General features: G+C 41.6%; 1 protein-coding gene, 1 long non-coding RNA gene and 1 pseudogene across 3 annotated transcripts; 1 reads left to right on the top strand and 2 right to left on the bottom strand.

Annotated features, from left to right (window-relative positions):
- Nucleotides 1-43,458: 43,458 nt before the first annotated feature.
- Nucleotides 43,459-44,648, top strand: LOC109255587 (5'-AMP-activated protein kinase subunit gamma-1-like; annotated as a pseudogene).
- A 37,331-nt stretch (nt 44,649-81,979) lies between these two features.
- Nucleotides 81,980-114,405, bottom strand: RBBP6 (RB binding protein 6, ubiquitin ligase). 2 transcript variants are annotated; one of them, XM_019430342.2, is made up of 18 exons: nt 113,144-114,405; nt 108,363-108,462; nt 106,006-106,042; nt 101,422-101,466; nt 99,242-99,330; nt 99,032-99,128; nt 98,492-98,631; nt 95,463-95,635; nt 93,421-93,524; nt 92,972-93,306; nt 91,592-91,688; nt 91,375-91,453; nt 91,218-91,272; nt 89,827-89,895; nt 87,781-88,143; nt 87,389-87,490; nt 84,773-86,530; nt 81,980-83,968 (listed from the first exon to the last, which is right to left on the bottom strand). In XM_019430342.2, exons 1-18 carry the CDS (start codon nt 113,307-113,309, stop codon nt 82,399-82,401), a joined length of 5,379 nt encoding a protein of 1,792 aa, XP_019285887.2. In that variant the 5' UTR covers nt 113,310-114,405; the 3' UTR covers nt 81,980-82,398. The 2 variants fall into 2 exon arrangements, with proteins under 2 accessions (XP_019285887.2, XP_019285889.2); XM_019430344.2 differs by lacking the exon at nt 87,389-87,490.
- Nucleotides 114,406-118,981: 4,576 nt separating this feature from the next.
- Nucleotides 118,982-123,445, bottom strand: LOC109255531 (uncharacterized). The gene is made up of 3 exons (XR_002075285.2): nt 123,255-123,445; nt 122,437-122,545; nt 118,982-120,982 (listed from the first exon to the last, which is right to left on the bottom strand). It is a non-coding gene; the product is annotated as an uncharacterized LOC109255531 (long non-coding RNA).
- Nucleotides 123,446-144,179: the final 20,734 nt, after the last annotated feature.

The following is a 144,179-nucleotide window of genomic DNA, read 5'->3' as shown; positions in this document are numbered from 1 at the left end:
TCGGAGGTAGCCAAGACTCCCCCTGTTTCCCCCGCTGAGAAAATAGAGGCTTTGCGAGGTTAAGAAGCTTGCTCAAATGTGGTACATGACAGAAATGACCGCCTGTTCTCCATCCCTCCCTGTGTCTGTCACCTTGCAAATGACTTTGCAGCTCTTCCCACCAAGAGAGGAATCTGGCTTTGTGATCTTCTTAGATCAAAGGAATGCAGGGGAAGGGATGAAGGGCCAAGGCCATGAATGTTTCCAGTTGTGCTTTTGGAACCCTGACGTCACCACGCATACAAGGCCTAGCTAGCCTTCTGCAGAACCAGAGGCCAGGTGGAGAGGAGTCTATCCTGGCTAAGACCCAGGCATGTGATGGAGCCTGGTATCAGCAAAGTCGCTTCTCCAATGGGCAGCTGACCCCATACACATGCGGGAGCCCAGACGAGCCCAGCACAACCCCCCAGCTGACCGCGGACTCATGAGCTATAAAGTGGTGTTACTTTCAGCCATTTTTTTAGACTGGCTTTGGTAGGTAAAAGCTAACTAAGAAACCAAGATAAGTCGGTGAAAAATGACACAGCTAGGATTCGTTCCCAGGCTGTGCTCTTTTTTTTTCTTTTTTCTCCCCACCCCCACCCCCACCCCCACCCCCGGCCTGTCCTTTAAACACCATTTTTCAGAAACACTCAGAAAATTTCCCATTTACATTGGTGTGCATCATCTCTGCAAGACAACTGCTCGTAACTTTCCACTGATCGTGGGCCACACGTCAGCTGCCTCCACCAGCACCTCTCACGGATTTGACTGATGAGCTAGCAGAGCATGGACAGAGGAGGGGCAGAGAGAGATCAGTCCCCCAAGAAAATTTTCTGCAAGTGCCACCTTCAATAATTCTTTTATGGCTGCAGTTCTCAGCCAGAAGTGATTTCGACCCCCACCCCCCCAGGCGACACTGGCAGTGTTTTGGAGGCATTTTTTATTGTCACAACTGGGGAAGCAGGGTCCTACTGGCAAATAGGTAGAGGCCAAGGGGAGCTGCTACATGTCATCCTACAGGGTACGAGACACCCCCTCCCCCACAACAGAATTATTGGGCCAAAATATCAATAATGGTGAGGCTGAGAAGCCCTTTTTGAAGGTATTGTGTCAACAAGATGGCCACAGATGGTTTTGAGCGGTGAATCTCAACACTGTCTATGCATTAGATTCATCCACGGAATTAAAAAAATACCAATGCCCAGCCAGCCTCGATTCCCAGAGACTCTGACTCATTTGGGGTGGGGCCATTTAAAAAATTCTCTCCACGTGACTGGAATGTATGGCCAGGGCTGAAAGCCACTACTTGAGAACAAGTACTATGACAATGAGTCATACAAAGAAGACAGTGAAATGATGCTTCAGAAAATATGTTTGCCCCCTTCTCCTCGTCCAAACAGCCTCTCCACCCAAGCCCTGCCCGCTGCGTGATCGCCTCTAGTCCCGTGGCTTACCCTCCCCTGCTCTCTGTGGTCTCCACTTCTGTTCTCTACCATTCTTGCCCCAAACAGTTTTTCTCTGATGCAGAACTACCTCTTCACAGATTTTCAGGAGATCTTTATTTACAGAAAGCATTTTAGGACTTATTATTATAGGCTTTTCTTGAAGGTTTGGGGATTATCAGCAGGTCACTGCCCACAAGAGTCTTCTGACCTCTCCCTGTTTTCATTCATCCCTTTTTTCTCTTTTCTTTTTTTAATGTTTACTTATTTTTGAGAGAGAGAGAGAGCATGTGCCAGAGCGGGGGGTGGGGGGCAGAGAGAGAGGGGTGGGGGGGGGACAGGGAATCTGAGGCAGGCTCTGCGCTGACAGCAGAGAGCCGGATGCAGGGCTCGAACTCACAAACAGTGAGATCATGACGCGAGCTGAAGTCGGACGCTTAACCCACTGAGCCACCCAGGTGCCCCTTCATGTATCCCTCCCTCTGTGCCCTATGGGGTTAACTCAGCAGGCTTGAGATGGTCAAACCCCGCACATTTCATAAGACTGGTTTTGGTTGACCTCTAAGCCTTTGGAATAACCTGCGTGAGAAGAGTGTCTTTGTACCCGGGGCTTGGGCCCTGCCGGAGTTTCTGTCACGTGTGATTTGTGGTGGGGACTTTGGGCCGCGCTCTATCAGTGGGACTCCTGGACAGGCTGGAGGGAGGGCAATTAGGACTGGTCACACAGTCTTCACATGACTGACGTCCAGGAAAGACCACAGACACCAAGGCTCAGGTGAGCCTCCCTGGATGATGGCATTCTGTGAGTGGTCACACGTCACTGTTGGGAGAATCAAGTGTTGCCTGTATGATCCCATTTGGAGATGCAACTAGAAGCCAGTGCCTGGACTCTGCCCAGTGCGGTTTTTCCCTTTGCTGGCTTAATCTGTACCCTTTCATAGAACAAACTGTGGGGACAACTGGGTGGCTCAGTCAGTAAGGCGTCCAACTCTTGATTTCGGCTTAGGTCATGATCTCATGGTGAGTTTGAGCCCCGCATTGGGCTCTGCTCGGGATTCTCTCTCCCTCTCTCTCTCTCTCTCTCCCCTCTCTCTCTGCTCTCTCTCTGCCTCTCCTCTGCTCGCTCTCTCTCTCTCTCTCTCAAAATAAAGAAAAAAACTTAAAAAAAAAAACCTTTAACTGTGACTATAACAGCTCTTCTGAGTTCTATCAGTCCTTCTAGAAAACCATCAAACCTGAGAGCGGTCTTGGGAAACCCCGACATTTCTTCCCACTCCTCCCTTTCCACTTCTGGAATAAACCAGAAGATTTTTCTGCCTGTCTCTTGCAAGGCAGTTCTGACCACATTCAACTCATTTGTATTTCATACTCTCTTCTAAGCAGTTTATCAAGAAATTTCTCTCAAATAAATTCCGTGCTCGCCATGGGCGTGAAGTTGGTAGAAATAATTTTCTTTAGCTTATCTACTTTTGCAAACACTCCTAGGAAGCATGTGTGGGTGTGTGTGCATGCGCCGTGCACACACACACACACACACACACACACACAGCTCTCCTACCTTTTTTTTTAATTAAAGAAAAAAACTTTTAATGCTTTATTCTATTTTTTGAGAGACAGAGCGTGAGCATGGGAGGGGCAGGGAGAGGAGACACAGAATCCGAAGCAGGGCCCAGGCTCTGAGCTGTCCGCACAGAGCCTGATGCGGGGCTCGAACCCACAAACAGCGAGATCATGACCTGAGCCGAAGTCAGACGCTCAACCGAGTGAGCCACCCAGGCGCCCCCAGAGCTGGCTTACCTTTATCTGAACCAGGACTAGGAATTACTTTACTGCCAGAATCTAGGCAGTATTTCCACTTACTGTAAGGCTGGGGAAAGAAGACGAAAACACACCAGGGCAGCACTCTCAGGCCGTCTCTCTCAAACAAGGTAAGTAAGGCCTCTTCACTGCCCTTCACGGTAACCAACGGCTGCATATGCTTCAGTATGTGGCTGTACAGTAATTTGCTAACGAGTCCTCAATTGTTGAATAACTGCGTTCCCACCATCTTTGCTTTTCCAAGTAAAGCACCACGGCAGATTCTTGCACAGGGAGCATGTGGCTCTGCTATAATTATTATCTTAACATCAATTTCTACACATGGGATTTCAGAATTAAAGAGCTCAGATGTTTTCAAGATGACATCTTTTGGGGATCGTATCAATGAACAGTTCCACCAGCTCTATGTAGACATGATCATTTCCCTGCTTCCCTCTCACACTGGGCATTAAATATGGGCTCCATTCATTAATTAACTACTCTGTCAATAAGAGGATGGTTAGCTAAATTACAGTACATCTATACTTCAGAGTATTATGCTGCAAAGAACAAGGGATTTCTGGAACATAAAGGTGGAGAGAAACAAAAAGATAGATGTTTCCTCTTCCAGTATAATGAAATGAACAAAAAACTGACAAAATCTAGATTAAAAAAAAAAACCCACCAAGAACATTTAGAAGAAGAGAAGGAGGTTTATGACCCCACGTTATGGCTTTAAAGTGCCAGTGGAGGAAATAGAGAAGCTTCATTGAAACAATGGGGAGTTTCCGCCCTGTTTCCCCAGAAGAGGGGTTGAGGAATGGGTAGAAGGTAAAGCTGAAAATCCTGAAAACTCTAAGGAATATCCCCAATTTGGAGACGGGCCAACTGAGGGATGAGCCCCAGCCGGGAGAGAAGGCTCCCCCGACCCACTGGAGGCGAAGCCCCTTGCCTTCACTTTTCTACCAGAGCACTGGAAAACAGCCAGGGGCCGGCAGTGTTTTTCCCAGACGGCAGGAAAGCAGGAAAGGAGGTTAGATTGCTTTCAACCCCTTCACTCTAACCATCCTCCGTCATAAAAGGGATTGGACAGAAGAGGAGACAATAAAGAAAGTAAATCAGGGGCACCTGGGTGGCTCAGTCGGTTAAGCGGCTCAGGTCATGATCTCACGGTGTGTGGGTTCGCGTGGGGCTCTTGTGCTGACAGCTCAGAGCCCGGAACCTGCTTCGGATTCTGTGTCTCCCTCTCTCTCTGCCCTTCTCCTGCTTGTGCCTTGTCTCTCTCTCTCTCAAAACTAAATAAACATTAAAACAAAATTTAAGGAAAATGAATCAGGTAAGTCTCCCGAGTGCAGGTGTGGCAGGAGGGGGTGCATGGTGGCTGTCCCTAACCCCCACTTTCGGTAAGGAGGGGACGTTGTGGGATCTCTGGAAGAGCTGGGTGAGACATTTCCTAACACGGATAAATGAGGAAGCAGGGGTTTACAATATTATCTAAAAGTATAAAGGCAAGCTAAAGTTATAAAGCTAATTACCAGAAACACACAGGTACCAAGTGAGGCGAAGCAAAGCAAACATAATGCGGGCATCAAATTGGAGAAAACCGAAGAAACGTTAAGAACAGAAAACAGAAGATGAGAGAATTGAGAGAAAGCATCTCTTATTTCAATCAACGTAGGTGGGACTTTTCGCTTTTTTAAAGAAGTGATTGAAAGAGAAAGCCTTTCAGATTGGGTCAAAAAAGCAAAACCTGACTTTTGGTTGACCACCAAAGAATACGTGGAAGTTTCTCAGGAAGGTTGAGATGGATGAACAAAGACATGTCAGGTGAAGTTAACAGAAAGAAAGCGAGGTTCATGACATTCGTGTCAGACAAAATCAAACCCAAGCGTCACTGAAGACCACCGGGGCGATTTTATAACCCAGGGTACACATGCTACACAATTAGGCTAAAATTGCAATGATTGAGGAAATAACCAAAAACAACATCAAAATGACCAGAGCATCAAACTCCAACACACACAGAGGACTAACAGACCAAACTGCTGCTCATCTCTCCCACGATAGATAGGGACATCAAGAATACTCTGAGGACCTGAATATATATTCAATAAGGCTGGTTTTCTCATGTTGTATCAAATGCTATCCACTGATAAGAGAAGGATACACCTTTCCATGTGCCTGTGGAATTTTTATAATAATGGACTATATATTGGGCCACAAAGAAAATCCTAATGAAATGCAAAGAAGTACAAACAGTACAGACCATTTCCCAATCACAATTCAAGAAAACTAGAGGGGCGCCTTGGGTGGCTCAGTCGGTTATGCGTCAGACTTCAGCTCAGGTCATGATCTCACAGTTTGTGCATTTGAGCCCCGCGTTGGGCTCGGTGCTGGAAGCTTAGACAGAGCCTGGAGCCTGCTTTGGATTCTGTACCTCCCTCTCTCTCTGCCCCTCCTCCGCTTATACTCTGTGTGTGTGTCTCTCTCTCTCAAAAATAAATAAAACATTAAAAAATTTTTAAAAAGAGAATAATTATTAGGAAAAACCTACCACCCATTGGGGTGGGGGAAAAATTTAGGGGAAGATATTAGAGAAAAACTGTAACCAAATTGTCCCCAGTATCTTGAATAATGAAGTCAAGTTTAATAGATGGCACAATCTATGTCATATGACTAGAGCTGGGTTAAGAGGAAAATGCATAGCCTTAAACCAACATGTCAGTAAAGAAAGCAACTAAAATAAATGAAGTCAGTGCACAATTGAAGAAGTTAACAAAAGAACAACACATTATATCTCAAGAAATCAGAAAATCAGAAGAAAACAATAAAGAAATTAGTGAATTTGAAAAGAAAACAAATAAATAAAAAGTACAATTCCTCAATCCTAACAGAGTCTTTGGGATGGGGTCAGTTAGAGTAAAATGAATAATCTGAGTTGGTGAATTAAAAAAAAAAAAAAAAAAAGGAGGAAAGCACCAAAACCAATATTAAAGGGGAGGCAGAAATAACCTCCTGCAGAAGAAATGAAAAGACTTAGCACCTCTGCAAAACTTTGTGCAATTAAATTTGACAAACTGATTGAAATAGATGATATTCTAGAAAAATATAAGCCAGCACAAGAGCAAAACAGAGAATGTTATCAACCGGCTCCCTGTGGAAAATCCACCAGACCCTGAGGGTTTCTCAGAGGAATTCTTCTAAATAGCCAGTAAATAGACAATTCTACTTCCCTATAAATGATATCTGAGCACAGAGAAGGAAAAAATGTTCATATTTCTGTGAAAGCCACATCAAAACCTCAAAATCATGTCCCCAAAACTGCCTACCAAGCTCATTTATAAATATATATTTAAAGCTTATTTATTTGAAAGAGAGAGAGAGAAAATGCAAGGAGCAAAGGAGCAGAGAGAGGGGGAGAGAGAATCCCAAGCAGGCTTTGCACTTGGGGTTTGATTTCACAAACTTGGAGATCATGACCTGGGCTGAATCAAGAGTTGGACACTTACCTGACAGAGCCACCCAGGTGCCCCTATAAATATCATACCCTAAATAAGATATTATTAAAAGAAAAACCTACCATATTTCAGGAATGTAGGAAATGCTGAGTATTTGGAAATCTATTAATAAGCATTAGTCCTCATATATCCTGGTTAAAAAAAAAACAACCATGATATAATCTAGAAAATTAATTAGCAAGGCACCTGGGTGGTTCAGTTGGTCAAGTGTCTGATTCTTGGTTTCTGCTCAGGTCATAATCTCACGACTTCATGGGTTCAAGCCCTGTATCAGGCTGGGCTCTGTCCTGGCAGCACAGGGCCTGCTTGGGATTCTCTCTCTCTCTCTCTTTCTCTCTCTCTCCCCCTCCCTCTCTGCCCCTTCCCCACTCATGCTGTTTGTTTCATAAAATAAATAAACCTAAAAAATAAAAATAAATAAAAAATTAATCAGCACAGATTATTTTATATCTTTTTTTTACTTTTTAAAATTACATTTATTTATTTTTGAGAGACAGAGCACAAGTGGGGGAGGGGCAGAGAGAGAAGGAGACAGAATCCGAAGCAGGCTCCAGGCTCCGAGCTGTCAGCACAGAGCCCTACACAGGGCTTGAACTCACAAATGTGAGATCATGACCTGAGCCAAAGTTAGATGCTTAACCAACTGAGCCACTCAGGTGCCCCTGTTTTATATCTTTTTAAATCTCAATTGGATCTCTAGCTGAACCTCCTTTTTATTTCCAAATTTTGAAATATGAACTCTATTTTCCTGGATAAATGTCTCTAGAGTTATTTTATTTGATTGACCTCATCAGAGATCCAGATCATGGATTTAACATTTGTTTCTCTATTGCTTAACTTTGCCGTGTCTGTTTTTAGCAGGCTTGATCCCATCCACCTGCTATTTTGCTCCTTTTAGTTCTTTTTTGTAACTATCTCCCCCGCCTTTCTCTTAAGATTTTATTTTTAAGTAATCTCTACACCCATTGTGGGGCTTGAACTCACAACCCTGAGATCAAGGGTCGCAGGCTCCACCAACTGAGCCAGCCAGGCGCCCCTCATAACCCCTTTTTATCAGAAACATTTCATTGATCCCCGGGCCGTGGGATTGAGCCCTGCGCTGAGCATGGAGCCTGCTTAGGATTCTCTCTCTCTCCCTCTGCCCCTCTCCCCTGCTCTCAAGAACTCTCTCTCTCTCTCTCTAAAATTAAAAAAAAGAAAAGAAACATTTCATTTCTTTTCATTCTGTCTTAATAAAAGCATCTAAAATTATGATTTTGCTTCTAATTACTGGGTTGCTGACATCTCATCAGTTTTGAAAGCTACTGTTCTTTTTGTGTTCTTCGGTACGTCAACAGAAACTGGAGTTTTTCTTCCCCTCTTTTTCCAAAGTAATTTATATGGGTGATAAAAAAAAATTCTACGGGGGTGCCTGGGTGGCTCAGTTAGTTAAGCGTCAGACTTTGGCTCAGGTCATGACCTCTTGGTGGATGGGTTCAAGCCCCGTGTTGGGATCTGTGCTGACAGCTCAGAGCCTGGAGCCTGCTTCGGATTCTGTGTCTCCCTCTCTCTCCGCCCCTCCCCCACATACTCTGTCTCTCTCTCTCTCTCAAAAATAAATAAACATTAAAAAAATTTTTTTTAATTCTACGTATCCTGATTTTTTTCATTATCCTGATGTAATTTATTCATAATTTGTTTTTATCACGTAATTTGACTTGTGCAATTTCTGCCTTTGGAATTTATTTAAGGTTTTGTTTGGCCCGATATATCATTTTTAATGGGTTCTATGCATGTTTGAAGATCATACATACTTTTGGATATATTTATTTATTATGCAACATTTATTAATTCCATTATTCAAATCTGATTATCTTACATTTTGTTCTGTCAGAATGGGAATAGTTTGTTAATCTCTTGTTCAATTTTAGTTTTGTCAATATTTCTCATAGTTCTATAGAAATAATTACTTTAATTCCCACATTCTTTGCCTCAGTCTTGCTTTAAATTTGAGGCAATAAATTCAATGGTACTTAAGATAAACCTCTAAGTTAAAAAAGTATTGACTCCACCTCTTTTGAGAATGCAAAACATTGGTTTTTACTTAGATTTCTTTCTTTTTTTTTTAGGTAAACTCTACTCCTGATGTGGGGCTCAAACTCAGGACCCCAAGATCACGAATTGCATGCTCTACTGAGTGAGCCAGCCAGGGACATTTAGTTAGATTTCTTTAAACACTCACACTCACACACACACACACACATACACACACACACACACACACACGTTAAATAGATATTTACATGCTAGTTCTAAAATTAAATTAAATCCGTACTTTTATAAATTTCTTTCATCATAAAATTAAGTTTTCACCTAAGTTTGATAACTAAGAAAGGCAAGGAAATTTCTTAAAATCAGAGATTGGTTTTAATAGTTCCAAGGACTTGTTGACTTAAAATTTTAAAACAATAATTGTTTTGTTCTGTTTTAAGTTTATTTATTTTGAGAAAGAGAGGGAAAGAGAGAGCAGGGGTGGGGGAGAGGCAGAGAGAGAGGCAGGGAGAGAATCTGTGCTGGTAGGGAGCAGCCTGACACAGGGGCTGAAGACCACAAACCCAGGAGATCATGGCCTGAGCTGAAACCAAGAGCTGGACACTCAACGGACTCAGCCACTCAGGTGCCCCAAACAGGAACTGTTTGATACAGGAAATGGCATTTGCTAGAGTGTGTGTAGTAGAGGATTTTCTTGTTTCCTCAATGCCGGAAGCTCCATTTATCACAGTGGGTTAATTTTTTCTTACTGATCTAGTTATAATGAGCTCAGGCAGCACATAAACTCTGGACATTGTCCTGGAATCAGGAAGAGCTCGGGTAGGACTCTGACCAGAAAAATAAATGATGATTACGATACGAATGGTTTAAAAACACAAAACAGGGGCGCCTGGGTGGCTCAGTCGGTGAAGCGGCCAACTTCGGCTCAGGTCATGATCTCGCGGTCCGTGAGTTCGAGCCCCGCGTCAGGCTCTGTGCTGACAGCTCGGAGCCTGGAGCCTGTTTCAGATTCTGTGTCTCCCTCTCTCTCTGCCCCTCCCCCGTTCATGCTCTGTCTCTCTCTGTCTCAAAAATAAACAAACATTAAAAAAAATAATAAAAAAAAAAAACCCACAAAACAGAGTCTTACTGTCTTTGACAATTTCTATCCTTTTTTTTTTCCCCATCAGTGCTTTGCTTTTTATTTCAGGCGTTCATAAAAGGGAGATTGTACTTTCTACCATAAAAAATAACACTCTGCTTAACATGCTTTGGTTATATGTCCTCTTCCCTCTAGAATTGCCATTGCTGTCCTGTTTCCTTTCTGTTTGTATTCCTGATGTGTTCTAGAACACCATCCCTTTTCCCCTTAACACTCCCACCCCACCCTTAACACTTCTGATTCACTTTTCGTTAGGCTGGTCTCTTGGAAACATGATACAACTAGATTTAAAAAATCTAAAGTGTTTTGTTTCTGATTGGGTTGCCTACGTCTTTTTTATTTCTGTTGTATTAGGTCTTATCATTGTCCTCGTGTTTTCCGCTTTCCGAAGGTGACGCTCTCTTGTTTACTTTTCCTTCTCTTCATTTGCGGTATGAATCGCACCATCTTTGTTGCTGTTATGGTTCTAGGTTTTACAGATTAACTCATTTCAGTTTTATTCATAGACACACATTCTCTGCTTAGGCAGTTTCCATAATTCTGTCTTAGTAAAAGGCTGTGATCTTACAGAAGTGGAATGCAGTTTCAATTTAGGGAATGGTTTGAAGCAAAAGTTCCTGAGAAACACCAATTTCAGGATGTGTTTATACAAAGTTCGAGAAGATTCTCTGGTCTGTCTGCTGATTTTGTGGTCTTTCTTGACTGATCGATTTAATCAATGTCTTGTGGAGAGAGGGTAATTTGAGACGAAGATTAAATTTATCAATCTCTGTCCTAGAGGCCCTGGGACAAACTGGCACTCCTGAAAAAGCAGGAAACTGGCACTAGGTATCTATTCATTGGAAACTGATTTTTTTTAATTATTATTATTAAGAAATTTTTAATGTTTATTTATTTATTTTTGAGAGAGAGAGAGAGAGAGCAAGCAGGGAAGGGGCAGAGAGAGAGGGAGACAGAGAATCCCAAGCAGGCTCTACACCGTCAGCACAGAGCCCCACGTGGGGCTTGAACTCACGAACCGTGAGATCATGACCTGAGCCTAAATCAAGAGTCAGGCACTTAACCGACTGAGCCAGCCAGGTGCTCCTGGAACTGAGTTTTTCTAAGGTAAAGAAGGGCACATTGAGGACCTCAAACCCGTAGATTTCCCAGCCCTCTTTCTTGAGAAAGGTTACGTTGTGTAGATCCTAATGACCACTCAATCAATGTCTATATTTAAGAAACAAAGAAAGCAGAAGAAAAGAACAGTGGATATAAAAAACGGGAACTACAGGAACAGCTGGAAAATGTTGAGGGCAGTGGGTTGGATGCCAATTGGGACTGTGGTCTGGAGGCTTTTCATGCAACAGCAGAGTGTGATGGCTGTGCTGGACGCCAGCCAGAGGGCTGGCGGAAACAAGCCTCATAAATTAGTTCTGATCACTGTTTGGCATTTCCCATTTTCAGTTTACAGAAAGGCCACCATATCATTTGTGCATCTTCTTTTTGAAGAATTACTTTTGACATATGCATTAAATATTATAACCATGTGATAACACTTATTTAGACACCATATAATCTGTATTGCAGTTAATTCTACTTAATTGGTGTCTTTGTTAATCTTTCCACTTATCAAGACTTCCCCTTAAGTTCTTTCTTTCCCCCAAGTTAATTTTAATTATATGAGTAATGCATTAATGTATTCTTCTTATTAAATCTCAGTTGGTCTAAGTTTTCTCTCTCCCTCCACAGCGGTAGCCACTCTGGTGTCTGTCTATCTATCTACCTATCTATAAATATTTCTGTCATCTATCTATCTATCTATCTATCTATCTATCCATCGATGTATCTAATCAATTTTAAAATGTGGTATTTTTATTTAGTTAGTTATTTTTTTTTAGAGAGGGTAGTGTGCAATTTTGGGGGAGGAGGAAAGGGAGAGGAAGAGAGAGAATCCCAAGCAGACTCCACACTCAGCATGGAGCCAATGCTGAGCAGGATCTCACGACCCTGAAATCATGACCTGAGCTGAAATCAAGAGTCAGATGCCTAACGGACTGAGCCACCCAGGTGCCCCAATGCGATATTTTTAAAATAATTACATCACATTGTACAATTTGCTTTTTCCCCCTCCCCACCTAGTAATATGTCTTAGAGATCTAACTAAATATCTGTTTTTAACTGTGGCACATAGGGGCACCTGGGTGGCTCAGTCAGTTAAGCGTCTGACTTAGGCTCAGGTCATGATCTCACAGTTTGTGAGTTCAAGCCCCGCATCAGGCTCTGTGCTGACAGCTTCAGATTCTGCGTCTCCTTCTCTCTCTGTCCCTCCCCCACTCACACACTATCTCTCCTCTCTCTCAAAAATAGATAAACTCAAAAAAATATTTAAACTGTGGCACATAAAATGCCTTAGAATGGATACACTGCCATTTTTTTTTTTTTATGTCTATCATCCAATGGATGGATTTAAGGGTTGTTCTGGTTAACAACTGCTGTCCTGCATGCCCTCTCATGCACACGTGCAAAGCTCCTCCAAGGAACAAACTAAGCAGAGGAATTGCTTAGGCCACATATTGTTGTGGTTTTGCATTTCTACTGTGCTCCCCAGTATAGTAGTCTCTAGGCACCTGTAACCACTGAGCGCTTGAGCTGTGGCTAATGTGAGTGGAGAGCTAGTTCTTAGTTTTACTTAATTTTTAGAATTTCAAAACTGAATCCGTGTAAGCCATTTTTCTGTTAAGTTCCATTTTATTTCGATAGGACAAACAAGTATGCACTCTGATAACTGCATCACGTGAAATATTGCTACGTGGTAGGGCACGTGCAGGACCCGTGCAGCATATACAGTGTCACAGGTCAGCCACAAGGAGATGTTCCTGGGATTACACGTGAGCACGGCCCCAGTCTGACTGGGGCCAAAGGACTGATTCAGTTTGAAGGATCTTTCCTGTGCAGTCACATAACACTGTCATGTGTTTACGTGAATATTTTATGCAAACAGTATGGTGCATGATATCTTTGTAAATCACAAGTGGTGATTAAATCAAAATCCATATTCTTTTCATTAGAATACAATTCATTTTTCTATGTAGGGGTACAATTTTTTTAAATTTTTAAACATTTATTTTTGAGAGAGAGAGAGACAGAGTATGAGCCGGGGAGGGGCAGAGAGAGAGAGGGAGACACAGAATCTGAAACTGGCTCCAGGCTCTGAGCTGTCAGCACAGAGCCTGACGCGGGGCTCCAACTCACAAACTGTGAGATCATGACCTGAGCCGAAGTCGGATGCTTAACCGACTGGGCCACCCAGGGTTGTAAGTTTAAATTTAAAATGAAGGCACACAATGAATTCAGAACCTAATGGAAATGCAGAATCTAGTGCTATGACCAGAAGAGTTAAAAGGAAAAAAAAAAAAGGCAGAGACTGAAAGAAGATAAACCACAGATTTCGTGATGAATGGCAACTGTAATTTGCTGGGCAAAGCAAAACAAAAATGCTGTGTTTGTTGTAGAACAAACATTTAAAAAGATAATAAAGTGGAAAATATTGAAGCATTTTCAGCAAACACAGAGTGAATTTGATAAGAGGTTTTCTTTCAACATTCAAGAAAGAATTGATGGCAAGGGAAACAAAAGCAAAAATAAACTACTGGGACTACATCAAAATAAAAAGCTTCTGCACAGCAAAGGAAACAATCAACAAAATGAAAAGACAACTTACATAATGGGAGAAGATATTTGTAAATGACATATCTGATAAGGGACTAGTATCCAAAATATGTAAAGAACTTATACAACACGACACCAAAAAAACCTCTCAAATAACCCGATTAAAAATTGGGCAGAGCACCAGAATAGACATTTTTTCAAAGAAGAGATACAGTTGGGGGATGTCTGGGTGGCCCAGTTAGTTAAGTGTCCGACTTTGGCTCAGATAATGATCTCATGGTCTGTGAGTTCAAGCCCTGCATCGGGCTCTGTGCTGACAGCTTGGATCCTGGAGCCTGCTTTGGATTCTTTGTCTCCCTCTCTCTCTCTGACCGTCCTCTGCTCATGCTGTCTTTCTCTCTCTCTCAAAAATAAATAAATGTTGAAAAAAAAAAAAAGAAGTTGGCCACCAGATACATGAAAAGATGCTCAGTATCACTCATCGTCAGGGAAATGCAAATCAAAACCACAGTGAGATACCACCTCACACAAATCAGAACGGCTAGTATCAGAAAGACAAGAAATAAAGTGTTGAGAAGGCTGTGGAGGAAAAAAAAACCCCACACACCGTTGGTGGAACGTAAATTGGTGCAGCCACTAAAGCAAATGTATGGGGGTTCCTCCAAAACATTAAAAATAGGAACACCATATGATCCAATAATTCCACTACTGGATATTTACCCCAAAACGCTAATTTGAAAAGATACATGCACCCCTATGTTTACTGCAGTATTCTTTTTTTTTTTATTTTTTTTTTTAACGTTTATTTATTTTTGAGACAGAGAGAGACAGAGCATGAACGGGGGAGGGGCAGAGAGAGAGGGAGACACAGAATCGGAAGCAGGCTCCAGGCTCCGAGCCATCAGCCCAGAGCCCGACGCGGGGCTCGAACTCACGGACTGCGAGATCGTGACCTGAGTTGAAGTCGGACGCTTAACCGACTGAGCCACCCAGGCGCCCCCAGTATTCTTTACCATAGGCAAGACAAGGAAGTGTTCCTCAATGGACAAATGGACAGACACGCATACCCACTCGTGCACGTGCATGCGTGAGCGTGCTCAAAAAGCCTGCAGGCATAAAAAGGGATGGGATTGTGCCATTTGCCGTAATGTGGACGCACGGATGGGCCTAGAGAGTATGTTGCCAAGTGAAATAAATGTGACTGAGAAAGACAAATACCGCACGATTCCATTCATATGTGGAATCTAAAAAAAACCGAATGAGTAGCAAACAAAAAGCAGAATCATAGCTGGAAATACACAGAACTGATGGCTGGCAGAGGGGAGGGAGTGGGGGATGGGCAAAATGGGTGAAGAGGGGTGGGAGATACAGTCTTCCTGCTATGGAATGAAGACAGTCCAGGCATAAAAGGCATAGCATAAGGAATGTAGTCAGCGATACTATGATAGCATTGTTGGTGACAGATGGAAACTACACTTGTGGTGAGCGTAGCATAATCCATAAACTTGTCCAGTCACTGTGTTATGTCTCTGAAACTAATGTAATATTGCGTGTCCACTACACTCAAATAAAGAATTTTTTTAAGTTTATTTGTTTATTTTGAGAGAAACAGAGAGAGAGCACAAGCACAGGAGGGGCAGAGAGAAAGAGGGAGAGGGAGAGGGAGAGGGAGAGGGAGAGGGAGAGGGAGAGGGAGAGAGAGAGAGAGAGAGAGAGACTCTCAAGCAGTGAGATTCACCATCAGTGTGGAGTCCGACACGGGGCTCAAACGCACAAACCGCAAGAGCATGACCTGAGCTGAAATCAAGAGTCAAATGCTTCACCAGCTGAGCCACCCAGGCGCCCCTCAAATACAGCATTTTTTAAAAAAGGAATTGATGACACACATGCAAACACGGCCACTATCACTTTCCAGTCATTAGGGCAACGCAACTCAAAACCAGAATGAGATGGCACCTCACGTCCGTTACGGCTATTACCAAAACATAACCCATGTCGGTGAGGACGACCTGAGACCTTCGTACGTTGCTGGCAGAATGGGACTCTCCCTGTGAAAACCTGTGTGGCAACTCCTCAAAAAAACTAAACCTAGACAAACTGTAAAATTGAACCATTCCACATCTCGGTGTATCCCCCCGGGAAGTGAAGGCAGGGGCTCCATCAAATGCTTGCACAGCCACAGGCACAGCAGCACTCTTCCCAGTGGCCAAGAGCTGGAGGCAACTTAAGTGTCCGCTGCTGGACGAAGGGGTGAACGTGTGGCATGTCCTTACAATGGAATGTGACACGTACTATAACATCAATGAATTTTAAAGACGTTATAGTAAGTGAAGTAAGCCAGTCACAAAGGAACAAATACTGTATCATCCAAGCTACAGGAGGTGCCTAGAACAGTCAGATTCATAGGGACAGAAAATAGCACGGAGGCTGCCCGGGGCTGGCTGGGGAGAGTGGGGAGTTCATGTTTAAGGGCCACACAGACTCAGCTGCAGGGGACAAAACAAGTTCTGGAGATGGGTGGTGGCGAGGGTTGCACAACAGTGGGAAGGCATCAAATGCCACAGAACCGCACACTCAGAATGGTACATTTGGGGTGCCTGCCTGGCTCAGCTGGTGAGCGTGTGGCTCTTGATCTCGGGGTCGTGAGTTCGAGCCCCATGTCGGGCACAGAGATTACTTAAAATCTATTTATTTATTTATTTATTATTATTATTATTTTTTTTAACGTTTATTTATTTTTAAGACAGAGAGAGACAGAGCATGAATGGGGGAGGGTCAGAGAGAGGGAGACACAGAATCTGAAACAGGCTCCAGGCTCCGAGCTGTCAGCACAGAGCCCGACGCGGGGCTCGAACTCACGGACCGCGAGATCATGACCCGAGCCGAAGTCGGCCGCTTAACCGACTGAGCCACCCAGGTGCCCCACTTAAAATCTTTTTAAAACATGGTACATTTTATGTTATGTTATGTTGCACAATTTAAAAAAAGGCTGGGTGGGCACCTGGGTGGCTCAGTCAGTTAAGCGTTCAACTTCAGCTCGGGTCATTGATCTCATGGTTCATGAGTTCAAGCCCAATGTTGAGCTCTGTGCTGACAGCTCAGAGCCTGGAGCCTGCTTCAGATTCTGTCTCTCTCTCTCTCTCTCTCTCAAAAATAAATAAACATTAAAATTAAAAAAAAAAAGCTGGGGTGCCTCAGTCGGTTGAGCGTCCAACTCGATTTTGGGTCAGGTCATGATCCCAGGGTGGTGGGAGTGAGCCCTTTGTCAGGCTCTGAGCTAAGCGTGGAGCCTGCTTAAGATTCTTTCCTTCTGCCCCTCTCCCCACCCTCTAAAATAAAAATAAATAAAATAAAATGTTTTAAAAAAACAGAGGAATCTCACAGTTCGTGAGGTTGAACCCCACGTGGAGCTCTGTGCTGACAGCGTGGAGCCTGCTTGGGATTCTCTTTCCCTCTCTCTCTGACCCTCCCCTGCTAGTGCTCTCTTTCTCTCAAAATAAATAAAAATAAGTAAATAAAAATAATTTAATTTAATACTAATAAGTAATTCATTTAAATAAATAAAATAATAAAAGAAAAAAAGATGAAATTAGTTGTCTGAAAACAAAATAAAATGCAGAATGAAGAAGTTTCCAAATAGGTTTTTACAAGATCAGAGAATATAATTTTGGCCCACTAGAAAATGATTTGGATTTTGTACACACATGCATGCATATAATTTTTAATGAAAAGATGGTAAATTATTACTTCAGTTGTGAAAAGGTTTTTAGAAAATCATGAGAAAAAGACTAAAAAGATATTTTATAAAAAGTGAACAATCTTCAGTTAAGCCACCAATTGCCCATAGAATAAAAGAACTTATCAAAGATAAATTCAAATTTTGAAAAAATAGCAAATTATAGCCAAGTTATGTTATGAGACACTACCCAATTAATACTTTAGGTACATTTATTTTTATTTATTTATTTTTTAAAGTTTATTTATTTAAGTAATCTCTATACCCAAAATGGGATTTGAACTCACAACCCTGAGATTAAGAGTTGCATGCTCTACTGACTGAGCCAGCTGGGCGCCCTGAGTCTATTTATTTATTTATTTATTTATTTTAGTTTAGTTTAGTTATTTATTTTGAGAGAGACAGAGAGCGAGCAAGGGAGGGGCAGAGAGAGAGGGAGAAAGAGAATCGCAAGCAGGCTCCATGCTGTCAGCACAGAGCCTGATGCAGGGCTTGAACCCACAAACAGTGAGACCGTGACCTGAACCGAAACCAAGAGTCAGACGCCCTTAGTTTCAATTCATTGCTTAAAAAAATAAACTGTGGCACAGATTAAAAACAATTTTTTTTTTTACATATGACAAAGAAGAAATTCAGTTAGATACGAAAAAAATTAGTTTCTCTCATGCCAGATGGTGCTCCAGCTATGTTCAGTAAAAGAAAAAAATCTGGATTTATTGTAATTTCAAAACAGGAGACTGATGTTTCCCTTATTGCTTCATTCCACCGTCTGACATATATTGAAAATATTTGTGTTCGTTTTCAGAAGTAGACTCTGCGGAAAGTGTCGTGGATATAGCTGTTAAAATTGTTCAGTGTATACATTCAAATGCTGTGAATCACCAGCTTATGGACAGGAATAGAAAGCAATAAACGTGATGATCTTGTCTCTCTATCTATGTTCATCCGTTGGGTCACAGAAGAGTTTTACAAAGATTTACTGTGCTGTGAATTCCAAGTGATCTGCTTGAGGGGGACCTGGGTGGCTCAGTTGGTTAAGCGTCTGACTTTGGCTCAGAGCTGATCTCACGTTTCTTGGTTTCGAGCCCCGCGTTGGGCTCCGCGCTGTCAGTGCAGAGCCTGCCTGGGATTCTCTCTCAGCCCCTTCTCCATTCAGGCTTTCTCTCTCTTTCCCAAAATAAATACATAAACTTAAAAAAAAGATTTGCTTGAAAGCAAAGGAATTTTTACCAAATATTTAATAATCAAAGACCAAACATGGCAGTGTGATTTATGCTCTCACTGATATCACAGTATATATGAATGAGATAGATTTGAAGCTCTAAGGGGACAAAAAACTTACTTGTCACCTGGCTAGAAGGCTACAAGAATTTGCATTGACATGGAAGTTTCTTATAATATATATCAATGATTTATGCAATGACTTAACACATTTTATAATACGAATATGTGCAAAAGATTTTTAATTGTAATAACCAGCATTATGTAAATTATCTGCAAAACCTACAAGAAAAATTTGAAGAATGTTTTGCTGGCGTTGGTGCACTTACAGTTACTTTTCAACGTACGCAACACCCCCTTTACGTCCCATGTTAATACTGTGTTGACGCGAGTCCGTGAAGTCACATAACTTGGATAGACTTAACTCTGACCCTGATCTGCTTTTGCTACAAACAATAGTTCTAGTAAAGAGGAATTTATTTTGTCGATGTGGAAGTGGATATTAAGGGAAAACTTTTTTTTTTTTTTTGGTACTTGATCCAGTAATTGGAAAACTTTTAAGTATGCTTGGAACAGCTTGGGTATGTGATTTGACTTTTTCAGCTGTAAATATAAATACGGATCAAGTATTTCCAATAAAAATTTAGCATCCAGATTGAGTTGTGCTGTGAGTATCAAAATACACCCTGGGTTCCAAAGACTTCTAACAACAAAACCAAAAAGGAACATATCTTAGTAATGATTTTTTAAATACTGAACATATGTTGATATGATGGATTTTTGGAAATATTGGGTGAAGTAAAATGTACCATTAAAATTGATTTCACCTGTTCCTACCTTTTTAAATGTGGTTACTAGAAGATTTTAAATTATATGTGTGGCTTGCATTACTATTCTATTTGAACAACACTGATCTAGAATCCCTCCCTTATTAGTGCCAGATCCCCTCTGGGGGACTTACTCCCTGGGATTGAACCTGAGGGCAATTAAGGCACTGGCCTCGTCTTGAAACTCCTACTGTGGAGTCAGAAGGAGCCAGGTCCAAAGAGGTAGCCACGAACCTGGGTGATCAGATGCTTACTCCTGGAACTTCGATTCTAGAATAAGTAGTGAAGAGACAGGATTGTTTGGAGGTGGAAATCAACATGGTGCCAGTGGCAGTGTGTGGACCAGGCCTTTTTAATTCCCCAAACTGTATTGCTGCTGCTAGGGGCGTGGGATGGATGGATGTTGGAGAAACCAACACAATGTCCATTACAGAAGTAGAGCCAGAGGAAGACGCTGAATCGGGTGAAGGTGGAGTCAAGCATCAAGTCTGAAGGGTTAGGGAAGCCTCCAAATAGGCAGCAAGCAAGAAGGACGGAAGGCAGGAAGGCGGAAAGGGGCCTGAGTATGGAACGAGAGTGAATGACGGAGGCGGGTGGTAGCCGAAAGAAACCGCAGAAAGGTCAGGTAGAATGCGGATAAGGACTCCATGTCTGTCCTAATCAACAGTCTTGCTAAGAAAACCATGCCCTGAGTTATAGAGTGAATATCTGAGTTAATTCAAGAAAAAAGGATTCTCTGGAACCACAGTGTCATGACAACCGTGAAGGCATTCTACTTTATAGACCGGCTTGTAAGGTTCTCATCAGTGGGGCGGATTCTTTTCTTAACCCGGAGAGATTGAACGGTTCAGGAGCTCAGTCCCTCTGGCTGTTATTTCAGGTTTGAGGAAGGGCCCAACTTCTACCTGGGCTCCTTCAACCGGTACCCGGTTCTGAGGGCATCTCCCTTCACTCTTGCACCTGAGTCCCTGTCCTAATGCATTGCTTGGGATGTCACTTATTCGTCCCAGAGGCTGGAAATGTTCCTTGCATCTCAACTCAGCGACCGCAGCCCTGCTCTGGCTTCTTCCTTCATTGGAAGCCCAGGCAGCAGTGGGCTGGACAGACTGACCCACGGCCCCCAGCGTGAGTGATACTACCTGTTCCATTCCTCGGGCAGCGGAATGTCGTGAGAGCCAGGACACCTGGCTTCTAGGCCTGGCTCTGCCACTAGTTGCATGACTTTAGGCAAATCACATCACCTCTCTGGGCCTCAGTTTTCACACCTGAGAAATGAAGGGGTTGCATTATATTAGTGATTCTCTGCTGTTCATCATTTTTCCCTCCCAAACACAGCCAGCGACGTATATTTACCTAAGACACACGCACCCATATGCAAACCTCCTGGGTGCTAACTAATCTCACCCCCTCCTTCCCCACTCATGAAAACCTATCAGAATGCAGGAGGATGGTTAAGACAGTTTGACTGCATTTTTATTAATATTACAAATAATAATCCAAAATCTTTTGACTACAATAGAATTACACTTTTTTTTTTAAGTTTATCTATTTATTTTGAGAGAGGGAGAGAATCCCAAGCAGGCTTCATGCTGTTAGCACAGAGTGCTATGTGGGGCCTGAACCCATGAACCACGAGATCATGACCTGAGCTGAAATTAAGAGTCAGATGCCCAATCAACTGAGCCACCCAGGTGCCCCCAGAGGTACACTTGATGAGGGTTTTAATTTTTTCATTTTTTAATGTTTTTTTTTTATTTTTGAGAGAGAGAGACAGAGTGTGAGTGGGGCAGGGGCAGAGAGAGAGAGGGAGACACAAAATCCGAAGCAGGTGCCAGGCTCTGAGCTGTTAGCACAGCCCGACGCAGGGCTTGAACTCATAGACTGCAAGATCATGACCTGAGCCAGAGTCTGATGCTTAACTGATTGAGTCACCCAGGTGCCCCAACACTTAATGAGGTTTTAATTACCCACCTTCTGAATAAAAAGTGAGAGACAGGGTCTCTCTGCCCCTCCCTGCTTGCTCTCTCCCTCTCTATCTCAAAATAAATAAATAAAACTTAAAAAAAAAAAAAGAGAGAGAGAAGGAGAGAGAGCCCAAGAAGGAAAAACTCATCACTTCATGAGGACTGAGCGTGATGTAGGAAATGTGGACCTGCCATGGCCTCCACTGGTCTCAGTTTGTAAACCTCCCATCCTGGGAGGTTCCCATTAAGCTGAGGTTCCCATTATACAAATAGCTTTATTTTTTTATTTTTATTTTATTTATTTATTTATTTAATTAAAAAAATTTTTTAACATTTATTTATTTTTGAGACAGAGAGGGACAGAGCGTGAACAGGAGAGGGGCAGAGAGAGAGGGAGACACAGAATCTGAAGCAGGCTCCGGGCTCCGAGCTCCGAGCTGTCAGCACAGAGCCCGACACGGGGCTCGAACTCTTGGACCACAAGATCATGACCTGAGCCGAAGTCGGACGCTTAACCGACTGAGCCACCCAGGCGCCCCTTAAATAGCTTTAATACAAAGCCCCTAAATGCAAACCAATGACTTCCACTCAGGTCCAACTAAAGAAACAAAAATCTGTACCGAAGCTGAGAGAAAACCTGACAGCATGGTGTCTCCAGTATGGCCTCTTCCTCAGAGATTTTTTTCAAGGGAAACTGTGGGAACTCTGCAGTCCTCACCTTCTACACTGGCTTACTGATCTGCGTGTTGCTACAGAATTCTATGTAGTCTTTTTTTTTTTAAGTTTATTTATTTTGAGAGAGAGAGAGAGAGAGAGAGAAGCACAGAGAGAGGGAGAGAGGGAGAAAGAGAGCAAATCCCAAACAGTCTCCATAAGGCCAGTGCATAGAGCCCAACATGGGGCTTGAACCCATGAAACCGTGAGATCATGACCTGAGCCAAAATCAAGAGTCAGATGCTTAACCAACTGAGCCACCCAGGCTCCCCTCAACATAGTTTTATTTACGGGACTCACTACTCACCCTTCACAAGTGCTGGGTTTGTGCGCCAAGGCTGATGGCTGCTGAGTTAGGTGTCTCTGAGGTCTCTCACGGCACCAAGTGCCAGGAATGACCTGCCTTCAGCCCCCCACCCTCTATCCAGTGGTGCTGGGAGTATAATACCCTAGATTTCAAAGACTTATAGCAACAATGACGACGACGACAAAAAGGAACATATCTCATTCCTGCCTGGTACTACCCTTCCACACTCCTGCCTAGGACAAGGTTGTTCTCACAACAATCTTTCTTGCCCACATTTTACGTACCTTGCAGCTGCCCTGCCTCCGTAAGCTGCACGGGGCAGAGATTGTGTCTAGGTGATTCCCTGCCCTGTTGCCATGGGCACAACAGGTACTTAGGCAAGCAGTTACGGAATACAGGAATGACGAAAAGATTGCATGCAGAACTAAGCAAACGAAATGATTCCCGTCGACCGATCTAGCCCCCCTTTAGCACATGAGTAGGTGCTAGTCTTCCTCAGCTTTGATGAGAAACACTCACACAAACACTAAAAAAGCAACTGTCAACCCCACATAATTCTCTCCTAACTTTCGGAGTCAAGGAATTTAAAACACTTGTCCTCATGGTCTCTTTCCCCTTCTCCGCATTCCGTTTCTCCGCGATCTGGTATCTGCAGCCTCCCCAGGAGTAAAACTGCCTCCACCACCAAGAACCGACATGTTGCCAAATCCGGTGGACACATTTTTCGTCCTGGTTTTACTTGCTCTCCTGACTCTAAACGCTAAAAGTGTCTGAATGTCCGTTGAATGCGTTTATGATTCCCATATAAGCAGGGAGGGGGGCAGAAGTGATTTTTGTTTTAAAAACACAGGAAGGACGGTAAAAGTAGATACTGTTTCAGTTTTCTCAAGGTGATCAGTTTAAGGGGAGACTAAAGACAAAACCTTTTAGAGATTATAGAGATATATTTGTTCAACCATGCCCATATTCACACACACACACACACACACACACACACACACACACACACTGATCCCTCCAATGTGTGCCAGGCACTGGGGAAATAAAATAAGGCAACAGATTTCAAGGAGGGTCACTCTGCTGGTTGCACCATCTACAGTAAGGCAGCTAATTTTGAATTTAAAAAATAAATAATGAAATTATTGACGTGTCATATTCACATAGGAAACGCCCACATTACAAATGTTCAGTTTGATGAATTTTCACAAACCGAACACATGAGTGTTAAACAACACCCGGATCAAGAAACGGAACAATTCCAGGGGCACCTGAGTGGCTCAGTCGGTTCAGGGGCTGACTCTTTTTTTTTTTTTTCAGGGGCTGGCTCTTGATTTCGGCTCAGGTTGTGTCCTCACGGTTCGTGGGTTGGAGCCCTGCTTCAGGTCCTCTGCCTCCCTCTCTCTGCCCCTCCCTCGCTTGTGGTCTCTCAAATATAAATGAACGTTAAAAAAAATTTTTTTTTTAAAGAAACAGAACAATTTCAGAATTCCCACTGTCTTCCTCTCTGCTCCGCAGGAAATGCCGTCCCGGCTTGGAGAGGGTAGATGCATGTTGCCTGCATTGTTCTCTGTCTGGATGGAGACAGACAGGAACGCACTATCATACTCCTTGCTTCTTTTGCCCTACACGGTATTTGCAAGATTTATGGATATTGCGGTGAATAGCTGTACATCGTTCAATCTCACTGCTGTCAGAGTTCTCTTATAGCAACACTCTCACCTCCCCACGCGGGCCCTTCCTTCCCGTAATAACGATGGTGCCCTCTGTCTCAGGACCATTGCCCACCCCCCTTGCCTGTTTTTTTCTCCATACCTCTTATCGCCATCTAACATACTACACATTTTACTTGTTTCTTTTCTTATTTGTCCCTTGCCTAGAATGTAAGTTCCATGGCGTCAGATAAGCGTTCGACGAATCCTTTTTGAATAAATGAACCCCGGCTACTTGTGCACGGTGCCCAGCATGCTCAGGGCCGGAGGGGATGCCATGGTGCCCAGACAGAACAGATGGGGCAAGAACTGCAACAAAGTGTCATTTAGCAGGAGAGGCCAACCTGATGTGGAGCCGGCCTGGCTCTCTTACTGTGAAATCTGGACCTCAACCATGAATACCGATGTGAAAATCCTACAGAAAATTCTACAGAAATGCTTGCGAATGAATTTCAAAAGTTTATTAGAATCAAAGAAGAAAAAAGGTCCAGAAATACCCATCAACTGGGAATATCCCTTGGGGTATTGGGAAATCGGACGTGAACTTCCTGGTTTTACATCCTTTTGTAGTTTGGGGATTCTTAATAATAAGATCCTTTGATTTAATAGCTAAAAATTAAAGAATCATGTAAAAAAAAAATAAAGAACAGGGGTGCCTCAGTCGGTTAAGCATCTGACTTCAGCTCAGGTCATGATCTCACGGTTCGTGAGTTCGAGCCCTGCGTTGGGCTCTGTGCTGGCAGCTCAGAGCCTGGAGCCTACTTCGGATTCTGTGTCTCCCTCTCTCTCTTTCTCTGTCCTTCCCCGCCTCCCCACTCTCTGTCTCTCAAAAAAAAAAAAAAAATGAATAAACATTTAAAAATGAAAAAAATTAAAGAATAACATGCCACAGCTAAGAGTAATTTATCCTTGTATTGTAAAAGCTGTTTACTATTTACAAATGAATGTTAAAGTTATCACAAAGCCCTACAAGATTTTGTAAAAATTACAAATTTAGTATTATAATAATAGAAGAATGTCCCACTTATAGTAGGCACCCAGATATTTCTTGAATGAATGAAAATATATTAAGATGTTATATCATGCCAAGAGGTCAAATAAGAAAAAAAAAAAAAAAAAGACATCATTTCACTAATAAATGCCGAAGAAACATTTAAAAAGAACTCAGCATCCTTTCCTGATGAAAACCCTTGGCATGCGTTAAAGAAAAAGGTTTCCATCATACGCCTCTCTGCAAACCACTGCAATCTGGCTCTTGCTGGCACCACGCCACGGAAACTGCTTTTCCCCAAGGCGGTCAGTGCCCTACATATTGCCAAATCCAATGTACTTGGATGGGGACCAATAAATATGTAATGAATTAAAGAAGAAATGATAAAAGACTCTCAGATCCACAGTCAACATCACACTTAAAACACCAGGGTTGTCTCTTCAAAGTCGGAAACTAAACCAGGATGTGAGCTACCACTCTCAGTTGACATTTTTCTGGAAAGCTCAAGTAAAAACAAGCAAAAAAAAAAAAAAAAAAAAAAACCCACCATGGAGATGGAGATGAAACAAAGCACTGCTATTGAAAATAAGGAAATGATAATTATCTTTCTTTGCATGAAACCAAGGAGAATCATCCAAAAGTGATCAGAAACAAGAGAGTCCTAGAAGTTTACAAAATAAGTACACAAAGAGCAATGGTTTTCCCCGAATATCAGCAAAGGGAATATCTATGAGATGATTAGTGGTGAGGCAATTGAGAAAGTAAGACATAAAGAAGGCACAGAATCCTACAAATAAGAACAACCTAGGTAAGAGTTACAGAATTCCAGGGGTGCCTGGGTGGCTTAGTTGGTTAAGCGTCTGACTCTTGATTTCAGCTCAGGTCATGATCTCGTAGTTCGTAAGTTCAAGCCCCGCGTCGGGCTCTCTGCTGACAGCTCAGAGCCTGGAGTCTGCTTTAGATTCTGTGTCTCCCTCTCTCTCTGCCCTCCACTGCTTGCGCGCTCTCTCTCAAAAATAGATAAACATTAACAAAAAAGTTACAGAATTCCAGCTTTACAAATGTAAAAAGAGAGTTGTATGGAGGATAGGATTTTTAAAAATTGGCTAAATGTGAGGGGCCTCTGGGTGGCTCAGTCGGTTGAGCGTCCAACTTCGGCTCAGGTCACCATCTCATAGCTCATGGGTTCCAGCCCCGCGTCAGGCTCCGTGCTGACAGCTCAGAGCCTGGAGCCTGCTTCAGATTCTGTGCTTCCCTCTCTCTGCCCCTCACCCACTCACATTCTGTCTCTGTCTCTCTCAAAAATAAATAAACACTAAAAAGATGTTTTTAATTGGCTAAATGTGAAAAATAAATGATGCTTAGGTTGTGAATTTTCTGTTAAATTCTAAGTGAGAGGGGCAGCTGGGTAGCCCAGTCAGTAAAACATTGGACTCTTGATTTCGGCTCAATTCATGATGTCACAGTACATGAGATCAAGCCTCGTGTCTGGCTCTGTGCTGAAAGTGTGGAGGCTCCTTGGGATTCTCTCTCTCTCCCTCTCTCTCTGCCTCTCCCTGGCTTGTGCTCTCTTTCTCTCTCTCTCTCTCTCTCTCTCTCTCTCTCTCTCTCTCTCTCAAAATAAATAAACTTAAAAAAAATTCTAAGTGAGAGAGATGGGCTTGATACCTAGCATCAGGTACAGCTTAACTATGAGACAAGGTCAAGATCATTAAAGTGGGGGCTAAAAGCATCCTCCAGTTTCCTCATTGCAGTCCCTAATCTCCAGCTGAAGTTCCAGAATTTGTAACCAGCTGACCTGAGATGGTAGTTGTGCTTCTCTTGGCAGAGAAGTAACTTGACAAATGTGGCAAAGTGTGTGAACAGGTATATAGACGATGGACAAATAAATTAAACCTGTGGTGTTAATACTTTTGTTAGGTTCAGCAGTGTTTATTTTATTTAACTTTTTTTTTTTTTTGAGAGAGAGACAGCATGAGCAGGGGAGGGATGGAGAAGGGGGGACAGAGAATCCAAAGTGGGCTCTGTGCTTACAGGCTGACAGCGCAGAGCCTGATGTGGGGCTCGAACTCACAAACCACGAGATTACCTGAACTGAAGTTGGACGCTCAACCGCCTGAGCCACCCAGGTGCCCCAGGTTCAGCAGTGTTTATAGTCCTTGTGATTATCTGTGGATTCTACATAGCACGTAAGGTGCGTAACACCTTGAGAGAATTTTACATATTTAACGTGCACTGATTTTGAAATGTATTGATTGAATTATTACACTATTCTAGGTACTGGGCATACAGTGATCAAACGACAGATGATGTCCCTGCCTTAATAGAGTATAAGCTCTAATCACAGAAGAGCACAGAAAACAAACAAACAAAACCTTCAATGATGTGATTTTTAAAAAGTAACTGACGCTGGGAACAAAAGAAACCTGGTTAAGGGACAGACATGAAAGGGATATACTTTAGATCTGAGACTGCTCTGAGGGGGCATTTGAGCTGAGATCAAAAATGTATGAAGGAGCAAATCAGGCAGATTCAAAGCAGTCCATGCTAGGAAACAGAGAGGCAGAAATGAGCCTGGTATGTTCCAGGGTCTGGAAGGCAACCACTATGGCTGGAACCGAGCGAGTGATGGGGACTGGAGGTGGAAAGCAAAGCAGGTGCCGGGTCTGACAACCTCGGGGATGGATCTGGATTTGGTTTGTAATGTGAAGGGAAGCCATTGGAAGGTTTCCAGCATGGGTGTAGTGTGATGTGTCTTATGCTTTAAAAGCCCACGGGGGTGGGGTAGGGCTGCAGCAAGGAGGGGGTACAAGCGGAAGCAAGCGGGCCAGTTGAGAGGCCCCCATTAAGGAGTCCAGGTGGAAGATGATATTGCCTTGGAAGAGAATGGTGCAGTGTTAATGGAGAGAAGTGGGTATTTGGGAGATCTGCTTTGAAAGTGGGGCCAAAGAACTGAACGACGGATCGACTGGGTGTGGGATGTGCGGCAATGGGAAATTAAGGAATTTCTAGGGTTTGGAACAGCACAGCAGGGTAGATGGTGGGAAGATACTGGGACATGTATGTGGAGGGGACATCAAGAATTCTAGCTTGGACCTGTAAAATGTGTGGTGCCTCTTCGCTACCCAAGCAGAGATGGTGAGTAGGCAGATGGTTGTGGGAAACTACAAGTGTGTAGTTTGTATACAGACAGTATTCACAAAGACCTAGGACACCAGAAGGAAAGGATTTAAGTGGAGCAGTGTTGAGGTCTGAGGCCTGAACCCCGGGGCATTCCACTATTTAGGGCAAGTGGGGAGAGCAAGAGGAACAAAGAAAAGATCTGAGAGGGAGCAGGGGTGTCTCCCTGCTCAAAAAAAAGTGATGAGTTTCGTGAAATTCTCCTGATGTGTTGAGAAACATGAGGGCGGAGACTGGGCCATTGGATTGGCAAACAAGGTCATCAGTGGCTGTCGCTTGGAAAAATTTGACTGGAGTAGGGTCAAATGTACCACTGAAGATCTACACAACATATGTCCAAATATTTAAGTACTATCAATCGAGCAAACTGCTAAGTAAAATATGATCTTCCTACCGTGACACATAGATAGTCATCATATATTGGAAGGCGAGGTTCAAATTTAGAATCTCTGATTCCTTGAGCTTCTCCCCGGAACGAATTGATGGAGAGAGAAGCGGTCCCCCGGCCTTCTCCCCCTTTTACTTCCCTGCCTCCAGGCTGAACATCCAAGCTCCACCTGCACGCGCTTCCCCAACCCTGCACCCCAGCAAACAGCCATCTCTCAGGTGTGGAGGTGCGTACCCCACATCCCTTGGAACTGGGGAACAGCACCTCAGGAACCCCGAGAACTGGTTCAGGGGACATCAACGGGGAATTCTGGGGTTCTAGGTGCCTTGGATGAGGTCTGGGAGGGTATGGCAGAGGGTGGTCCAAGTGGGGACCTTGAAAGCATGGAGCTTGGGCAGTGAAGACAGAATGGGAAAATGTGAGGTAAGGCAGTGGAGAAAGCAAGTGTAGACAGAGCTCTGAAAGAACTTTTCCTATGATGGAGTAAGAGCTGAAAGGAGAGGGGAAGCCAAAGAAAATGGTCTTAGTTGCATTTTTTAAACAAAATTTTAAATGTTTATTTTTAAGAGAGAGAAAAAGTGAGAGAGAGAGAGAGAGAGAAAACGCTCAAGTTGGGGAGGGGCAGAGGGGGAAGGAGACACAGAATCCAAAGCTGGCTCCAGGCTCTGAGCTGTCAGCACAGAGCCTGACACGGGGCTCAAACCCATGAACCTGAGACCACAACCTGAGCCAAAGTCAGACGCCCAACCAAGTGAGCCACCCAGGCACCCCTGGGGAAATGTAATATTAGAGGGGCAGTGCTGGAGGCTTACTGGAGAATTGTGGACATAAATTTCAAGCAAACCCGGTAAACATACTTGTGCATGGTTCTCCTCTCGCTGCTTTCCGTTGCCAGGTGAAGTATCTTAAAAGTTGGGGTAAGAGAGTTTGATTGATATAAGATTTGTGACTTTAATTAAAAATACTTAAGAGAATTTGATTGATTTAGAATTGCAATGGAATGTGTAGAAACCTCTGGATTAGTAAATAATTTCAGACTTAATAGATTTGTAAATAGTGTTCGGTGCTTAGCAATTCTGTTTGTTACATTTATAATCCTGCCTTGTCAGACATTTGAAGCACTGAAGAGAATCAAATTTGCAATTGTGGTTAAAAATGCCAATGATGAGGGAATGTTATTAATCAACTTTGTAAATGATGTTAAATATTTAGGAGAATTTACTATGTCAAATTTACAAGCTAATTTAGCATTGATCTAAGAACAAATAAAAATCTGTCAGTCGCTAACTTTACATAAGAGATAGCTAGACTTATAAACACAATAACATGATCTGTAGGTTGTGTGTTAAAGACTTAGGGAAAACTAGGTTTTTAAATCTGTAACTTTAACAAATTGAGCATTCGCTAAAACACAGATAACTGTAAGTATACTCTTGTTTGCAGTAAGGTCCAAATTTAGATGCAAAAAATATCGCTGTTCCCTGTGAGATGCCATCTGATGCCAGTCTCCATATTTCCTCAGCACAGGTACCCACAGCCCATGTTCTGAAATTCCACTAAAATGATAGAAAAACACAGTCCTTCATTAGCTGTGGTTTTTCTCTCTACTGTTTTAGCTAACCCCGGGGTCAACCACAGCCCAGAATCAGATGACCCTCCTTCCAACTTATCATCAGAAGGTCAGTAATAGCCTAATGTTACATCACATGCCTACATTATACACCTCGCATCATCTCATCATGTGGGCATTTTATCATCTCCCATCATCTCAAGAAGGGTAGATACTGGACAATGAGATATTTTAAGAGAGACCACATTTGCATAACTTTTATTACAGTATATTGTTATAATTGTTCTATTATTTGTTATTCTTTTTTTAATTTTTTTATTCAAAAAAATTTTTTAATGTTTATTTATTTTTGAGAGAGAGACCACGGGAGGGGCAGAGAGAGGGACAGAGGATCAAAGAGGGCTCTGTGCTAACAGCAGAGAGCCTGATATGGGGCTTGAACTCACAAACTGTGAGATCATGACCTGAGCTGAAGTTGGATGCTTAACCAACTGAGTTACCCAGGTGCCCATTTTTGTTATTATTCTTAATCTCACTGTGCCTTATTTATTTAAAAAAAATTTTGGGGGGGGTTGGGGGCAGAGGGACAGGGCAAGAGAGAATCCTAAGCAGGCTCCCTGCCCAGAGCAGAGCCTGACGTGGGGCTCAATCTCACAACTGTAAGGTCATCACCTGAACCGAAATCAAGACTTGAACACTTAACCGACCTAGCCCCCAAGCACCCCTCCCTGGGCCTAATTTATAAGTTAAACTGTACCATAGGTAAGTATATGTAGGAAAAATCATAGTATATACAGGGTTTGGTACTATCCAGGGTTTCAGGCATTCACTGGGGGTGTCGGAACATACACCCGGTGGTTAAGGTGGGGCTACTGTATATATCTTCTATTTATATACACATGCAAATTTTGCATATATCCATAATTGCCAAAAAACAAGAAAGAATCCTATCAGTAAATCAGAAATGGTGACGAATTCTTGTAAGACAGACTACATAAGGGTCCGAATCAATGGCAAAATCAGGTTAGAGAAACTTGACACTGAACACTCAGGAGGGAAGGCACTTCTTCCCAAGGGAGCCTGGGGGAAATCCAAGATTAAAGGAAACAAACAAGAAGAATGAAAGAGGTCCCCCAGGGTAGTCCTTGAGGTAATTAAATACAGGGCTGCATTTGGTCTGGCTGGATCAGACATCCCCTTCTGGCTGGCAGCTCCAGAAGGATAAAGTTTCCGGGATGAAGACCTCAAGACTATTTTTTTTGAACAACAGAATAAATACTTCTCCCTGGGAAGGCTCTGAATTTGAAGGTTGACCTGATTGGGGAAGCACAGCCCTTCTTAACAAGGCCTCCATAACAACAGGGGCCAAGGTTGGGGAGGAAGAGGAAAGGTTGTTCCCAAAGACTGCCCCCGACAGCCATGTGGGTAGCTCTCCAGGGTAGGACACTTCAGAGTAACCACAGAGGCTGCAGAATAAGATGAACAGTGTCCAAGATAATATTGAGTTACCACAAAGGATAGAATATAAGCAACCTGGTCTAGCAGTAGGTGTACCCCCTGTCTCTTAGAATCTCCAAAATTAGCTCCTGAAGTAAGAACAGGGATTCTCATTTGGACTCCAGCTTCCAACATAGCAAAGTCTGGAGAAAATAAATGGTGGATATAAGAAACATGGTATCCAAAAAAAAAAAAAACAAAAAAAAAAACCACAAAAAACAAAAACCATTAAAACTTGTGGATATATCTGAATAAATAAATGAGTAGAACTTCATAAGATCTCAGCATTGGAGTCAAGATGAAAAGGTTTGAAGGTATGTTATGGCTTGAATTGTTCCAGGAGAGGCCCAGGTGCAGTGTAAGTTTAGATATTGCCAGGAAGATATCTATTTAAGGAGATTTAAGGTAAATTGGGATGGGTCATCCAGGAGGCTCCTGGGGTATTGGTAATATTCCATTTGTCAATGTAAAAATCTTAAGTTTTGTTTGCTTTATGTTCTTTTTTCCAGTGTGTATTATATTTCTCTACTTGTGGCATTTTATAATAAAACATTTAAAAAACAAACAAAAAGCAAGAATGACTACTAGATTTTTAGTTTTCAAACCCAGCTGAGCATTAAATAAGGACTTGGTGGTGGGGGGCAGAGAGGAGGAGTTAAAAAATACTGATGCCTAGAACACCCCCCAGACCAAATAAATTAGAATCTCTGGGATGGAGTCAGACATATGTATCTGAGAACTGCTGCACTAGAAGAATAGAAATAAAAATAAACACACTCAACAGGAGGAAACATTAATCACAATCATTGTTAATGGGTTAAATTCCCCAATTAAAAGGCAGAACCTAGACAAGATCACCAACGTCCACATTTTCTTCATTTCTCAGGTGTCCTATCAGTATTGGCTTGGTTCTCAAATTCCTCGTGGTCATAAGATTGCTGTAGAAATACTGTCCCTATATTCTTTTACATTTGGATTCAGAGGGAAAACTCTTGAGTTTGTGCTGGAAATCTCAAAAGTGTCGTGGCATTTCTCTCTCCCTCTTTTTTTTCCCCCTAAAGTGATCATGTGCCAATCACTTACCCTTGAGCAGGTCACTATGACCAGGAGACTTTGACTGACCATCTACTGCACAGGTATGGGGTGGAGTCAATACCACTGGAACTACGTGGGATGAGAGTATGGGGGAAAAGGTGGAGGGGCGCCTGGGTGGCGCAGTCGGTTAAGCGTCCGACTTCAGCCAGGTCACGATCTCGCGGTCCGTGAGTTCGAGCCCCGCGTCGGGCTCTGGGCTGATGGCTCAGAGCCTGGAGCCTGTTTCCGATTCTGTGTCTCCCTCTCTCTCTGCCCCTTCCCCCGTTCATGCTCTGTCTCTCTCTGTCCCAAAAATAAATAAACGTTGAAAAAAAAAATTTTTTTTAAATAAAAATAAAAAATAAAAGAAAAGGTGGAACCACAAGCAAAACCCAAAAGCTGTTAGAGTGAATGGAAGCTGGGCATTCAAAATGAAAACAGAAAACAAAAAACCTTTCCATAACGGAAATACAGAGTTAAAACGTTAGAAAACAAATATAAACTAAACCAAAGTGGATAGGTTCAAAGTAGGAGGTTAAGAGATGGAAACTGGTTGAAAAAAATATCATGTCCTAAATGAAAGAGTTGCCTGTGGCCTTGGCTGTGGCTGGAGAAAGAGCACTGGACAAGCTGAGTCAATATCCATGGCAACTAGTCCATCCTACATCCCCAAATATGTATCTGCAGTTCAGATTTCTCTCTCCACATTTATATACACACTCTGGACAATTATTCTACATATCTGAAAGGCAGCTCAAATTCATCATGTGCAAAACTTAATTATCAAAAGACCACAAACCTGCTCCTCCTCTTGAATTCCTTCTCTCTTTAAAAAAAAAAAAAATGTTTAATGTTTATTTATTTTTGAGAGAGAGAGAGAGAGAATGTGAGAAGGGGAGGGGCAGAGAGAGAGGGAGACACAGAATTCGAAGCAGGCTCCAGGCTCTGAGCTGTCAGCACAGAGCCCGACATGGGGCTCAAACCCAAGAACCACGAGATCATGACATGAGTGGAAGTCTGATGCTTAACCAACTGAGCCACCAGGCGCCCCCTTCTGTCTTTTTTTAAATTTTATTTTTTTAATCCAAAAAAAATTTTTTTATTTTAGAGAGAGCACGCACATGCGTTTGTAAGTGGGGGAGGGGCAGAGGGAGAGAGACAATCTTTTTTTTTAATTGTTTGTTTATTTATGAGAGAAGTGAGGGAGGGAGGGGCAGAGAGAAAGGGAGAGAGAGAATCCCAAGCAGGCTCCATGCTGTGAAAAAGAGAGCCCTACCCAGGGTTTGATCTCACAAACCGTGAGATTATGACGTGAGCTGAAATCAAGAGTTGGACACTCAACTGACTGAGCCACCCAGGTGCCCCTACCTTTTCTTTATTAATAACCCCGTCCTCTGAACTGGGGACCTGGGATCATCTTTTATTTTTTATTTTTATTATCTTTAATTTTTTTTCAACGTTTATTTATTTTTGAGACAGAGAGAGACAGAGCATGAACAGGGGAGGGGCAGAGAGAGAGGGGACACAGAATCTGAAACAGGCTGCAGGCTCTGAGCGGTCAGCACAGAGCTCGATGCGGGGCTCGAACTCACGGGCCATGAGATCATGACCTGAGCCGAAGTCGGACACCCAACCGACCAAGCCACCCAGGTGCCCCCTGGGGTCATCTTTTAATTCCTTCCTCTCTCACCTCTGCGTTAATCTTTCTCTAAGTATGTCCATTCCATGTCCATACCACATCTCAGGTCCACTCCTGAGTCTTCACCAGTGCTTAACACAACTGCATTTTAACCATTCGGCTAATTTGTTTGAATACATATCTCTTCCACGAGGCTGGATCCATGACAAGAGGCCCCATCTCAGTTTTACGTTTCTGTGTCCCCAAATCTGAAATTTGTTACTGGTACTCCTTAGGTACTCAGATATTTGTGGAAAGATTAGACTAAGTTAAAGTCTGCCAGCATCAAGGTTTATGCACCACCTTCCAAACCTAGCACTATATTACTTGGGTAATCTTCTGAAAATGCAAATTTGCCTCTATTTTACCCTCTGTTTAAAATCTTTGCATCTTTCAATACCCTAACCTACCCCCCATCACCTAAAGCAAAGTAGTGTCTCTTAAATTTTCAGTATCTAATAACAACTTACTGGCTGTCTGGAGCATTTGCAAACCTCCCCTTTTAAGTAAATATCCATCGGTTTTTTAAATAATAAAATGAAGATATAATAACTTAAAATTAATAATATTCAAGTATCCCTTGCTGTCCAATTGTATTTATCTCCTAAGTTTGAGTTTAGAAAACAAGTTCATATAGCAAAGGATCCAGGAAGATTTGCACATACTTGGTACCTGAATTTTGGATAACAAGTAGCAAGAGTTTGGATAGAATTACTGCTAGAAGTCTTTGAATATACTCAGATCCTGAACTGAGGAAGAAAGAGTTAAAAATTGCAAAAGCAGAGTGGTGAGAAATATCAGATCAGTAAAAGGGAGACTGCTGTTTGTAGTCGATTTAAAGTATATAGTTAAAATAAATATATATCTGGATTAATCACAGATGCAACTTATTTTCGTTGCACTAAATGAGAAAGCACTAACTAAGAATTATGGGCTACTGGTTAAAGCAGAAAATGTTTAGTGGCCCTGAGAGATGGGATTTTATGAAGTCAGATGGGACATATACTTAGAAACAGCGGTGACGTTTCTCATTAAAGACCACTTTCATGACCCGCCAAGTCTAAGAACAGATCCCCTTCAAAGGTTGGACGGCTTCACTGGGGTGATAGTTGCAAATGAACTGCTTTTTGTTTTTTGTTTGGGTTCAGCTCTTGCAAAGAATCCCTCTGTGATTCCTAGCATTGTGTATGGTTATTAAATAATATGTCATTGATTTCTTTCTCCAGAGAATGAAGAAAATCAAGTGTTGTCAATGCCTGCCTGCGAAGCCTCCTGCCTCAAAGTTCAATTTCCTGATACCTTATCCTCAGCACTGAATATCCTCAGCACATTATATCCTATTATGTTGGGCCTGAAAGGAGAAGTTCAAGCTCCTGACCACAGTGTGTTGACATATCACTTGAAATCAGAGATAACATTTCTTCACAGTGCTGATAACGACAACAAGGACCAGATTTATGATTTCTGGTCTTTCACGGGATCATCAGTGTTATAAAGAAATCTTATCTCCTCCTTCATTTTGACTATTCACATGAGTACCTTCCCCGGGGATAGCCAGCATGCTTCAGTGTGGAAAAGTAGTTTTGGTACCTGCCACCCGTATCTGCACAAAAAACACAGGAAAGACATATGCTCAGTGACTGAGATTTGATGGTGCTAACAATTTTCATGACATCTTCAACCCTTAATTAAGATCAGGATGCATAACTGTTCTTAGTAAGTAAAGCGGTAGGCCATTTAGCACTTGGATACAACCATTTTTGAGTAGTCAAGTGAGGTTGATGGTCAAAATGGCACAGTTCCATGCCCTTCCTCCTCCTATCATATCGTAGTATCCTCTCTCCTCATCTGTGAGATGGCCATGTGACTCTGCTGCAGCCCCGTGGGATGTCAGTGATTGTGACAAGGCAGAGACTTGATGAGTGCTTCCATATTTGGGCTGGCTTGTTCTTGCTCCTCTGCCTTTGCCATAAGAACACGCCTGGGCTAGCCTGCTGAAGGATGGGACGCGTGGTGTGGAGCTACCCCAGTTGTCCCAGATAAGTCTATCCCAGACTAGCCAAGCTGATACCTGGACATATGAAAAAACCCAGCCAGCCGCAACAGAACTGCCCACATGACCCACAGTCCAGCCAGGCTGGTTTCAAGGTCATGTGACGTTTGTAGTCACAAAGGGGCTCTGTGTTAAGAAGGCCCTATGCTTGGTTTAATGTTCTGCTGTCACTGTCTTTAAATTCTTAGTAATTTTTCCTTAAGGGGCCCTGCATTTTTATTTTGCACTGAGCTCCACAAATTATGTAGCTGACCCTGCCCACATCTTATCGATGACACTGGGGTGAGCCTAGCTGAGATGGGAGAACCACCTGTTGGCCTACAGACTCGTGAGATCAATAAATTCTCAGTGTTTAAGTGACTGTGAGATTGTGTTGCATTATTGTAGTGATAGATACTGATACAGCAACCCTTTCTTAGGCGGACACATGGCTGGTCCTCCATGATGAGCATTACCTCAGAGATGCTTCTAATCTGCACCGTGTCTCACAAAAATATTAAGTTAATTGATAAAGAGAAGTCAAAAATACCAAGTGTGTCTTTCCCTTTTATATATGTACCACCGGGATGCAAAGAGCTGGTTCAGACCTTCCCTACTAGTGTTTTAGACTCAGCTGTAAAACAAAATATCACCATGATAATAATAGTTCCACCGTATTTGTATGCCATTTGTGTTATGCAGCATACAACCCTGTCATTAGGTTTGCTTATGGCTACCTTTGCTTTTCTCCTAGCATTTGTGCTGAATTTGAGGCTGGCTTACTTATTTATTTATTTATTTTGAGAGAGAGAGAGAGAGAGAGAGAGCAGCAGAAGGGCAGAGAGAGACAATCCCAAGCAGGCTCTGCACTGTCAGCGCAGAGCCCAACTTGGGGCTCAATCCCCCGAACTGTGAGATCATGACCTCAGCCACAATCAAGAGTCAAATGTGTAACCGACTGAGCCACCCAGGAGTCCCGAGGCTGGTTTTATAAGAGTGCTGACCACAGCAGTGCTTGTATCTGTTGTTGCTGTTGCTTAGCCTCTTTACATTTAGAAATAAAATTAATCTCATATCACAAAACATTTTGTACTTAGTCCAGGAAAATCTACTGGTGAACCAGCTATGTTATTCTACTTTGGAAATGACATGAAATCTCTGAAGGCGTCATGAAGCTCTCGGACAGAGTTTTCTAATAGAGTGTACATTAGAGAGAAGAGGGGGATAAATCCCTTCCTCAAAAAAATCCAGTTTTTAGATATTCATAGCCACACTTCCCATTCACACGTTGCCTTTCAGCATCTTGGATGAAATCATCACATTCACAGATGCTCTTGTCCCAACAGATCCTGAAGTCCTGTTCCCTAATTATGCTTCTGACTTGCCGTGTTTGTATTACTATTTTTGTCTTTGCTTCTACACTTCAACGAACCACTTTATAGTCATTAATCTATTTTTGTTCATCAGAACCATAACAAAACATAAGAGTAACAACAAAAAATGCAAATTTTACACCCATAAACAATAACATGCACGTGATGTAGCTAAAATAAACTATGTATCCTACTGACTGAATTTCAACTACACCTTGTTAAGAGTCTGACCATTTTGAGCCATCTGCATCCTTGGACCATTATTAGGAGAATAATGGTACTTGATAATTTTTCTTCCTTTTCAAATGTATACAATTCTTAAGCACCTATTTTCCCATTGCCTATGTCACAGAAGCTGTCTGACAACTTGAAGACCATTTGTTTTACAGACAAACGGATCTCATTTTAGGAATACTGACCCGAAAGATAAAGCCTGAATTCTTTGATGTGGTGTATAAGCCATCCCATAATCTTACAGTTGTCATTAGTGTGTGTGTGTGTGTGTGTGTGTGTGTGTGTGTGTGTAAGCTGTTATTGGTATAACAATGGCAATATCCCCGAGACCTTAAATGAGATCACGTGATCAGTGCCAATCTGAGCATTTCAAATGGATTCTTATTTTAAATTCACAATAGCACTTGGAGGTAGGTGCTAGTGTTGTTATTACACACTTACAGATAGGGAATTATGAATATTACAGAGGTACTTGCTTATGATCACAGAACTAGTAGGAGGCTGAGCAGAAACGTGATCCCAGGCTTGTCTAACTCCTAACGACCATGTTATCCGGTAGTCTCTCTTTGACCTCCCCTTCCTGTACTCTCGTGCAAACACACTGAGCCACAGCCATGCCACAGCCATGCCACACCCCCTTCCATTCCTCAGTGACCTTCCATCTGTGTCTGTGCATTTGGCTCCCTCTGAAATGTTCTCTTCCATCTCTCCCCTTGTCACCTTGGTGAACTCTCACTCACCTGTCAGCACCCCATTTAAGAGTCTACTTTATAAAGTCTTTTCTTCCACCCACATCCTAGGATTTTTACCTCGTCTGTTAATAGCCTACATTTTATTTCTTTCCGTTATCCAGATAAAGATGCAAAAATGTCTAGAGTGACAGCTGAGTTATTAAGAATTACAATATGACAGAACATAATTTACTACATTTTATCTGATTGTTCCCTGGTCTATCATTAGTTGATTCCATTTACTGACTTATGTCTCAATGAATAGGCAGTTCCTTACCTTAAAAATGTTATTCTCAGGTGGTCAGAGAACAGAATTAATTCTCATTGTGTCTATAATAACAACTAGTTAACTTCATGAGGCACAGAAAATACATTCTCTATTTTACCCTTTCCAATTTACTCTCAGGGAGTGAGACCCATGATAATAGATAAAGTTTCTAAAATCACTATCCCTGGTGGATGATACTGTTTTATAGATACTTAGAAAATACAGTTCTATCAAGGTGGCAAAAACACATCTTCAGGTCTGCTAGTAATTAAGAAAGCCGTAAGTTAATCAGCTATATTCTTTTTGAAGAGAAAGCAGAAGGCAGTGGTTTAGAGTAATGGTCCCATACAGTCATTTGAACATTTACTTCAACAGTATACATACTGGGCCTGCACCCCCACAAATGTGTGTATTTATTTATAGTTTATGTATGTGCACATACTACCGTATGCAACGTTCAGTATGTCACAGAACATTCACGAAATGGAAACTAATAGAAATGAGGTAAGGAATAAATATAATTAGAAGCTCTACTGATTTTCTTCCTCATCCAACAGATCATCTTGTATTCCTACATTTGCACTACTATTGAAGATCAACAGTCTGCAAATCATTCATTGGACAAGTACTACTAGTCCACCTGGCTCCAGCTGGCTCACCCCAGTGATCCCCAGGACCAGGGGGATCCCTGTAGACTCAGGATCCAGGTCCACCACTATCTACCCAAGCACCAGGTCTGCCTACCCAAGGACTCCAATAGCAAGCCCATCTATGGGCACCCCCAGATGGCCCACTCAGAATCTCTGGATAGGCCAACTGGTGAAAGGTTTTACCTGTTGAGGCCAGTCTCAAAAGACTGGAAGAGGTGACTACTTCCCCAACTGTGCAGACACCAAAAACAAGACCACAAGGATCATGAATAATCAAGGAAACATGACATCACCAAAAGAAAGTAATGAAATTCCAACAACTGATCTAAAGAAATGGAGATCTATGAACTGTCTGACAAAGAAATCAGCATAACCCTCTTGAAGAAATTCTATGAGCTGCAAGAAAATACAGATAAACAACTAAATGAAATTAGGAAAACAATGCATGAACAAAAGGAGAAGTTCAACAAGAAGCAGAAACCATTAAAAAAAAGCCATTAAAAAAAAAAAAAAACTGTGCCTGAGTGGCTCAGTCAATTGAGCATCTGACTCTGATTTTGGCACAGGTCATGATCTCACAGTATGTGGGATTGTGCCCCACCTCGGGATCTGTGCTGGCAGAATGGAGCCTGCTTGGGATTCTCTCCCTCTCTCTCTGCCCCTCCCACACTCGTGCTCTCTCTCTCACTCTCAAAATAAATAAACATTTTAAAAAATCCACAGAAATCCTAGAGTTGAAGAATAACTAAAATGAAGAAATCAATAGAAAGCTCAACAGCAGACTCAACCAAGCAGAAGAAAGAATCTGCGAGCTAGAAGGCAGATCATTTGAAATCATCCAGTCAGAAGAGCAAAAAGAAAAAAAAGAAATGAAAGAGTAAAAAAGCCTACATAAATTATGGGATATCATTAAAAGAAACCATGCCTTAGTGGATTCCCAGAAGGAGAAGAGTGGGGAAAAGAGGTAGAAAGCTTATTTAAAGAAATAATGCCTGGAGCATCTGGCTGGCTCAGTCACTAGAGCATGCAGCTCTTGATCTCAAGGTTGTGGGTTCAAGCCCCATGGTGGGTGTAGAGAATACTTAAAAAAATAAAAATCTTTAAAAAAATAATAAAGAAATAATGGCTGAGAACTTCTCATATTTGGGGGAGAGATTTGGACATCCAAAATTCATGAGGTTAATAAGTCACCCAAAATTTTAATCCAAAATGATCTTCTTTAAGACACTTTATAATAAAACTATATAAAATCAAAGAAAAAGAGAGAATTTTTAAAGGAACAAGATTTTAAAAAAATTCTCACATATATGAGAATCCCCATAAGGCTACAGAGGATTTCTCAGCAGAAACCTTATAGGTCAGGAGAGAGTGGAATGATATATTCAAACTGTTGAAAGGAAAACAAACAAAAAATCAACCAAGAATAATTTACCTGGAAAAGTTGTTTTGAGTAAGGAAGGAGAGATAAAGATTTTTCCAAACAAACAGAAGCTGAGGGTGTTCATCATCACTAGACCTGCCTTAAAAGAAATGCTGAAAGGAATTCTTGAAGCAGAAATGAAAGGACACTAATTAGGAATGTGAAAATATATGAAAATATAAAACATACTGGCAAAGGTATAGTCAAATTCAGAATACTAATACTGTAATATAGTTGTGTGTTAATCTCTAAGTGAAGTAAAGGTTTAAAGGACCAAAGTACTAAAAGTAACTATAGCTACAATGATATGTTAGTGGATACACAATATAAAAGAGATAAATGGTGACATCAAAAAAATAAAATACATGAGGGGAGTAAAAGGGTAGAATTTTTGTATATGATCAAAGCTAAGTTATCATCTTAAAATAGACTCTTAATTCTAAAAGACATTTTATACAGTTCTCATGATAACCATAAACAAAAACCTATAGTAGATCCACAAAAGGGAAAGAGAAGAGAATCAAAGCTTATTACTATGGGAAATCATCAACTCACAAAGAAAGACAACAAAAGAGGAAGAAAGAAACAAGGGACAAAACAACCAGAAAACAGTAAGATGGCATTAATAAATACTTACCTATCAATAATCACTTCAAATGTAAATAAATTAAATTCTTCTATCAAAAGGCATAGAATGACTGAATGGATTAAAAAATACAACTGACTATATGTTGCCTACAAGAGACTTCAGCCTTAACAACATACATAGACTCAAAGTGAAGGGGTAGAAAAATATATTCCATGCAAACAGAAACCAAAAGAGAGCAGGAGCTGCTACTTATATCAGCAAAATAGACTTTAAGTCAAAAATTGTGGGGGTCTTGGGGGGCTCAGTCAGTTATAAGCATCCGACTCTTGCTTGATTTCCACTCAGGTCCTGATCTGGAGCCCTGCATTGGGCTCTGTGCCGACAGTGCAGAGCCTGCTTGGGATTCTCTCTCTCTCCCTCTCTCTGCCTCTCCTATGCTCTCTCTCTCTTAAAATAAATAAACAAACTTAAAAAAAATTGTAACAAATGGGGCTGGGTGGCTCAGTCAGTTAAGCATTCGACTCTTGATATTGGCTCAGGTCATGATCTCACTAATCATGAGATCCAGCCTCCACCACTATCAGCGTGGAGCCTGCTTGGGATATTCTCTCTCTCTCTCTCTCTCTCTCTCTCTCTCTCTTTCTCTCTCTCTCTCTCTCTCTCTCTCTGCTCCTCCCCTGCCCACTCCTGGGCGTGTGCACACACTCTCTCTCTCTCAAAGTAAATAAATAAACATTAAAAAATTGTAACAATAGATGACAAAGGTCATTATATAATGACAAAGGGGTTAATTCATCAAGAGAATATAATAACTATAAATATATATGCACCCACTATCAGAGCACCTAAATATATTAAGCAAATACTAATAGATCTAAAGGGAGAAATAACACTACAATAATAACAGAGGGCTTCTGAGCTCACTTCCAACAATGCATAGATTATGCAGACAGAAAATCAATAAGCAAACATTGGACTCGAACTATACCTTAGACCAAATATAGGCAGAACATTCCACCCAACAGCAGAATACATATTTTTCTGAAGCACACTAGGATAGATCATATGTTAGGTTGCAGAACAATTCTTAGCAAATGTAAGATGACTGATATATCAAATATCTTCTCTGACCACAATGATATGAAACTAAAAATCAACTACAAGAAGAAAACTGGAAAACTCACAAATGTGTGGAAATTAACATACTCTTGAACAGCCACTGGGTCAAAGTCAAAAGGGAAATCAAAAAATAACCTTGATACAAAGGAAAACTGAAACATAACACACCAAAACTTATGCGATGCAGCAAAGGCAGTTCTGAGAGGGAAGCTTAAAGCAATAAATGCCTTCATTAAGAAAAAAGAGAGTGGGGCACCTGAGTGGTTCAATCGTTAAGTGTCCAACTTCGGGTCAGGTCATGATCTCGTAGTTCGTAAGTGAGTTCAAGCCCCGAGTCGGGCTCTGTGCTGACAGCTCAGAGCCTGGAGCCTGTTTCAGACTCTATGTCTCCCTCTCTCTCTGCCCCTTCCCTGCTCATGCTCTCTCCCTCTCTCTCAAAAATAAATAAAACATAGAAAAGAAAAGAAACGCTTATGTTAAAAAAAAAAGAAAAAAGAAAAAAAAAAGAGAGAAAGCTTCCTAAAGCAAATGAACCCAGCCAGTGTCTCTTGCAAAGGACATGGTCATTTCTTGGGATAGTTTCCAGCTCTGGAAAATGAACACACTCAAGCGTCCGCAGAATCTAACTCTACCACGTACACTTCTTTTATGAAGTCTCATCATGGCTATGACCTGATTCCCACAAGCTTCAATTTGTTTATATTTGATACTTCCCTGTAGGTGAAGAAAGCTTCCCCCTCCCACCCGACCCCTTTGGCAACTAATGGTATACGAGCTGCTCCTTTGTGGGATAGTAAGAAGAAAAGTTTTGTGGGCATGCGGGCCATCACCGATTTCACCAGTATCTTGCACCACTAGGGGGCGCCTAGGGAGCTCAGTTAGTTGAGCCTCTGACTTCAGCTCATGGCATGATCTCGCGGTTCGTGAGTTCAAGCCCCGCATCGGGTTCCTCGCTGTCAGCACGGAGCCCACTTCTGATCCTCCGTTCCCCCCTCTCTCTACTCCTCCTCCACTCATACTCTTTCTTTCAAAATAAACACTAAAAAAAATTTTTTTTAATATCTTACACCACTATTAACAATCAGTATTGGTATAGATCTATGAGCTGAAAGAGCACAAAATAGAAACTTGGAGGGAGGTGTACGTACGGGACTCCTCGAATCCCTTGTCCGCATTGCTTCTAATGCCAGCTTATTTGATGCTGTCTCTTCATTAATTCAAAATAAGATCCGCAGCTGCCTGTTATTGACTCAGAATCAGGCAACACCTTGTACATATTCACCTATAAGCACGTTCTCAAGTGTCTCAAATTGTTTGCTGATGAATTCCCCAAGCCAGAGTTCGTGTCTAACTCTCTGGAAAGAACTTCAAGTTAGCACTTAGGCCAACGCTGCTATGGCCCACACCACCACCCCTGTCTACATGCCTCTGGGCATTTTGTACAATGCGGATTCTCAGCCCTGCCACTGGTGGATGAGAAAGAGCGTGTGGTGAACTTCTACCCCAAGTTTTATGTTATCAGTGTAGCAGCAGAACAAACTTAGAGTAACCTGGATGTGTCAGTGACCAAAGCCCTACAATGCTGATCACATTACTTCAGATGTGTCTTCAAGTGCTACCTGCATGAGACTCCGGAGACCATCATCAACAGGCTGGTGGATGCAGAGATTCACCTCTTTGTAGTGGTGGATGGGAACGATGCAGTCAAGGAAACCGTATCACTATCTGACATCCCTCAGGTCTCGGTGCTCACCAGCAGGGACAGAAAATCCTGAGCTGGTCGGGCAGCACCAGGGGATAAGTCATACTCACTGCCCATCCCAGCAATCACAGATGAAACCTTGAGAGAACTGTGATTATTCCCTGCTCAGGAGACCCCTCCTCTTCTACCTGGAAGTTGGGGAAGGTACGGGAAGAGGAAGGACAATGGGTTTTAAAGTGTCTCTATTCTCACAATACTCTTGAAAAGAACTTTCAGCCTAGCCCAGCCTAGTCCCTGTCCTCTTAGACATAGTCCCTTTTCTGAGCAAACTCAGGTTCTGTGCCCCTGAGAAAAACTCTGATCTCTAAAAGATGCCCAAACTTCACCCCAGCCCTCAACTCTGCCTCTGGCTCCACCCTAAGATAACAGCATAACAAAACTCTTCATAAAGGTATTTTTTACTTATCCTGTTTCATGCTGTATGGAAGAGGCTGAATCCACTTAGTGGCATATCTGTCCCTAATAGGAATAAGGAGGATGAAGGGGACGGGGGGTCTTTGGGTTCCTGTGCTATAGATACACGAAGGGAAATGGGAGTTAGGTAGAAGACGAGGACAAAGTGGTTAGCTGAGGTATTGTTTTTCATAGCAACCCTGATTAAAATGACAGAAACCTAAACAACAACAACAAAGAAAAATCACAAATAAAAAACATAACTTTACCCCTAAGGAACTAGAAAAAGAAGAACACACTAAGCCCAAGGTTAGCAGAAAGAAGGAAATAACAAAGATCGGAGCAGAAATAAATGAAACGGAGACCAGAAAAACAATAGGAAAGATCAACCAAGTTAACAGCTAGTTTTTTGGAAAGATCAACAAAACTGACCAACTTTCATTCAGACAAAGAAAAAGAGAGGACCCAAATAACTAAAATCAGAACTGAAAGAGGAGACCGGGGCACCTGGCTGGCTCAGTCAGTTGAGCGTCCAACTCTTGATTTTGGTTCAGGTCATGATCCCAGGGTCATGGGATCGAGCCCCATATTGGGCCCCATGCAGGGCATGCAGCCAGCTTAAGATTCTCCTTCTCTCTCTCTGTCTCTGTCTGTCTCCCTCTCCCTCTGCCCCTCTCCCCAACTTGTGCTCGCACTCTCTCTCTAAAAAATAAAGAGGAAAAAAAATAAATGAAAGAGGAGACATTACAGCTGACACCACAGTAATACAGATGATCATAAGAGACTGCTATGAACAATTATACACCAACAAATTGGATAATCTAGAAAAAAAGGATAAATTCCTAGAAACATACAACCAGTCAAGACTGAATCATGAAGAAAGAGAAAATAGGAACAGACTAAAAACAAGTAAGGAGATTGAACTGATAATTTAAAATCTCCCAACAGAGAAAAAAAGCCCAGGACCAGATGGCTTCCCTGGTGAATTCTAACAAATATTTAAAGAGTAATTAACATCAATCCTTTTCAAACCCTTCCCAAAAATTGAAGAGGAGGGAATACTCTCAAACTCTTTTTGTGAGTCCAGCATTACTCTGATATGAAAGACAGATAAGGATACCACAAGAAAAGGAAACTACAGGCTAATATTCCTCATGAATATAGACACAGATACTCTCACCAAAATACTAGCAACATGAATTTAACAGCATATTAAAATGGTCATACAACATGATCAACATACTCATGAGGCTTATCCCTGGGTTGCAAACCAATAAATATGATATAGCACTTCGATAAAATGGAAGATAAAAGTCATATAATCACTTCAATAGAGGGAGAAAAAATATTTGACAAAATTCAACATCCTTTCCTGATAAAAACTCTCAACCAACTGGGTGTAGAAGGAACATACCTCAACATAATAAAGGCCTTATATGACTGACAAACCCACACCACATTCAACAATGAAAGGCTGATTTCTCACTAAGACTAGGAACAAAAGAAAGATGCCCATGCTCACCACTCCTATTCAACATAGTACTGGGAGTCCTGGCCAGAGCAGTTAGGCAAGAAAAAGAAATAAAAGGCATTCAAACCATGGGGCGCCTGGGGGGCTTGGTTGGTTGAGCGTCCGACTTCAGCTCAGGTCATGATCTTGCGGTCCCTGAGTTCGAGCCCCGTGTCAGGCTCTGGGCTGATGGCTCAGAGCCTGGAGTCTGCTTCTGATTCTGTGTCTCCCTCTCTCTCTGCCCCTCCCCCGTTCATGCTCTCTCTCTGTCTCAAAAATAAACGTTAAAAAAAAAATTTTTTTTAAAGGCATCCAAACCAAATCAGAGAGAAAGAAGTAAAACTGTCTTTGCAGATGTTATGATCTTATACACAGAAAATCCTAAAGACTCCACACACACACACACACACACACACACACACACACACACAATTAGAACTGAATGAATTCTGCGAGGTGGTAGAATACAAAACCAACTTCCAAAAATCGGTTGCATTTCTGTATGGTAACAACGAACTATCTGAAAAAAAATCCCGTGTTAAATGGCATCAAAAATAATAAAATACTTAGGAATAAATTTAAACAAGGAGATGAAACATCTATTCAATGCAAATTGCAAGACACTGATGAAAAAAACTGAAGAGTACACAAAGAAATGAAATACCTCCCATGTACAAAGACTGAAGGAATTAATATGATCAAAATGTCCATACTACCCATCTGTAGATTCAATGCAATCCCTATCAAAATTTCAGTGGTGTTTTCCACAGAAATAGAAAAAACAATCCTAAAATATACACAGAACCACAAAAGACCCTGGATAGCTAAAGCAATCCTGAGAAAGAAGAACAAAGCTGGAATAATCAAAATGGTTTGGTACTGGCATAAAAACACACATAAACCAGTGCAACAGCATGGAGAGCCCAGGAGTAAACCCACACACATACAGGCAACTAATGCATGAGAAGGGAAGCAAGAAAGGATAGTCTCTTCATTAAATGGTGCTCAGAAAACTGGATATTTACATGCAGAAGAATCAAATTGGACCCTGTGTTACACCACTCACAAAAGTTTTAGGAGAATGGATTAAAGACTTAAATGGAGGGCCCAAAACTGTAAAATGTACTAAAGGGAAATACAGGGGAAATGTTCCTTGACATTAGTCTTAGCAACAATTTTCAGGATATTACAACAAAGTACAAGTAACAAAAGCAAAAATCAACCAGTGGAACTGCATCAAACTAAAAAGCCTCTGCATAGAAAAAACAACACTTAGCAAAATGAAAAGACAACCTATAGAATGGGAGAAAATATTTGCAAATCATCTATCTGTTAGGAGTTAATATCCCAAATATATGAGGAATTCACACAACTTAATAGAAAAAAAACCTGAGGGCACCTGGGTGGCTTAGTGGGTCAAGCGGCCAACTCTTTTTTTTTTTTTTAATGTTTATTTATTTTTGAGAGAAAGAGGGAGACAGAGCATGAGTGGGAGCATGAGTGGGAGAGGGACAGTGGGAGACACAGATTCCAAAGCAGGCTCCAGGCTCCAAGCTGTCGGCACAGGGCCCGACGTGGGACTCGAACCTACAAACTGTGAGATCACGACCTGAGCCGAAGTCAGACGCTTAACTGACTGAGCCACCTGGGCGCCCCTAAAATAAACATCTTTTTAAAACAAAAAAATCTGATTAAGGAATTTGAGTAGACATTTTCCCAAAGATGACATAACAGGTACATGAAAAGATGCTCAACATCATTAATCATCAAGGGAATGTAAACCAATACCACAATGAGATATCACAGTATACCTGTTATATGGCTATTATCAATAAGGCAAGAACAAGTGTTGGAGAGGGTAGAAAAAAGGGGACCCTTGTGCACTGCTGGTGGGAATGTAAATTGGTGCAGCCACTATGGAAAACAGTATGGGGATTCCTCAAAAAATTAAAAATACAACGACCAGATGACCCAGTAATCCTATTTCTGGGTATATGTTTGCTGGAAATATAATCAATATTGGAGAGATATTGCTCTCTCATGTTCACTGCAGCATTATGCACAGGAGCTAAGACATGGAAACAACGTAGGTGTTCACTGATGGATAGTTGAATAAACTGTGATACACACACACACACAGGGATATCACTAAACTATAAAAAAGAAGGAAATCCTGTGTTTTGTAACAACATGGATGGACCCTGAGGGCATTACGTTAAGTGAAATAAGTCAGACAGAGAAAGACAATAATGGTATATTCTCATTTACATGTGGAACCAAAAAAAATCTGAATTACTCAAAACAGAGAGTAAAATGGTGGTTGCCAGGGGCTGGGCGGGGGGCGGGGAAAATGAGGGAGATGTTGGTCAAAGAGTACAAACTTCAAGCTATATGTTCTGGGAATCTAATTAATGTACAGCATGATGACTATAATTAACAATACTATAGGGGCACCTGGGTGGTTCCGTGGGTTAAGCCTCTGACTCTTGATTTCGGCTCAAGTCATGATCTCATGGTTCGTGAGATCAAGCCCCATGTTGGGCTCTGTGCCATCAGCTCTGATTCTCTCTCTCTCCCCCCTTCCCTGCTCATGTGCATGCACGTGCCCTCTCTCAAAATAAATAAATAAACTTAAAAAAATATTATATTATTGAAAATTGCTAAGAGAGTAGATCTTAAATGTTATCACCACAAACACAAAAAAAATTATGAGAGAAAATGGAGATGTTAACTAACTTTATTGTGGTAATCATGTCACAATATGTATGTGTATCAAATCATTACATTTTACACCTTACACTTACACAGGTTATATGTTAATAATATGTTGATAAAGCTGGAAAAAAAGAAATTATAATTCTCTACAGTAAAAGAATAAAGTAGAAAAATAATTTTATTGTCTCAAAAGACACAGGAAAAAATATTTGATAAAGTTCAAAACCCATTAATGGCTGAACAAAACGGAGCAAAGGAGAAATAGGAATTTTCTTAATCTGATTAAAAAAAACCCACAAAACTCTAAAAAAGCCCTTCAGCAAACATGTTCCCTAACTGTGTAATATTGAATGCTTTCCCTTTGAGATCAAAATGAGACAAGGAGAATTGCTTTCACCGTTTCTAGTATATTGTATTAGAGGATTTAGCTGGTACAATGAGGCAACAAAAAGAAATTAGAAGGTGTAAGGATTGCAAAGTAACAAAATCAGCTTGCAGAAAACAGTTTGGACGTTTTAAGTTGAACTGAGGCATACTATATGATCCAGCATTTTCAATTCTAGGTATATGCCTAGGGAAATTCTTGTACAAGTACACAGGACGTGTGTGACAATGTTCACAACAGTGTTATTCATAATAGCCCCAACTGGGTGTGTGTGTCGGGGTGGGGGGGATCCATCAAGAATAGAATGCATAGGGGCATCTGGGTGACTCAGTTGGTTAAGCATCAGACTTTGGCTTAGGTCACGAGATGTCACAGTTTGTGAGTTCGAGCCCCACATCAGGCTCTGTGCTGACAGCACAGATCTTCAGGTCTTCTCTCTCCCTTTCTCTCTGTCCCTTCCCCGCTTATGCACATATGTGCCCCCCCCCTCTTAAAAATAAAATAGACATTAAAAAAAAAGAGAGAGTAGAATGGATAAATAATTTGTAAAACATTCACATGGTTGATTACTATATGCCAGTGAAACTGAATGAACTGTAGCTACAAACATAAACAGAAATGAATCTCAAAAATATCAGGCAAAATACATATGCCACAGAAAAATGCCTGCAGTGTGATTACATTTACATACAACTCACAAAGCTGGAGAAACTTAGTAATATATTGCTTAGGGATACACACATACATGAAAAAAAAAACAGAAAAATTATTACAGAAGTCAAGATAAAGGTTACCTCTAGGGAAGATGAAGAGGGATGTTTTTGGAAGGTTTCTACGGTGGGAGGTGGTTTTCACAAGGGTATTATTCTTTAAGCTCTACATCTGTATTTCATACATGCTTTATGTGTGATATATTTCACCACAAAGGTCTTTTTCTAAAGCAATTCCCTTTAGATCTAATTACCAGTTTACAGAGAATATAGAGCATAGCAGAACACATTAAATGATACCATGAGTAAACAATCAGCAACGTCTAGACTTTGGAAAAATCTAGAGGGCAAATCATCTTGTTTCTTCAGTACAAAATTTCAAGGGGAAAAAAAGAAATGAAGAAGGAACCTGTAACTTACAGAAGACTTAACAGACATATTCATCAACTTCCATGTGTGGATATTTGGATACTCATGGAAGAAAATACTGCAAATTAAATAACATGGCAATTGCAAATGTGTGAGCATTAACTGGTCAGACGATAATAAGGATTTATTTGCAATTTTATTGGGATGTGGTGATGGAACAGTGGTTGTGTTTAAAAAGGGCTTCCTTGGAGTGCCTGGGTGGTTCAGTTGGTTAAGCGTCTGACTCTTGGTTTCGGCTCAGGTCATGATCTCACGGTTGGTGAGTTTGAGCCCCATGTAGAGCTCTCTCTCTCTGCTTCTTCCCCTCCCTCTTCCCCTTTCCCACTCACTGTCTCTGTCAAAATAAACAAATAAAAACTTACAAACAAATAAATAAAAAGGAAGTCCTTGTCTTTTACAGGTCGATAATGAAATATTTATAGATGAAATTATATCAGTCTTAAGATTCAATTCAAAACAATCCTGGGTGGGAGGGATGGTATAAAGAAAACAAGATTGGCCATGAGTTGAAAATTATTGAAGCTAACGATGGTATACTGGATTTCACTAAGTTTTAACTATGTTTGAAATTCTGCATACTAAAATTAAAATAAAATAAGATAAAAACTGGAGCAAAAAAAAAAAAAAGAAAAGAAATTTGCTCAGTCAAGATCTTCTTTGAAAGGGACATTTTGGGGTTCATTACTTTCTCATCGTGCCCAGAATAGCACCATGCTTCTTCCATAGGACAATTTAGATCTGTACTTCTCAGTCTTTAATGTGCATCTGAATCAGAAGGATCTCGTTAAAATGCAGATTTGGATTCAGAAGACCTGAAGTGGGGCCTGATATCTGCATTTCTGACAAGCTCACAGGTGATGCTGACGCAGGGTTCCCTAAGGGATGCAGTTATTCCCTCTTCAAAACCTCTCTTCCATTGGCCTTCTACCACTTCCTCATTCTCCACCATCCCTTCCTGGGCCCGTTCCCATTCTGGCCCAGCTTAGATTCTGTGGCTCACCTGGACCATCACTCCCTTGTAAACCCCTTCAACATCTCTCCTGTGGGATTTGTCCAGCAAAACTTCAACGTGATGACACTACCGTCTCCAGGTGCTTGAACCCAAGCATTTAAACGACGGTGGAGAAAACGACCCAATACATACTCTTCATAGGCACTCTGTTTTATGCAGCAAGCCTGCTCCTTCCTTTACAGTGCTTATTTCTCCCTCTCCAAGAGGACCAGTTCATATGTCCTCTCTTTCCTCTTTCCATCTCCTTTACTCTCTGCTAATGACCTTGCCTTTGTTGTGAAAACAAAAGTTGACACACAGCAAGCTCTTCATCTTCCCAGTACCAAATTTAGGAGTCTTTGTGTGCCTGTTCCATCTTTTCTCCTCATCCCTGCCTATAAAAAAATTAAAATCTGTCATCACCTGTTCACACACACTATTCCATCCCATCCCCTCTTGCTCATTCAACTGCACCATATTGAGAGTTTACATCATCTAGAGGCTGCTATTGTTTTTAAAAAAGCAAATATAAAATCAAGACAGTTCTTCTAACCCTGCCCCATATCTAAATACTGCCTGATTTCCATTATGCCTTTCATAGTTTACTTACCTCCCTTCACTCCTTAACCCACGCCAACAGGGTTTCTATCCTCGCTGCTCCACCAAAACTGCTCTAGTCCAAGTCTTCAGCTAGCTCCAAGGTTCCAAGTCAGACAGACACTTTTCTGTCCTCAATTTACCCAGTGTCTCAGCAACATTTGACCCAGTTCGTAAAATTTTTTATCTTTTTCTGTCCTTCCCATCCCCATCCCCATCCCCACCCCCCACCCCTCGCAAATACCCTCATCCTCTCCTAGTCTTTCCACTTTGGGAATACGTTCACCAACCTGGGAAGCTTAAATATGTCCTTTTTCTTTAATGCCTTTCAAATCCATCAGCAAGCCTTGCTTTTCCTACCACGTAAGCATTTTTTTCTAATCTGTCCACTCCTATTCCATTTTCATTGCAATTACATTAAACTAAATTGTCTCCTAGTTCCCAAACAGGCCACCTACTTCCTTGCCTCAGGGCCTTTGTACATGCTATTGCCTTGCCTGGAACACTTAAACACATTCTGAGTTCCATATGGCCCAAGTTTCATTCTAGGGTAACAATCTCAAAGTCTTCCTAGACTCTAAGCCGTTCCCAGATAACCCTGTGAGAAAAGGAGACATTTCTATATCACAGTCTAGATACACTCTTGATCCATGTCCAAAACAGATGCTCAGACTCCTACTTGTTCCAATCAGAAAACAAAGGTTGATATATGACCAAGTTTAAGTTCATTTCCAATCATAGTAAAATTGGCCCCAAATTTCCTCCTGGTTTTCAGTTCCTTCCCACAGTAGAGGAAGACAGTACCAGATTATCATTTTCAATTCATGTTGTAGACTGGAAACAAATGGAACCCCATTTTTTGTAGCTCCTCTGGTCCAGAGACATATTTCTCCATCCCTTGAATCTGGGCTTGCCCATGCAACTTGTCTAGGCCAATGGAACACTAGCAAATGGGAAACAAGTGGATGTTTGAAATGTGCATGTGCATTGGGCCCCCCCACCCCAACCTCGTTGCTTTTGGAACCCAGCTGTCATATGAAGAAGACGGGGCTAGCTCACTAGATGAGGAGACACATGACCCGGTCAAGTTCAATTGCCCCTGCCGATCAGCAGACAAATGAATGAGATCATCTAGGACCAGCTACCTGCAGCCAGCCTGCCAGCTGACTAGCTGCACGAGTGAACCCAAGCAAGAACTACCATCCAGATGATCCCACCCGCGACTGCCAACCCGTGGCATAACAACCCATGGCTGTTTTAAGCCACTATGTCTCAGCGTGGTTTATAATGCAGCAAAAACTAACTGATACACCTCTTGAAGAAGTCTTTTCATACTGCAGATCCAATTATGCTACCTCCCTACTTAAAATGCTTTAATGGGTTTTCATTGATCCTGGAATACAACCCAAGTCACTTTGGCAAGGCCTACAAGATATCCACGTTGCCTGAATGGCCTCATCTCCTGTCATCATCCCAATCACACTGTGCTCAGCCCACTGGCTTCTTGCTGGTCTTTGGGTGGTCCCAGCTCTTTCCCACCTCAAGGCCCTCACACATACTATTATTCCTTCTGGAATGCTTTTCCTGAATCTTCACCTGCTTGACTTCCCGGCTCCTCTCTCAGGTTCCAACTTAAGTATTGCATTGGTGACTCCTTTGACCAAGTCTTCCTCTTTGTCCCCCCAACTGAAGCATGTCTCCAGTTACATATTCTCATGGCACCCCCTTATTCTTCTAGGCAAATACACTGATTTGAAATAATATGTTGTCTTATGTGGTATGTTTAATAGCTGCCTTCTCCAGTGGACTGTAAACCCCATGAGAACAGGGTGTCTCTGTCTTGCTCACAGAGGTGGCCCCAAACCTTGCATACTACCTGTCACATAGTAACGTGGATGGATTTTTTTTCTAGGCAGTTTATCGCAGTAGGTAACTGTGCAGGCTCTGGAGAGATTCTTCCTGGGCCCTGAATCCTAGCTCTACCCACTTACTAGTTGAGTGACCTAACTGCCTGCTCTGTGTCTCAGTTTGCCTATCTCTAAATTGGAGACAGAAATTGCACCTGTTCATTGAGTTGTTGGGTGGATTGTGCTCAATAACTGTTAGTTATTTCTTGCTGAACAGGTGTCAGCACACCTGGATAACAGTGAACCAGAAGCTAGATCTGACACAGCCCACACCTGCTTCCTATAGTAGTGTGGACACTGCCAAGATTAAATCTAAATGTGTCTCCTGCATGGCTAGTTTTTCAACCAATGCTCTGCCTCATTATACAAAGGTACAGCCTCAAACTCTGAGCCAGCCCTCTGAAAAGCATAGAGTCCTAAGCCTTGAGCACTGGATCCTGGCCCCTGCTTTAAAACGTCACTTCTCCCACAGAGTCAGACATTTGGGGTCAGAAAGCAATGTCTCCTGACTGCTGTAACTGCCCCTCCTATCACTTGATGATCTAGCTAAGCAGGGATCCGGTTAGCCAATGAACATCCACCCAAGGAACAGTTCTGATGGCCCCAAGAAATAGATCAGTCACCCTCTAACACACACACACACACACACACACACACACACACACACACGACAGGAAGTGGGCCATGTACATTGTGTTAGTGAGAAAAACATTTTGGAAGGGATAATTAGTGTATTTCCAATCACCAAGTCCTCAGAGTCTTGTCTTGCAGGTTCTGGACAGAAAGAATAGAAGATCTAGGTGTCCAGAAAAATAGTAATTTTAAAAGGTGAGGGGAACAGACCCCTAAGAAAAGCAGGAGAGAGACAAGAAGTGGGGGGCGAATAAGAGGAGAAAATAGGAGTTGGAGAGGGAGGGGGCAGGTGAGAGAGAGACTCAGAGGAGCAAGGCTGAGGAAGGCAAGAGATGGGAAAGAGGCAGGCCGGCGGGGAGAGGGGGGAAAGGGACGGGGGAGCTCCTTCCACCCCAGCGCGACGTAACCAGTAACCAGCGCAGCTCCGCTTTCCGGGGAGGCTGCGGAGGTTCGGCGGACCGAGAGCGAGAGCCGCAGCTCCCCGGAGCCGGCAGGCGCTTTCCTTCCAACGTGCCCAGCAAGGGTGTCCTGTGCATGCTAATGAGGCAGCCTAGGACAGCTTCACAAATAATTGCTCACAGTGTTCAGTAACTTACCAGGCTGGGAGTCAGTGGGCTGCAGAATGATGGGGCACAGCTCCTGGGGGACCCCCAGCAGAGGGGGCCTGGTCTCCAGGTACCCGGTGCTCACAGGTTAGTGCCTGCAAGATGACGGGTTTTCCATTCAGTCGGGCACCAGCCCAAAGGGAGGGAGAGCCAGACCAAAAGGCAAAAGAGAGGAGGGGAACCTGCTTGTGTTTTTGTATTTAAATTGTTTTTGAGCCCACGTAGCCCTGGGAGTCACATGCTGCCTCCAACATCACCGGAGTCATCACATGATACAGGTCCCCCATCATGTGATAAGACAATTCTGCCTAACTTCGGCCCCCCACCCCCACCCCCACCTCACAGGCTGACTGATAAAGTGCTTCTGGAGGAGCCCCCCGCCCCTCCCCGCAGAAATCTGGTTGAGGGAGGGATGCAGATGGAGAAAGCTTGGAGCCCATGCAACGCTGAGATCTTGACGAATACTTAATACGCCTTTCCCCCTCCTCCTAAGCTACTGCGACTTGGAGCCGCGCCAGCCTCATTTGAATTCCAGCCTTTGTGAATAACTCAAGTGTCGCCACCGTTGCTCCAGCAATCGCAGGGCCTTTGCGCTCACACCAGCCTGCCTCGTTCTGGAAAGCCCTGGTCCGCCGCCTCCCCGCCCCGCAGCTTCCATGCCGCCTCACCGAGCAGCGGGAGCGGGGCGGAGGTGGGGAGACTGCGCCCACTGAACCTTCTAGGCTTTCTTTCTTTTCTTTTTTTTTTTTTTTCCCAGCTGCAGTGAGAGTCAGGTGGGGCCCCGTCTGGCTCTCTGATTAGGCTGTCTCCTCTTGGTGATCCTAGCTCTGTTCTGCCTGCAGGATTTCTCTCTACCAATCTGCATGTGTGCGTGCATTTCTAGGTTTGTCTCCTTCATCAAGATACAGTTGAATCGATTTGGTTTAAAGATCTGTTGGGCTTGTTTCCTCCCACGTCAGTAGCCTCCTTTCCTCATTGATTCCTTCACTCTAACAATCTTTTATTAAACAAACGTTTTTGTAGAGCACCTACTATGTTGCAGGTCTTGTGCTCGGCACTGGTGAGGAGGAGAAGGAGAGGTTTTAAAGATGCATAAAGTCGGCTCCCTGTTCTTGGGGTCATGTTGTGGCCGAGGCAACAGAAACACAGACAGAAGTAGCACATGCAGATTTCACGGTCACACAAACTTGTTTGTACAGAAATGTAAATTCCCTGTTTGTCTAGGCCCAAATCTGATTTCTACCCTAACCACCCTGCCCCCCACCCCCTTCTGCCACATGCAGGAAACAATTTATCACACCATTTAAACTCCATCAGGGGTAAGCAGTCAAGTGTGTGTGTCACAGACACCTCTGCTTTATTGTGTAGGACAAAACTTTTTTATTTGGAGCTGTCTCTTTCCACTGGCGCCCATCTGGCCTTCAGACATAATCCTCTTTTGCTGGACCTCACCCCCAAATTGCAAAGTGACAGTGAAGGACTCTCCTTCTAAGGAAAGTGGTCCACATGGTTTCTTTACTAGTTAGTTCATCTGAGTGAGTATCAGAGCTTACTATCAACCCCAGGGTGGAGAGCAACAAGAGAAAAATCTTTTTTTTTTTTTAAGATTTTTTTTCTTTGTTAAATGTTTATTTTTGAGAAAGAAAACAAGCGGGGGACTGGCAGAGAAAGATGGGGACAGAGGATCCAAAGCCAGCTCTGTGCTGACAGGAGAGAGCCTGATATGAGGCTCAAACTCACAAATCATGAAATTATGACCTGAGCTGAAGCTGGACGCTTAACTGATTGAGCCACCCAGGGGCCCCTGAAAAGAGAAAAATCTTTCATTTTACTTGCTTTAAATCTGAAGCAGAGAAAAACCACCCAGATGAGTTTACTGGAAAGTGATTAGATTCAGTTTCCTGTATTGGCAGAATGGGTGGTGAGTGAGGGTGCGGCAGGGAGGCTGGAGGCAGGGGTGAAGTTCAGGTGTAGAACTTCTTGCCTTACACATTTCTACAACTCATATTCCCTGTCAACAAAACCCCTTTATAAACATTCCAATAGCAATGTTTCCAATGTAGGCATGTGACAGTTCTTGCCAGAGGGGTGAGAGGGTCAACTGCTTGGACCTTCTGGAAAGATTTTTCCTATTTAATAAGAGGGAGGTTCATGAGGAAAAAAGTCCTTTTCTTGCTTGCTACATTTTGCTACTTGGATGTGGTCATGGGAGACAGCCATGTGACAATGAGTTAAAGAACATCATTAACACGCTAAAGATGGCAAAGAAGAAGACCGAAAGGGGTGCCTGTGTGGCTCAGTTGGTTGAGCATCCAACTCTTGATTTGGGCTCAGGTCATGATCCCACAGTTGTGAGATGGAGCCCCCCATTGGGCTCTGCACTGAGTGTGGAGCCTGCTTGGGATTCTCTCTCTCTTCCCCCATCTGCCCCTTCCTCATGCGCACATGTGCATTCTCTCTCTCTCTCTCTCTCTCCCTCCCTCTCTAAATAAATAAACATTACAAAAAAGGACAGAAAAGCCATAGGTCCTTAATGGAATTGAACTGCCAAAATGACCAGCTATCTTAGAAAAATTAAGAGTCTTGGGGCGCCTGGGTGGCTCAGTCGGTTAAGCGGCCGACTTCAGCTCAGGTCATGATCTCACGGTCCGTGAGTTCAAGCCCCGCGTCGGGCTCTGTGCTGACAGCTCAGAGCCTGGAGCCTGTTTCAGATTCTGTGTCTCCCTCTCTCTCTGACCCTCCCCTGCTCATGCTCTGTCTCTCTCTGTCTCAAAAATAAATAAACGTTAAAAAAAAAAAAAGAAAAATAAAAAAGAAAAATTAAGAGTCTTTATGGTTTAAGCTCCTTTTAGCCAGCTATTTTACCACTTGTGGTTGGAACACATCCTAACTGAAACCGCATCCAAGGAATTTGGCTGTTGCTGGCTGGTCATCAATGAACTTGTGGAGGCGGAGGTCTGGTGACAGTGGGTTAAGAAGTAAATTGGAAAATTCTATTCCTGACAATATGGAGGACCCGATAGGCATAGAGAAGTTCTGGATAAAATATAACAGGCATTCTTTCAAGTGCATAGCGGAGCTGCCTAAAAGGCAAGAGGAAACAGAAAACCAGAGAGCCAAGCACCATAAATTAACACTGTGCCAATCTTGAAGAACTGGTGCTTGGTGGGGATGTGGGAGCCTTAGAAGATTGGGCTGTAGCCCAGGCAGCTGAAGGTGACAAAGTCTTGCCCCTGAGAGCTGGAAATGAAATTTCTACATCAACTTAGGGCCCTCAAAGCACTGTATTCTCAATGAAAATGTGGAACAGGACAAAGTTTACCTTTATGTCCAAGAAAACATGGATCTTGTGGGATCTGACCTGAATTCTAAGTCAGAGAAAAAATGACTCCCCTGATAATTAATAAGCCTGTCTTGTCCTCATGTGCCCTTGATGTTTGAATATACAGTCGACTCTTGAACAACACAGGGATTAGTGGCACTGACCCCCGGTGCAGTAAAAATCCACAAACTTTTGACTCTTCAAAAACTTAACTACGAATATCTTTCTGTTGACCAGAAGCCTAAACAGTCAATTAATACATATTTTTATGTTATATATAATACTGTATTCTTATAATATAAAGTAAGCTAGAAAAAAGAAAATGTTATTAAGAAAATCATAACAAAGAGAAACTACATTTATAGTACTGTCCTGTAAAAAAAAAAAAGTCCATGTACAAGTGACCTACACAGTTCAAGGTTGTGTTGTTCGAAGGTCAACTGTAAACCACTTTTATGACCCAGAAAAAACAAAAATAAAAGATAACACATAAAGAGAGGAGCCTTGGACAGGCAAACATAAAACTGATCTAAAAGCAAATTCCTTAAGCCCAGGCCTCAAAGAATACCCACAGATTAAGTTCCCATCACAGATGAGTTCATAATCCAAAATTTAAAAACACCAGTTCTTTTAACACACAGCCAGAACAAAGAGCAGGACAGACACTATAAATTTCATATAATAAAACAGTTGAAGGAAGTCTATTAAAAAACTTTATGCTTAACTTTTAAAAAAGAGGGAGTGCCCTTTGATTCCAAATAAGATGGAATAACAGGAATTAGATGTACCCTTCTGCCTGAAATTGAAAAAAAAAAAGACAAAATATATGACAACAGTTTTCAAGACATTGAATGTCAGATAACAAAGGACAGGGATCTTCAAGACAAAGGAAACCAAGGAGATAAGCCCTATTATTGCCCCATATTACTCCCTAGAGAGAGTTTCCAAGCTGCAGTGCAGATGTGGAACTCAGACGGAGTCTGACAGTCTCCCTAAGTCAAAGAGACAGAGCTGGGAGTCCAGGGAGGCCAATGCCAATAGAGTTTGCAGGGCAGTTCACTGGAGAGGACAGAGCTGCACAGAAAATGAACTGCAAGGGTATCTCTCAAGTCTTCAGTTGAGTACATAACATCACATGTCTGTGAGAAAACTGCCTAACACGATGGGAAAAACTACCCCAAAGGATTTGAGAGACTGAGTTTTGGGGGTACACATAGGGCCAGGAATACCTCCTGCTCACTATCCTAGAATGCAAAACTTCCTAATCCACAGGGTATCAGGTAGGACAGTTAGAAGTGTTTTGCCTCAGTGGTGGGACTGAATTATGCCTAGACTAAACACAACTCTGGTTTAACCAAACAAACTTTCAAAGCAAGCTTTGAAAGGATCAGCAGGTTTCCAAGTAACTGAACTGCACCCCCTATCAAAGTTCAAAAGTATTTCAAGAAACACAGAAACAGCTAGCACACGTCAAAGTAAAATTCACAAGTCTACCATCTGATCTCCAATATTAACAGACATGCAAAGAAACAGAAAAACATAACTCACGGAGAGGAGAAATAATCAATCAAAACTAACCTAGAAATGGCACACAATAGAATTAGTATATAAGGAAGTGCAAGCAGTTACAATAATTACCTTCCATATGTACTAGAGGAAAGATGAGACATGTTAGGTAGAAACATGGAAGAGGGAACAAAGAACAAAATCAGTCTTCTAGATTTTAAAAAAAGGAAAAAAATTATGGCTGAAATTTTTCCAAATAGATGAAAACTATAAACACAAAGATCCAAAAAGCTAAACAAACACTAACCATGAGAAACATAAGGAAAACTACACCAAAGAATGTCATAATCAAACTGCTTAAAACCAACTATAAAGAGAAAATATTAAAAGTGGGTAGGGATCATTTCACATCTGCTGGAATTGCTATAATTAAAAAAAAAACACGCTTTTGTGTTGGCAAAGATAGGGAGAAATTAGAATCCTCTACACTGCTGGTGAGAATGTACAATGGTGCAGCCACTTTGGAAAACAGTTTGGCAATTACCTAAAAAGTTAAATATTCAATTACTATTTGGTTCAATAGTTTTGATCCTAGTTGCATACCCAAGAAAACACGTGTTTCATAAAAACTAATATATAAGTGTTCATAGCAGCATTAATCACAATAGCCAAAACATGGAAATCTAAGTGTCCCTCAAATGATTAATAGAGAAGCAAAATGTAGTATATACTTAAAATGAAATATTACGTGGTCATAAAAAGAAATTAAATACTGATACAAGGTGCAACATGAATGAACCTTAAAAACATATTAAGTGAAAGAAGGCAGACATCAAAAAACCCATGTATTATATGATTCCCTTTATATTGAATATCCAGTATACACACATCTGTAAAGAAAAGTAGATTAGGGCTGGAGAGATGAGGGTATTGGGGATGTGGTAACAGCTAAAGGGTATGGGTTTCTTTCTGGGGGTGATAAAATCTTCTAAGGTTGTGTAGTGATCACTGCACAACCCTGTGAATATACTAAAAACCACTGAGTTGTATACTTTAAATGTGCAATATGTGAATTATATTTCAATAAAGCTGTTACAAAAAATAAGCAATGAGAGAGTGGAAAATTTTACAGAGAAACAAAAGGAAGGATGATAGTAAATTTCTGTTGGAAAAAATGCATATGAGACACAGTATAACATCTTTCCTTTAGTAAAAGGAAAAAACGTCAACCTAGAATTCTACACTTAGCAATAAATCTTTCAAAAAGTAAAGCAAAACAAAAATGTTTTTAGTCATACAAAAGCTGAAAAAAATTCATCACCAGCAGACCTTCACTATAGGAAATGTTCAAGGAAGTCCTTCAGGCAGAAGAAAATGATGCCAGATGGCAATCTGGATCTACATAAAGGAATCTCAATTCCTTGAGATTATAAAGGAATAAAGAGGACAAAGAATAGTAAATATAAATACTTTATTTCTTATTTAAAGCTCTGTAAAAATAATAATAATGTATTGTGGGTATACAAAATAACTAGAAGTATATGACAAAAAAATAGCATGAAAACCAGAAGAAGAGAAATAGAAGTATAAGATCCTTATACTAACTATATGTGAAGTGGAATATCACTTGAAAGTGGGCTGTGATTAAGTGTAAGATATATAGTATAAACCTAAAGCAAGCACTAAAATAACATAATTAGAAGTCATAGCTAATATACCAACAGAGAAGATGAAATGGAATAACAAAAATATTCATTTCACCTGAAAACAGAAAAAAGGAAAAGGGAAACAAAGATGATTTCAACCCATTCATATCAGCAATCACATTAAATATAAATGATCTAAACACCCCATTCCAAAGCAGAGACTGTGAGAGTGAATCAAAAAGCAAGAACCAATTGTATGTTAAAAGAAACCCATCTTAAATATAAAATACAAATAGGTTAAAAACACAAAGATGGGAAAAGATTATACTATGCTAACATTAACCAAAAGAAGGGTAGATTGGTTCTATCAATATCAAACATAGGGAGATGTCTACTACAAGAGATAAAGAGGGTAATTTCATAATGACAACAGGGTTAATTAATCAAGAGCATATAACAAACTTAACATTTATTCACCAAATAAGAGAGCTTCAAAATAAATGAAGCACAAGAGATAGTACAGTCAGGAAAAACAGGCAGATCCACAATGATAGGCAGATATTTCAACATCCATCTTTCAATAATTAATAGAACAACTATACAGAAAATAAGCATAGAAAACTTGAACATTTTGACAAACTCACTCTAATTGACATTTACCGGACATTCCATATGACAATAGCAGAATACACATTGTTTTCAAGTGCGCATAGAATGCTTACCAGGATAAATGACAGCCTCAGTCATAAGACAAATTTCAATAAACTCGAATAAATAAAAATCATATAAGGTCTTCTCCTACCAAAATGGAATTAAATTAGAAATCAGTAACATATAGTTTTTTGTGTGTGTCTCACATCCATGAAATATATAGCCAGATCAATACTAAACCATCCCGCACACCTAGAAAACCGATTTGAGGATTAACACAACAATCTGCACAACCTGAACCACAATCTGCACAACCAGAACTCAGCAGGTAAGCGGCGCAGAGAGGTGAACTGGGGGAGAGAGAAGCCACAGAGGGCAGGGAGTTGTTTTTGCTTGTGGAGAGAGGATGGGGGGGGGGGGGGGGCGGGGAAGGGGCGGGGCAGGAAAAGCACCCCCAAAAGCAGCTGGAGAGAAAATGGAAAAGTGGAAACAGCCACAGTGACTGAACTGAAAAGGGAGAAAGGAGAAAAGAGAGGGTTTCAATTCCATTAAGACTCTATAAACGGGGAGCGCAGAGGCTGAAACTCTGCAGCTGATACCTGGTGGTGCTCTGATGGGAAGGACGAATCCCCGGGAGCAGAGTGGAGTCCGGGGGTCTTCAGGCCACACGGGAGAGGCGGTTCCCCTGCTGGGAGGGCATCTGGTAGAGTCCGTGTGGCCACCTCGGCAGACCCCAAAGAAAAACCACATTCGCTGGTGCTGGAACACGGTCCCTGGGGGTGAAGCCTGGTGCCAGACGCGTGTTGTGATTTGCCATAATCCCTGAAACGCTGCTGCTACACTATCGCGCAAACGTTTTCTGGGGCGGGCTGGCACCTGGTCGCGGTCTCTGGGCCTCGGCAGCAGCACGGTCTCTCGAACGTTCCTGGGTGCGGCCGGCACCCGGCCATTGCTCGGTGAGACCCTCCACAGAGGGGCAGAACGGCTGGAGGCCACAGTCTCGCAGAAATACGGAGTCGGGAAACACACCCGCATCTGAGATAAAACTCAGAAGGGAGGTGCTGCCTGGGGCTTGGTCACGGAGGGTGTAAAAGCAGGGAATGGATGTAAGCCGAAAACAAAGGACGGGTGCGCGATTGCTGATCACGGAGAGTGGAGATCTGATAAGAGACTGGGTGGCTGGGTGACGCCATTTTTGCCGCTCTGGCGCATGCGTATACGCACCTACAAGCGCCACAACCGTCCACCCCAGTAAGCTAAGCGGCGCCATCTAGTGGAGAATGGAGCCATTACACTAAGCCCCACCCAACTGGGCCAACCTCGCTCTTCAGGAATAAAACTCTCCGCCTGGTTAGTTTATGGACTAAAAAGTGCTTCAGTTTGACTTCTAGGGGAAAATGAAGTAATTTTAATCATATTTCAGTCTGTTCGCTGGTCCATGTATTCAATTTTCTTTTTTTCCCATTTCTCTTTTTTTCTCTTTTTCATTTTTCTTGACTACAGAAAGAGAAAAATTTATTTTTATTTTCAATTTTTATTAAAAATATTTTTCTTTATTTTTTTCTACTATATTTTTTACTTTTGTGTAAATTTTTTCAAATTCTATTTTACTTCCATCATTTGATTTTATTCTGTTTCAGTGTATTCATTTTTTCAAATTTTCAAACGATTTCCTTTTTTTCCCTTTCCTCTTTTTTCTCTAATCTATCAAGCCCCTTTCAACTCCCAGACCAAAACACACCTAGGATCTAGCATCATTTATTTGATGTGTGTGTGTGTGTGTGTGTGTGTGTGTGTGTTGTTTTTAATTTTAACTAACAAAATTTTTTTTTGTTTTTACCTCATTAATTCCTTTTCTCCCTTTAAAACGATGAAATGAAGGAATTTACCCCAAGAGAAAGAGCAGGAAGAAATGACATCCAGGGACTTAACCAACACAGATACAAGCCAGGTGTCTGAACCAGAATTGAGAATCACAATAATAAGAATACTAGCTGGGGTGGATAATAGATTAGAATCCCTTTCTGTGGAGATAAAAGAAGTAAAAGTTAGTCAGGATGAAATAAAAAATGCTATACCTGAGCTACAATCTCAAATGGATGACATGGCAGCAAGGATTGATGAGGCAGAGCAGAGAATCAGTGATATAGAGGACAAAATTATGGAGAATAATGAAGCAGAAAAAAAGAGGGAGACTAAGGCAAAAGAGCAGGATTTAAAGAATTAGAGAAATCAGTGACTCATTAAAAAGAAACAACATCAGAATCATAGGGGTCCTGGAAGAGGAGAGAGAAATAGGTGTAGAGGTTATGTGAGCAAATCATAGCAGAAAATTTTCCTAACCTGGGAAAGACACAGACATCAAAATCCAAGAAGCACAGAGGACTCCCATTAGATTTAACAAAAACCAACCATCAAAGAGGCATATTATAGTCAAATTCACAAAATACTCAGGCAAGGAAAGAATCATGAAAGCAGCAAGGGAAAAAAAGTCCTTAACCTACAAGGGAAGACAGATCAGGTTTGCAGCAGACCTATCCACAGAAACTTGGCAGGCCAGAAATGAGTGGCAGGATATATTCAATGTGCTGAATCAGGTAAATATGCAGCCAAGAATTCTTTATCCACCAAGGCTGTCATTCAAAATAGAAGGAGAGATGAAAAGTTTCCCAGACAAACAAAAATTAAAGGAGTTTGTGACCACTAAACCAGCCCTGCAAGAAATTTTAAGGGGGACTCTCTGAGGGGAGAAAAGATGAAAATAAATAAATACATAAATACACACACACATACATACAAACATAAACAAACAAACAAACACACAAACAAACAAACACCAAAAGCACCAAAGACTAGAAAGGACCAGAGAACACCACCAGAAACTCCAACTCTACAAGCAACATAATGGCAATAAATTCAGTATCTTTCCAGTACTCATTCTAAATGTCAATGGACTCAATGCTCCAATCAAAAGACATAGGATAACAGAATGGATAAGAAAACAAGATCCATCTATATGCTGTTTACAAGAGACCCACTTTAGACCTAAAGACACCTTCAGATTGAAAGTAAGGGGGTGGAGAACCATCTATCATGTTAATGGTCAACAAAAGAAAGCCGGAGTAGCCATACTTATATCAGACAATCTAGACTTTAAAATAAAGACTGTATCAAGAGATGAAGAAGAGCATTATATCATAAATAAGGGGTCTATCCACCAAGAAGGCCTCACAATTGTAAATGTTCAGGCGCCAAATGTGGAACCACCTAAATATATAAATTGATTAATCACAAACATAAAGAAACTCATTAATGATACCAGAATAGTAGGGAACTTCAACACCCCCACTTACAACAATGGACAGATCATCTAATCAGAAAATCAACAAGGAAACAATGGCCTTGAATGACACACAGGACCAGATGGACTTAACAGATATATTCAGAACATTTCATCCTACAGCAGCAGAATATACATTCTTGTCCAGTGCACATGGAACATTCTCCAGAATAGATCACATACTGGGTCACGAATTACCCCCTCATGAGTACAAAAAGATCGAGATCATACCATGCATATTTTCAGACCACAATGCTATGAAACTCAAAATCAACCACAAAAAAAAAATCTGGAAAGACAGCAAACACTTGGAAACTAAAGAACATCCTACTCAAGAATGAATGGGCTAACCAGGAAGTTAAAGAGGAAATTAAAAAGTACATGGAAGCCAATGAAAATGATAATACCACAACCTAAAACCTCTGTGATGCAGCAAAGGTGGTCATAAGAGGAAAGTATATAGCAATCCAGGCCTTCCTAAAGAAGGAAGAAAGTTCTCAGATATACAACCTAACCTTACACCTTAAACAGCTGGAAAAAGAACAGCAAATAAAACCCAAAACCAGCAGAAGACAGGAAACAAGAAAGATTAGAGCAGAAATTAATGCTATTGAGACCAAAAAAACAGCAGAACAGATCAATGAAACCAGAAGGTGGTTCTTTAAAAGAATTAACAAAATTGATAAACCACTAGCCAGTTTGATCAAAAAGAAAAAGGACCCAAATAAATAAAATCAAGAATGAAAGAGGAGAGATCACAACCAATGCAGCAGAAATAAAAACAATAATAAGAGAATATTATGAGCAATTATACGTCAATAAAATGGGCAATCTGGAAGAAATGGACAAATTCCTAGAAACATATACACTATCAAAACTGAAACAGGAAGAAATAGAAAATTTGAACAGACCCATAACCAGTAAAGAAGTCGAATTGGTAATCAAAAATCTCCCAAAAAACAAGAGTCCAGGGCCAGATGGCTTTCCAGGGGAATTCTACCAAACATTTAAGGAAGAGTTAACACCTATTCTCTTGAAGCTGTTCCAAAAAATAGAAATGGAAGGAAAACTTCCAAACTCTTTCTATGAAGCCAGCATTACCTTGATTCCAAAACCAGACATTGACCCCACTAAAAAGGAGAACTACAGACCAATTTCCCTGATGAACATGTATGCAAAACTCATCAGCAAGATATTAGCAAATTGTATCCAACAATACATTAAAAAAATTATTCATCACAACCAAGTGGGATTTATACCTATGATGCAGGGCTGGTTCAATATCCGCAAAACAATTAACGTGATTCATCACATCAATAAAAGAAAGGACAAGAACCACATGATCCTCTCAGAAGATGCAGAGAAAGCATTTGACAAAACATAACATCCTTTCTTGATAAAAAACCCTCAAGAAAGTAGGGACAGAAGGAGCATACCTCAAGATCATAAAAGCCATATATGAACAACCCAACGCTAATATCATCCTCAAATGGGGAAAAACTGAGAGCTTTCCCCCTAAGGTCAGGAACAAGACAGGGATGTCCACTCTCACCACTGTTATTCAACATAGTATTGGAAGTCTTAGCTTCTGCAATCAGACAACACAAAGAAATAAAAGGCATCCACATTGGCCAGGAGGAGGTCAAACTTTCACTCTTCGCAGATGACATGATACGCCATATGGAAAACCCAAAAGATTCCACCAAAAAGCTGCTAGAACTGATTCATGAATTCAGCAAAGTTGCAGGATATAAAATCAATGCACAGAAATTGGTTGCATTCCTATACACCAACAATGAAGAAAGAGAAATCAAGGAATCAATCCCATTTATAATTGCACCAAAACCCATAAAATACCTAGGAAGAAATCTAACCAAAGAGGTGAACAATCTATACACTGAAAACTATAGAAAGCTTATGAAATAAATTGAATAAGACACAAAAAAAACGGAAAAATATTCCATGTTCCTGGATAGGAAGAACAAATATTGTTCCATAGCCAAAGTATGGAAAGGCCAAAATGTCCATCGATGGAAGAATGAATAAAGAAGATGTGGCATATATATACAATGGAGTATTACTCGGCAATCAAAAAGAATGAAATCTTGCCATTTGCAACTACATGGATGGAACTAGAGGGTATTATGCTAAGCAAAATTAGTCAGAAAGACAAATATCATATGACTTCACTCATATGAGGACTTTAAGACACAGAACAGATGAACACAAGGGAAGGGAAGCAAAAATAATATAAAAACAGAGAGGGGGGCAAAACATAAGAGACTCTTATATATGGAGAAGAAATTGAGGGTTACTGGAGGGGTATGGGAGGGGGGATGAGCTAAATGGGTAAGGGGCACTAAGGAATCTACTCCTGAAATCATTGTTGCACTATATGCTAACTAATTTGGATGTAAATTTAAAAAATAAAATAAAATAAAATAAAATAAAATAAAATAAAATAAAATAAAATAAAATCAGTAACATATATTGGGGAGCCTGGGTGGCTCAGTCAGTTAAGCGTCTGACTTTGGCTTAGGTCATGATGTCACAGTCCATGGGTTTGAGCCCTGCATCGGGCTCTGTGCTGACAGCTCAGAGCCTGGAGCCTGGAGCCTGCTTCAGATTCTGTGTCTCCCTCTCTCTCTGCTCCTCCCCTGCTCTCTCTCTCTGTCTCAAAAATAAATAAACATTAAAAAATTTACAAAATCAGTAACATATCTGAAAAATCTCTAAATATTTGGAAACTAAATAACATACTTCTAAATAACCCATGGGTGAAAAGAAAAATCAAAAAAGAAACTAGAATTTTGAACTGAGTGCTAATTAAAATGTAACAAAAATGTTAGATGAAGCTAAGATGGTATTTAAATGGAAATCTGTGACACTAAATGCCTATACGAGAAAAGAAAGACCTCGGGGCACCTGGGTGGCTCAGTCAGTTAAGCATCTGACTTCAGCTCAGGTCATGATCTCACGGTTTGTGAGTTCAAGCCCCACATCGGGCTCTGTGCTGACAGCTCAGAGCTGGAACCTGCTTCAGATTCTGTGTCTCCCTCTCTCTCTATCCCTCCCCAACTACTGCTCTGTCTCTCTCTGTCTCTCAAAAATAAATAAATGTTAAAAAAGAAAAGAAAAGAAAGACCTCAACTCAATAACTTCAGCTATTGCCTTAAGAAATTAGGAGAAAAAAATAAAAGCAAATAAAACACAGAGTAAGCAGAAGAAGGATATATAAAATCAGAACAGATATTTACAAAATAGACAACTAAAAGATAATACAGAAAAATCAATGAAACCAAAAGCCAATGTTAACAGATCAATACAATTAATAAACTTCTAGCCACACTTGTCAGGGAGAAAAAAGGAGAAGACACAAGTTATCAATATCAGGAGTGAGAAAGATAACACTACTCCAGATTCTATGAATATTAAAAAGGATAAGAAGAAGATATTATGGGTAACTTTACGTTGATGAACTTGACAACTTTGATAAAGTAGGAAAGTGCCTGCAAAGACACAAAGTGTCAAAGCTCACTCAAGAATAGATAGATAACTTGGATAAGTGTTATGTCTATTAAAGAAATTGAAATTGCACTTAAAATCTTTTCAGTAAGGGAAACTACAGGGCCAGATGACTTCACTGAGTAATTCTACCAAGTTCTTTAAAAAAAAAATGTTTATTTATTTATGTGAGAGAGAGAAAGAGAGAGAATATGTGTGGGGGGTGGGGAAGAAAGGAACAGATTGAGAGAGAGAGAGAGAGAGAGAGAGAGAGAGAGAGAGAGAGAATCCCAAGCAGGCTCCGCGCTCAGCACAGAGCCTGACGTGGGGCTCTATCTCATGACCATGGGATCATGACCTGAGATGAAATCAAGAGTCAGATGCATAACAGACTGAACCACCCAGACACCCCTGTACCAAATTCTTAAGGAAGAAATAATTCAAATTCTATACCAGCTCTTCCAGAAAATTGAAGGAGAAATATTTCCCAATGAATTCTACAAAGTCAGCACTGCTCAGATATCAAATTCAGACAAACACAGTACAAGGAACATAACTAAAAATGAATATACCTCTTAAAAAGATGAAAAAATTCTTAACAAAGTTTTATTAAATTGAATTTAATATCATATGAAAGGGCTACCACATAATGATCCAGTGGGGTTTATTCCAGCTATATAAGGTCAATTTAACATTTAATCAATGTAATTCACATGATGACTAGAAAAGAAAACCCACACAATTATTTCAATAGATGCCAAAAAATTTTTTTTGACAAAACACAATAGCCATTACAAATAACTCTCAGCAAACTAGGAATAGATGGGAACTTTCCCAACCTAATAAAGGGCATCTATGAAAACAATCTATAGCTAACATCACACGTAGTAGTGAAAGACTAAAAGCTTTCCCTGTAAGATGAGGAACAAGACAAGAATGTCTGTTCTCGTTACTAGTATCCAACACTGTATTACAAGTCTTGGCTAGGGTGCTCAAGCAAGAAAATAAATAAATAAATCAAAGGCACCTTAGATTGGAAAGAAAGTAGTAAAACTGTTTTTATTCGTAGGCAACAGGATCATTATCTAGAAAAATGTATGAAAAAAACTACTCGAATTAATATGTAAGTTTAGTGAGATTTCAGGATACAAGCCCAATTTCCAAAATTGTTGCCAGACACTAGCAACAAACAGAATGGAAATTTTAAGAAATACTGTGTACGAAAGCATGAAAATATGAAAAGCTTGAGGACAACTCTGACCAAAAATATGTAAGTCTTGGGGTGCCTGGATGGCACCTGACTTCGGCTCAGGTCATAATCTCAAGACTCGTGAGTTCAAGCCCCGCGTCGGTCTCTGTGCTGACAGCTCGGAGCCTGGAGCCTGCTTCAGATTCTGTGTCTCCCTCTCTCTCTGCCCCTTCCCCTGCTCACTTTCCATCTCTCTCTCTCTCTCTCTCTCTCTCTCTCTCTCTCTCTCTCTCCAAAAATAAATAAACATTAAAGTTTTTTAAAAAAATATGTAAGTCCTATACACTGAAAATTCCAAAACCCTGAGAGAAATGAAAGAACATCTAAATAAATGGAAACATCCATGGGTTTATGGATTGGAAGACTCAGTATTGTTAATACATCAATTCTCCCCAAATTAATCTGTTGACTCAATGCAATCTTAACAAAAATCCCAGAAGGAGGGGTGCCTGGCTGGCTCAGCTGGTGGAGTGTGCAACTCTTGATCTCAGGATTGTGAGTTTGAGGCCCATGCTGGGTGTAGAGATTAGTTAAAAATAAAATCTTGGGGCGCCTGGGTGGCTCAGTCGGTTAAGCATCCGACTTCAACTCAGATCATGATCTCACGGTTCATGAGTTCAAGCCCCACGTTGGGCTCTGTGCAGACAGCTTAGAGCCTGGAGCCTGCTTTGGATTCTGTGTCTCCCTCTCTCTCTCCCCCTCCTCCACTCATGCTCTGTCTCTATCAAAAATAAACATTAAAAAATGTTTTTAAATAAAATATTTTTTAAAAATCTCAGAAGACGGGCGCCTGGGTGGCTTAGTCAGTTAAGCATCCGACTGCAGCTCAGGTCATGGTCTCACGAGCCCCACGTCAGGCTCTGTGCTGACAGCTCAGAGCCTGGAGCCTGCTTCAGATTCTGTGTCTCCTTCTCTCTCTGCCCCTCCCCTGCTCACGCTCTGTCTCTGTCTCTCAAAAATAAATAAATGCTAAAAAAATAAAATAAAATAAAAAATAAAAATAAAAATCCCAGAAGACATTTAAAAAAATTTTTTTTAAATGTTTATTTATTTTTGAGACAGAGAGAGACAGAGGATGAACAGAGGAGGGTCAGAGAGAGAGGGAGACACAGAATATGAAACAGGCTCCGGGCTCCGAGCTGTCAGCACAGAGCCCGATGCAGGGCTCGAACCCACGGACTGTGAGATCATGACCTGGGCCGAAGTCGGACACTCAACCGACTGAGCCACCCAGGCGCCCCCAGAAGACATTTTTTAAAAATAGTCTTCATAACCAGTGTAGAACTCGAACTCACGACCCCGAGAACAAGACCTGAGCTGAGAACAAGTCATACGCTTACCTGACTGAGCCACCCAGGTACCCCCAAAAGGCTTTCTTTTTAATAAAAATTGAGAAGTTGAGTCCATATTACTAATGTTCATAGTAGCACTATTCACAATAGCCAGAAGGTGACAATATTCCAAATTTCCCAACATTAGAATGGATAAACAAAAATGTGGTATATACATGCCATGGAATATTGTTCAGCCTTAAAAAGAAAGGAAATTCTGACATGTGCTATAACATGGATGAACCTTGAAGATTACATTAAATAAGTCAGACACAAAAGGACAAATGTCATAATTCCACTGATGTGAGGTATCTAGAGTGGTAAATTCATAAAGACAGAAAACAGAATGGAATGGTTGTGGCCAGAGGCTGGGGGGAAGAAGAAATGGGGAGTTATTGTTTAATGTGTACAGACGTTCAGTTTGGGATGATGAAGAAGATGGAAGGTGGTGATGGCCGTACAATAGTATGAATGTCCTTAATGCCACTGAACAATACATCTAAAATTGGCTAAAATGCTAGGTTGTGTTATGTATATTTTACCGCGATGAAATGCTGTTGATTCTAAAATTCACGGTAATATGGAAGGCACAGAAGAGTAGAGGGAAACTTTGAGTCAGACTATAATTGGAGGACAGAACCACAGTAATTGACACAGTACAGTACTGGGGTAAAGACAGATGCAGAAACAATGGAACAGAATAGGAATTACAGAGATAGGCCCACACAAATACGATCGATTGATTTTCAACAAACTTGCAAAGGCAACTTGGTAGAGAAAGTTGGTCTTTACACCAAATGGCACTAACAAAATGTATGCACAAATGCTAAAAAACAAAACAAAACAAAAACAAAGCCCACTTCAGTCCATATCTTCTTGCACTATACAAAAATTAACTCTAAATGGGACTCATAGGGACACCTCCCAAATCATTTTATGAGGCCAGCTTTATCCTGATCTTAAAACCAAACAGACATCACGAGAAGAAACATTACACCCAGGGCACCTAGGTGACTCGGTTAAGTATCTAACTCTTGGTTTCAGCTCAGGTCATGATGTCACCATTCGTGAGTTCGAGCCGCACGTCAGGCTCTGCTGCACTGACGGTGTGAAGCCTGCTTGGGATTCTCTCTTCCCTTCTATCTCTGCCCCTCCCTGCTCTCTGTGTGTCTCTCTCTCCCTCAAAATAAATAAATAAACTTAAACAAACAAAAAACATTACACCCAATATCCCTTATAGATGAAAAATTCCTAAGTAAAAATTCAGTTATCATAAAGAAGTAATTATATACCATGACCAGTTGGGGATCTCAGGAATGCAAAGTTGGTCTACTCTATGAACATAAATCAACGTAATACACCATATTAAATAAAAAACAAAAATCACAAGATCACCTCGATAGACACGGAAAAAGCATTTGACTAAGTCCAACACCCTTGGACTCAGTGAATCAGGGACATTCAATAAACTAGCAAGAGAAGGAAGCACCCTCAACCTGGTAAAAGTTATTTATGAAGAACTCAGTGCTATTTGATCATGAAAGCCTGACTGCTTTTCCCCTAACAGCAGAACATGACAAGAATGTTTCCTCTTGCCGCTTCTATTTAACATTACCAGAAAAGTCAGGCATAAAAAACAAACCAAAAATAAGGGATCCAAACTGGAAAGGAAGAACTACAAGTACCACTCTTTCCAGATGACATGACCTTATATACAGAAAATCCCAAAGAACTCCACCAAAAACTGTTAGAACTAATGAAAGGTTCAGCAAGTTTGCAGAATATGAAATCAATACATACAAATCAACTGTAGTTCTATACACTAGTGATGAACAATAAAAAATTAAGAAAGCAAATCAATTTACAATAACATTAAAAAGAATAAAATACCTAGGAATAAACTTGTCCAAGAATGCACAAAACTTGTACACTGAAAACAACAGAACCATGCTGGAAGAAGTTAAAGATTTAAATAAAGGGAAAGGTATCTTGTGTTTATGGACTAGAAGACTTAATATTCATATTAAGATGGCAATACCACCAAAAGAGATCACTGTAATCCCTATCAAAATCCCAGATGTCTTTTTTCCCCCAGAAATGGACAATCTAACCCTAAAATTCATACGGGAATGCAAGGCACCCAGAATATCCTATACATGTAGATTTTAAAAGAAGTTGGAAGATTCATACTTCTCAATTTTAAAATTTACATATAAAGATACACTGTGGCACTGGTACAGGATAGGCATGTATGTCAACAGAACAGAATTAAGAATCCAGATATAAAGCCTTACCATTATGGCCAGTTGATTTTGGAGAAGGTACCAAGATTCAGTGGGGAAACAAGTTTTTCAACAAATGGTGCCAGGACAAGGGAACATCCATACACAAAAGAATAAAAATGGACAACTACCTCCTATCATATGTAAACATGTACTCAAAATGTATTAAAGACCCAAAATAAGGGCTAAAATAATAAAATTCTCGGAATGCAGAAGTAGATCTTCATGACCTTGGACTAGGCAATGTTTTCTTAGATGTGACACCAGAGCACAAGTGACAAAAGAAAATAATAAGGTAAATTAGATATCATCAACATTTTAAAACTTTGCTTCCAAGGAGATCATACAGGAAGTAAAAAGTCCATAGAATGGGAGAAGATATTTGCAAATCATATATCTGATAAGTGACTTGTATCGAGACTATATAAAAACCCCGGCAAGTCAAGAATAAAAAGACAAATAGCCCAAATGAAAAATGGGCAGAGGATTTGAATTTGAATCGACATTTCTGCCAAAAAAAAAAAAAAAAAAAAAAGATAGGCAAATGGCCATTAAGCACATGAATAGTTGCTTACCATCATCAGTCATCTGAGAAACACAAATCCAAACCACAATGAAATATCACTTTACACCCACCAGCATAGCTATAAACAACAAGATGAACAAGTGTTGGGGAGAATGGAGAAATTGAAACTCTTTGTACACTATTGGTGAGAATATAAAATGGTAGAGCTGGAATGCCTGGCTGGCTCAGTCAGTAGAGCATGCGACTCTTGATCTTGGGGTTTGTGAGTTCAAGCCCTACACTGGGCATGAAGCCTCTAATTTAAAAAAAAAAAAAAAAAAAAAAAAAAAAAAAAAAAAGGTAGGTGGGGCACCTGGGTGGATCAGTTGGTTAAGTATCCAACTTCAGCTCAGGTCATGATCTCATGGTTGGTAGGTTTGAGCCCTGCATCAGGCTCTGTGCTGACAGCTTGGAGCCTGGAGCCTGCTGCGGATTCTGTGTCTCCCTGTCTCTCTGTCCCTCCCTCCACCCTCTCAAAAATAAATAAACATTAAAAAATAAAAAGATAGAGCTGTTTTGGGAACCATTTGGCATATGATCCATCAATTCCATTTATAGGATTGAAAACTGAAAATACACAACCACAGGAAAACTTGTACATGAATGTTCCTAGCCACATTGTTCATAATAGCCGAAAAGGAGAAACAAGTCAAATGCACATCAAGTGATGGTAGAGCCACAGTGGATTATTGTTCTGTCACAGAAAAGAATGGGATACTGACACATACTACAACACGGATGAACCCTGAAAACGTTATGCTCAGCGAAAGAAGCCAGAGACGAAAGACCACATACTGTATGATTCAATTTATACGAAATGTCCATAAAGGCAAATCCATGGAGGCAGAAGGTAGATCAGTAGTTGCCAGGAGTTGAGGTGAGGAGGGAATGGGGAATGACCGATGGGTAAGGGCTTCCTTTTTAGGGTTATGAGAGTGTTCTAATTAGATGGTGGTAATAGTCGCACAACTCCGTGAATACTCTCAAAACCACTGAACTGTATATGATTATACGACAAAGGGGTAAACTTTATGGTATGTGAAATAGATCTCAAAAAAGCTGGTATTAAAAACTGGATCACCAATCTAAGTGCAAACCCAAAGTTATAAAGTTTTTAGAAGAAAACCTGGGAGGAGCTTTTTGAATTTGGGTTAGACAAAGATTTATTAGAAATACCGCCAAAGTGGGGTTGCTTGGGTGGCTCAGTTGGTTGAGCGCCTGACTCCTGGTTTCAGCTCAGGTCACGATCTCAAGGTTTGTGAGTTCCAGCCCTTTGCTTCAAAGGATATCACAAAAATGGATCGGGAATCACAATGGCTTTGAACTCCTTCTCGGCAATGCTGGAAGCTAGATTATGAGAAATGCTTGCAAGTATGAGTGAAAATAACTTGCAACCTACAATTCTTGACTCAAACCATAAATCAGGTGTGGGGGTGGAGTCAGAACATTCGTGATGTTACAGGCTGTCAAAAAACTTACCTTTTCACGCAGCCTTTCTCAAGAATCTACCAGAGAATGTGCCCTTCACCGCAAATAAGGCAGAAAACCTGGAAAGAGAAAGACACAGAATGGAAGACACAAAGATCCATTGCAGGGAGAGGGTGAGGAAAATTCCCAGGATGGTAGTAAAGAAGCTTGCAGGGTCATAGCTGTGTGGCTGGCCTAGAGGACAACCAATTTTCATAGGAGACGTATCACACGAAAAAAGATAAACTAAAAGACCACTTGATTTATTTGAATATACTGAGGAAGAGGTTTACATTTTTTGAGTCATCTTTAGGAAATGAAACACTTTTTAAAATAAGCCAGTTATTAATTCTGGGGAAACCAAAATTTTACAGGAAAAAGAATCCTAATATACCAAATGATTTGATTTTGAAGTACAGATGTAAAGGCCTAAGAATGTCCATAGCATTTCAATTCAGTCCAGATGAGAACTTTTATTTAGAGGATGGGAGAAGAGACTTGTGGGGGGATGGGGAGGGGCTAGAGTCAGTAGTAGCTAATACTTGAAACTGAAAAATCAAGACTTTTTATGTTCAAGTGTTTCTGTTTTGTTTTCAAAGAAGAGTTGGAACTGATTGCATCTGAAGAGCTGGAGTCTGGAGTCAGGGTGCAGTGGGTGGGGGCAGGAGACTCCGGTGTTTTAGGTCTTGAAGAACTCAAAGACTTGAAGTCCTATGCAAGGACTTTGTCAGAAATAAACACAGAATTTAAAAGCCTGCAAACTGAGGATGTGTATTACGATCTAAGCAAACTTAGTGAAATATTAACCACGGGACAAATGCTGGTGGAAATGCCAAGGGGATGAGGCGAGGGAGAATTGGGTTGGTTTGGGACTTGCAGGCAACTCTAAATACCTGAAGGCAGAGGAACTTCATCTCACGGGTGTTTTTATTGCCAGTGACATTTAACCTTTTCAAATGTCAATTGGCCATTTGTATTTCTGTACAATAGTTGAGTTTGTAATTTTTAAAAATTGTACAGGGAAGAAAGGCATTGCTATTCTAAAGAAATGCCAGCAGCGTCCTCTGCTCTCTAATGGCATAATTCATCACAGGGCGATGGTTTCTTGCCTCAGAAAAATACCTTGAAAGAGGAAGAGCTGATGGTGTAGGAGAGAAAAGAAGTAATGACACTGGACACAGGGAGATGAGAGGGTGTGATGTATCCTGAGGGAAATGTCATAAAACTTATGAAGACTTGAGACTCTACTGTAGTGAGATCTGGAGAGAAGAATCAGCACCGGGAATGGACACCAGGGAGTCAGAAAGGAGCCAACTACGATAAACCACATCTCACAAGTATTATCAGAAATATTGGGGAAGATCTTGGGTTTCCAGGTGACCGGTCAGTTTGAAAAATAAAGACCTAAACTATCAAAGATCCTCGAAAAAGGAAAACTGACCAATACTCAGGTTGGGTAGTAAAATAAAATTTTGGATATTTATTTAATCCATCTAGAATTTTAAGATGTGAAAATTTTTTTCTCAAAATGGTAATCCAGCTCTCTCAAAGCTCCTTACTGAAAAATTGATCTTTTTCACATTTATTTATGCTGCAACTGTTATTACTTACTTATGTGGGTCAATTTCTGGAGTTTTACTCAATTCCTCTGATCTACCTATTCTAGTACCAATATTATCATGAGTTGAAAATTGTGTACCTTTGGTTTTTAACCCCAACTTGTAATAGCCGGGGGAATGAGGCCTCTGTGGTCTAACCCCCTTCCTGGCAATGAGTCCACATACAGCCAATCTGGTTTCGGGTGGAATCTTCTCCTATCCCCATCAACGTTGCAGCCTAGGTTTCAGGGTTCCTTTGTGCAATTCCCATATTAAAATGACCACAGAGGGAGTAGTCCTCATATGCTCCATAGCCTACCATTGTCCCTCCCGATTATGAAGCATTCATAATGCTCAAGATCTTCTATTTGCACTTCCCAAAAGGCCATCTGCTTTGTCAAGGAAGAGAATTCTGGGCATCTGTCTTTAGTTTGAAAACAAAAACAAAAAACAAACAAAAACACAACTTTTAAAATGTGGCATTGTGGCAAAGTTCCCCCATTTCTGACTGTCTGCTCCTCCCATCCTTTCCCTGGGTTCTAGCACTGATACAATTTTCTCCTATGTTCACTTTTCATCCAATTTGTTTTTAAGTCTCCACCCAACGTGGAGCTCGAACTCACAACCCAGAGATCAAGTTGCATGCTCCACCAATTGAGCCAGCCAGGCATCCTTCATCCAATTTATTAGTTTTAAGTTTTAGGACATGAAAAGGAATCGGTCTACCATATTTCCTTGTGTGTTATTAAGCCTAGGTTAAAACGTACTTATAAATATCAAAAAATTTACAGTGTCAATGTTTCTACAAAAAGAAACTATTTTGAATTTTCAGTGAATGTCCACTCTTTTACTAGTATCTCTTAGTACTGAAGACTTTAAAAATGAAAAACTAAATTGAAAAAGATCCACACTGGCCAAGCCAACTTCATAGCAAATGACTACGTAGCTACATTTCTGTGTGGGAAGGCAAGATTCATTCTGGTGTTGGTTCTAATACGGGATCACTGTTCACCCACCATTAGTTTTTTAGAAATGCATAAATTAGCAATGGCTTTTTTCCCCCCCTTCAAATTAGCAATAGCTATTCTTTACAAGTCCTTTTAACATGATCTTAAAAATAATCTCAAAAGCCTATAACAAAGAGAAGCCTTGATGAAGTGTTGAGACTACATTGCTGAAAAGAATTCTCATGAAATCTCTGAACACTCCTGGTAACCCCATTTTTATTAGTGGGTACTGTTATCCACATATACCAGTGCCACACTACCCTTTATCAAGGATTTAAGTGGCTTACTTTATTTCTTTCATGATTACAATTCTTAAAAATGTTGATGAAAAATGTTAATGCCAAAGGATGTATTTAGGATACATAAATAGAAAAAGTAGGGCACACTATCTATACATACCTATGTATTAGCAAGGCTTTGTTAAAGTAAGAGACCAGCTGAAGCTGGCTTACGTAAATAGCAGTAATATAAAAGGACTTAAAGAAGAGCGAGCATGCTCCAAATCAGAGGTTTTGTTCTGTGTAGTTTGGTACAATAAGAACAGCATTCATTGAAGGAGTTAAAGACAGGAAAAAGTGGACAAGACAGATGGGGACACTTGCACAAATCGGAATGAATAAACCATTAACTGGCTTTCTCTGAAATCCTAGGCTTAAACATTTTGGAGGGGACTTAGCACTCTTCATTTGGCATGCTGAGGCTAGCAAAGGAGTTATTCTTAGGCCTCTGATTGTAAGGCTTTGCAATATCCTTGGCACAGTGAGGCAGCTGGTTATTGGAAGGCTACTATCTTCCAAATCTGTAGTAGCTCAAAAATTATTTTCCTCCCTTACAAATGTTGACACATCGCTGGTTTCCAGGAAGATTGCAAAATTTAACTTCAATCTAAAAAAAAAGTTACTCTGTCTTATCAAACATTATGTGCAAGGCGTGGTTTGGCTTCTGGAATATAAACCACACATTCCTTTCGAGGCTCTCAGTCCCGTGAGAAAGACGATCAAAGCCCATAGAAAACAACTGGAGTGTCACCACAGCATATTCAGCGATGCCACTGTATCCCAGGTGTGCACCGGGGTGGGCGGGCAGGTACTGCGAGGGAGTAGTTCAAAAAGGGCAAGCTAACTCTTGAACAATCAGTAGGAAATTGTGAGACGGGGGCAGAGGCGGAAGAAAATTCCAGCCAGATTAAAACAGCTGAGTGCATTAGGTAAGGAGACAGAACGTGGACTTTCTGGGGACCAGCAAAACTAGGGGTTTCTGGTTGGGCCTTCCATGTTGCCCAACTTTCTAGCTGGGCCTTCCATGTTGCCCAACTCTGCCCCATGGCAGGGGTAGTTGGACTAGTTAGGCACTGAGGTTTGAGCACCCAAGGTTGGCCTGCAGCTTCATAGGCAGTGGAATTTCCTCCTCAAAGGGGTATCAGACATACCACTAGAGCCACTAGAATTTTTAAGGATCAAATAGACACAAGCACCTTACAGTGCCTGGCAGTCATTCCTTAACGTTTCTCTCAAGCCTTTAATTTCGCTAAACACCCCATTCAGCACCCTTGTTTAGGTTTGGGAGTTCCACTGTTTTGGAAAAGGAAGATGGGGAAGAGGGGACAGGTTTGGGGAATGTCATGGAAATGGCAGGGCTTAGGCAACCACAGACAGTAGAAAGAGTAAGAGAAGAGTTAAAACCTCGGGCCCAAGTTGAGGATGGAGCTGGAAGACCAGGCTACCTATGAAATACTGGTTTCAACTTATGAGCAGAATCATCACAGATGAGGAATTCTGGAAAACTGTCATACGAGTGCACTGCAGTTAAATAAAAGTCAGCTGAGATTAAAATCAAAGACCAGAGGCTTGGTAAAGAAACTGACTTCACATGATGAAATTTATGCTGAAGAATTCTGGGTGCTAAAATCCTCAATGAATGGGGGAGATATGATCTAGATCTGGGGTCCCGATTTACAGTAAGAGTTAAGAGGGTAGCCTAGTTGGAGTATCTGAAAGTAGAAACAGCAGTATGTGTTGTGGGGGTGGGGTGGGGCTGCGAGTGGGCAGAACAGACATCCTTATCCCCAGTGATGGAGCCCTTTAAAGGAAAGTTGGGTTTAACTTATTTTAACAAACTTACTTTTGAGAAACATTCAATAAACTTAACTCAGTTCTGAATGACGCTGTTTAACATGTGTCACCCACATTAATTTTTCTTTGAATATTAAATGCTGCATTAAAAAACACATTCAATGAAGTATGTATGTCTGCATTACTATCCACATGGCAGAGTCTGGAAATCCTGACAAGGCACAGAGACACGAGGTTAACAGAAGCAAGTTGCTGCTAATGTAAATCCTTTCCTGTTACATGATCACAGTCCAGTGGTACTCCAGGGCCACCCTCAGACCGGAGCTGATCTTTCTTCTCCTCCTCCTAGCAGCTGTCGTCTTGATCCCTGTTCGTGCTGCCGTGTTTCTATTCTTACCCCAACCCCCCTAAAACCTTTCGATAGCTTTTCATTGCCTACAATACTTCCTGATCGGCAGACACAAAGGAAGAGCCCATCAGAGTCTAACCTAGTGTTCCCGGACCTACTGCAGCTTGCTTTTGTCAACCAGGCAAACCAAGTAGGCCTTAGAGGCTCACCGGTGTGTGCTCTCTAGCTGACAACTCATCAATGAGTTTCATACTCCTTTATCAGGGTTTCCAGAAAAATACATGACCATGTAAACAAATCACAATTCCTCATGGCTAAAATGCAAGTCCAAACTTGTAATTACTTTATATGTTTAAGGCCCTTTTAGATTTTTTTCCCACCCAGAACTCCAATTAATCCTGATTTCTTATTTCTGGCCATCCACCACCAGCCCACTGATGAAGTCTATCCACCATGTTTGCTTCCTAATTTTGTACACTCAGTTCGGCTTATACTACAGGCTCAAGGATATTTTAAATGAGGAAATGGGAGGGGGGCAGAGACAGGACACACTTTCTTCAAGTAATGCAAATATTCGACATTTGAAAAGTTTACTGAAAACTTTTATTGTAATCAAAAAGTGACATAACGGGGTTGTAATGAATTCAGCAAATCATTCTGCTGATATTTTAGAACTGATATCAGCTTTTGCCAGGCAATTAAAAAAATTCAAATGTGAAAATTTCACAGTACAGTAAACTCCACCCCAACTAATTAATGGTGGTTAAAAATAATAGGCCCTAGCAAAACCTCTCATGTTACATGGTCACAACTCACAATTCTGTACAAAAGTTCGTGTTATAAAGCTCTGATGTAAAAATCAAATAATCAAGCAGCAATATTTTAAGTGCAGCACAGGGTCTTCCATATCATTATTTACAAGGCTTGAATCTCTTTACATTATAACAAAATTTAATACAGATGACTTAGTAATTAAGTCAATTTTTAAAATCTGTCCCTTTATACAGGGACAGATTTCGCTTTTTGGTCATCTTTCTCCTTCTCCTTTTCTTTATCTTTGCTCTTCTTGGACTTCTTTTTCTTGTGTTTGTGTTTTTGGCTTTTTTCTAACTCTCCTTCAGTGCCTGCATGCTTCTTATGCTTCTTGTGTTTTTTGTGTTTCTTGTGCTTCTTCTTTTCCTTCTTCTTCTTCTTCTTCTTGCTGTCCTGACTCTCTGCGGAGCTGGCACTACTGCTGTGGCTCCGGGTCCGGCTGCCAGAAGGGCTATGACTTCTGCTTGGACTAACACTAGGGCTGCTTGGACTCTGGCTCCTGGCGGTGCCTACCTGGCTGGCTGCTGCCGTGTCCAGGCTGTCTTTTGCTTTCTCCACGACTTTATCTTTCAGTTCCTTAGCAATCTTTCCCGAAGTTTCCTCCTCTTTTACAGATATGTTGCTTTCACTGTCACTTTCATTATAGTCTGGTTCAAAAGCAGCTTCATCAGTTTCCCTAGTTAAGTCGGAGGAAAGTCGGGAGGAGTGGCTTAACTGTGGCTTAGGCTTGACAGCGCTCTTGTCAGTCTGCCCAGTAACTTGCTCCTTTTCAATCTGTGGGTCTGGTGGGTTAAGCACATACAGTAATTTGTTGCCACCCGATTCTTTATTGTTCCTTGCTTCTAACGTGTGCTTCTCACGATCCTTACAAGGATTTTTATCTACAGATTTTGTCTCTTCAGTCGAGCGTTTCGTATCATAAGTGGCTTTGTGATCATGAGGTTTTTTGTCTCTGGAGGGACTAGAATTGCTCTTTTTGGAATCTCCTGTTCCTTTTTTAGGCAAATCTCTCTCCTCCCTTGGCTTAGTTTTCTGTCCAGATGCAGAATCTTTACTTCGAGAAGGGGAGTCTTTCCTTCTTGTTAATTCATTCCTTTCGTCTCTACGTTTGGAACTTGAGTACTCTCTGTTGTCATAGTCTGTTTTTTTGTCTCTGTTGGGAGTGAAGTCTTTAGTCGAGGAACCTCGAACGGAATCATGCTTTTCTGAAGTTCTTGTCTCTTTGGAAGATTGAGACAGACTTTTAAAATTTCCTGGTTCACTCAGACGGTCCAAGTTACTCTCTTTCTCTGGCTGAGTGCTGTTTTTCCTCTTTTCGGGGTTTTCCTTCTCCAACACCGAATGATCTCGATCTTTGGCTTTCCCCTTTTCACTGGATGCAGAGTTTTTTGAACTCTTGATCTCATGCTGTATAATTTCATGGCTAACTTCCTTGGTGAGTTTCTGAATTTTCTCTGACGACTCACTTTCTTTTTCAGTATACTTGACTGTATTTAACGGTTTAGTGCTAACATTTTTTATAACACTGGCGGGTTTTCCTACACTTGACATAGGCTGTGTGGCCTTAACATCTTCTTCCTCAGATTCAAAGTCATCTTTATCCCATTTGGACTGAGGAACCTGAATCATAATAATCACGTCTTCAGCAGGAGCTGTATTGTCATTATTATACTCTTCCATAGTTTTAATGACAGTCCGTTTTGTATCTGTTTTTTCTTCAGATTTCCGCACAGGACTGCCTCCAGTTGAGCTCGTGCTAAAAAGAATTAAAATGTTGTTAATGAAAAATTTGCTATTACTAAACACTGATAAATAAGAGTTTTAAAAATATTTATTTTGAGAGAGCCTGTGTGCATGGCATGTGCAGGGGAGGGGCAGAGCAAGAGAATCCCAAGCAGGCTCTGAGCTATCATTGCAGAACCCGACACAGGGCTTGACCTCATGAACCAAGAGATCATGACCTGAGCAGACCTCGAGTCAGACACTTAGCTGACTGAGCCACTCAGGTTCCCCTAAACACTGATAAATACATAAAGGCTAATAACTTAAACATAAGTGTCCTTTTAATTCTCAAAACCCAATTACCCTACTCTAATAGAGATTAAATGATTTAAAGACAGGATTACATAAAAATAAATGCTGGCTCACAAAATCTACTTACTTCAACGCCTTTCTTTAAAGACAGGAGTAAACCAGCCTAAACCCTTCTTTTTTTTCTTTTTTAGAGGGAGGGGGAGGGGGGAGGGGGAGGGGGAGGGGGAGGGGGAGGGGGAGAGGGAGAGGGAGAGGGAGAGGGAGAGGGAGAGGGAGAGGGAGAGGGAATCTTAAGCAGGCTCCAGGCCTTCTCTTTCCCAACATGGGACTCAATCCCACTACCCTGGGATCACGACCTGAGCTGAAACCAAGAGCTGGACGCTCAAATGACTGAGCCACCTAGGTGTCCCAAACCTAACCCCTTCTTAATTTATAGGTTACATTTTAAAAGCATAAACGTGGATAAAATTAAAGGAAACTCTTTCCGAAAACGAACATCCATGCCCAACCACCCATAATCAGATACCTTGTATAATCCACAAGAGTTGAGCTGGATCCCTCAGCTCCAGCTACTTTTCGTCTGACCTTTCCTTTGACTTTTTCTTGTTTAACTTTGCTAGATGCTGACTCCAATTTTTCAGAGGGTTCTTTCGTATTAGATACATTTTCTGTACTCCCAATTTTTTTACCAGTTTCTCTGTTGAGCTTGATTTTTTTGGCTGGGGCAGTTGATGATGAAATTTTGTCTTTCTCAGGGGTCCTATCCATTTTTTCAATATCAGGTTCCATTTTGCGCTTTGGTGATGGTTTCACTATTTCAGTCATTTCCAGTTTAGAGACTTTCGTTGAAGAGGACTCAAAATCTTTCTCTACACTCTTCTCTTCGGTTTTTCTTTTTCTTTTTTCTCCCTTGCTATCAGGTGGCTTACTTTTCTCACTAGGCTTCTTGGCCTTTTCTTCCTTATTAGTTAGCTTTTCTGATTTCACGTCTTTGGGGTAATCCTTCTTCACTTTTTCCTCTTTGACTGGTTTTGTCTCTTGGTGTTCTTTTGCTGATTTAGAGTGAGCTTTTCTGGGGGTACCAATGGTCTTTTCATCTTTTTGGGAGGAAGATGATGATTTAGCATTATCAGTCTTTGGAGTCTCCTCTTTGGCTTTTTTAAGTGGAGGTTCAGATCGAGGAGATTTTTCACGCTCTCCGTCTAGTTTTTCTTGGGGTCCCTTAGCAGGTTTTGCAACATTTTCTTTTTTGGACACAGTAGACCCATCATTTTTCCGTTTGGTCTTGTCACCTTTTGCTTTTGGTTTATCTTTCTCCCTCTTGTCTTTTTCAGACACCGACTTGAAAGTGATGGATTCTGCATCCATTGGTTCATCTCTAACAGGTGTAGCATCATCTCTACTTGGGAGAACAAACAATGAGTCTGTTTTATTTTCTTCACTGCTTGTAGGTTCTCTTGATTTCCTAGAAGTTTCTAATAACTCGGGGTTTAGAAAGCCTTCACTCTCTTCCCCCTTTCTTCTTTTCCTATGTTTCTTATGTTTGTTTCCTTTGCCATCTCCGGGATTATTTTCGCTCTCCTTCTCTTTTGACTTTGTGTTGTCCTTCTGATTGTGACTATCTCTTGTTGAAAGCTTTTCTGGATAGTTGCCACCTAAGTTTCGACTTCTATGACTTTGTCCACCAGCATAATCTTCTCTGCGGCCTCTCGTGAAAGGAGAATTTCTGATATTAAGAGGCAAAAATCTCTCAGGAGAAAAGTTCTCTCTATTTGCTGATGGTCTAGGCTGTGCTCCGGCAGCATAACCTTTATAATACTTTTCATACCACTCTCTATATTTTCTTTCCCATTCTCGGTAACGCTCTTTTTCAAATGGGTCTCTAAAGTCAACACTCCTCCCGTAATAAGCTTTCATGTCGTAAGGTGGCGGAACTTCTCTGTATCTATTAAAATATTCACGTTCTGTTTCCCCTTGAGGCACGTTACGTTTATTGGGAGACTGTCCCCTAAATGCTTGAGGAGATCTTGACCGTGAATGGTATCGTCTATAGGGGGGTGACCTTGACCTAGATCGATGATATCCATGAGATCTAGACCGTGAACGGTAATTTCGGCTCTTGCCTCTGCCTCTTCGGGGGTATGGAGGTGATCGGGAATAGGAACGAGAGTGTGAGCGGCTAAATGATCGAGAGTAAGAACGTGAACGTGTTGAACCAGATCTTGACTTAGAATAAGTATACGAACTTCTTGAATATGATGAACCACTATAAGGAGATTTAGACCTAAAAACAAAAAACAAAACAATAGTTGATAGTTGAGAAATATTTGCAAAATAAAATACAGACTCAGATTCTAGCATGCTCTCCTCACGGTTCCATCTTTCTTTATACCAAATTTCATCTTAGATGATTAGAGAGGCACAGTGACCTCTACTGGAATGGAATAAAGTACACAAAGATCAGAGCAATCACTTGTTACAAAACAAAAGTGAAATCTTGACAATTAGAGTGAAGCGCATTCATGTACCGTGAGTTATATGAGCTAATTAACTTAACATTAAACAAAATTCCAATTAAATTTAAATTTTATTTCCTATCTGGTTATTTAAATAGGAGTAATTTCTTTGTCCTACGTTGTTGGCCAACAGTCTAGCACTTTGAAAGGAACCACAAATGTAAGCTTAAAAAGTAAGTCTTTTAAACAAACTTCCAGGGAATTTTTATAATTCAGTTTTTCTGTCGATAAAACAATTTGTATTCTACCACTGCTTCATAATTACACAGGTTAATGTTCCAGCAAGAAGCTGTAGCCTTAGATAAAAGCGTCCTCAGAAATGTTCTTTGGCTAGTCCTCTATTTCTTTCCTTCCACAAACATTTTCCCAATTATTTCACACTATAAGTAACTTCAGGGGACAAGGGCAATTTAATCCCCATAACTGCTAGTTCTACACAATAGAATTTACATTGAGACAATATTTCAATAAACAAATATTGGGAAATAAGCTACATCTCCATTTCTATAAGCCTGGATCGAATCAGAAAAATTCCGTAAGTGCAATGTTATTTATATCCATAGCTAATCCCTGGATATTCAAAGTCCCATTTGTAATTCTGTTGTGAAGGCTTGCAAAACACTAACCTGGAAAATGAGCGCCTACGCTCCTTTTGAATCTTTTTGTATTCCATCAATTCCTTAGCAAAATCATTTGTAAACTCATCTAGCTTGGACTTTTTCTTTTCCCTAGTAAAATAAAGTTAAAGAGTGAAAGTTAACAAAAACCATTTAAGAAAACTAACAAGACAAATGTAATTAGATCATGAATGAAATGAATGAAATTGCCATTAGTTTTCCACTTTAAAACTATAAATAACTAGGAGTCCCTGAGGAAGTTGCTTGTATGGCTTTGGTTTAATTTTTAGGTGATTTTTTTTGTACTAACTGGAAACAGTAGAAAATGTTTCCAAAGATAACCTGTTTAATGTTACATCAGAAAATGAAAGTGTATGATAATTTCACACTGAAACACTCACTCTTCCTTCAGCCGTCGTTGCTCTCTATAGAATTCTTCCCTGGACAACGGTGGGGCTTGCGTTGTTGGGATGGTATTTGAATGAGCTGTCTGCACTCCTGACGATACCCAAGGTGTCGATAAATTGGCCGGAGCTGGCGGAAACCCTGGAGGAGGGACACTATATCCAGCAGGTGGTGGCTGGCCAGGAGGAAACTGAGGAGAAAATTGTGGTGGAGGAACACCTGGAGGGAGAGGAAGTGTATGGGGAGGAGGTGGATACAAAGGAGGGGGTGGGACAGGCACAAAAACTGGAGTTGCTGGTAGTGATGGGCCTTGAGTTCTCTGTGATCTTTCGCTGTGGTGTCGTCCGCGGTTTATACTTCTGGAGAAATAAATTCCAAGATATTATTCCTTCAAACTAACATCACCCGAGACAAGTAAGCTTGTCTTTTCTATCCATAATTATCTTCAAACTTACAAACAATGGAATAGAATCAACTATTCAAATAACACTGATATTTATATGTAAATAAAATTTTTAAGGCCACCTGGGGATTGAGATGATCCAAGTTTACAGCGCCTTCTCCATGAGGTGCTGCTATATTTAGAAGTTCTCTTTTGTGAAGTTCAGATTCATTACCCCTCCACAATGATCTTTGGTGACTTCCCAATCTGTCATTTAAAGGAACTAACAAGGCTAATGCCTCTCTGACCTAGGCCTCCCCAAAAAGCCTTCCAAGATCAAAACTTTAAATGGAAAACCACCTCCTGTAATCTTTTGAGGTAGGAAGTGTAGAAAGATCCTTCAATGTAGAATACGTATTAGGTATTTTTTATTTTTATAGTTTTACATAATTTTATTTCTCACCTGACATTATATCATGAGCATGTCTCTATGTCGTTAAAATGTCTTTGGAAACCTAGTTGTTAAATGGCTTCATGGTTTTGTGGGGTGTTTTGTACTTAAAGTACTTTTTATTTATTACATTTTTAAACACTGAGGTATAGTCACGGTTACATTATTAGTTGCAGGTGTGCAACACAGCAATTCAGTTAGGTCTGCATGTTACATCATGTTCACAGTGTGACTGCCATCTGTCCCCACACCATACCACCACAGTACCACAGATTACATTCCCTATGCTCTTTCATCCTCAAGAAAGTAAGTTCCACTTTTAACATCTGTAAGCAACAGCTAAAAATCTCAATTATTTTCTCTCAAAGGGTTAGGTGAAAATTACAGTGCTGGCCCAAGTTTCTGAACTGTCGCTCTTAAAAGAAACAGTGGCTTCTTTAAAACATGGGTTCATTTCTGTTAAGCTAACGGTTCTTTAAATTCTAGGTAACTGGTACAAAGAACAGCAGCAGCCAGGGTTTAGATTTTAAGCCTCTTCAGAATCTGAATTGGTAACTATTATCTTCTATTAACATGTGATCTAGTAACAGAGTTACTTAGCAATTCTCAGTAGAGCACTAGAAGACACCCTTAATATTCTTATTATAAAGTTCATTTGGAGGCCCTTTACCCTGGTGGCGAGAACGACCTCAATAAGACCTACGGCTTACTTTGCAGAATAACATGGTTTTTGCCTGTCCAGGGCAGGAGCCCCGAACAATCTCTTTGTCTCTTCTTTTGGAAAAGAGAAGGTGGGAGAAGACTGGGACAATTGAGTCTAGAAGAGAAATAAATGCAATTCTTTCTCACGCTTGAGAGGTAAGCTAGTTAACTTTTGCCTTAAATTAAACTGACATCTTAAATACTGTCTGGGCCTTAGTGACTTCCTTCTACCCTCAAAAGAGTAAATGTAACCTAATATTCTGCTGTGTGCTGGAGGAAAGTAGTCATTGGGAAGGAGTATTAAAGACGCAGCCTAAAAGCATCATTTAAAACACTAAATGTAACCTGTTCTTCTCTAGGCCTCAAGATCAATTACTGAGGACTGAAGTGAGATGAGCATAAAGCAAGTAATCTCCCTCCCTTGCCACTGCCATGCTTTCGTTTCTTTGTGTTCTATTTTTCAGCAGTGTCATCAGATTAATTTTTCAAAAATTTTAAAAAGCATACCTGTAGCAGCTCCTCTCCCCCCTTCTAATTTGCTGTGGCGGAGAAACCAGATATCCAAGCTTATTGGAACTGTGTGGAAAGAAAGATAAAATGGGCTTGAGTATAATATACAACCTCCTAGCGTGTAGACCTTAAAAGATACCTATTTTAACTACTCTAGAAGATTTTCCCTCTCCCTGATCCCCATTCGGAAACTTGTTCCAGATAGAGGAGATAGGAGCAAGCATTACACTTACTTAATTTTCCTCATTAATTTACTGTGACAATAACTAAACCTCAATGTACAATATTTTCCGCAACATGGTATTTCATTTAGCATCCTACAAGTGACTGTGAACTTGTTACAGAAGAGAAGAGCCCTTTCATCTGCTAGGCGCCATGCCGGTGGAACTAGCACTGTTCCAATTCTGCAGATGAGGCAATGGGGCTGAGAAGTAAAATCACATGCTCGGTGTCATGGCACTGCCAAGTGCAGGGTCTGGAATTCCAACTCAGGCCTACCTGTCTCCAAATCCCTTGCTCCTTCTACTGAAAGAATCCGCTAAGTCTCTCATTTAGTCTATTTGTTTAAATAAAATATTTGATTTATCTTTAAAAGAAAAATCATAGTTTTAGAATAGAAGCCAGTTTATGCAAATACGTAAGCCTGTTGATATAGACTAAGACACAAATGATTGCATACATAGACAATAAGTAAACATACTAATTTTTAATACCATAGAACATCTTATAAAAATCATAATTCCTTGTATTTCACAGGGCAAAAAATAATATCCTATATATTTTGATATGCAATAAAATCTCATTAACACAGATTATTCAAAATGAGAAATTCTATGTTTGGTAGCCTTTAATCTTACTATGTGTTAAATCAAAATTTGAAAATCCATTTAAGGATAGGAAAAACGAGGGGCACCTGGGTGGCTCAGTCAGTTAAGCATCCGACTTTGGCTGAGCTCAGGATCTCACGGTTTGTGAGTTTGAGCCCCACATGGGGCTCTGTGCTGACAGCTCAGAGGCTGGAGCCTGCTTCGGAGCCTGTGTCTCCCTCTCTGTCCCTCCCCCATGCTCTCGTGCTCCCCACCCCCCCCCATCTATTAGCACAATGAATGATTCAGTATTTCAAATACTCTTTCAAAGAAAATAGTATTTCAATTAATCTTATCTATTCATTAACTGAGATCCTGTCAAGATCACTTTGTTAAGACATGAAAGTAAAAAGCGGAGCCTGGGTGGCTTAGTTGGTTAAGCATCCAACTTCAGCTCAGTCTTAACATGTCATAAAAAAAGGGGGGTTTACAATAAGAAACATTCAGCAACACACTAGATTATAATTCCCATTATCTAGTTTGAAAGCAATCATCTGGAGATTATTTTAAACATATACTTACTGTTCCCAACCTGGTCGACCACCACCCGGACGAGCAGTATTTATTCTTACTGGACCTTGGAAACAAGAACAGTAGGTAAATATGAAATTGCATGTTAAATAAAGTTAAAATTATTTTTTAAAGGAGAAAATGTTCAACCCAAAATGATTTTACTCACCAGTTGTGGGGATCAACTGTCCATGCAGTAGTGACTGTCCAAGCAAAGATGGGGTTCCAAGTACAGGCACCTGGTAACCCTTTAGGAAAAAAACATGCATAAAAAGAAACAGTTTAAAAAAAAAAAAAAAAAAAGAGGGAGAGTTAAAAAAAGAAAAAATTAAACCCATCAGAAAACTGTAAGATAAATCTCACATTTAAAAGCCAATAAAACTTACCTTCTCTTCCATAAGAGCAGTAATTGCAATTGAAGAGGTTCCCTTTGAATGTTCTGATGCAAGGGCTGCAGCTGGTAATATTTTATTATCAGAATCCCTAGAAGACAAGAGAATTTGCAATATGTGAAAAAGTCATCAGAAATGGAGGAGTAAGAGTAAGCAAATTACAGTACATAATTTAGTAAGTCTGTTCACCCACCACCTGCATGAAGATGCGTTGATGAAAACTTTTGGGTCAAGTGGAGAGCTCTTTGGATACAAAAGTGATAAGGAAAAAAAAAAAAAAAAAAAAAAGGAAATCTCTTTAAGAAGTCCCATCTATATAGATGGGAGAGAAATCAGTTGTAAGAATAATAAAGCTTAAAAAAAAAAGAAGAGGGGCGCCTGGGTGGCTCAGTCGGTTGAGTGTCCGACTTCAGCTCAGGTCGTGACCTCGCAGTTCGTGAGTTCAAGCCCCATGTCGGGCTCTGTGCTGACAGCTCAGAGCCTGGAGCCTCCTTCAGATTCTGTGTCTCTCTCCCTCTGCCCCTTCCTTGCTCACGCTCTCTGTCTCTCAAAAATGAATAAACGTTAAAAAAAAATTTTTTTTTTTAAAAAAGGAAGAAAATCAAATTGTGGGACCAAAAGAATACAGGATTAAGAGTAAATTCTACTTCCAGCTCCACCACTGAAAAGCCAATGAATTCTGACTGAGGTCTTAAATATAAATGTAAAGGTCCCAGTCCTCAAGATTTTGCTTCAGTATGTCTGCACAGACCCCTGGCATCTATTTTTTTTTTTTTTTTTTTAAGTGGCTGATTCCTCAAGAATTTATGAGCCACTGGGGCACCTGGGTGGCTCAGTTGGTTAATGTCCGACTCTTGGTTTTGGCTCTAGTCATGATCTCAAGGTGAGTTCAGGCCCCCAGTTGGGCTCTGCGCTGACATAGCGGAGCTTGCTCAGGATTCTCTCTCCCTCTCTGCCCCTCCCCCACTTGTGGTCATGTGCGCTTACACTCTTGTCATTCAAAAATAAACAAACATTAAAAAAAAAAAAAAGAATTTATGAACTACTGGACTACATGTCCAAAGATCCTTTTCATGTCTGAACCAGTAGGATTTAAGTGAGTTTTAATTCAACACTTAACAGGGGTGGTTGGCAACTCGTATAGTTCTTTATCCTGGGATGCTTAATCATTTGCCAAGTGAAACTCCTTCATTTGCCTGTTCCTCCAATAAGACTGAGTCATCTCTTAAAAGTACCCGTTTAGCAATGGGTTACTTTATGGAGTCACCCACCTTACTGAGCACAGTGGTTCACAAGGATGATACTTACCAGTTACTATAACAACTACTAAAGCAATAAACAACAATGAAAAACCAGAGAGATACACAGACTTACCGGAAAGGTCCATCTGGTTTCTCAGAGTGGACTGAGATGGACACTGTGGCAGTTATATCAGGTACAGGAGCCGGGGTAGAAGATGAATTTCCAGGCACAGGAGGGGCCAAGGAAGACTGATTAGAAGTTAATGAAGATATAGAAGGAGCTGGGTGAGTTGAAGAGGTCACTGGAATCATCAGGGGATCCTGTTGTCTTGATATTGGAGATCTCATCAGAGGTTGTAGGTTCCGCTGAATGAGTGGTCTCGGAGGTGGTATTGGGGGCTGTGGTGGGGGTAACTGTTTTCGTAGTCTTTTTGTATAACCGGTTTCATTTTTGAAGTTATTAACAGCCTATAGATACCAAACAGAAAGATGCAGGAAAATGTAAGGTGGTATTTCCTCAAGCACAGTTTAAACCACCAAAAATTTTTAAAAATTTTCCAAAAGGGATACAAAGTCAGTTACCTGTCGTAAGAACTTATTGGCAATTAAAGCATCAGGAGAGACATCATTCTGATGGCATGTTGGACATGTATGATCATCTGATTCCAAGAGTGCTGTTCTTATACCTATGTGAAATAGTTTAAATATTACATTACTCTTTCCAAGCACACATTACTTATCATTTCTAAGATTGAAAAACTTAAAAGTACAGACTCTCGCCTGATAGCACTCCTCTGCTGTAACTTCTACCTTAAAAACATAAGTCATTGGGGTGCCTGGGTGGCTCAGTTGGTTAAGCGTCCAACTTCAGCTCAGGTCATGATCTCGCGGCTCGTGAGTTCGAGCCCCGCGTCGGGCTCTGTGCTGACAGCTCAAGAGCCTGGAGCCTGTTTCAGATTCTGTGTCTCCCTCTCTCTCTGTCCCAACCCACTCGCATTCTGTCTCTGTCTCTCTCAAAAATAAATAAACATTAAAAAAAAAAAAACAAACAAAAACCAGAAGTCATAAATAGAATTTAAACAAAAATTTAAATTGAGAGAAAAAGCACTCTTTCCTAAATACTATTCTCTTTGTTTAGCTAAAAATTGGAATAGTATAGGGGAAAAAAATAGAAATAATATATAGTCTAGAAAGGTAAAAAATTTACAGGGCTAACAGGGTTTTTAAAAGAGCATCAGGAGGAGGAGTGCCTGGCTGGCTCCATCAGAAAAGCATGCGGCTCTTGATCTCAGGGTTGTGAGTTTGAGTCCCACATGTGGTATAGAGATTACATAAATAACTTAAGAGAAAAGGGAATTATAAAAAACAGAAACATTGTTCAGGCAAGGAAATCAGCAACAACTACAGCACAGTACAGAGGAATAACACTAAATTACAGATTCACTGATTATGCTTCAGTGTAGTAAAAAATTCAGTAATGCAAGTGGTTTGTTAAATCTAAGACACTTGGAAACAAATCTTAAATGACCTCTTCTTGACTTTGGTCTTCACTGGAGAGGCCCCAAAATAAAGATTTATATTCCAAAGCTATGAAATGAAAAAGGCCAAAACAGGACTAAGCAGTGAAATTTTCGGATGATGCCATTTTCATCTTGGTAAGAAATAAGTGGCAGAAAAACCCAACCCAATATAAAAGATCAGAAAAAAATCACAAGTAACCACAAGGCAAATGTTGGGTAGTATGCTTACAGAGAGCAGTTCTCAATTACACTTAGGAATTTTAGAATAAACTATTTTTCCACCATCCAGGAAAGGGATTTAGGTACCATTTAAAAATATTTCTAGAATATCTAATGCCCAAAAGGCTTTCAAAATTCTGCATACCATTTAAAATGTGTAGGAAACAGGGGTACGTCTGTGGCTCAGTCAGTTAAGTGTACGACTTCTGCTCAGGTCATGATCTCATAGTTCGTGAGTTCTAGCCCCCCATGGGCCTCTCTGCCGTCAGCACAGAGCCCACTTTGGATCCTCTCTCTGTGCGTCCCCCCCTCAAAAATAAATAAACTTTAAAAACTAAAATAAAATGTGTAGGAAACAAAAGTCCTACATTTTATAAAACCTTAGTACAGTCACCCTAATGAAGGTATAAGAAATGGTCAATTCTAATATTTAAAAGGACAGAGGCTGTTGTTTAAAGAAAAAAATGTAGGGGCGCCTGGGTGGCTCAGTCGGTTAAGCGTCCGACTTCAGCTCAGGTCACGATCTTGTGGTCCGTGAGTTCGAGCCCCGCGTTGGGCTCTGGGCTGATGGCTCAGAGCCTGGAGCTTGCTTCCGATTCTGTGTCTCCCTCTCTCTCTGCCCCTCCCCTGTTCATGCTGTGTCTCTTTCTGTCTCAAAAATAAATAAATGTTAAAAAAAAAAATTTTTTTTTTAAATAAATTAAAAGAAAAAAGAAAAAAATGTAGTGACAAAAACAGTTCTTGCTATTAAAGGTGCAATGATGAACTAAATGATCAATTATCAACATTTCATACTGATTAAAACATACAATGTTGCTAAAGAGCCCTTCCAAATAAATACACATATTCTAAGACGTGTATTTCTGAAGGTTCAACATTTCTTACATTCATCGCAATAACTGTTTCCACAGCAGGGAATGACAACGGCATCAGTCATAATATCTTTGCAGATGAGACACAATAATTCATCTGGAATAGGATCATCTTCTTCTGAAGAAGAAGATGGCTCCTCTGGTAAGAAAGGTGGTTTTTCTTTCTTCCCGATTGCATATGCTTCTCTGTAAAAGAAGGTTTTACTGTTTTAACATTGTTAAGAAAACAAAGTATTACTAAGACAGTACATGTTCTACTATACCATAATGGGAGCTTATAATTCAGTACGATGCCAAATTCGTTTACACAAGTATAATACCTTCCAAAATAAGGGAGTAGTCATGAACATCCTCCCCCTAAGCAACAAAAAGACAAAACAAAATCCTAAACAAAAAGAAACAAATGCTATAAAAGTGGCTAAAAGGATCTTAAGAATCCACAACTCTAGAACTCAGGGCCAGAGAATAAAGGGACACATTCAATGCCACAAGTTTATGCTTAAGTGGCAGAGACAGGATTTGAACTTGGACATGACAACACCCTAACCACAATTTTCTCTATCCTACCATGTTTCTTGAGGGGGTGGGGGGTATGGAGGGAATTCCCTTCCATAGAGCAACAGTCCCCAAAACCTGTGAAGGTATCAGAGAGCATGCTATAATATAGGAAATGGAAACTGGTGCTGACATCATACAATCGAGGGGGACAGTTCAAGGGAAATATTATGCAACCAACCACACCAGTAGCTACTAGCTAGAATCATCAGACTTCAAAACCAGTGGTCTACGTCTAATTAGTATTTTAAAAGAGAGATTAATCTATTTATAGCCAACTAAGAAATACTAATGACTTCAATGATTGGAATATGTGTTACAAGAATATAAAGTAACACTTCAGTCATTTTGGGTCCATTTTCTGGTAGAAATACATTTTGCAGAAATGTTGCATATTAAACATATTGAAAATAAAACACTAGGGGTGCTTGCATGGATCAGTCAATTGAGCGTCCGACTTTGGCTCAGGTCATGATCTCACAGCTTGTGAGTTCGAGCCCCATGTCGGGCTCTGTGCTGACAGCTCAGAGCCTGGAGCCTGCTTCAGATTCTGTGTCTCCCTCTCTCTCTGCCCCTCCCCTGCTCGCTCGCTTTCTTTCTCAAAAATAAACATTAAAAAAAATTTTTTTAATAAAATAAAAAACCAAAGTACACTATTCTCAGACTTGTCACCACTGCTTCCAACACCCACATCTTCTCTAATCAGGCAGATTTGTATAACATAGGAATCCCTAGGTAAATTCTATCTCATTTAGGAACAGAGTGTGTCGATCTCACTGCTGAAAATGAAAGCATCTCAGCTGTACAGAGGAGGGTACCTGAGGTGTGTTATTTGTGTTGCAGCTGCTCCATAGACATCACCACGACTCCAGAAATAAGTATCAATTTGCTTATGCCCCATTGTTCCCAATTTGTGAAAGAGGAGTCTCCCACTGCCCAAAAGAGAGAAAAGAAAGGAAAAAAAAAAAAAAAAAAAGAAGAACAGAGGATAGAAAAAGAAACAAGAAGAGTCTGAGTTGCTTATCAGTGGTGTTAGTGGAGAGGGTGAAAGTTTCATTTAAAATATTTGGGCTCCCATTTCCCCAGTATTTGCTGTGTGTCTGGCACAAATGGGCTTTTGCATTTCAGCATTCAAAAACAATGAAGTTAATTATTAGTTAGGGTTCACAAGGGTGATGTTAATTTTTCCGACACAAACTTCCATTTAAGTACTTTTACTTGTATATATTACATTAAGATGAAGCGGTCTGCTCTTAAATTGTGTCCGTAAAAACCATCCATTTCAACCTAAGTTGTTTGGAAGCACGTATGAAATGTCTGAATCAGAAACAGCATAAAAACAGACTGCTCTAAGATGAACCACAAGACAAAGGATGGTGACTGATCAAAAATTGATGGGGGTGAAACGGAGAAAGTGAGCAAGGCTGGGAGTTCAGGAAAACACTAATCCTTATCTGTGAATGAAAACAATCTATTTACTAAAGTGTATACTCAAAACCATAAAATCTTTTCAAGATCATTCCACGGCACTGCCGTTTTCATCACCCTCATCTGCGCACTATGCTGCGTTTCAACACTACAGCATGAGGCTGAGGACAACTGTTCTTTTACTCATTCTCTTCACGTCACGATGAACAAGGGCACTGTTAATTCTCTAAATGGATGTTTCTCAAGGTATGTCCTGAGGACGCCCTCACTTCATAACCCACTGGAGGACTTGTTGGAGAACCCAGTCCAAAGGGACAGTTAATACTGTGCTCTGTATCATGTGAGTTCATAACTGGTGAGGGTAACCACAAAGGTAATTAGCGGGATTAATAAAAGCAGATAAAATGAGAAGTTGTCAGTTGAATTATACCACTAGTAGGTTTTCAGGTCTATCCAAATTGGCTACTAAAACAAGATCTGAAAACACATTCCAAATAAGCATTAAGCTGTAGGGTATAGAGCTGTAGCTCATCGGAACTAATGGGTTTGTAAAATAAATCGTTATTTTAGAAGTTTAAGACTCACACGGTACATCCAAACTTATTCAAGAGGACTCAGTTCTTTATTTATTCTTGGCACTTAAATTTGCCCTGACATCTTATACAACTTTTGTGCTTAAGCCTTCTGTTTCTCAGAATGATTAAGACATTGGTCTTTTTCACTTAACACATGTAGATAGCATAGAAGATCATGTGGGAGTATGTATGTGAATGAAGAAGAAAGCAGGGTATGACAGAAAAAGAAAAAATTAGAAGCCCACAAGGGAAGTGGCACTCAGTGGTAACAAAAACCCCCAAATCCATTCTAAATTTGCATTTAATGGAGCAGACTGCAGCCTCTCATTCTTCACACAGAAATGCAACATGTGGAGACCAACAGTCTTGCTATACAATGCTCACAAGAAATCCAAGTAGCCAAGTGGCGACCCCAAGCCTACATAAAACACCAGCGCCCGGACGGGCTGTGGCCTCACAGGTCATACGTAACTAGAATACTTACGCGTCTATAGTCGGTATCGCATACTTTCCAGTGTTGGTAAGCATTGCACCTTTCATGTTAGGATCTTTCACTTCCATCATAAAACTTCTGGGAATACCAGTGCTCTTTTTAATCCTCGGACCAGATTCAAAGTTTTTATCCTATTTGGAGGGGAAAGGAGAAAGGAGGAAGAAAGAAAGCAGTTACCCTTTGTTTAATATTAGCTAACACGCAGTGCTTATTAACTGCTTATAGTATTTGTAGTGCTCTACATATATGATCTCATTTAAACCTCACAACAGCCATGCGAGGTAAATACTGTTATTACCATGTCCGTTTCATAGAGAAGACCGAACAGGCTTGAAGAAGTCAAGTGGCCTGCCCAAGCTCAGTCAACCGTTGAGCAGCAGAGCCAGGATCTGAAGCCTGGCAATCTGGCTCCACAGCCTGAGCTCATTTGCCATTGTAATAGAGAAGGCAGTATTTACCAAGAAAAATCCGATAGCTAAGAAATCATTGTAAGAAAAACAAGGTGTACCATGGTTTCTACTTTGGACTTACCCCGTTTGTTGGGCAATTCTTAATGTAATGGCCAGGTTTACCACAACGAAAACAGGTATAAGATGGAGGTGGTGGGCCTAGAGGTTTCTTCATGTAACTGAAAGGGAAACAGAATTACATGTACACAAAACCTTGAAAGAATAAAGCTTCTGATTGGGGGGGAAAATCCACCCCAATGTACCTATTAGTATGAAGCACTTATGGACTTACTTGATTGGGTCGTATTCATGGCCAGATTGCGACATCATTGCTTTAATTTTATCTTCTTCAGAAGCATTGGCTTCAGCCAGATTGGCAGTCTGTTTAACAGGTAATTATTTGACACACACATTAGAAACACATTTAAGACCACACAGCCAAAGACAACACCACTCATCCTGTAAAGAGCAGTATCTAATCTTGCATAAAACCTAAAACTGAAAGCTATTTACACGTATAACCTAGAAGAGGCATCAGGAGTTCCTTAGGTCATTCATTACATGACGTTTGGGTGTCTGCAGGGCTGAAGGTCTTGCTGGGGGCACTCAAACCTTAGACCCTGTTTGTACCTTACATTAAGATTTACATATGACTCCTCTAAGAGTTAAAACAGATTAAGGAAACACTTGACATTTTAAGCCTTAAAAATAATTCAAGTGTCGTAGCATAAAGACTTTATATTTACAACTTGGAGGTAGGGTTATGGGTAAAACAATTGAACATTATGCAGATGATATTAAGTCAGAAGGCTCTTTAAGAAGTAGAATCAGTTTCAAATTAAGTGCAAAGCACATGCAACGGAGCACTCATCATTTTAAATCCGATTCTCCGAAGTTTTATGAACTTGATCTTTAAGGTATTATATAGAATAGTCTAGATATAACCAGGGTCTAAGGGAGTGAGTCCTGATAACTTGAAGCTTCAAGCATCTAGCACTCACATCAGCCATTCATTGGGTTTTATCTTTACATTCATCCACAAAACAAGCAACCAGTTTTAACATTTTATTGTAATTTTATATACAAAGAATGCTTAACATTAACAGAGCTTAGAACAACAGCAACATTTACAGAAAACTGGATTACAGATGTTGAACAACTAATTTGTTTGAACCCAAACATTAATTTACAAGTAGTTAAAAAAAAATCTCCCAAACCTCCAAAATTCCCCAACTGCTTCCCACAAAGAAACAATGGTAGGAACAGACCAAAACTCAAATAGGGTCCTTACAGCACATAAGAATTAAAACCATGAACTATAAACTGCTTAAGATGTAAACTCTATGCTAGACCACTTTTGCATTAGAAAATTGTTAAGAGACGATGGTTTCAGCCCACTTCATGTTTTAGAATCATCGATTTTAAAGTTTAGATTCCCCAGAACAAAAGCTTAAAAAGCTATATTTGTTACTAGGACATTTCTTTTGGGATACATTCTAGGGGAAAAGGATACAACCTATAACAAAGTCAAGGATAAGATAGGGACAGCACTAATGGAAAATCCATCTAACTCATTAATCTTGGTTGCTAAGTCTGGTTTTACTTTGATAGTAGGGAAAAAAGGATTTTTGGAAAACTGGAAGACTTCCTTCTTGGTCCTCAAAAATCTGCCTAATCTGTAATGTCTTTTTTTTTTTTTTTTTAAAGGCACGATTTGCAAGCTACATCTATTGCTTTAAAAAGTAATCCATCACTAGTGCTTTCCCAAACAAAAGGTACACATTGTTGAGCAGAAAATGCAAGCAATTTTATCGCAAAACATGGCATATACAATTATTTCAGGAGGTAACAATTTGCCCCTCTGCCAAACATACACATTGGTATATTCCTGCAAACAGCTTTACACATTTACACAATTCACTGTAGTCTGTGTTCAAACAAATTAGGTTGTCTAAAACTTTTTCTAATGCAGACAGACTACAAGTCTAGAGCATAAAGAAACAATCGTAACACATTTAAAATGTTGACCTTCATGGGATCAATTCAAATATTCAAGAAATAGCCGTGCAATTGTCCATGTAAAGGAAAGCTTCTATTTTGGCTGCATAAAGAAAGTCCACATAATTTACAGCCAAAACCAGGGAATTCCTCCAGAACTTTGTTAGTTTCCAATGTATAATTAAACAAAATGTGTAAGGGGGGAAAAAAAACCCACCAAATAAGTGTAGCTTCATGTGTTTCTTCTGTCTTGAAGATGACCAATACTCCAACATTATGGTGAGGCTGACAAAACACTCCCCCTATCTTCTCAAAGCGGCAACTACTCTTTACAGGATAGTAACAATGTGTACAATATTTTTGTAAGACATATCCTCCCCAACCCCTCTTTAAACAATTGTTCCACATTTAAAAAAATACGATGTTAGAAAAAGATTTATATTTGCAAGAATAGATATATATATATATATATACCTTTGTAAGCTGGGCCAGAGAAATAGATGCAGAAGAGTCATCAATCTGTTCACAAAAAATTAAACACACATTCAAGTTCCACACTGAAAACATCTGAAAGTGATCATTTAGTCCCTATTGCCAATTAATGTTCAAATATTGGGCATTTTCTTAGAAGTTTTCTAAAGAATGTTATTCCCTGTTTTAAAGCTGAAATTGTAGCTCACCCCACTTTACCCTTCTCTACATATTTCACACATATAATAAAGGTTTAAGTTGAGGGGGACTCAATTACAATATTAAAAAAAAACAACAAAAAACAGGGTAAAGAAAAATATATCACAGAAAATATGTTCAGAGCAGTGACTGAATATTAAAGAAGAGTCCGTGTCTATTAATGGTTTCTAAATCTGATAATGCTCAAGAGAATATACACTAGAGAGAATAAGAAATCTAACTTTCCTGGAGTGCCATTATAGAACATGGTAAAAACAAGCAGCTCTTTAAAGGCTCAGATAATTGCTTTAATAAAACAGCTCCCACATAATTGCTACTTTTTTCTCTTTTTTTAAGCATGTACTGTTCAGTCTGAATAAGTTTGTTTATTCTCCCATACAAAGAGCAAGAATGGCTTCTTGCCAAAGAAACCGCAATTTTATCAAAGATGTTAAACCAAAAAAAGGAAAACCAGTGGTAGTGTGGAGCAAAGGCAAATAGGGCTATTAGGAGGAGGGACTTTAATAACGCGTGAAGAAAGTTAATTTAATCAAATGGAGAAAGTATTATATATTGAATAAGAAAGATTTTTAAAATGTATTTTCAAATGTGGTATTTTAAGATTTTTCACTATTTGACCCCCTGAAATGATTTTAATATCAGTTTTTAAAAAGTGTGTATCTGTATACACACACACACACACACACACGCCTTTCCCATCTAACTCTAAAGATATGATTTCCCTGTTAAGTGTACCAAAAAGAAAACATTATTTGTTTCCTATATAGTAATTGGGTTGCTTATTCAACATGTTGTAAGCTTCTCATGCATTATTGGTCAGAACTCTTGTTTAAAATGGAGAGAATGTAACAAGATGTCTGGATCAAAGAAAAATAACAACAATGAAGGGAGTCTTCATCAGGTATTTTTCAAATATTCCAGAGAACTAAGAGTATTAAAATAAAAGCAGCATGACTTACAGCCCCAAATAGAAATGTTACCAGTTTCAATATGAAGCTCTTAGCACAATGCCTACCACAGCAGGAGTTCAGTCAATAAAAATCATGTTTGCTAAATTTAAAATATATCTTCTAAATATCTTAGGGTTTTAAAAGTCAGTTTAATGGATAGTATTACTGGGACGCTTACTTCAACAAAAGGTTCTTAGCTCCCCACTGAGGGGCTGCCCCAGAATTTGTAATGCACTATTCCATATTCCTAATATGCAATCATATAATTCACCAATGTGTTCTTATTCTCATCTGGCTCTTAAGTGTTTTCATTACAGAACTAATCTCAAAGGAAGCTTAAAAACAAAAACAAAAACATAAACATCCTATTTTTATCCAGAATAAATTCTGATCATCTCAATCTATTTTGAAAAGGGTTACTTTTTGCATTAGTTAGGAACTATGTGAATTTAAGTAACAAGAACCAAAGTGCTGTCAAGCATCATCTATACTGTTTCTAACCAATGAAACTAATAACCCTTCAAAATAGCCCATTACTATCTAGAATATGAACACTCATCATTTCCTTAAGAGAAAGCAGTTATATTAACTTTCTTACAGCTAGAACTAAAATACTAACATTTTTTGTTCTTCCCACTATGATATATCTGTTTTTTTGTTCTTATGTCAGGCCATCTGGTCCTTTTAGTTTTCTGTCGATTTGTCATTAGTACTGGATAAAGTGGTTTCAGATACTCAACAACATCTATATCACTTTTTTCCCCACCAATCATTCTAGCACCTTAAATACCTTAAAGTCCATGAGAAAGTCAAATTTACCATAAATTGTGAAAGGTGTCCAATAGTTTTCTACAAAAAGCAAGGTACTAGAAATCAGTGAAAATTGCTAACAAGGAATGGTTTAAAAATGACTAGGAATTTACATGTACTAGGCAGCAATAAATGTATTAACTCTCAGATACTAATGATTTAAAAAATGTACCACATTAAAAAAAAGTCGTCTTCATAAAAACTGATCAATGCATACTGTGGACATCATTAAAATTAACCCACTTCCCCACATCTAATTTGTGGTCTTGCTTCTGGGAGAAAGAATATGAAATATTTTATGCCACTTACACTTGCTTGAAATTAAAGGATCCTACAAAATACAATTCTGATATTTAGTAAACAGGAAGAACATCCAGCTTTGGAATACCAACATGAAGGATGGCTAAATAAAATAAGCTAAGGAATACAGACAGAAACAGCCATCCTTGATTACAGTTGGCTTAAGTTACCAAAAATGTACACATATTTACTTTTATTAATCAGCATTTAGAAATCTGGTTTAGTGGCTCTACCTTACTTGGCTTTTGTGAATGTGTACAAGAATACATGAGTCATAAGATGGGCATTAATTATGCTTAATGAATATATTCTCTCATCCTAAACACCAGCATATGTACCCCAAGCAAATAAGTGGTGGGGATATTAAGTTATCTAATGTCTCCATTTCAGACAATTCTACCTAAAAATTAAAGCCACTTTTAAAGTATTAAAAAAAAAAAAAAAGAAAAAGAAAAGAAAAGAAAAGAGAAACCTAAATAAGCATAAAATAAACTGCTTCTTATAAGTGTAATACAGACATGCCAGGGAACACACAAGGCTAAAAGAATGTTAACTTTATTTATGAACATGTGATTTGTGTTTATACACATGCTAATAAACAAAAAGGAAATAACTGTTTTCAAGAAATAAAACTTCATCTGAATTAGTTTAAATACTATATAAAAATATTTTATACAAAACGTGTTACATTAACCACTACAGTCACCAGGATAGTCACTCTGATTTGTGCTAGCATTTGGATACATAAAATCAGTTTTAAACCAATCACCAGCAAAACAGAAACTTGGACAGTTTGTTGTTTTTTTTTTTTTTTTTTTACAGCATTATGCTTTAAAAACCAAAAAAAAACAAAAAACAAAAAAAAAAAAACAAAAACCACCAAAAAACAAAAACAAACCCAAAAAACAAAAAAATAAAACAAAACAACAACAACAAAAAAACCCCAAAACAAAAAAAAGCCCATATACCCCAGAGGGTGGGGAAAAAAACCCAAATCTCTAAATTTTGATCTTCGAATCACTGTATTTAGTTCCATGAGAACTAAAGGCCATATATTTTAGAGAACAAGTCCAAAGTTCAGATATTCTATATTATCATGTTTAAGATGCAATGATCCAAGGTTAGTGAAATGCCTGATACACAATTAAAGATCAGTAGTATTTAAAAAGGATAAAGTGAAACAGCAAGCAGTATCCTTGAATTCTAAAATGAAGATTTCAGACATCTCGTATTGTGTACAAATCAAGCCTGAGCAGTAAAATGTTTAGAGAACCATCAAGTTTACAGAACTCCGTTACTACAGACCTACTTTCTGAAACACATTTCACCTCACAACTTAGGTATTTCCACTACCTTTTACTTAAGACCTTCAAGTCAACATGGTGTTGTACTTTAGCTATGATAATAAAAATTAAGATGTTATTCCACTTAAGGGGAGTCATCTTTGATAAGCTACAGCTTTCAATTAGCTTATAATTAATGCAGCTTTTTAATATCTTATAAGAGGGAAATATTTCATTTTGGAGAACTGAACAGGCTAGAACTGGAAGACCTTGTATTAAAATTTGAAAACAATGTACTGAATTGTATAAATCATCATCGAGACGTTTATGTACTCAGGGGGCCCAAATTTCAGGTCTCACTTTTATAGTACAGATATAAACAAAGAATAAAAGCTGGAAATTGCCAAATAAAGCAAAACTGAATAATAAAGCTGCATCAAAAGTCTTTGGAAAGCTTTTTTCTATAGGTGTCTGAACTTGGAGAAAGCATCAAACTTTCATATTAGTTTTGCATGTTGCTAATGCATTTTTAAAGCCATCAATTAGGCAGAAAAAAAAAAACTAACAAAAACTAAGTGATACAACGTGAAAAATGGCAAAATATACACTCCAAACATTTTTTTTATTGCAAGAAACAAAAAGCACACAACAGCCTGTACATACATACAAAATACTAACTATAGACAGACAGATGTAGAACATGTTATCATGTTCATTAGTGTAAAACCTACATGATCTAAAAAGAATCATACATTAACTGTACAACACAGTGTCATACAGGGAGAATGCTATATTTAATATGAAACAGCGTTTTTTGGGGGGCACAAATTACCCATTTCTACAAAATAAGTCTGCAAATTATGCCACATATATCCATATTCAACTGAACTGTCATCAAAATACATTTTATTTACAATATGTACTATGATCAGTTGGATATTAAGTTCTAAATGATTCACTTCACTGCTACATTATAAAGGTAAAAGCAATGTGTAGAAAAAGTGTGAGATTGTGTTTTTACATACTGCTTTTGAAGTTCCCATCACTGGTTCAGTTCGACTTCTAAAAAATAAACAAAAACAAAAACAACATTAATTATGAGTTATTTTTGAATTGTGCTAAAACATCTTAACACATATGTCTAATTACATGTCTTCATGAACACAATTCTCCTTTGTACAAACATTTAAAAACAGCCAATTTCCAAAGTAATAAATACACTACTTTGATTAATCTTTACTACCTTTAAACAGCTTAAGACATACCTGCGACAAAAACAAAACACAACAAAACAAAAAACAAAACAACTTGGTACAGAGGAATTCTAGAATAGGCGTACCTAGAGTAATAAATACATTACTTAGGTTAATCTTTACCACCTTTAAACAGTTTAAGACAGATCTGCAGGAAAAAAAAAATTCCATACCAAGGAATTCTAGAATACGTGAAAACAATAAATGTTTTCTCAAAGGTAGCATGAAGATCTTGTTAAGAAACTTTGTAGTTATTTAATAGACTGAACAACCACAGTACATCATTCCCCAGTTTTTTTTAATAGGTAACAAATGTAAACTTTCACACATCAGATCTTCTTGAAAGAAGACCACTGGTAACATTTATACTTTGGATCCCTGAGAAATTGCTGGGCTCCAAAAACTAAATGTCAAATCCAGAAAAACAGGTGATAGTTACTTTAATTTTTTAAAAAGTCTCAAAACAATGACCAAAGTTAAACAAGAATTCTAAGTTTCAGAAAAATGCAACATACTCTGACACTATTTTAGTTCAAAGAATGAGTCTGATGGTTATGAAGAAATGAACAGATTGATTTTTTCAAGTACATAACAAATAAAGCCCAAGAAGAAATTCTTAAAAGTCCACACAGGAAAGGGGATGGGGGTTGAGCTTCTAAATACAATGCTCAAATGCTTCGATGAAGTTTATGCTGTCCTGACTACAGAGAAATGTGAGGGAACATCTGAAAGGAGTTTCTAAGTTTGCATGTAATTTGGAAGTCCTGAGATAAAAATGAAGCTTTCCTTTTCTCAACAAACTTAGAGCCATTTTACAAGGCAAATATATTACAAAGGCAACCTCACACACAGTGAATTAACAAGCAATTCTGTAAGAGGCAACTTATTTTCCCATGTACTTCAAATAATTCTCTAAGTTTCTTAGTATCCAAAAAAAAAATCAACTGAAAACTACACGTTTACTGTTTTTAAAAAGCACTTAGTAAATTAAAATGTAATTTCACAACAAATTCTAGGAATTACTTCCTTATAATTTCTTAAAATTACACAGCTAAAAGCACACAGTTCACTTGGTATTTACAAGAAAAACAAAGTATTCAGGTTTTAAAACTGTTACTACACAGAAGGTATTACACAAAAGATCTCAATGCTGGGATATGGAGTATATAACTTTATAGCAAACTAATGACCGTCTTAGAATGAGTGTTTGCCCCTACAAGGTAAAGCTCCAAGAAATAACTGTTTTATCTCAATTCCAAGAACACATTCCATTTCCGAGCACTGGGAAATTCCAGAATTTTTCACTGGCCAAAAGTAGAATTTGCCAGAATTTCAAATCACTACCCTTTTCACATTAGCATAATTCTATCACCATTAAAATTACAAGAAAGCAGGGACTAAGTGTGAATCCTGCTCCTTTCCCGAATTTCTTAAACTCTAGCCTAGTGCTAAGATACTGCAGTGTTCCTACTCCAATAATGGGCATCTACCACACGCCAGGCACTGTTCAATTCTTACAGCTTTCCTCTGGAGGGAAGTACTCATATCCCTATATTATTTTGAGGAATCTATTTTGAGGCTTTAGGGAACTTACCCAAAGTCACACAACTGGTGTGAAGCAGCAACTGGAGTCAAACCTAAGCCTGATTCCAGTCTGTGCTAATAAATCCTATACTCAACAGCCTCCCAACAAAAGCCCCTTGTTGAGAAGCAAATGTATTACTGATGCTGTCAAAATATTTAGGACAAATCTCTCAACACACTTATATATACATATATGTATACATAGGTATATATATTTGTGTAGTGAAAGAACAGTCAGAAATAAAAGTGTGCCAATAAAAAACAAAAGGGTATGTATGCAAATACTTATTCACCGATTTGAGCATCATTTTGTCTCTGTAAATATTACAAAGCAAAAAAATTCTTCTTGATAGCTCTTACCACTGACTACAGGTTAACTGGGGGAAGAGATAGGAAATAACAAACCCATCCTCACCGTTTTAAGGATTAAGAAGATATACTTATTAGGGTAAAGTAATGAGTTCAGTTCTAAAATACTTGTTCTTCCTCACAAAATAAAAAAGTATTTTGAGGACTTAAATACATGAGATTTGATAAACACTCACATAACATATGTCTTGCTTGTAGATTTAACACCTCCAATAGGAATTCTTCTAACAATTACAGATGAATTCTTAGGAATTAGAGCATTATCATCAGTATATTCTGTAAAAAAGATAAAGAGTTGAATTTCTATTTGGCGATTTGGGTAAGTCAGTCCTCAAGAATTAGAAAACTTCAACCAAAGACAAATTTTACGGAAAAGGAATTTAAATTTGAGAGAGCATGTTCCTTGCCTCTAGAATACTGATAATGTCAGAACAAATATCCACATCCATAAGGAGGTTCTCTTCAAAGGACACCAAATACTGCCAGCAGGTTCTTGGCTCTGGTGCCTCTACTTCTATGGAACCCCAAATCTCAGTAAGACTAAGTCATTCTCCACTTTAACCAATAACGCTAAACATCTGATCTATGAGAAAAAATAATGTAATTTAAATGAAGACATTCTGTCTCTGCTAGCCCCTCAACATGAGTATTACAAAAGAAATTATGCCATGTTTTGAATAGAGGAAAAGGGTTTTATAAAAAGAATTAGTAGTGGGATGCAACTTTGCATAAAATGTTGATTCAAGGCCTCTCTAGGAACTGATGCTTGAGACTTAAAGACTGAGAAGCCAGACAGATGTGCAAAAAAGATGGACAGTGTTTAAAGACAGAAAGAAAGCAGGTGAAAAAAAAATCATTAAAAGGCCAGCATAGCTGGAAGATAATGAAAGGAAAAGAATGACTTGAACTACAGTTAGAAAGTACAGGTCACACATATTCATTTATATTTTGTTTCTAAGTACAACAGGAAGTCATTGAAGGATTTTAAACAAAAATGACAATGATTTACACTAATAACAAACAAACAAAAAAGATAACTCTGGTATCTATGTGGAAAATGAACCCATAAGGGAACAAGAGTAGAAACAGGGTGACTAATGAGGAGGCTGCTGCGAAGTCCCGGTAAGAGATGATGGTCTGTGCTGGGTTGTGACAGGTGAAGACATGGAAATCAGAATGTTCTGAGGTAGAACTGATAAGGCAATCAATGGATTTAATTGGGGGGGAGGGGAGAAGATGAAGGAAAAAGAGCAATAAGGCATAAGTAACTGAGTTCCTGGCTTAAGCAACTGGAAGAACAGTGATGTCACTTTCTGAGAAGAAAACAGGGAGGATGAATGGATCCTATTTTCTACTCTTTTAATTCTCTATTACTTGCAATACTTCTGGAAGAATGAAATTAAAAGAGAAACTGGACCAATTAATTTAACTATGGGTAAAAAGATTTCCTGAGGAAGGGATTTGTAAAATTACCAAAAAGAAAAATAACCCACCACAGGGAGACAGATGCAAGAATGTACCCATCTCCCTAAATCACACATTCAGGCATCAGGGTTCATTCTTAAGATTACAGAGTTTACTTGCAGTGGCCGACTACCTCTGTTCTTCCAGTTATTTCAATTTATCACACATACAAGCATTTTAAGCTTATATATATTTATGGGTGTGTGTGTGTGTGTGTGTGTACACACATGTAATTAATTTTAATCATAACACTATTAGTTATTTCCTGTTACAAACTAAATTGTTCAAGAAAAGGTTCTTTTCAGTATATTTCAAGTAGCAAATTGTATGTGATGCAATTTCCCAGATTCAGGCATACCATGAGAGGACTATCATCATTGCTTTGATAGTTCATGATAGTCCCAAATTTCCAGCAAGCTCTGAGTAAGAAAAATTGGAAGATGGGGATGTTCAAAAAGTAAATTCTAGAAACAAAAAAACACTTGACAACAAGTTTCTAAACACATAACAAAAGCATTCACTGTAGCTTTCCACCACAACTTATTAATCTGATCGGCACAATACTGTGTCAGACTAAAAGTCAGGTGCCCCTACACCAGATTTGACCTTTTAAGTACCTGAATTACACTGGTGACTTCCTACCCTTAAAATACCTTGCTAAGTATCCTGTTAGGTTCAAAAGACCTTTTCCAGGTGCCAAAGTAATTTCTGACCCAAAAATATAAAGACCATGGATTTCGGAATGAAAAACAAGATGAATCTGAGAAATGGATAAAGATAATAAGAGTCTTTTAAAAATACTTCATTCTCAGCTTTCAAATCTTTCACACTTAGTTCAGAATGAAGGTTTGTTTTGTTTTGTTTTGGAGGGGGGAAACTGAAACACAGAAAAACGGGAAAGCTATAAAAAATATATAGGAAGGATCATTTACGATTTGTTTTGAAATATAGTCTAGAGATAAAGGAGCAAGACTCTTAAATCTATATTATGAAATTCTGATCCAAGCATTTTGGTCTCATCAGATTTAAGGGTCCTAAACATGGCCAGATTTCCAATAAGGAGTGTTTTACAGAAATGTGATACACTGGGTAATTTAAACATTAATTCAAACAAATTAAAGTGATCCAGTTCAGCATCCTCTCCTGGGCAATCTCCTAACTATGAGGCTATAAACATTAATTCTGTACTCTCTTAATTCACTGGATGGTGCTAAAACCCAACCCATTCTTATTCAACTGCCTGTGACACTGGATGTTATTTCCCATTAAAACTCATTAAGTGACTACCCTCCGCACTACTATCAATGATATCTTTTCCACCCCTAATCTGAGGATTGAACAAAATGCACATGCTCTCGCCCCAGAAGCTCCCTCTCTTAACCAATGTAACATCAAAGCTTTCTCCAGTAAGGACAGTTCACATAAATATATAAAAGAAAATAAGCTGCTAGGCAGAACACTTCCCTGGTTTTCAGGGTTTGTAAAAATAATACATCATATAATGTCCTGGCTTAGGAAAAAATACAACAACGCCACAAAACCCTTAGATTTTTGACAAGAATTCCATCAACTCTTACTCCAATCTAACAAAGTTGTATTCAATTACTAGGTGGAGAGGATGGACAAAGTCAAGTTCCAAATGATGAAATCATTTAATCCTCCAGTAAAAGACAAAACTTGCCTAGCATATGATTAAAATTGTCTTTGTATTCTTTACTTTCATTTATATTCTTTCCTCTTACTTACAAGTATTATTAACATATCAATATATCCTGAAAGTCTCATAAATCCATCTGTTCTGTGAAGTGTGACAATACTTAAAGGACACTTTTGGTGGCCTTAAAAAGTATTTTTAAGGTATTTTCTTGAATACTAGTTTAAAACAGATGTTTCTCAACTGTTCATGATGATCAGCAATTTTTCCTTTCCTTAAGTAGAGGATTCTACACATAATTACAATTACCAAAGTTTCATGTGAAGAATCCCTTAGGACACTTTAAAAGGGGGAGGGGAGCAGAGAATATTTTTTTAGATGTTACCATGTGAGTAAATAAAGGTCTTCCTTAATAAATATTTTTGAGTCATGCCAGTAGTGCCATTCCTTAACATAACTCAAGTATACTTATGCCTGGATATAAATGGAAAACAGCTCTTATATATGACAAGATGTGCTCTATTAAAAACAATAGGCTAGAGACGCCTGGCTGGCTCAGTTGGTGGAGCCTGCAGGACTCTGGATCTGGGAGTTGCGAGTTCGAGCCCCATGTTGCGCACAGAGATTAAAAATAAAATCTCAAAAACCCCAAACTCGTATAGGCTAGAAGTGAGGGACCCCCCCCCCAATTTCAACTAAAAGAACACAAGTCACACCTTAAGCCAAAGTTGGTGATTAAAAAAAAACTCAGTGATCAATAAAAGACCCTAAACCTAATTAGAACTTCACATTATTTCCTCTCATCCCATTAATAAAACTCAAAAGACTGACCTACTGAAAACTACACATCAGCATTACAGTACCGAGAAAAAGAAGCCAAAACAAATGCAGAGCCATAATCTGAAAAGCCAGTTTATCACATTGTCATACCCAATGTTAAATTCTCAACATTATAAAATGCTTTTAAAAAGGATAAAGAACTTAAAGATTCCAATCAGTGGCTTGTTTGAAACTCATGCGGTAGCAGCCTACTACTTTCTGTACCCTAGTAACAATAAAATCATGTAAAGTCTAGCAATTACTCCTTTAAAAAAGAAAACCCTTTACTTTTAATCTTTACTAAACTGCTGAATTTTAAGATTACCGTGATGAATTAAGAGTTCAACCACTTAATTACTAATTCTGCAATCTACACACAAAAGTGGTGACATCAGAACATATCAAGTTCCAAAAGCAATTCCAAAAACATTCAAGACAGGCTGGATTAATTCCTCAAAAAATATTTAAGTGAAGGTCCCTTCTCCACGACACAGGCAACTCCAAAATAAAAATAAATTAAGTACACACAAACAGGAAGAAAAGGAGTACAGAAAACCTGCCACTGAACCCCAAACCGCTGTCAGATTACAAAGTTAGAGAAGTATCTCTACGCTGCTTTAACAAAAAAGAAGCCTGCAATATGCTCTCCTCCCCTCCTTCCGAGGAAAAAGCAAGCTGGAAAACGCCACAAGGCACAAGCACCCCAAGAACCTGGATGTAACACCCATCGGCCTCTCCCACCCCAATCTTCATTTTAAATAACATTTGAGAAGGATAATCAGACTTCCACGTTTTTGGATTAGCCAGTTACCGATGCTCCCAAGAACGCAGAAATCAAACAACCCAGTTCAACTCCCAGGCCGACTGGCGCAACCCTCGGGTCTCCAGGAAAGTTGTTCCAAAAGTACTAGAATGAACAGTCCCACAGGAGACGTAATGGCGGTTAGTCTCCTGCCAGGCCCTCGCACTACCGGTATCTATCTTCAACCAGCAAGTATCTGGAGCCCATGTGGCCCTTACCTTCTTTCGTCTGCGCGTTGGTGATCTGCAGGTCGCAGTCGGCAGCTTTCAACTTCTCTCTCCCCATAATCTGCTTCTTTAAATCGCAGAGGGAGATGTGGAGCCCATCAAAGGTGACGGTATCATAGTTGAGTTTAGAGGAAAATTTATAATGCACACAGGACATGGTGCCAAAGGATTCCTAAGGTTCAGCGAGGAGACGTGGACACTCTCAATATATGTGTATTTATAAACTTAAGAGCAAAATATGTACACACAGAAACACTCAAAAGACACCGAAGGACCCTAAGGCCTGAGATTAAATACCCCCCAACCACAAGCAGGGGTTCGTAAAAACAATAATCCAGAACCGCCCCTCCCGACCCCGGTACTCAGAAGCACTTCATACGGGAGGAAGCGGACGAGGACGGGGAAAGGGGAAATCGAGAATCCGCCAACGGGCACAATGTCACCCGGCTGGGTCCCCCTCGCTCATGCTAAGGGCCGGCAGGAGACGGGGGGCAGGCGGTGCAGTCAGTAGCGGTCAGTCCACACGTTAGAGTCCGAATGACCCCGCGGGGTCAGGGGTCCATAGCGCGGCCGCACCTCCCGGTTGTTCTCTCTTTCCGTGGATTGGGGTGACCCAGGCCCCGGGAGAAGGTTGGGGGAGAGGGCCTAGGCCCGGAGTCCACGAGCGGCCTCTCGCCTCCTCCTGGCTTCCGGACGACCGGCGTCAGCTTCCCCAGGCCCAGGCCCCCCCACACACAAACCCCTGTCGCCTGCTCCCCGGAGGCCACGAGCGGCCCGCGGCCTAGGCCAAAAACGCGCGGTCGGCGGAGGAGAGGCCTTCTCGCAGGCCGCCCCCGGCTCCGCCTCCCCCCCGCCGCCGCCGCCGCCGCCGCCGCCTCAGACACAAAGCCGGTACTAGGCCTCAACTAGGCCTCGAAGCACTTCCTCACCACCCCGGGCCCCAGCCAGCGGCCGGGTGGCTTTGGCGGACCCTGGGGACGCCGCCGAGGCTCCCCGACGCTTCCTCTCGCCGTGTGCTCCGCGCTTCTCTCGCCTTTCGCTCCCGTCGCCTTTCGGCCCCGAACCGCAAGAGTAGGCCCGGAAACGGCCGGGCAACGGCAAGGGCTTCGGGGCTCTCTTTTTGTTCTGCCCCCCTGCCGCTCTCGGGCCCTCACCCAGCGCCGGCGACACCTCCAAGCCAGCCACTATGGCGGACGCGGCCTGGCTTCGGGCGAGCGCCCCACTCCGGGGTCTCTTAAGCAGGGATTGCACGGGCGGCGCGCGCGAGGCGGGGCTGGCGTGCGCGGATAGGCGGGCCGGGAGGCGGGGCCCGTGGCGTCACAAAGCGCACCGGCCCGCCCACGTGACCCCGCGCTTTGTGACTCTGGAGCGCGGAACCTGAAACAGCCGGGAGAACGGAAGAAACCATCCGCCCGGAGAGGGAGGGGGCGATGCGTGGAGGGCCGGCTCACGGGGCGGCTCCGGGGACGGGGGGGTGGGGCGCGGATTTCTCCTGCTACCGTGCTGGTTAGTCTCCACCGCAAAGCGGAGTGCCTTGGGGTGACGGGTTAACTCCCTTTCTCCGCAGTCCCCACCAACTCCCCCAAGTCCACCAGTTCAAGTAAACATTATGGTTGCTATGCAATGAACTATGGTTGCTATGCAAGCGCCCCCTAGCCTCCCCTTCCAACAAACCAGCCACCTTACGCTCTTCCTAAGTGGAAATTCTGGAGCAGCCCCCTAACTGGAACCGACCACCACTAGAAAGATTTATTGAGCTCTTGCTATGTATTAGGCACCGGGGGGCGGGGGTGGGGGGGGTGGGTGGGTGGTGGTTAGCGCTGTGTAACTGCCGGCCCCGGAACCCAGTTGTCTTGGTTGGAATCCTAGCTGTGGGACTCTAGATTTAACTCCTCCGTCCCTCAGTTTCCTTGGTTGTAGTGCAGGTTAAATGGTACTCGGTCTACCGGCTTGTTATGAATTAAATGAATGAATATGTTTCCATTGTTTAGGACCACGCCTGGCATATGGTTCATTGTGTCTCACATGTAGCTCAATAAATGTCATTTTAGCAACATCATAAAAACCCCTAAGTGCTCAGCACTACCATTATCTCCGATTTATAGATGAGGGAACTGAAGCTGGCAATCAAAAACTTTCTGATTTCGCAGAATCAGGGGAATAATGCCTGCTCTGTAGCAAGATCCGAAATCCCATTCCTAATTGTGAATGAAGGGAGCTGTGCCGAGGACCCCCTCAGTGGATTGGATTATTTTTTTCCTTGGGGGCATGGGGAAGTTATTATTACATCCATAAAATTCATACTGTAACAAAATTGCATTCATAAACTGCAGTAACCACTGCAATTTACAATGCATTTTTCTTATCCTCTCTGGATTTTTACAGGGTTGGGGTCAGAGAAGTTAAGTCACTGAGAACAACATCACACAGCCATGATGGGACAAAGTTTGCCAGGGATTTCCTAAATACGTACACATGGTCCTTACTGAACTTGGTTTATTTATTTATTTTAATGTTTATTTATTTTGAGAGATAGAGACAGTGTAAACAGGGGAGGGGCAGAGAGAAAGGGAGACACAGAATCTGAACCAGGCTCCAGGCTCTCAGCTGTCAGCACAGAGCCGGATGCGGGGCTCAAACCCACAAAGTGTGAGATCATGACCTGAGCCGAAGTCGGATGCTTAACCGACTGAGCCACCCAGGCGCCCCTATTTATTATTTTTTTACATTTATTTATTTTTGAGAGACAGAGCCAAGCAGGGGAGGGGCAGAGAGAGAAAGACACAGAATCCAAAGTGGGCTCCAGGTCCTGAGCTGTTAGCGCAGAGCCCCAAAAGGGGCTACGAGTCATGATTGGTGAGATCATGACCGGAGCTGGTCAGAAGCTTAACTGACTGAGCCACCCAGGAGCCCATCCTGAACTTGGTTTAAATCAGTCATCGTCTTGTCAGGAAAATCTTCCTGAGACCACTTTATCCAAATAGGATGGCCACAATTCTCTATCTCTTTACTGTTTTAATTTTTTCCCAAGCATTCATTACTACTTGACATGGTATATATTTATTTTTTAATTTTTTCTGTTCCCCACCACAGCAGAGAATAGGGATTTTATCTCTTTTGGTTATGCGATATACCCAACTCTTAGAACCCCAGCCTTGGGGTGCCCAGTGGCTCAGTCAGTTGAGCATCTGACTCTAGATTTTGGCTCAGGTCATGATCCCAGGGTCGTGAGATTGAGCCTGGAGTTGGGCTCTGAGCAGAGCTTGCTTGGGATTCTCTCTCTCTCCCTCTCTCTCTCTGCCCCTCCCCTGCTCAGGCTCCAAATCTCTGTCTTTCTAAAATAAATAAATAGAAAAAGAACCCCAGCCCGGATATAGTGGGCACTCAATAAATGTGTTAAATAAATACATTTTTATGTGATCCATAGAAAGATCATGGCAGTAAGATTTTGGCAAGTCAAGGGCAGCCCTGGAGACACAAATACAATTTAATTCAACCACATCATTAGCATCAGTGCTTTTCCGCAAATAACAAATTGCTCCCACCTTTATCTTCTTTGGTAACCAAAATTTTCATGCTCTAGGGTCCATTTCAGAATGGCTGCTTTTCTAGAAAAATCTGTTGAATGAAAGGGGGAACATTACATCTGATGAAAGAAAAGGTGCACAGGAAATGATGTATTGTTATCTGTATTCACCACTCTAAAGTGGTAATCTATATTCTTTCACTGCTCCTTGGCTAACTCTTCAGACTTAATTCAATGCTAATTTAAATCAGCCTGACAGAACTCAAAGGGAACCACATCCTTAGGGTAGAGTGTATTAGCATCCTGCCAGAAGATGAGTTTGTGTCCTTGGAAAAACGATAGGCCGTGTTATGATTTGTTCCAATGGTTCTCTTCAGCCAAGAGCCCTTCACAAAGATTTTGGAGCCCTCATTCTGTATCACATCAAACAGGTCAAAATTCACCCACAGGGGGCGCCTGGGTGGCGCAGTCGGTTAAGCGTCCGACTTCAGCCAGGTCACGATCTCGCGGTCCATGAGTTCGAGCCCCGCGTCAGGCTCTGGGCTGATGGCTCGGAGCCTGGAGCCTGTTTCCGATTCTGTGTCTCCCTCTCTCTCTGCCCCTCCCCCGTTCATGCTCTGTCTCTCTCTGTCCCAAAAATAAATAAAAAATGTTGAAAAAAAAAAAATTAAAATTCACCCACAGCCGCATTAAATGGCGCTTGTGATGGGATTTCACTCAGTTGGTGGCCTAATTGACAAAATGTTACATTTGGTTCATTTCATTAAATCCCTCAATGAATCACAACTTTGTAAATTTCCATTGGTAATATGGAGATGATTTCCCTGCCACTTCTTACCCCCCCCCCCCAATATTCTTGTAAGCCCTAGAAAAGCCTTTTGTACTGTACCTACCTTTCCAAGCTTCTTGTATGTAGCAACTCTGGACCTCCCCCCTCCTAGGATTTTAAACTTTGGTCATTCCCAAACCCACTGTACCGTCACATCTCCACTGAACATATACACTTAGTAAATCTCCTACCTTATTTTAGTATGCCACAATTTCAGTTTCAGTGAACAGAACTGGGAGACCCAAGAAACTCCAGCAGTCACCTGCAGGACACTTGTGCTACGATCCAGGCTCTGGAAGTTAGAATGGGATCTGTCCTGCCCAGGCTGCTGTATATGTTTATAATCTAATCCCACTAAGTGCCCCAACAGTGGTCATGTTACCAGATTCTGAGTCTGGCCTCCAGGTTGTCAGCCCAAATTCACAAAAGATAGATCCTTTATATCACCAATGCATCTTCCCCAGATGGTTGATTACCTTTATATTTTCTTTAATATTGAAGCCTACAAAAAGCTTTGCATTTGAGAGAGAGAGAGGAAGAGAGAGAGGGAATCTTTTTTTTAATGTTTATTTTTGAGAGAGAGAGAGAGAGAGAGAGAGAGAGAGAGAGAGCAACCAGGGGAGGGGCAGAGAGAGAGAGAGGGAGACACAGAATCTGAAGCAGGCTCCAGGCTCTGAGCTGTCAACACAGAGCACAATGTGGGGCTTAAACCCGCGAAGTGTGAGATCATGACCTGAGCTGCAGTCGGACACTTAACTGACTGAGCCACCCAGGATCCCTGAGAGAATCTTCAGCAGGCTCCATACTCAACGCAGCGCTCAATGCAGGGCTCAATCTCACAACCCTGGGATCACAACCTAAGTTGAAATCAAGAGTGGGTTGCTCAACCAGTAGCCACCCAGGCCCCCCAGGTTTTGCATTTTTATGCAGTAAAGCCCATCAATGTTTATTCCTAATGTTTTTTGCCTTTCCTTGTGCATGGTAAAAAGTAGTTCCTAGCCACTCAGCACCCACCTTAGATATTTATTTGCTTCTGTTTCTTCCCAGTTTATGTATGGACATCATGATTTTATTTAAAAAAAATTTTTTTTTTTTTACTGTTTATTTTTGAGACAGAGACAGAGCATGAGCAGGGGAGGGGCAGAGAGAGAGGGAGACAGAATCTGAAGCAGGCGCCAGGCTCTGACCTGTCAGCACAGAGCCCAACGTGGGGCTCGAACCCACGAAGTGTGAGATCATGACCTGAGCTGAAGTCAGACGTTTAACCGAGTGAGCCACCCAGGCAACCCTGGACATCATGATTTTAAATTAAACTCTGTAATCTCCTTGAATTATTTGTGTATAGTGTATAACATAAAGCAAAGACCATTTTATCCCTTTTAAAATTGTGAAATATATTGTTGTTAAAGGGAGAAAAGCACAAAATATGTATTATGGTTTGATGCAAATTATACATGTGTTTTATAAAGGGAGTTTTTATCTTTTGTTTTTTTTAATTTTTTAAAAATGTTTATTTATTTTGAGAGAGAGATTCAGAGACAGAGCGCAAGCAGGCCAGGGGCAGCGAGCAAGTGGGAGACACAGAATCTGAAGCAGGCCCCAGGCTCTGAGCTGTCAGCACAGAGCCCAATGCAGGGCTGGAACCCACTAACTGAGAGACCATGACCTGAGCCGAAGTCAGAGGCTTAACCGACTGGGCCACCCAGGCGCCCCTATCTTTTGTTTTTTTAACTATTTATATTTTATGGCATTTCCTAACAGATGGAATAATTGTAGTTTTCGTAAGATTTTTGCAACAGTTTACTTGAAATTTTTCATTTTGTCTTCTTGGCAACATTTTAAAGCACACTTAATTTGCTTAATTTATTGATTGACCTAAAGTTAAGGTTATTGATTGACCATAGGAACTTATTTTTTCTGAACAATCTATAGTATCCCCATTAGTCGATCATTTATTCATTCAACACTCATTCAACTGGAAAAATTATAAAAGTTGACAATACCATATGAGGGAGATGGAGATCAGTGGGATCCCCTATGATCACCGGGGGGTATACTTCAGAGCAGTAATTTTGGGAAGTGATTTGGCATTCTCTTGCAAATTTTAGCATTACTATACATTACTATACCCTATGAATCAGCAATTGCACTCCTGGGTATATAACCAAGGCAAAATTTGACTCATGTACTTACATGAGAATTTCATGGAAGCTCTCTCTCTCTTTTTTTAAATGTTTATTTGTTTTTGAGACAGACAGAGACAGAATGCTCCAAGCTGTCAGCACAGAGCCCGATGCGGGGCCTGAACTCACAAGCTGTGAGATCATGACCTGAGCCAAAGTCGGACGCTCAACCGACTGAGCCACCCAGGCGCCCTGGAAGCTCTCTTTTTAATAGCAAAAATCTGAAACAGCCTGAATGCCCATGAGAGGGCAATGGATAACTACATTACAGTCTGTCCAGATAATGGAATGTTCTATACTAGTGAAAATAAATAAAATACCAGTCTATGTAACGACACAGCGATGGACTCTTTTCAGCTATTCTTGAGTCAAAAAAGCAAGTCTCAGAAGATGGCATAAAATACCCTTTCTATGAATTTCAAAATACCCTTTCTATGAATTTGCTTTTAAGCAAACAATACATCATTTAGCTAGGCATGCAAATGTAACACATCTGAAAACTAGCAACCAGGACATGTGACATTCGGGACAGTGATCATGTCTGAGATGGGAAAATGATACGGGTAAGGAGCCCAGAGGAGATATGAATTATCAGCAATAAGCTAGTTCTTGGGTGAGTTCAGAGGTAATCGTTACTGCACTGAAAATAAACAAAGAATAGTTAAACTAAAAGGGAATAATAATAATAATAATAAGAGGTCATGAGATTAGGACCATGATTAATGCATTGATGTGCCCCTGAGATTTTATCTCTCCTTTCTTCCCATCACCAGCAAAGAATCTCACAGAAAAAATGAAGTCTCTTTCATAGAAACAAAAAATAGGTTAGCTCCTTAAACTCTTTTGCAGCACTGAATGCCATAACTGTAAATAAAACTCGTGTTTAGCTTATACGTTTATAATTTGGTTCTCGTTTTCTTGCGTTCAGAAACAATCAGAGAGGGGACTTGGCCATCAAACTCGTGGAGACCTGAGGACCCGGGATCAGAACATGCCACCAGTGACCTCAAAGCCCCTGCCTGCAGGGAGTTTACAATAAATAAAGGATTTTTAGAGGCTCCAAAACTTGCTGTGTGACCTTGGGAAAGTAACTTAACTTCTCTGGCCCTTGGTTTCCTCCAGGGCCCGTTTCATGGGTCCTATGTGATTGTGCCTGGTGCAATGCTCTGCTGTCATCATCTTGATATTCCTCATAATTTTCATTTGTCGTCTTCATTTTGCTCCGAGTCCCTCAAATTCTGTAGCTGATCTTGGTTTCTTGACTTGTGAAACAGAGTTAAAATAGTACCTTTCTAGAAACAGAAACCAGGGGTTACAGGACGGGGAAGTGAGGGGATGATGTTCAATGGTTATAAAGTTTCATTTTTGCAAAAACAAAAAGGAACACAAAGAATTCTAGAGATCTATCGCATAACCACGTGAATATGCCTAACACCGCTGAACTGCACACTTAAAAATGGTTAAGATGGTAAATTTTATGTTATGTGTTAAAAAAAAAAAAAGAAAAAAAAATAGCACCTTCCTTATGAGGTTGTTAAGACAATTCCATGACAGAGCCTGGCACAGAAGCGCCGTGGACATGTTGTTGGGATAATAAATGCAAGTGGCAAATGCTAGAGAGGTTTCTTTGAAGTTGAAACGCTTCCAACTGGGATAAACATAAAAACAAAACAGCTAGCATTTGCCACTCGCGTTTCCTATTCACCACCCTGTGCCAAGTACTTTTAATACAGACTTCCTTAAATCCTCTCAAGAACCCTGTGAATGGGTCCCAGTTGGTATCTCTATTTTAGAAATGCAGCAGTGAGGTTCAGAGAGGTGAGGTCATGTGCTTGAGGTCACACAGGAGCCGCGATTTAAAAAGGGGTGTGCCTGCAAGGGAAGGGCATTCTCTAAACCACTGACTCTGTTTTATTGCCAAGGCATCCTAGAGAGGGGCCCATGGAAGGGTGCCCTGTCTTCAGGTACGAGGAGCAAAGCCTGGGGACTGCCAACAGACTGTCCGTTGGCCCTCCTCTGTCTGTCTTCCACGTACCCTCTTTGGTCGTGTGCTTTTATCTTGTCTCTGCTCCTAGATGAAGCTCCCAGACCTCCTCATCTGCCTCATCTGTGTCTTTTGTAAGGCACCTGGCAGGTGCTGGGTAATTATTTGGGAAGCCCCAAAAGGACTCTTGATAAGTGGTTCTGCGTGGCTTCTCCGGCAGTAACAAGCTTGGCAGATTAAAGCAGGGCAGTGGCCTCGAAAGTCCCCTCAGACTCCTGAACCTCCCTTGAGGAAGTGCAAATGGGGACGCTTGTCAGGCTCTGTGCGTGCCCCTCCCCGACCCTGCTTCCGGGACGCCCGATCTGATGGGCCTGGCACTGTGCTACGTGCTTCACGTGTCCTACCCCATTTCACCTTCCGTGCCCCTGTGAGGTAGGTCTGATTGTTTTCCTGACTTCACGCAGGAAGACAACAGGCCCCTCAGAGAGGAGCCCAAGGTCACACACTGCAGAGGTGAGGCCGGGGTCACAGCTAGGAGTGACAGAGCCAGGATTCAAATCCAGTCGGTGAGCTTACTCTCCCCGCCAGGTGTTCTTGGTGGCGTGTGTTACACCTGTGCCTGTCTCGGGGACACAATGTGCCTTCAGTTTGCTGGCTTTGCTGCTGGAGGACACTGGTCTGGAGGACGGGGGTGGGGGGGTGGGGGTAGGGAGACAGAAAGTGCTGATGGCAGAGGCTCTCATTCATCTCATAGATACTTACGGAGTGTTCTAGACGTGGTTCCTGGCTGGCTTCTAGCATTCAGGACACAGCAGGGACGGTGACGGGCAGAGCATTCGCTCTCCTAGTGTTAGAGAGATAAAGTAAACACCTAGAGGAGCAAAGGGGAGACAGTTACGGAAAGCCGTATTATGAAGAAAATAAGACAGGGTTAGCCAGATGGAGAGTGAGGGGGCAGGGAGAAGAAGGGAGACTTTACACCAGACGGATGGCCTCTGTGAGGAGGTGACCTTGAAGCTGGCATTTGAATGCCAAGAAAGAACTAGCCGTGTGAGGTGCCAGGGGAAGAAGTCTCTAGGTAGGATGAATGGCAAGTGTAAGAGTCTTGAGGTGACATTCATGACAGTCAAAAGGCTGGTGCGGCTCAAGTGTGGATCGTGATGGGGAGTGACTGGGCTCAGGTCAGAGATAAGCAGGGGCCATGTTGGACCATAAAAGCTCTTTAAACAAATAATTTTTTAAAGTGTTTATTTATTTATATTGAGAGAGAGAGAGAGAGAGAGAGAGCCAGAGAGAGAAAACGAGTGGGGGTGGGGCAGAGAGCGGGAGAGAAAGAATCCCAAGCAGGCTCCGGGGCTCAAACCCATAAACTGTGAGATCATGACCTGAACCGAAATCAAGAGTCAGACGCTTGACCTACTGAGCCACCCAGGTGCCCAGCGCCCCCCCCCCTCCACCCCCACCCATACTAAGAAATTTTGATTTGAGAGAGGAATGTCCTAAAGGGGTATGAGAACTCAGGGCCAGCCTATTTTAACGTTCAGGGCCATCTGACTATGGCTGGTTCCATGGGTTCTTACCATCCAAGTTACAGCTGAACTCTGCCTTCTGAAACATCCTGGGAGTTTCCAGGAAACTGAAGGAGCTCGGGATAACACGGTGTTGTCAGGTGTAGTTTACTTAAAAGACCGCGACGTTGGGTGACACATCCACCGTGGCTCACAGTAGCTCTCGCACTGGTCACATGACCGGGTATAGCTTCAGACAGGTGGAGAAGGATGATCCCAGGACGGCTGTTTCCCCCTGAGGCAGCTAGAACCTGTTCCTCCTGACATGCGGGCTGGTGACATAGATGTGTCAGGAATGGGTCAGAGGCAACCCTAATAGTCCAGTCCTAGAACTTGGTGAAAAGCCGGTGAGTCAGGAGAAGGAAGCCAGCGTGGGGAATGCCTGTGTTCCAGCACCGACCGTGCCGAGGCATGGAGGTTGATTGCAAACGCGGAGGCTGGGGAGTCTGACTCAGCAGATATTTGCAGGACTGGCACGTGAGTCTGACGCACGCAGGATTAAGACCCCCGTTCCAGGGGCACGTGGCTGAGCTCCCGGATGCAGACGCCACAGCCTCTGGCCGAAGCCGGGCTCCGCCACTGCCTGCAGGAGGGCACGGAGCGAGTCGCGTAAGCTCACCGTGCCCCAGTCTCCTCACCGTCAAATGGAGCTGATGATAATAATACCTCATTCATAGGCCGTTGCAAGGAATAAAGCCCCTGAGGGCGGTCCCTGCACGAAGTACCGCATATAAACATCGGCCACGGTTGCCCATTTCATTGCCCTTCGGGACTGCCTCGTGAGGAAAGTCTCATGATTATTCAGATTTACAAATGAGAACTGAGGTTAAGTGACGTTTCCAAGGTCATAGTGAAAGTGTTTTATTTCAAAACAAACAGGAAAACAAACAAACAAAGCCAAAACAGAGGCCATTCCCAAATGCTCAAATGATCTGGGGTCCGATGGGCCCGTATCACCTACTGCTCTGCAGACAGGAGGCAGAATGACACCTTTCTTGCAGGGGTGTCTGGAAGGTGAAATGTGGCAGTTAAAGAGTGAGGCAAAATTCCGCTCCCAGTCATGGCTGCCGATCTCCTCCCAGATGGATCCTGTGCAGACAATAACATTCAACTGGACAAATCGCAAAATCGCAAACCCCACCCCCCATACAAACTCAAACTGTCTGAAGACACTGGGGAACAACCCAACACAGGGAGGTGCCAGAGGGATGTCGTCACTTGGAAGAAAGGGACACGTCCAGGGTGAGTGTCCCGTTTTCAAAGGTGTGGCAAATCTGTGCCGAGAGACAGTGGCCCAAACTCTGCCAGGACACCTGATTTTACCTGCCGGAAGAGCCAGAGGACAGGGGGGTGTGCAAACAGCCCCGGGGTGTTGAGTCGGGAGTCCTGGAAGAGGAACATCGAGAGGAGGGGAGCCCCAAATTCTCTGTATGAGCTCTGCTCGCACCTCTAGCAGAACGCTTGTATTCAGGGCTAAAGCTAAGCAGAGTGAGCCGATGTTCCAGTTGTCACTCACCCCTGTGGAGGCAGTCTGCAATTCGAGGTTAGCCAAATTGCCCGCCTGCTTTAAAAAAGCAGAAGAAAAGGGGGCGGCTGGGTGGCTCAGTCAGTTGGGCGTGCAACTCTTGGTTTTGGCTCAGGTTATGATCTCACGGTTGGTGGGTTCAAGTTCACGGAGCCTGCTTGGGATTTTGTCTCCCTCTCTCTCTGCCCCTCCCCTGCTCATCATCTCTCTCTCAAAAATAAATAAATAAACACTTTTTAAAAATTAAAGAAAAAAAAGAAAAGAAAAAAGGATGAGACCAGCCGCTATAAAATGATGTGGAAGGATGTTTAAAACATATAGTTAGGTGCAAAGCAAAGACCAGTGTATCATATGTTCCCAAAGTTATTTATACATATACATACACATAGGACATATGTAAATTTATACACATGTAAATGTATATACACATAGAAGTATTCATGTGCACTTGTATATATCTAGACTATTTCTGAGAAGCCTGAAAGGATCTACAAACTGGTAACAGTGACTATCTTCTGGGAAGGGAAAATAGAATTGAATGGTTGGTCCAGCGATGTAGAGGAAGGACCACTTCATTTTCCCCTTCCTATTTATTTATTTGAGAGAAAGAGAGAGAGTGAGTGGAGGAGGGGCAGAGAGAGAGGGAGAGAGAATCCCAAGCAGGCTCCACATAGAACCCGATGTGGGGCTCGAACCCCCAAACTGGGAGATTGTGACCTGAACCAAAACCGAGTTGGATGCTCAACGGATCAGGCCACCCTTGTGCCTCTCGTTTTGTTGTTGTTGTTGTTTTTAAGGAAGATTCATTGAAGTATAATTTACATACAGAAAAATTCACTCCTTTTTAGTTTACACTTGTCTGACTTCTTAAAAAATTTTAATGTTTATTTATTTTCAAGAGAGAGAGAGAGAGAGACAGGGCATGAGCAGGGGAGGGGCAGGCAGAGAGAGGGGACACAGAATCTGAAGCAGGCTCCAGGCGGTCAGCACAGAGCCCGATGTGGGGCTCGAACTCACAAACTGTGAGACCATGACCTGAGCTGAACTCAGATGCTTAACCGACAGAGCCACCCAGGCGCCCCTGCACTTGTCTGATTTTTGGCAAAGACATACAATCACGTAGCAAGCACTGCAGCCAAGATACAGAGTATTTCCATCCACTTCCAAAATTGCTGTGTGCTCCTTTGCAGTCAGCCCCTCTCTACTCCCGGCCCCTAGCACCCACTGACCTGTTTTCTGTTCCTATAAATGGGCATTTTCCAGCTTATCACGTAAATGGAGCTATACAGATTGTTGCCTTTTGAGGCCGGCTTCTTGAAATGCCTCCTTCTTGCTGTAACAGCAGCAGGCCATTCCCTCCTGTTGCTGACTAATCTTCCGCTGGGTGCATGCCCCGCTGTTGGCATGCTCAGCAGTCAACTCTCTGGGTTACCTCTTGTTCTGGCGTTTATGAATAACACTGCTATAAAATTAACGTGTAGGTTTCCCCATGAACATGAGTTTTCATTTCTCTTTGGTTAATACCTAAGAATGGGTTATCAGGCCATCTGGTAAGAGGATGTTTGACTTTACGAAAAAGAAAACATGCCGAACTGTTTCCCAAAGCTTCGTTTTGCATTCCCACCAGCGATGGAGGAGATGTCCAGTGAGTCCGCAGTTTTGTTAGCACATGGCATCGTCGGTCTTTTTTCTTTTCTTTGTTTTAATTTTTTAATGTTTACTTATTTTTGAGAGAGAGAGAGAGAGACAGACAGACAGAGCACAGCAGGGGAGGGGCAGAGAGAGAGGAGGACACAGAATCCGAAGCAGGCTCCAGACTCTGAGCTGTCAGCACGGAGACCAACGTGGGGCTCGAACTCATGAACCGTGAGATCATGACCGGAGGTGAAGACAAATGTTTAACCAACTGAGCCACCCAGGCGCCCCTGTGCTTAACTTCTTAAAAAAAAAAGTTTTTTAAATGTTTATTTATTTTGAGAGTGAGTGAACGAAAGCCAGGGAAGGGCAGAGAAAGAGGGAGACACAGAATCTGAAGCAGGTTCCAGGCTCTGAGCTGTCAGCACAGAGCCTGATGCAGGGCTCGAACCCGTGAATCATGAGATCATGACCTGAGCCAAAGTTGGTCAGTCATGACCGACTGAGCCACCCAGGTGTCTCTCTATGCTTAGCTTCTTGAGGAACCACCAGACTATTTCCCACAGAACTATGCTGTTTTACATTTTCATCAGCAATGTATGGGGGTTCCTGTTTCTCCACATCCTCACCAACACTCATGATTGTCCTCTTTTTTGATTACAGCCATCTGGTGGGTTGATATAAAATTCTATCTTATTGTGGTTTTGATTTTCATTTTCTTGATGACACAATGATGTTGAGCATCTTATGTGCTTATTGGCCATTGGTATATTTTCTTTAGACATATATGTATTCAGATCCTTTGAATATTTTTAAATTGGGTTGTCTTTTTGTTATTGAGTTATAAGAGTTCTTTATATAGTCTGGATACAGGTTCCTTATCAGACATATAATTTGCAAATATTTTCTCTCCCATTATGTGATTTATCTTTTCATTTTCTTGATGATGTCCTTTGAAGCACAAAAGCTTTAATTTTGATAAAAAATTTTATATATATATATATATATATATATATATATATATATATATGTAGGTGTCATATTTAAGAAATCATTGCCCAATCTACAGTCACAAAGAATTATTCCTATGTTTTCTTCTATGCATTTTATAGTTTTGCCTTTATATTTAGTTCTATGATTCACCTTCAGTTAAGTATTGCACATGGTGTGAGGTAGGGGTCCAACTCCACTCCTTTTTATGTGTGAGAGCAACTGTCCCAGGACTCTTTGTTGAAAAGACTGTTCTTTCTTCACTGGGTAGTCTTGGCACCCAACGTTGAAAATTAATTAGCCATAAATATAAGAGTTTATTTCTGAACTCTTCAAATCTATTCTATTGATCTATGTAAGTGTATCCTTAAACCCAGTACTACACTTTCTTATTACTGCAGCTTTATAGCAAATTTTGAAGGAAGTGATTGAGAGTCCTTCAACTTTGTTCTTTTTCAAGATTGTTTTGGATATTCAAGGATATGAATTTTATGATTAGCTTATCAATTTCTGCAAAAAAAATTCCTGCTGGAATTTTGATACAAATTGCACTGAATTTGTCAACCAGAAGTATTGCCATCTTAACATTATTAAGATTTCTGATCTGTGAAGACAGAGTGGCTTTTTATTTATTTAGGTCTTCTTTATTTCCAACAATGTTTTGTAATAGTCATTGTACAAATCTTCCTCTTCTGTTGTTGAATTTATTCCTAAGTGTTTTATTCTTTTTCATGCTATTGTAAATGCAATCGTTTTCTTAATTTCATTCTCACATTGTTCATTGGTAGTCTGTATCTTCTTTAGTGAATTGTCTTTTCAAATATTTTGACAATTTTTAAACTGGGTTGTTCATTTTCTTATTATGGAGTTTCACTGTATTTTTCGTATATATATAGAATGTGTTTTGCAAGTATTCTCTCCCAGTCTGTGGCTTGTCTTTTCATTTCCTTAATTTCATTTTCAGATTGTTCACTGACAGTCTATGTATCTTCTTTAGTGAATTATCTATTCAAATATGTTAACTTTTTTTTAAAACTGTGTTGTTCATTTTCTTATCATGGAGTTTCATGTGTTCTTTGTATTTTTCTTGTATATATAGAATGTGTTTTGCAAATATTTTCTCTTAGGTTTGTCTTTTCATTTCCTTCATGTCTTTTAAAGAGCAGAAGTTTTAAAATTTTGATGAAGTTCAACACATCAAAATTTTCTTTTGTGGATTGTGCTTTTTCTGTCTTATCTAAGAATTTTTTGCATAACTCGAGATAACAAATCCCTTATGTTTCCTTCTGGACGTTTAAAAAAATTTTTTTTAATGTTTTATTTATTTTTGAGACAGAGAGACAAGAACATGAATGGGGGAGGGGCAGAGAGAGAGGGAGACACAGAATCTGAAGCAGGCTCCAGGGTCTGAGCTGTCACCACAGAGCCCGATGAAGGGCTCAAACTCACACAGAACTGTGAGATCATGACCTGAGCCGAAGTTGGATGCTTAACCAGTGGAGCCACCCAGGCACCCCTCTTCTGGACGTTTTATAGTTTAAGGTTTTACATTTAGGCCTGTCCTCCATTTTGAGTTAATTTTTGACTATGGGTCAAGGATTATTTTTGTTTGCACATAGGTTTGCAATTGTTATAGTACTGTTTGCTCAATAGTCTGTCCTTTCTTCTCTGAATGCCTTTTGACTTTTAATGAGAGTAATCCATTATATATACATATACATGTAGAAAATGCATAAAATATGTTCAGCTTAAAGAGTAATTACATACAGGGTGCCTGGCTGGCTCTCAGTTGATGGAGCATGTGACTCTTGATCTCGGGGTTGTGGGATTGAGCCCCACACTGGGTTTAAAGATTACTTAAAAAAAAAAATCTGGGGCACCTGGGTGGCTTAGTCGGTTAAGCGTCCGACTTCAGCTCAGATCATGATCTAGCGGTTTGTGAATTCGATCTCCATGTGAGACTCTGTGCTGACAGCTCAGAGCCTGCAGCCTGCTTCAGATTCTGTGTCTCCCTCTCTCTCTGTCCCTCCCCTGCTCACACTCTGTCTCTGTCTCTCTCAAGAATAAGTAAACATTAAAAAAAAATTAAGGGGCGCCTGGGTGGCTAGGTTGGTTAAGTGTCTGACTTTGGCTCAGGTCATGATCTCATGGTCCGTGGGTTCCAGCCCCATGTCAGGCTCCGTGCTGGCAGCTTGGAGCCTGGAACCTGCTTCAGATTCTGTGTCTCCTTCTCTCTCTGCCTCTTCCCCTCTTGTGCTCTGTCTCTCTCACTCTCAAAATTAAATAAACATAAATTTTTTTTAATAAATAAATAAAATAAGTAAAATCTTTAAAAGAGTATGTACAGTACTAGTCATCAATCTCCAATTACAGCCCCATTCTTCTCTCCCAAGAGTACTGACCATCTTGATTTTGCAATAATAATTCCCCTTGGTCTTAAAGATTTACTACGCATGTATGTGTACTTAAATAATTTCGTTTAGTTTGGGCTGTTTTGAAATGTTATTATATGAATGGAATCTAACCAAGCATATTCTTTTTTTTTTTTTTAACCTTTATTTATTTTTGAGACAGAGAGAGACAGAGCATGAATGGGGGAGGGTCAGAGAGAGGGAGACACAGAATCTGAAACAGGCTCCAGGCTCCGAGCTGTCAGCACAGAGCCCGACGCGGGGCTCGAACTCACGGACCGCGAGATCATGACCTGGGCCAAAGTTGGACGCTTAACCAACTGAGCCACCCAGGCGCCCCAAGCATATTCTTTTAAAAACTTAAATTGTAGTAAAATACACATGACATACGATTCACCATATTAACAACTTGTGAGTATACATTTCACTGGTATTGAGTGCTTCACAGGGTCGTGCAAACTTCACCACCATCCATCTCCAGAACTCTTTTCATCTTGCAAAACTAAAACTCTGTACCCAGGAAATAATAACTCCCCATTCCCTCTCTACCCCCCTCCCCCCCAAATGTATTCTTTTGTTCAATATGATATTTGTGAGAGCAGTCTATGACATCCCACATACTGATGTAGCACATTTTCATCGCTACATTGTGGTGCTTCTCAAAATCAGGCCATCCAAGAAGTCAAAACTGTTTTCATACTACCAACTACACATCCATAGTATATAAGTTTGCCTGAGAAGTTATTTGCCTTTTTTAATCTCCATTCTCTCACGAGGGTACTGTGGAGCTTTCCAGAAGCTACACGGTGTGCAGTATTGCAACAGACTGGATGCAGAAGCAGATTCAAGAACTCATTTATCTTCTTCTTCTTCTTTTTTTTTTAACGTTTATTTATTTTTGAGAGAGAGAGACAGAATACCAGCAGGGGAGGGGCAGAGAGAGAGAGGGAGACAGAGTCCGAAGCAGGCTCCAGGCTCCGAGCTGTCAGCACAGAGCCTGACACGGGGCTCAAACTCACAAACCATGAGATCATGACCCAAGCCGAAGTCAGACGCTTAATGGACTGGGCCACCCAGGCACCCCACTCATTTATCTTCTATAAAGGAAGACATTAAAGAGATTTGCAAAAATGTAAAGTAATTCTGCCATTCTTGCTAGTTTTTTTTTAAACCAAGTTATTGTTCATAACAATATAATTGTTATGTTATATGTTTATTATTTTAAGAATGAATTAATACATACATATATCAAAAGTTTCTCAGTTCAAATGTCTTATCTGGCAAGTACATAGAGCTGTAACCATGTAAAAAAAAGCTCTCTGAGGGCAGTTGGTAGATTTTAAGAAGTAAAGAAGTCCTGGGACGAAAAAGATTGACAATCACTGTAGAATCATATTCATTATATGAATATGCCACAATTTATCTATGCACTCTACTACAGATGGACATATGGGATATTTCCGACTGCATTAAGAACAATGCTCCTGGGGTGCCTAGTGGCTCAGTCGGTTAAGCGTCCGGCTCTTGACTTCGGCTTGGGTCATGGTCCCACAGTTCGTGGGTTCGAGCCCCACATTGGGCTCTGTGCCAACGGTGGAGTCTATTTGGGATTCTCTCTCTCCCTCCCCCTCTCTGCCCCTCCCCCTCTTGTGTACTCTCTCTCTCTCAAAATAAATAAACTTAAAAAATAATAAAAAAGGAACAGTGTTCCTATGAATAACCTTGAACATGTCTCCTTGTGCCCATCTGCATGAGGAGAGGAACTGCACATCTTGAAGAATGTCCTACTGTTTTCCAAAGTGCTTGGACCCACTTGTGCCCTTCCAGCTCTACATTTATACCAACATGTAGAACGACAACACTTCTAATTTTTTTTTCTTGCCGACTTTGCAGCTGTATGATAGAGAGCTACTATATAGATCCATGTGTATTGTTTTGTGTGTTTGGAATTTTGTTTCATGTGCATGTGCACTTATGAAACTTACACTATATGTTTTTAAAAAGAAAAATGTGTCTTTATAAAGCCACTTTAAAATAACTTTCCATACCGATATGTTGACAGTGCTTACATATATTTTCACTGACAAAAATTTCCTCGGAAATATACGTTGTGCCGTCTGTCTGCGTGTATTATTTTCTTGGCAAATACGGGCGCGTGGCAGAACTGGAATTTTCGCCCATGTGTCTCTCTTTCTCCAGGCTCTTTCGCTTCTCTTAAGGACAGCACGGTGACAGGCAGCAGAGCTTTTCTTGGTTTATTTTATTTTTTGATTTAATTTTAAGCCACCTTCGCAAGAGGATGCTGCTGATGGCTGCCCCCTAGTGGACTCCTGCAAGACTGCTCCCGCTGGATTGTAAGAAACCCCCTCAGCCGCGCTGAGCTTTCCCCTGCTGGAGGGCGAGGCCTCAGCATTAGCATCTGCTTCCAGCGGAGAATAAACAAGTTGATAATCCTCAGTAGCGCCACGATGTGCTTACCTCGGCAGTATAAGTACACTCTTGGGGACTGATCAAGGTCAGCCTGTGCAGCATGATAGCTTTGGTTACAAGCTTGGGTTGGCTATCAGATTGAAAAGGCACAACAGCCTTTAACGCAATACAGTTTCTCCCACTAGTGACATTTTGGGCTGGATAATCTTTTGTTGTGGGGCGCTGCCCTGCACATTCTAGGATGTTTAGCAGCATGCTTGACCTCTACTCATTAGATTTCAGTAGCATTCTTTCCCTAGCCGTGACAGCTAATAACGTCCCCAGACGTTGCCAAATATCTCATGGGGGACAAAACAGCCCCCAGTTGAGAAGGATGAGATTCAGCTTGCACAGCTTTATCTCATCAGGACGGCCAGGGGTACCCATGCACGTAGATTCTGTTGTTCCCTCAATCACACGGCTGCAACCACAACAGCCAAGCTGTGCATGAATCACCTTTACACAGAGAGGCCATATTTATGACCTATTAGTCACGCTGGCCTAGGTCTTGTATGCGATTCAGAGAGCCTCCTGCAGGTACCCTCCCACAGAGCAGAAGAAATGGTCACAGCATTCCATGCTTATCTTGAATCTTTGTTTTCCAAAAGAAACTGCCCCGGGAGAACTCAGACCTGAGGGCATCCCCTGACCGGCCTCCCTTAGCGGGGCCTGAAGCTAACTAACACTTTACTTATCTACAAAGCCATACCCAGCCAATTAGAGTTGGTTTATTAAGTACTTCCCTGCAGAAATGCTGTTCATGCCCCGCCCCAGCCCCAACCCCACCAGAAAGAGAACAGGGCCTCTGTGTCAGCCAGGACCTGCACAGCCTCAGAGCAGCCTCCGAGCCCACATTCAGCGCCCACCCCATCCCCACATTTCAGATGAACTTTGTGGGGCCATCAAAATATCTAGGCTTCAGGGGCATCTGGGTGGCTCCAGCATCCGACTTTGGCCCAGGTCACGATCTCACAGTTTGTGGGTTCCAGTCCCGCATCAGGCTCTGAGCTCAGAGCCTGGAGCCTGTTGCGGATTTTGTGTCTCCCTCTCTCTCTGCCCCTTGCCTGCTCATGCTCTGTCTCTCTCTCTCTGTCTCTCTCTCTCAAAAATAAGTAAACAAATAAACATTAAGAAATTAAAAAAAAAAAAAAGCCTAGGCTTCTGGGGTGGCTTGCAATAACTTACTTTGTTTGCTCCTTCACTTAAAATACTCTGCTTCATATCATGTCTATTGTCCTGGTTAAGGTAGATATGGTGTATCTAGAAACATCTGTCAGCATGCTAGAGACATCTTGGAATGTTCCCCTTAAAAGAAGAGTTTGGGGAGTATTTCACAGGCCGTGATTCCACCCCAATGGGACACCAAGATTCTTTCAAGACACTAGTGGCTTCTTACTTTGACAGCTGCTGGAAATGTGCTGGGGCCAAGGAAATTTTGGAAATCTCAAAGAGTTGCCTTTTCTACTGGTAAATGCCTCAGAGATCTTTATTTTACCCCCAGCCCCTCCTCCCAGGACCATAAATAATCTATCTCTTCCCCACAGTTACTGAAAAGATAAGTCATAAACTTGAATTTACTGATGGCCATTGGGGAGACCCTGCCTGGAGTGGAGTTGTCTCCAAGAGAGTTCCTCTAGAAGCAGATCTCAGAACAAGGTTGTGAGTGCAACTAGCCAATTTGGTAATTGATCCCAGGAAGCGCCAGTAGGGAATTAGAGTCATGAGACAGGGAAGGAAGACAGCCAGTTAGAAGTGTTTAATGGAACAGGTTATTGCTGTGGCCAACTGGGGTGTGAACCCCACTGGGGACTCTGGGAGGTTGCGTAGAACACGCAACATAGGAGTGTCTATGTGGCTCAGTTGGTTGAGCGACCAATTTCAGCTCAGGTCACGATCTCGTGGTTTGTGAGTTCAAGTTCCGCATCAGGCTCTCTGCTGGCAGTGCAGAGCCCGCCTAGGATCCTCTGTCCCCCTCTCTATCTCTGTACCTCCCCTTCTCTCTATCTCTCAAAAATAAATTAACATTAAAAAAAAATTTAGAACACGCATCATTGAGTTATCCTGACCACAGAGATGGGGTGCTGGTCCCCCCATTTTCATCAGCATTTGAGGGCATGCCGAGACTCTCTTGCAGGTGGGCCAAGTGGCCTCAGTGGCCAGACAGAGCCCCAGGCGAAGAATCACAGCTGCTCGCAGGGGCTGCTAACTCCCTCCTACTTCCTGTTAGGTTCCTCACTCTGTCTTGTCCCTCTGTCCCTCCAGGTAGGAGCCCATTATCACAATTTCTTAAAAAAAGATCGCCAACAGGAGCATTGGTGGGATAAGCCCCACGTCCACTATTTCAGTTGATCCTGAGGCCAGACTATCTTTACTATCCATTCTCAAGTCTCCTCCACTTCTTGGCCAGCAATTTTTTTTTTTTTTTGGTCTCATCGATTTCTTCTTATGAGATATAACTCACAAAGTATAAAATTCGCTCTTTGAACAGTTTGTGCAGCATCGTGGTTTTTAGGGTACTCACAAAGTTGTGCAACCATTCCCGCGGTCTAATTTCAGAATGCTTGCATCACCCCCAGAAGACACCACCACTAGGGGTCGCTCCCCCCTTATTCCTCTGTTTGCTCCCCACCCAATCCCTGGCAGCCCCTTATCTGCCCTCTGTCTTGTCTCTGTGGACTTGCCTTTCTGGAAATTTCATGTACATGGAATCAGCCACTAAATGGTTTTTTGTGTCTGGCTTCTTTCTTTCTTTTTCTATTTTGAGAGAGACACAGACAGCATGAGTGGGGAAGGGGCAGAGAGAGAGAGAGAGAGAGAGAGAATCCCAAACAAGCTCTGTGCTGCCAGTACAGAGCCTGATGTGGGGCCTGAGCTCACAAAACTGGGAGATCATGACCTGAGCCAAAACCAAGAGTCTGCCTCTTAACTGACTGAGCCACCCAGGTGCCCCCCCACCTAAATTTTTTTTTTCCCCTAATGTTTATTTATTTTTGAGAGAGAGGGAAAGAGACAGAGCGCAAACAGGGGAGGGGCAGAGAGAGACACACAGAATCCGAAGCAGGCTCCAGGGTCCAAGCTGTCAGCACAGAGCCTGACACGGGGCTCAAACTCACAAACCGCCACATCATGACCTGAGCTGAAGTCGGCTGCTTAACCAACTGAGCCACCTAGGCGCTCCCCACCCCGCTGCTTTTTTTTTTTTTTTTTTTTTTTACAGTTTGTGTACAGCTTCTTTCAATCAGCATATTTCGAAGGCTCATCCAAGTGGTAGCATATATCAGTACCGTGTTCCTTCATGGCTGGATGATTCTATTGCATGAATATACTATTTTGTTCCCCCGTGTAAGATGGACATTTGGGTTGTTTCCACTTTTTGGCTATGTCGGGCGACGCTGCTGGGAATATTCATGCACAGATTTTTGTGCGGACAGGTGTTTCCATTTCTCTTGGGTCTCTACCTAGGCGTGGAATTGCTTAGTCATAATGGTAGCTCATAGTTTAACTTCTTGAGAAACTGCCAAACTGTTTTCCAAAGCAGCTGTGCTATTTTGCATTCCCACCAGCGATGTACGAGGGTTCCGATTTTTTCACTTTCTCACCAACACTGTTCTTCTTTTTTGATTATGGCCATCCTGGTGGGTGGGAAGTGCTATCTCATTTTGGTTTTGATTTGCATTTCCCTGAAGACTGATGATGCTGAGCATCTTTTCATGTGCTTATTTTGGCCACTGATTTTGCTTGTCTGGACGGTTAGCCTAGATCTCCATCCCTAAGGGCTCTGAGCCCCTGGTTTCCAGGCCTGAAGGAGGCTGGGGTTGTTGTAGTTGCCTTTTCACGGTTAAAATCAGGCACGGGAGCACCAAAGGGCACCCCGGCAAACCCTCAGAGCTTCAGAATCCTCTCCTCTGTCCTCATTACGTAGCAGTGATCCTATATCCTAGTGATAATGAGAGTCAATTAGCTCAGCTAATACAGTAACTGCTTTTTCTGCCTGCTGGGCTACTGGCTAAGGAGCCCAAAATGACCAGGTAGCAGCTTTCCTTTAGGTCGGTGGAATGGTTATTATGTCACCTGCCAGGAGTGTCCTTCCCCTAGGAATCAGGACCTCCAGTTCAGCAGAGCTTAAAGTTGCAGGGAGAGGAAACACAGGTTCCCTAAGTGGGTCACTGGGTGTGAGGGTGGAGGGGTAGTGATGCTACTCTTGGTTCTCAGATCTATGCATTATAACTTTGTTGGTAGGAACACGCTGCCCTATAATGGCTACTGGGGCAAAGTACATACTATGTCTTGAAGGACAGCACCTGACCTCCCCCTGCAAGGTGTCATCCCCAAGCTGGTGTCTTAACTGTGCTTTTATTTTTTATTTTATTTTATTTTTTTAGATTTATTTATTTATTTTGAGAGAAAGAGAGAGAGAGAATGCAGGGGAGGGGCAGAGAGAGGGAGAGAGAGAGAGACTTCCAAGCAGGCTCCGCATTGTCAGCATAGAGTCCGACATGGGGCTTAAACTCAAGAACCACGAGATCACGACCTGAGCCGAAACCAAGAGTCGGACACTCAACTGACTGAGCCACCTCAGCGCCCTAGTTTTGCATTTAAGAAGCCATTTCTGGGTTCCGTTAGGCAGCTTCTGAGCGACATGGAATATCATGTCCACGGTGGCCTCTCCTTCATCATAAAACAGGAGGCCCTTGGTGCAAGACTTTGTTACCCAAGATCCCATGATGGAAAAGCAGACACTCTATGAGGCTTCAGATAGTGGTGGCCGCCATGGGCAGGAAAAGCATATTAACCCATACTTGGAATCCAAGTGAATCCTCATAGGGAGACATCACTGCCCGCTCCGGGGTGGAAATGATCCAATGCAATCAACTTGCCACCCGTTGGCTGGCTGGGTCTGCCAGGGACCGCACCATACTGAGGGTTTAGTGTCCATAGATGATGCCGGCAGTGGCTAGATCAGCCTTGGTGGGAGGGAGCACGTGTCGTTGAGACCCTGCTGAGCCTCCAAATCTGCCACCTAGTTGCTCCATTCAAAGGCTTAGAGTTATGGCACAGTTGTAGCTGAATGAAGAGGCCGGCTGGTCTCCACCGGAAAAGTCACGCTGCCCACCCCGTGGCCCAATTGCTTCCTTTCAATGGATACCCTGTGATGGTTATTGACCGGAGGCACCAGGGCCCACACACGCCGTGTCTCTCCCACAGATCCAGTGACATAATTCGGCCTCAAGATCTCTGACCTTCTGATCTTGCTCCTTCAAGGCTCCCGACCAATCATTTGAGCCATTCACCGCTGCCAAGAAGTTAGCGTATGTTGACTCGGGCTACTTCTCTCTTCTCACAAAGTTGGTGACCAGGTCCTCTGCCTAACGTTCTTTCAAAGCTGCCTCTGAGTGGGGATACAGTGCAGGAGAAGTACATTTTGAGCTCACACCAATATATTGAGCCAATCCATCCATGAGCTTGGCTTGGATTTTCTCTTTTTCCAGGGGGTCTGTAGAAAACCCTTCATCAGGACATAGGCAGGAGCCGAGGAAGGGTGTTGGAGCAAGAGAGGTAGATACAGGGAGGTCTGGGCCACGTGTTTGTGTAGCTTAATTGCGCTCTCTGGACCTGCTCGGGACTGATCCCAAAGGTGCCATTTCCACTGTACTATGAATTTCTGCCTCCCTTGCCCACTCTCATGACTCAGGGGTCTGACAGCAGCCAGCTCATGACGGTGTTCCATGGTGAGGTTTCCGTCTCCTAGAGTCCAGTAGCACGCGAGGAGCCGCTTTCTCAAATATTAAAGAGTTCTCCGCTGCACGTGGCATGGCGTTGCACCAGAACCCTGGGGGTCTATGCTGCAATTCTCCTGTTGGAGATTCAGGAGATTCTGCACAGACTCACTTTCTATCGTGGACACCTCTATGCCATGGGATCTGCCATGTTCCGTGGCTCCAAGTGCAGATCCCTCCTGCAAAGCTCTGTTCTTCTCTGGGCATAATTCAAAACGCGCTGAGGGGGCGCCTGGGTGGCTCAGTCGGTTAAGCAGCCGACTTTGGCTCAGGTCATGACCTCACGGCTCATGGGTTGGAGCCCCGCGTCGGGCCCTGTGCTGACAGCTCAGAGCCTGGAGCCTGCTTCGGATTCTGTGTCTCCCTCTCAATCTCTCTCTCTCTCTCTCTCTCTCTGCCCCTCCCCCTCTCGCCCGCCCTCTGTCTCTTTCTCTCAAAAGAAAACATTTAAAAAACAAAAGAAAAAGAAAACATTTAAAAAACGCGTTGCTTTCTGAGTTAGCAAGAAGGGCATCTCCGTGTGTGTGAGTTATCCCTAAGGCCTCAAGAGGCCTACCTTGTGCTATCCTTCTTAGTGATATGAACTGCCAAGTGCAGTGTGCTTTCCTTTGTCTTGGGGGGGATACCCTGGACCATCAGGCTGGAAGGAAAACCTCACCAATACAGCAGCCTCCCGAATCTTTGTCGACCGCGTCTCCTATCCTGTGGCACCCCAGAATGTGCAGAGATTTTGCACTTCCTGCCCACCAGGGCTGATCAGCATGGTGTCACTGGTATGGTGGATCAGTGATATTTTGTGGGATGTGCAGAAGATCAAGGTCCCTTGAGACCACAGTGTGACAAAGAGCAGGGGAGTTGGTATAGCTCTGGACTAGCGGATCCTCCTTTCTGATGGGGATTGAAGACGACTCATCTGCCAGAGGGTGTGTTTGTGCTGGTGAAGCAGGGGGCGGTCCCTGAGGGGTTTCGGTCAGGGGAGTCATATACTTACATTTGCATTGTAAAGTGTCACTTGGCATTCTGTGTGGGGGCCAGATTGGAGGAGAGGTCAAGAAGAGATTCCAGAGAAGCTCATCTGTTGTGTCCTTCAAACTTGAACTTGTTGCCCAGTAGGCTTGGCTATATTCACCGAACGGCTGAGTGAAACAGAGGGAGTCCAGCCCACCTCTAGAGCCTAGGCTCTGTCCTTATTGTTGAGCCCGTTTCTCTGTTATTAGCAGCCAAAAAAAAAAAAAAAAAAAAAAGCATCCTAACTGCTGGAACTACTGGTAGGACATAGATCTGGAGCTCACCTGTATCATTATAGAGAGAGAGACAGCCCGCTTGCAGAAGAAGCCAACACAGGGGCACCTGGGTGGCTCAGTTGGTTAAGCGTCTGAGTCTTAGTTTCGGCTTGAGTCACAAGCTCACGGTTTGTGGATTTGAGCCCCGCATCAGGCTCTGTGCTGATGGTACAGAGCCTGCTTGTCTCTGTCCCTTTTGCTCTCTCTCTCTCACACACACAAATAAACATTAAAAAAAAAAAAGGTCAACATAGAAAAACTGAGCCCTGAGGTTTAGAAAGACCAGTCCCCAAAGTTATGTTTTGAACTCCTGCTCCAGCAGCGCTGGCATATTCAGTGACGTGAGCCTGTGAACCGCCCCTCCCCCCCACCCTTGCCCTGTATTTTTAAGCCAATTTGAAGTGCGGTTCTGCCATTTGCAGTCAGAGCCCTGCCTCTTACAAAGTTGCACCAGAAGGCGTGGCGGTGACTTTGCTCCTGCTGTACGATGGGAAGGGCAGCAAAAACTGGAAACCGAGCAGACTCTGATGGAAGCCCTCTGACTTGACTTTGTTACTTGTTAACAAATGGACTTGTAGAAAGATCGTTTTAAGATGGGCCTGTCGCAACCAACCAGGGTTGGGTTGGAGCCAGGTGCTGTCACGTGAGAATCCAGTGGACTCAGGAGTAGACGGGGCGGTGGTGGTGGCACAGCTGACGCAGCAGACACCCGTGTGCCCTTGGCACTCACCGTCCCATTCGCGACTTCCCCCTCCAGCGGGCAGCTGCATCTCAGCCTGAGGGCTTCCTCCTGGACCCGGAGTGTTGGGGAGTTAATGCTCCCGTTGCAGCCGTTGGCTTGCTCTCGGGATGGGATAATCCTGAGAGTGTTTGACACGATCTTCCTCGTGTCCTCAGTGGGGTCAGGGCCCCATCTGCCTACAGCGATAACCTGCTCAGTAAAGCATGCCTCATTTGCTTCTTTCCTTCTCCCTGGTCTTACTTCCCGTTATGGATCAAACTGTCCCCTCCTGTGACCCAAATTTCTATGTTGAAGCGCTACCCCCTAGGACCTCAGAATGTGACTGTTTGGGGATAGAGGGCCTTTAAAGAGGCGATTAAGTTAACATGAGGCCATTTGGGTGGGTGGGCCCTCATACAATCTGACTGGTGTCCTTAAAGAAGAGGGGATTAGGACACACAGACAGCAGAGGTGTGCACAGAGAAAGACCTTGTGAGGACACAGCCAAACAGTAGCCATTTGCAAACCAAGTAGATCTTAGAAAAACCGACACTGCTGGCCCCTTGATTTTAGACTTCCAGCCCCTAAAACTGTGAAAAAATAAATGTCTGCTGTGTAAGCCCACCTGGCGTGTGCTATTTTGTGCCGGCAGCCGGAGCTGACTTCCCCGGTCTTCTCCCGGTGCCCCCTGAGATCACTTCCCAAATAAACTCTTTGCACTCAGATCCCACCTCTCAGACCGACAGTGGGAACGGGGTAGGGAACGGGGTACACGGAGCTCTACAGGTCAAGCCACAATGCCCAGAAGTCAGGCAGGAGGCGCCTCAAAGTGTGGGTTTCGGAGTCAGGCAGAACCGAACTCAAGTCCTGGCTCTACCGTCTCTTGGACGAGTTGCTTTACCATTTTTTAAGCCTTAGATTTTTCTTCTGTAAAACGACAGTACAGTAGAACCTGCCTCATGGGAGCGCTGTCAGAACGGACTAAGAATGCACGTGAAATGCTTAGCGCTCTGCTCGCGGGGCGGGCCATACTTCACAAACGGTGGCTGATCCCAGTGGCAGCAAAGTGCTGCAAACCTAAATCCCTCCAACCCTGTATAACCAAAGGGGCAGCCCGAGCTCCTGGTGGACTGCAAGTGAGGCCCCGGATGAGGCTCCATGGACCCAGTAAGGGGACAGAGACCCGCGGCATCCCTGTCTTTGCTGAGCTTCCAGTCCAGGTGGGAAGTCCAGCATCCCGAAATGAGCTGTTTCCATAGCAGCGTTTCTAGCGTCCTAGCGAGAAGAGCATTTGAATGGGGAGCAGAGGACCTCCGTTCTGGAACCGACTCATTTGGTCTCTAAGTTCCTGTGGGCAGGGATCATGCATTTTGCTTCACATTGCCAGACTCAAGTGTAGGGCCCAAGGCAGGTGGATAAATACAGGAAGGTTCAGGAGCCAGACAGGATTGGGTTAAAACCCCACCCCTGTCACTTATAAATGAGTGGACTTCACCACGGGGTGTAACTTCCCTGTGTGTTAGCACAATTCAGCATTTCGTGAGCTCTCCAGAAAGGTTGCCACGTAAAGCCGCGTGCTGGGGTTCGGCCTTAGCTTTGCCACATTTGAGCGGCTGCAACCAGCCGTCTGTTCAGTTTTCTTCTTGACCACTAGAGGTCAGGCTAACTCCAAAGTTCAAAGCCCTTTAACTGCATCCAGGAGCGAAAGCAGATCCTTGCTAAGAAACTGTTTATGGATGCCTTCCAAGATGTGTCTCTCCCTGTCAACCAGCACCCGGATTTTATCACTCAGGTGAGAGGATGGGCAGTCCCATCGGGGGCAAATGCATTGAGTTACTTCCCAGAAGTCTTCAGGGAAAGAAAGGGGACAAAAGATAGAGAAAACTGGAAGTAATAAAAACAGCTTCTGAATGTTAACTATGTGTTGAGAGCTTTTAAAGGAGATTTATGCATATTAACTGATTCAGTGCTTATAAAGCTCTATGGGAGGGGGTATCATTAGTTTCTTTTTTACAGGTGAGAAGCTGGCATAGGGACATAAGTGACTGGGATTTGCCTGGGTGGAGGCTCGACTGCCGCTAAGAACCAGCTGACTTATTTCAGGCCTGGGATCTGTAAACCAATAAAGGCTCTGAGCTCTTCTCAGGTGCTGAGTCTTTCAGTCTTTGGGCTGCGTCCTCCCGGTGTGCTGGACCAGGGCCAGCGCCTGATCTCTGTCTCCTCCCTTTCCGTCTGGGGCTTTTTGGGGGGGTCACACAGACAGAGGTTCAAATCCTGGTACTGCCACTTGCCAGCCACGTGGCCTGGGCAAGTCCGCACCTTGCTGAGCCTCAGTTTCCCCCACTGAAAGACGTAGAACCTTGTCACAGGTCACTCTCCAATCTCTCTGATTCTTGTTTCTTCTGCAGTGTGAGTTTCTGGAGAGAAGAGTCCTTGTTTAGTACATTCCTTCTGATGCATAGGACAGGGCCTGGCACCTAGTAGGTGCTCAGAACTATTTCTGGATGGTTGCTGACCCTCCCCGCTGAATGTCCCTTGAAGTGTCAGCGTCTCCCCTTCTGTATTCTCACGGAGAGTGCATGACTTCAATCATTACCTAATGACTGTTAAGTCATTCATTCATTCATTCATTCATTCCAAAACACTGTTGTGCTTCTATTCTGATAAGTTTTGGGTCCATAAAAAGGCATAAGATACCTCCTTTTTTTATTATTATTAAATGTTTTTTAAATGTTTATTTATCTTTGAGAGAGAGAGAGACAGAGTGTGAGCTGGGGGAGGGGCAGAGAGAGAGGGAAACACACAATCGGAAGCAGGCTCCAGGCTCTGAACTGTCAGCACAGAGCCCAACGTGGGGCTCTAACTCACGAACCATGAGATCATGACCTGAGCCGAAGCTGGACACTTAACTGACTGAGCCACCCAGGCGGCTCCTCTTTTTTTTTTTTTTTTTTTAAATGTTTATTTATTTTTGAGAGAGAAAGCCTGAGCGGAGGAGGGGCAGAGAGAGAGAGAGAGAGAGAGAGAGAGAGAGAAAATCCCAAGCAGGTTCTGAGCTGTCAGTGCAGAGCCCGATGCGGGCCTCAAACCCACGAACCGCAGGATCATGACCTGCGCTTAAGTCAGGCGCTTAACCGGCTGACTCACCCAGGCGCCCCAAGATGCCTGCTCTTAAGAGCTTCAAGCCAGGATGAGACCTGCTGGCAACGATGAGTTAGAGCTCAGTGGTCTCCTCCCCTGCTGCCTCCACTGTCTGTGGACGTTTCCTGTGTACTTGACCCTTGTCCCCTTAGAAGCAGAACCCACTGCGGCCTCTTCTGCTAAGGGAAGAGTACCACTTGGGCTAGGCAGTCTCATTAGCTGCCTTAGAAGTGCAAGACCTGGGAGCCTCTCTGAGGCTGCCCTGGAGAGACGGCCATGCACAGGCTGCCTCGAGTCCGGGCTCCTATTTGAATGGAGAGGCAAGCAGGACCCAGGCCTCCCTGGTCCAGGCAACCTGCTAATGCTCCTAAAATTGATTGCTCAAAAAGCCACCCACACTCCGACGTTTCGTACGCAAGCTTAGATCCTAAATGCCCACGGAAGCATTCTAACCCAGTCCCACCTGTTTGTTTTAAGGCCTGCAGCTTTCGGCGAATTAGGGGGAGTCTGGGGACTGAAGGGAGAAAGTCTCATTATGAGGAGGTGTATCACAGGCCCCGGAGGAGATTGCCCCAGGGGACCCCTACCACCAGGAACCCAGAGCCCCAGCATTCTTTGAGAGCGGTGTGCATGTTCTGGCTCACTGAAAGCTGGGCAGCTTGACGTCACGAGGCAGATGAGATGGACCTTGAGGACTGAGGGGCACAAACGGGCATTGCTCTGGTGATCATCAATCAGCATGGCTTCTACTGCTCTCCTTACTGGACCAGGTACGTGGCCTTCCCACTGTGATGCTGGGCAGGGCTCACTCACGGCTAACCGCATGCACTTCGTGTCAGTCACTGTTCGAAGTTCCGTGCCTAAATGAGCCCCCACAGCAGCCTGGTGAGGCGGGTGCTGTTGTCAGCCCCATTTGACAGAAGGAGAAACTGACTCGCACAAATCTGAGCCGTTGGGAGAAGGTCACCAACTCTCCCCTCTAGGA

Source organism: Panthera pardus, unplaced genomic scaffold (assembly GCF_024362965.1).
Source record: "Panthera pardus isolate Hobbes unplaced genomic scaffold, ASM2436296v1 HiC_scaffold_5, whole genome shotgun sequence".
NCBI classification, from domain to species: Eukaryota; Metazoa; Chordata; class Mammalia; order Carnivora; family Felidae; genus Panthera; species Panthera pardus.
The sequence above is the reverse complement of the archived record's forward strand: the minus strand, read 5'-3'. Positions and strand labels throughout refer to the sequence as shown.

Bases quoted from the DNA above. Each gene is read 5' to 3' on its own strand.
- RBBP6 (XM_019430342.2), bottom strand. From the start codon at position 113,309: ATGTCCTGTGTGCATTATAAATTTTCCTCTAAACTCAACTATGATACC. The intron at 101,467-106,005 runs GTATGTAAAAAC...TTTTGTGAACAG, and splicing joins TGATGGGAACTTCAAAAGCA to ATTGATGACTCTTCTGCATC. The intron at 91,273-91,374 runs GTGAGTAAAATC...CTTGTTTCCAAG, and splicing joins ACAGTTGATCCCCACAACTG to GTCCAGTAAGAATAAATACT.